The 141,293-nt window shown below is 41.1% G+C and overlaps 12 protein-coding genes, 1 long non-coding RNA gene and 3 other non-coding genes across 28 annotated transcripts in view; 8 read left to right on the top strand and 8 right to left on the bottom strand.

The window, feature by feature from the left end:
* si:dkey-121b10.7 (heparan sulfate glucosamine 3-O-sulfotransferase 6) overlaps positions 1–6,409 on the top strand; it is a 21,485-nt gene extending 15,076 nt beyond the window's left edge. Inside the window, exon 2 of the mRNA XM_061810018.1 lies at positions 5,782–6,409. Within this exon, the coding sequence (XP_061666002.1) occupies positions 5,782–6,409 (628 nt within the window). The remainder of the gene's footprint in view (positions 1–5,781) is intronic.
* Positions 6,410–28,795: 22,386 nt separating this feature from the next.
* meiob (meiosis specific with OB-fold) lies at positions 28,796–34,011 on the top strand. Its single transcript, XM_061810017.1, has 13 exons — positions 28,796–29,176; positions 29,347–29,404; positions 29,559–29,690; positions 29,774–29,846; positions 29,927–30,122; positions 31,610–31,710; positions 31,853–31,905; positions 32,062–32,157; positions 32,311–32,400; positions 33,213–33,357; positions 33,437–33,623; positions 33,708–33,794; positions 33,875–34,011. The coding sequence occupies exons 1-13, from the start codon at positions 29,120–29,122 to the stop codon at positions 33,986–33,988; spliced, it is 1,389 nt and encodes a 462-aa protein (XP_061666001.1). The 5' UTR covers positions 28,796–29,119; the 3' UTR covers positions 33,989–34,011.
* LOC133495423 (uncharacterized) lies at positions 33,483–34,911 on the bottom strand. The gene is made up of 3 exons (XR_009793561.1): positions 34,777–34,911; positions 33,811–33,992; positions 33,483–33,621 (listed from the first exon to the last, which is right to left on the bottom strand). It is a non-coding gene; the product is annotated as an uncharacterized LOC133495423 (long non-coding RNA).
* Positions 34,798–38,014, top strand: mlst8 (MTOR associated protein, LST8 homolog (S. cerevisiae)). The gene is made up of 8 exons (XM_061810024.1): positions 34,798–34,932; positions 35,360–35,411; positions 35,488–35,650; positions 35,827–35,902; positions 35,992–36,144; positions 36,331–36,455; positions 36,563–36,726; positions 37,503–38,014. The coding sequence occupies exons 1-8, from the start codon at positions 34,804–34,806 to the stop codon at positions 37,619–37,621; spliced, it is 981 nt and encodes a 326-aa protein (XP_061666008.1). The 5' UTR covers positions 34,798–34,803; the 3' UTR covers positions 37,622–38,014.
* A 98-nt stretch (positions 38,015–38,112) lies between these two features.
* bricd5 (BRICHOS domain containing 5) lies at positions 38,113–41,725 on the bottom strand. Of its 2 annotated transcripts, none has more exons than XM_061810027.1 (6): positions 41,345–41,725; positions 41,139–41,270; positions 40,917–41,060; positions 40,727–40,834; positions 38,817–38,970; positions 38,113–38,403 (listed from the first exon to the last, which is right to left on the bottom strand). In XM_061810027.1, the coding sequence occupies exons 1-6, from the start codon at positions 41,408–41,410 to the stop codon at positions 38,309–38,311; spliced, it is 699 nt and encodes a 232-aa protein (XP_061666011.1). In that variant the 5' UTR covers positions 41,411–41,725; the 3' UTR covers positions 38,113–38,308. The 2 variants fall into 2 exon arrangements, with proteins under 2 accessions (XP_061666011.1, XP_061666010.1); XM_061810026.1 differs by having other exon boundaries at positions 38,126–38,403; positions 40,917–41,069.
* A 178-nt stretch (positions 41,726–41,903) lies between these two features.
* On the bottom strand, positions 41,904–45,629 carry pgp (phosphoglycolate phosphatase). Its single transcript, XM_061810025.1, has 2 exons — positions 44,477–45,629; positions 41,904–43,405 (listed from the first exon to the last, which is right to left on the bottom strand). Exons 1-2 carry the CDS (start codon positions 45,069–45,071, stop codon positions 43,080–43,082), a joined length of 921 nt encoding a protein of 306 aa, XP_061666009.1. The 5' UTR covers positions 45,072–45,629; the 3' UTR covers positions 41,904–43,079.
* A 332-nt stretch (positions 45,630–45,961) lies between these two features.
* zdhhc4 (zinc finger DHHC-type palmitoyltransferase 4) lies at positions 45,962–49,975 on the bottom strand. Of its 4 annotated transcripts, XM_061810021.1 has the most exons (7): positions 49,611–49,975; positions 49,425–49,489; positions 49,215–49,288; positions 48,002–48,143; positions 47,789–47,914; positions 46,602–46,846; positions 45,962–46,426 (listed from the first exon to the last, which is right to left on the bottom strand). In XM_061810021.1, the coding sequence occupies exons 3-7, from the start codon at positions 49,263–49,265 to the stop codon at positions 46,127–46,129; spliced, it is 864 nt and encodes a 287-aa protein (XP_061666005.1). In that variant the 5' UTR covers positions 49,266–49,288; positions 49,425–49,489; positions 49,611–49,975; the 3' UTR covers positions 45,962–46,126. The 4 variants fall into 4 exon arrangements, with proteins under 4 accessions (XP_061666005.1, XP_061666006.1, XP_061666004.1 ...); XM_061810022.1 differs by lacking the exon at positions 49,425–49,489; XM_061810020.1 differs by having other exon boundaries at positions 45,963–46,426; positions 48,002–48,180; positions 49,425–49,973.
* A 2,457-nt stretch (positions 49,976–52,432) lies between these two features.
* On the top strand, positions 52,433–82,186 carry grid2ipb (glutamate receptor, ionotropic, delta 2 (Grid2) interacting protein, b). Of its 2 annotated transcripts, XM_061809793.1 has the most exons (25): positions 52,433–52,517; positions 53,161–53,414; positions 53,481–53,810; positions 53,908–54,062; positions 60,455–60,736; positions 62,684–62,769; positions 64,737–64,806; positions 66,607–66,759; positions 66,836–66,991; positions 67,665–67,816; positions 68,353–68,487; positions 70,450–70,535; positions 70,704–70,854; positions 72,462–72,757; positions 73,902–74,621; positions 75,379–75,528; positions 75,774–75,861; positions 77,369–77,458; positions 78,121–78,317; positions 78,385–78,540; positions 78,876–78,962; positions 79,041–79,170; positions 79,255–79,373; positions 79,501–79,665; positions 80,389–82,186. In XM_061809793.1, exons 1-25 carry the CDS (start codon positions 52,433–52,435, stop codon positions 80,458–80,460), a joined length of 4,365 nt encoding a protein of 1,454 aa, XP_061665777.1. In that variant the 3' UTR covers positions 80,461–82,186. The 2 variants fall into 2 exon arrangements, with proteins under 2 accessions (XP_061665777.1, XP_061665778.1); XM_061809794.1 differs by lacking the exons at positions 52,433–52,517; positions 53,161–53,414; positions 53,481–53,810; positions 53,908–54,062 and having other exon boundaries at positions 60,377–60,736; positions 77,381–77,458.
* On the bottom strand, positions 58,205–58,277 carry trnam-cau (transfer RNA methionine (anticodon CAU)). Its single transcript has one exon. It is a non-coding gene; the product is annotated as a tRNA-Met (tRNA).
* trnam-cau (transfer RNA methionine (anticodon CAU)) lies at positions 59,097–59,169 on the bottom strand. The gene has a single exon. It is a non-coding gene; the product is annotated as a tRNA-Met (tRNA).
* Positions 66,321–66,393, top strand: trnam-cau (transfer RNA methionine (anticodon CAU)). Its single transcript has one exon. It is a non-coding gene; the product is annotated as a tRNA-Met (tRNA).
* Positions 82,187–82,472: 286 nt separating the features above from the next.
* arhgap17a (Rho GTPase activating protein 17a) lies at positions 82,473–110,785 on the bottom strand. Of its 6 annotated transcripts, XM_061809800.1 has the most exons (22): positions 110,210–110,785; positions 103,288–103,327; positions 98,784–98,888; positions 98,191–98,223; positions 97,657–97,733; positions 97,052–97,163; positions 96,746–96,822; positions 96,326–96,443; positions 95,652–95,720; positions 95,390–95,471; positions 94,837–94,964; positions 93,634–93,745; positions 93,474–93,555; positions 91,581–91,661; positions 91,388–91,501; positions 91,173–91,264; positions 90,664–90,811; positions 90,051–90,329; positions 88,704–88,828; positions 87,961–88,476; positions 87,830–87,851; positions 84,482–84,619 (listed from the first exon to the last, which is right to left on the bottom strand). In XM_061809800.1, the coding sequence occupies exons 1-21, from the start codon at positions 110,260–110,262 to the stop codon at positions 87,847–87,849; spliced, it is 2,448 nt and encodes an 815-aa protein (XP_061665784.1). In that variant the 5' UTR covers positions 110,263–110,785; the 3' UTR covers positions 84,482–84,619; positions 87,830–87,846. The 6 variants fall into 6 exon arrangements, with proteins under 6 accessions (XP_061665779.1, XP_061665780.1, XP_061665785.1 ...); XM_061809795.1 differs by lacking the exon at positions 87,830–87,851 and having other exon boundaries at positions 82,473–84,619; XM_061809796.1 differs by lacking the exon at positions 87,830–87,851 and having other exon boundaries at positions 82,473–84,619; positions 90,051–90,326.
* Positions 110,786–112,219: 1,434 nt separating this feature from the next.
* On the top strand, positions 112,220–117,546 carry lcmt1 (leucine carboxyl methyltransferase 1). 3 transcript variants are annotated; one of them, XM_061809926.1, is made up of 11 exons: positions 112,220–112,649; positions 112,730–112,821; positions 112,931–113,052; positions 113,143–113,219; positions 114,366–114,427; positions 114,526–114,628; positions 114,731–114,851; positions 114,962–115,036; positions 115,462–115,553; positions 117,111–117,208; positions 117,299–117,546. In XM_061809926.1, the coding sequence occupies exons 1-11, from the start codon at positions 112,564–112,566 to the stop codon at positions 117,319–117,321; spliced, it is 951 nt and encodes a 316-aa protein (XP_061665910.1). In that variant the 5' UTR covers positions 112,220–112,563; the 3' UTR covers positions 117,322–117,546. The 3 variants fall into 3 exon arrangements, with proteins under 3 accessions (XP_061665910.1, XP_061665908.1, XP_061665909.1); XM_061809924.1 differs by having other exon boundaries at positions 114,926–115,036; XM_061809925.1 differs by having other exon boundaries at positions 112,221–112,649; positions 114,935–115,036.
* Positions 117,547–118,491: 945 nt separating this feature from the next.
* LOC133495366 (RNA-binding protein with serine-rich domain 1-like) lies at positions 118,492–122,987 on the bottom strand. Its single transcript, XM_061809928.1, has 7 exons — positions 122,835–122,987; positions 121,807–121,950; positions 121,549–121,683; positions 121,296–121,398; positions 120,360–120,513; positions 119,378–119,519; positions 118,492–119,307 (listed from the first exon to the last, which is right to left on the bottom strand). Exons 1-7 carry the CDS (start codon positions 122,852–122,854, stop codon positions 119,268–119,270), a joined length of 738 nt encoding a protein of 245 aa, XP_061665912.1. The 5' UTR covers positions 122,855–122,987; the 3' UTR covers positions 118,492–119,267.
* A 206-nt stretch (positions 122,988–123,193) lies between these two features.
* Positions 123,194–128,997, top strand: LOC133495364 (solute carrier family 2, facilitated glucose transporter member 11-like). Its single transcript, XM_061809923.1, has 3 exons — positions 123,194–123,313; positions 123,420–123,555; positions 126,351–128,997. The coding sequence occupies exon 3, from the start codon at positions 126,366–126,368 to the stop codon at positions 127,848–127,850; it is 1,485 nt and encodes a 494-aa protein (XP_061665907.1). The 5' UTR covers positions 123,194–123,313; positions 123,420–123,555; positions 126,351–126,365; the 3' UTR covers positions 127,851–128,997.
* LOC133495363 (solute carrier family 2, facilitated glucose transporter member 11-like) lies at positions 123,405–126,325 on the top strand. Its single transcript, XM_061809922.1, has one exon. It carries the CDS (start codon positions 123,405–123,407, stop codon positions 125,034–125,036), a length of 1,632 nt encoding a protein of 543 aa, XP_061665906.1. The 3' UTR covers positions 125,037–126,325.
* Positions 128,998–141,293: the final 12,296 nt, after the last annotated feature.

The following is a 141,293-nucleotide window of genomic DNA, read 5'->3' as shown; positions in this document are numbered from 1 at the left end:
TGTTTTGACATCGCTGTCGTCGAATCGGTCACTTGTTAACATACCGAGAAAATCACATTATCAAATTGAGTTACACAACGGATGCCCATAATTTGCCAAGTTGTTTTTTTTTTTTTCCTTAGCCTAATATCAAACATACCAAAACAAAAAACGTGTAGCGAAGTAACGACAAAGGGTGACTTCCTGAGTCTTTCAGGTTGTTGTGGTTTCTCTGAGGACCCTGACTGACCACCTCTCAATCATTTGCGGCTTCCAGGCCTTGCACTTGTCTACTTTTCTTCTCAGTTACACAAATTTTTCCGCTTCGTTCCCACCAACCTACCCCAGTGAAGCGAAACTTCTACGGCAAAAAAATACTTTTCACTACCCCGGAGTGTCTGCCAATGGTAACCTTGCGTTTGGGTAGCACACACGTGCCTATAGTAATATGGATAATATTTTTTTAAGTTTCCCTCTGGATTTTGTGCAAGATGAGATTGCGAGGCTGATGTTCAGAACTGTCAGATAGCTCGAGGGAAAAATCAAACCGCACTCTTTATAAGAAAACTCAAATCAAATCAAATTGAGGTCTACTGGAAGGACATATTACCGAGCCAAGTCTTCTTCAGTTCAAGTCCTTAAACGCAAAGTGAGGCAACAAACTACCCGTATTTTTGTGGAGTAGATTAGAGTCTTTGCTGACTTCTCATCAGCCCACAGGAGCTCTTCAGGCCTGTATTTGCCCTCACTAATGACAAATGTCTCCCTCTCTGCTTCAGTCAGCTGCTTTTTTACATCTTTGAACACGCTCAGGCTTAAGTGGTCAAGGAGGTTGATATTTTTGCACATATCCAGTATATTCCCTAGGAAGGGTAGATGGAGTCTTGAATTTTGAAAGAAAAAGGCTGAATCGCTTTTATAACGTGAAGGAAGGAGAAAGGGAAAGAGAGCGCGCATGTATGAGCGTGTAAGAAAGAAAACTGCACATGATGACAAGTTGCATTAAATGATCCTCAGTGATTATACCCTGTGGTTTGGCCCTCGGAATTACTACCATCTGACTCCGAAATTCAGGCTGGAGGAGTCCATTTTTCATAGCAGAGCAGGGTGGAGGGGATAAAGAGGGTCTGGGGGTCTGGCCAACGGCCAGGCAGTGTCGCCACAGATCACAGCTTTCGGGGATCGGAACGTCAGCGGCGGAGAAAAACTTCCTAAGTCAAAAACACTTTCCTCATTTCCCTCAAATAGCCTCTCTCTCTCCCTCTCACTCTCTCTCTCCCACTCATTGTGTTGGTCTGAACTTCATTACTCCCAGATGTGAATCCATCCTTTGGACTGCATGTTCAAATAGTCGTTGTGTGCCCATGTGTTGGCTTTTTGTATTTTGCCTACAAATGCAATTTCAATTTGTACGCCGAAAGATGGAAACAGGGCAATAAAAGATACCGACATAGCGGTCTCTATACTGTACATTCCTATTTCTTTAAAGTGGAACCACTGACTCTGACCGCAATCTCTTCTGGGATGTTGGTCGATCTCCATTTTTTTCCCCTCTATAGGAAATGATGGAAAATAATAGTATGATCCGTTCCATTCATTGCAATTAAAAAAGCTTCAACTGTTCAGACATTATAAAGCCATACTGTGACATTCATAGTCATAAATAAGTTTGAAGAATAAGTTAACTACTGCAGATTTTGGGGTGACTTTTTTTTTTTTTATTCCAAAATGTATGAACTCAAGGGTTGTACTCTAATTAACCTCATGTAATACTCTAGAGAAGCAATCGTTTCCACCATCGGAATACAATCTTCCTGGATATGCAGAAATGTATTTTTTTTAATGTTTCAGTATAAATAAGCGGTAGCTGTATATTAACTACAGCAGCATACCTCACTCACATGTTCATATCCAAGTAGTAAACAGCAATCTGCTGGCATCCGCTGCCCTATAAATGGGTCGTAATAAACCTTAATCCCACACACATGTAGTGTGCGTGTGTGTTTGTGTGGACACGCATATGCCCACATAATCGCCGTAGTAGCTGAGCACCAGATGCTAAAAGAAACGTAACTTCCTGGTTACGCAAATGTTTGAGAAATTGGTTACTCAGTCTTTGCTTGCTCTTCCTAACATAGAAACATGACACCAAATCGCCTATGCAAAGATATTAAAACAAAAACTCTTTAGAAGATAGTTTCCGCAGTTTGATGAGTGACTTCTGATTTAATTCCCTGACTCTCTTTTCTTTTTTCCCTCCCACTGTCTCTTTTTGCTCTGCCTCCTTCGTGTATTTGCTGCTAACCACCACTCGAAATTCTTCTTACGCTCCGTTGCTGTGTGGGCTTCCTTCTTGATTGCAGGCTAGTGGTTGCTTTCAAATCTACTTGAGGTCAGTGGACTGTGCAAGTTTTTTTTTCTTCTTTCCAGCAAAACAACATGGATGTTTGCTAAGAGACAGCCCTTGTACTGTTTATATTACAACACAAGGAGCACTTATTAGTGCCAGTCCACTGGGAGCATTTTTTTTCCATCCCAACAAATTATACTACACTGTACAATTGTCTATATTATCCATGTTTATTATTCCTTTATTAGGCAATGAATCATACTCAATAACTAAAGAGGATCTTAATACAATTCAATCATCCTTTGTTCTGGTCTGAGGTGACACTACGAATAAATAAATCGAGTCTTTTATTTTTACAGTGGGATAGGGGAATAGCTCCAAATAGTTCTCAAATGCCAAAAAAAAGAATCTGAATTTGTAAGGATCTGCATGGAAGTATATTAGTGCCACCAGGATTTGAATTTGAAATCTAAAGTAAAATAGGATTTGAATTTGAAATGCCAAGGAAACAGGATTTGAAATTGAAATGTAAAGTGATCACATTTTCAATAGGTGCTACAATTCGCTGTCTGTAATTCAGCCGGCTACAATTCGCTGTCTAAAATTTACTCTCTGTGCCACCATGCAGGACACCCAGCCAATCGCTATTACGGTTTCTTCGTCACGTGACGTCACATACCAAAAAAGTGTAACTGTATTATTGGCTGGGTGTTTGGTTGTAACCGCAAGTAACTGCCTGGTGGCACGGACGGTGAATTTTAGACAGCGAATTGTAGCCAGTTGAATGGTTAACATTGAAAAGTTACACTGAAATACAACTATTCAAAATGTGATCACTTTACATTTCAAATTCAAATCCCGTTTTCTGTGGCATTTCAAATTCAAATCCTATTTCACTTTAGATTTCACATTCAAACCCTTGTGGCACTAATCTACTTCCATAATTTTGCCCAACAACAAAAATGTTTCAACTTTGCAATAAAGACTATGAGGAAGAAGAAATTAAGTTTCTAAAAGTTCACACAATAAATGCATCCATCCGTTGTCTAAACCGTTTATCCTGTTCAGGATCACAACGAGTTGGAACCCATCCCTGCTGACATCGTGCAAAAGCCAGAGTAACAACGTGGGCTCACAACACAAATGTGTCTTTCGATGCGCTGGACGGAAAACTTATCCAAAATGAAATTCCAACATTGGTGAGGATCATTGGAGAACGTGTCAAATGCACGAGTAGATGTGGCAGTACCTACGACAACAGTGGAAAAAGAAAAAAATAGATGTTCCTCAGTTGGAGTTAAATGTTCTTTGGATCCATATTTGATATCACCACTCACGTTACACCATCCCTGAAATAAATATGTGAGCCACAGTTTCGCGAAAGTGACCTCAGAGTGAAGGCTGCTGCTCACACTTTGGCCACGAGTTCTCCCCGAAATACGTCCTCCACATACATTTTCACACAAGCCAGTTTGGAAAATGGTTTGTTTTGCTGAACTTTTCTACTTGTGGTGTTTTAGTATATGCTGTCTGATTTTATTGAGCACCAGCTCACGTAACACAACTCATCCCATGTCTGGTTTGGTGTCGCCCTGCTATAACATCGTACAACCGAGGATCATCTGCAGAACTCACAGCGCTGTAAGCCTTTCACTTAGAAACCAACCCCAACGCCCGAACCATCCAAGTATGCTTGATCCAGAGGGAGAGATAAACTTTGAAATTATCTGAGAGATCTTTCTTAGTTGTAACCTGGCGCTGCTGCCCGCTGAGATGTCTCCGAGATGAACAAAAATCCCCCCTTTTGTCTCCTTTTGCATGAGGAAAGTTGGCAGGATGCTGCTCACAGCGGGGGTTACGACATTCCATTTTTACAGCTACGCTAGCGTCTGCATGAATAATAGGAGTCAATCAGGGTTTTCCCCACTCCCAATCCCTCCCATTTCATTGTTTTAGACAATCTGCGTTGGCGCGTCATTCCCATCTTTTTAAGGTATTGTGTCCTCTGAACTTGAATTGTCAACAAGACGAGCGATGAATCAAGCAATATGTCAACACGCTGAAACCTTGAATACTCAAGAATGGACTACAACAATAATAAGGAGAGAGCCAAAAGCAATAGCCAAGATTTAATGAGAACACATGGTGCACGGTGAGATTATCCTTGGATAACCTCCGCGTTCGTAGGCACTGCAAATCTTCACAGGCGTTCATCCTTTTTGCCCAGTTATTTCATTATTCATTGCAAAAATACACACACTTGCCACAGCACCTGCACAGTCAAATTTATGAGCGTTATCCAAAAAAAAATGTTTACAGAGATAATGGCATTGCCAGAGTGGTATTAAAGTAGTAGACAGTTAGACACTGTCGGGAAAACAGCAGGTAGCTACAGTAATGCGCCACATGGGGCTCATCATCCGACTGGCTGTCCAGAACCAAAAAGGTGGAGGTATGTTCCCAAGCTATAAAAGTCAAGGCTACCTTTTTATATTGAAGTATCCTGCAGAGAGGTAGAACTGCACTGAGTGATGTTTTTTAATATTCGGTGCCCCTCGTGTTATTAAATAAGTCAACAGAAATATTACAAATGCAGTTCACGATATAGCAGTGCACTTCTACACCACCGTAAACTATAACCAAAAATAAACGTTGTTCGACGAATGCCTCTCTGAGCGGCCGCTCAGTGCACGAGAATGAAATAAAATGGTCTGCGTCATAAAATCTTTATTAACTGTACTTGCATTTTTAAGGTCACACATGAAGCTAACTCGGGTGAGGGTGAAAATAAGTTAACCACTGTTAATAGTTATCCAATTTCGACGCTCCTTGTCTTTATTACAATCCCGGGAGAGCTGGAGCCTACCAAGAGAAAATTAAAAGACATCTTTCTCATATGGCGAGAAATATTTCCACTTTCCAGTGCAAGTTTTGTGCGCAAACGTGACTGGAGCGCTGCAGTTCTAGCTGTTATCATGGAGATCAGTAGCTGGATGCAGTCACTTCCCAATGAACCCCCCCAGGTCTGCACACTTTTTGGTGACTGTGGGAATTTAACCCTTCTTCTGGGACCCTAACATTATTTAACAAGAAAGAAAACTAATTGACTCGTGACTCATCCTGAGTAAGAAAGCTGACAACAACAAACAGCTTTTAACCCACAGTCTGCGGGTTTGTTAAGAAGCAAGATGCAAGGAAATGAGTCGTCTTGTGGTTTCCTACAGTAGCCGTTTACAGGCTCCCCTAACAGTGCTGATATGGTCACTCCATCATTGTCAGACACATAATCACATATTAAGACCACTAATAGCAAAGCATAACAATCAAGGAGCCCAAAAAGCATCTGAGGTTTGAGTCTCGCCTAATAAGATTAAGATTTTTCTGAAAGACAGCGCATACGAGCCGACGGAAACATTTTTTATTCACTGCATTTTTCCCCACTTTCCTCTCAGGAATCTGATGCCCCGTACACTGGATGGTCAGATCACCATGGAGAAGACCCCCAGCTACTTTATCACAAAGGAAGCCCCTCGCCGCGTCTTCGCCATGAGCCGGCACACCAAGCTGATCGTGGTAGTGCGGGACCCCGTGACCCGGGCCGTTTCCGACTACACGCAGACCGTGTCCAAGTCGCCGGGGCTCCCGTCCTTCAAGAACTTGGCCTTCCGCAACGCCACCACAGGCCTCATCGACACCTCTTGGAGCGCGGTGCGTATCGGGATCTACGCCAAGCACCTGGAGAACTGGCTGCGCTACTTCCCGCTTTCCAGCTTCCTGTTCGTCAGCGGCGAGCGGCTGGTGTCGGACCCCGCCGGCGAGATGGGCCGCGTCCAGGATTTTCTGGGACTCAAGCGCGTGGTGACAGACAAGCACTTCTATTTCAACCAGACCAAAGGCTTCCCCTGCCTGAAGAAGCCAGAGGGGAGCAGCAGGCCACGCTGCTTGGGGAAGTCAAAGGGCAGGCCCCATCCCCAGATCCCCTCAGACATCCTGCTCCGACTCAGAGACTTTTACAGACCTTTTAACCTCAAATTCTATCAGATGACGGGTCAGAACTTCGGCTGGGACAACACAGCTTGACACCAAAGCTTTTGAAAGTTGACAGTGGCGAGAGACAACGTGCATTACCAAAGCTTTAACTGTGTAAAACAGGTCTTGCAATCATTCCTTTAGCTTTAAAACATGCTACAATCAAATTAAATAAATGGTCAGTTTTGTGCGGTCAGCATTTTTCAGTTTAGCTCAAACTCTGTGATCAGATTAGGATTTACTGCAGATGTGTCAAAAAAGTTCCAAGACTGGTCTCACGACGGACAAATTTCAAACACAACCTAAATGTACAAGGATGTACCGAAGATAGGGTGTATGAAGACTTGCCAGTAAAAAGATCAGAAAGTTATTCCGGCGGCATCACCTCAAATAAATAATTGTGTAACTTGTACACTGGATACTTTGAAAAACTGAGTATGTTTTGTGACGCCAGTCCTGGAAAGTTTCCGATGCACCTTGTATACGCAGTAAACGTAAATGTATATTTCCTTCCCATGCAAAGCAATTTCCTGTACTGTTCTTTTAGTTTAAAAAGATTTAAGCACAGGGAGATGTGGTGAAAAGAAGCTAACAAGCACTTTGCTGAGTGACGTTTTTGTTGCAAGAGTATCTCAATTTTGAAACATTTCTTGCAGAACTGCCGCAAACATACTCATATTCAACTGTATATTTCAGAGATGCTTATTTATAAGATGTCAAAATATTGTTGAAATGATTTTCCTCGGACTTTTGTAATTTGTAATTTTGTTGAACACGGTGACTAAAATTTTTTTATCTTGATTGTGTTTTGTGTTATTTTCCAATTATGCTGAATATGAGGCTTCAACAAACAACCTTTTGGAAACTGAAGGACACTCTTTTTGGTAATAATAATTGCAAAGGGCTATGAGTTTAATAGACACTTCTGAAATAAATTTTTTCAAATTACCTTGAATTACATGATTACTTTATGATATTCATCTTTGTGAAACACTATGTTATTGATTTCTCCCGCAAAAAATCATAAATGTGAACTACCAGTGGGTCGCCGTCATTAATGTGGGTTCATTGGTTTTGATTTAGCCTTACTACAGCCCACTTCAAAAAATGTTTATAATAGAAGTATTAGAGCCACATTGTATAGAAAAAAAAGAACAAAAAAAAGTAATATTTTGAAGGAAAAAATGACAACTCCACCAAAATATCAAGAACAAAAAATAATGATACTAATGCTATAAGACTATGTTTCATTTGTGGCCTTGCTGCTTTTTTTCTCTGAAGACATCATCCCAGTGTTACCAAAACAGAACACATTACAATCAGTAGACATAACAAAAACGCACCTAATAAGAGTATATATCTCGTTTCTCTTAGGGAAGCTCGTTTTACTTTATAAACTTGACTGTTTTGGCTCCCTGATAGCCAATGAAAATATGGCATACCTTTATAAATGAGTGCTCAGTCAGTAGCTTGCACAAGTGTGCGGGAAAAGGGTCGGTTCTAAATTTGAGGTTAACACTGGTCAGTGCCTTTCTGATGTCTCAGCAATCAATATGGCGAAGCTGATTGGAGAAACTTCCAAGGGGACGGCGATCTTTGACATCTTCACCCCGCTACCCCTTCCCTTGACCTGTTTGACCTGCGAGCCTGGTCATCATAAACTGCAGACCAATACCCCCGACTGGTTAATGGAGTCACATTGCGTAGTCGGCGCGCACACACAAATGCATTCTTGATCCTCAGAGACAAATAGGCAACCCTCCACACTTGAATTCCAATTAAATGCATTAAAATTGCATCCTCGGCTGAGTCAGGACCTCCACTGCAGGGAAACGGCATCGATCAATAAGGTCCTCTTTAGTTTATAAGCAGTGAGGCTGTGCTTATCTGTACCACGTCGAACTGTCGCTTTGATTTAGCTCAAGGGTCAAGCATAGGTTGCCATTTTAAATTTGTGGAATATCATTTAACACTTAATATAGTGTACCTTGCGCACATGCGATCGATTCAGCGCCTAACACTCACAAGTCGATTGATGTAGATTTTTTTTTCATTTCAATACTTTCATGGTCACTCTGGCGTCTACGCCTACATGCATACGCTGTTATATCAGTAATTCCTAAAGTGTGATATGGGTACCAGTAGTGGTACACAAAAGAATCAATGAATTAAATCTTTATTTAATTTACGATTACACATTCATTCCTTGAGAACAGTGTCTTTCAAAAATGTAAATCTATTTAACTTTTATGTGAAGTATCTTATATTTAAATTTCAATACAGTTTGTTTTAATTTTCTTATACTGAAGCATTGTTGGTCTCACAGTTCTAAGGTCCCGGGTTTGATCACGGACCCGCCTGTGTGGAATTTTCATTTTCTCTCCGTGCCTGAGTGGGTTTTCTCCAGCACTCTGGTTTCCTCCCACATCCCAAAAACATGCAACATAAATTGGACAGTCTAAATTGCCCCTAGGTGTGATTGTGACTGCGATTGTTTGTCTCTACGTGCCCTGCGATTGGCTGGCAACCAGTTAAGGGTGTACCCCACCTCCTGCTCGTTGACAGCTGGGATAGGCTCCAGCACTCCCGCAACTCTTGTGAGGATAAGCAGCTAAGAAAATGGGTGGATGGATGGATGAAACATTGTTCAAATTGTTACAGTGGAATTGACAGTAATATTTAATAACATTTCGGAATTAAACCTCTGCGTTGTTTTTAACATTTGGGCCTACTACATGACTGTATTTTAATATCGTAGTATTTTAGAAGTGGTCCTTGGAACCACTGCTTTCTGAAAATTTAGTAATACAATGAAATCCTTCATCATCACAAATTGCTTGAATTGCAAATTCACACCAAGACTTTCTAAAGCCCAATTTTGGGCCTTTTGCCGGTCATACTGAACATTTTTTTAATGTACTTTCAGTATTTTATCAAAAATCGTTTTGCAAATAAATACGCTACATTTGAAAAATGCATTTGCAGCTAGTGTAGACAGAATTTAACATTTGTCATCATCTCAGGTATTTTGTAATTACAGTAGTATGATGAAACAGTATGTAACATTGCTGAAAGATATTTACTTTTTAAAACTAAAGTGTGCGCACGTGTGTGCGTATATATATATATATATATATATATATAAACAAGGAGTTAAATGGAAGAAAATGTGAAATTGGTAGCAGAGAATTCTCCAAAATGTATTATTAAGGTGAAAACCTACTATTCAGGTAGAGAGGAACTTCGGGGTCCACATGGACTCCAGAGGGTTAGCCATCAATGAACGATTGCTACCAGAAAGCAGAAAATCCCTCATTCAACATCAGACTGACATTAGTGAGGCCTGACTATATTGATATATAAACAAGATGGTTGAGTTCCAGGCCTGCAGAGCAGAGCCTTTCTACCATAAAGCTCTGGCGTCATCCCTAATAGCTGCTTTGTTGATGCTACACTGAAACTCCTGTGCACCATGTGTGTGTGCCCAACAGTGGAGGTCAGCTGCATCCATCACACTGGAGTAAAATGATACCGACTATTTATTTAGATGCATTTTGCATCACATAAGCATGTTTTTTTTGACAATCAGCAACTTTTATTTGGGTGTCAAATAAAATGATTTTATGATTGAAGAAGATGTATAGGATTTACAGTACATTTGTCCTCAAGCGGTTGGGGAAATTGAGCCTGTCGCCTTTCGCTGATGGGCCGGATTTCCTAACCACTTGTCCATAGCCGCCCTCGCTCGTAACCTCAAACATGTGATTCCACTTCTCCTCAAATTACCGTGATTGCTAATGAGCCTTTTACAGAAAATGACTTCCTTGGAAATTTCTGATTGGTTGACGTGTCCTTAAGACTCGGGGTAACAGCACCACCTGTTGCTTTGGCATGCACTTGACAGCTTGCAAATGTGGCGATGTGAGGACATCCGTTCAGGGCAAAAAAAAAAAAAAAAAAAAAGGGGGGGGGGACTACATAGTGGAAAAAGTCCCAAGGTTCACCAGATGCGTCCTCACAGCCCAAACAGCAGGCGTTGAACAACTGTGTACCATTCCGTTCTGACACTGGCCACTCTCCGTGGGGGTCACGATCAGCCTCAGTGGCCTGTCAAACAGGTCAGAGGTTATGAAGCATTCCACCATGAGGGGTCACCTACGGTCATTTGACCCCTCCATTAACAGCTCATAAGGAGTTATTTTCAAACTGTTAAACTGGGAAAGGTAATATCCAATTGTCAGCAGCAACATGTTTTGACCGAATATGCAGTGAATGATTATGGAGGAAATTGCATAACTGTTTATGGGACTTTACTGCAGATTGTCATCAGATTTCTGTCAGCTAAAAAAAATTTTTCGCTTTGTAAAATGGGATTTCATCAATTATACTGCCAACCAAAATGTCATTGTATTGATTGATGAAAAGCAAGGTCCTCATGCCCATAATGACAAACAGTAAAAGAGTAAAGTCCGATTGATCACTTTATTGTGCCACATGGAATTTTAAATCTGTAACATGTTTTGTCTTCAGAGTTCCGTTTATTTTGTGGAAGTGTGTCAAATTGAGTTTACAGTTTATATCCTAGCTCACAAGTCAAAGCAGATGCTTGGGCAAATGAAAGCTTGTACAGTCACAAGTTAGGTAACTCGTATATGGCACCCATCCATCCATCCATCCATCCATTATCTTAAATGCTTATCCTTACGAGGGTCACGGGGAGTGCTGGAGCCTATCCCAGCTGTCAACGGGCAGGAGGCGGGGTACACCCTGAAGTGGTTTCCAGCCAATCGCAGGGCACATGGAGACAAACATCCGCACTCACAATCACACCTAGGGGTTAATTTAGAGTGTCCAATTAAGGTTGCATGTTTTTGGGATGTGGGAGGAAACCGGAGTGCCCGAAGGAAACCCACGCAGGCACGGGGAAAACATGCAAACTCCACACGGGATTGAACCCGAGACCTCAGAACTGTGAGGTCAACGCTTTACCAGCTGTGCCACCATGCTGCTGTATATGGCACCACTTTTTGTAAAATCACCAATTTAACATGTAGATTCAAATTTTTTATTCATTACTCCACTTCAGTGATTATGTAGGATATAAGAATGGTTTCTTGTTTGTGATTCAAATGAAGTATTTTATATAATCATTTTAGATTTTTAACTCTTGTACAAAAGACCTGGCCCAATTTTCTGCATTAAAACTGAAATGTGGCCCTTGAGTGTAAAAGTTCGCCCACATCTGCCCTAAAGCCATAATTTTGCTTATTTTCTACCGCAAACACACCGGCTCACACATTCAAATCATCAAATTTATGGCTAAACCTCTGGAAGCCGAATATCTGGACTCATGGACAGATTGAAACAATTCTTTCATCGTGGCGGGATTGTTGGCAAACACGCATGACAACATGTATCTGCGTCGTCGGGACAGTAATGGAAGGGCTTGAGTCATCAGCTCAAATTCTCATCCGACGGCATCGCATAGCTTCCAACTTAGCTCACAAGTGGAATTGGAATCAATTCAAGTCCATAACTTCAAAAATAAAACCTTTAATCCCTCATTCCTGCTGCTGTCTATTTATTATAGCTTCCTGAATGGCGAGCAAATTACACGCCATGAGATTGGCTTAATCATGCGTCCGACTGTACTTGAAGAGGCACCATTTTAATTGGTTTCAAAGTCAAACTGGTTTACTTTCTGCGATTGGGTCTGGCTTCTGGAGCAAATTCCCGCCTGCAAAGGGTGGAAGATTTGCACCCGCATTTCCTCTAAACCTGGCAGATCAAGGCAGCAACGGAGACTCATATGATACAATAATTACTGGGAATACTTCCAAATCCCTGTGCTGCATGCTTGTATATTCTACTTTCCATTTGAGCGCTCTCCTGCTGACAGCTTGGTAAATGAACGGGCCGTCTCGTTGATTGCAGCGTTCCGCGCGCGCCAGTTCAAATGAGGATTCGCGTTGCTTCGGCTGCAACATGTTTGGTGGTTCGCTGAATTTACATTTCGGGGAAAGAGGGGAGAAAAGTGGCCAGGCGAACAAAAAGAAAAGCTGATTTGAAGAACGGGTTCAATGTGTTATTGATGCTTGGAAACGGGTTGTCATCAAAGATGTAAAAGAAAAAAAAAAAAAAAGAGTCGCCCGAGAAGTGAAGTGAGCACGCCCGACAACTTGCCTCAGGGAGGATCATTAACACCTAATGAAGCTGACCTCTGTGGAGGATATCTACAGATGAACTCTGACCCCCAAAGTGCATGGCAAGTGCATAACAATTTCTTGGACAGGGTAAAAGTCTTATATGCAGGAGAATGGGGACCCTTCTTTTATATTGAATCATGCTAATTAGTTAAATTGGAAAACATTTTGCATAAAGTAATACACGTAAAAAAGGTTTCAGTCAACCCTTTTAGTTTGAGCTTGAAGTTAAATATGGGAAGCAAAATACTGTAACTCCAAAATACATATATCTTGTTCCATCAAAAACACTTAAATAGAAATATTACACTGTAATACCAAGAGAAGAGAATTTACCACCACATTTTTTGTTGTTGTTCCTTGGTGGATTGTCATTATAGTAGAATTACATGGAATAAAATGAATGAAACATTGACTCTGACAATTATGTTGGTTCAGCTTTTTTTTCTTCTTTTTTTTCATAACTCAGTGATTGTGTGGTAGAAGTAACGTTAGCGGTACATGGGCTCTCCATTGTGGTATGTGAAAACTGAATTAACTACAAATAAAACATTTACAAGTTTTGAAATATGCAATGAAATGTAACAAATTAAAATGAGACATAGCAACAGTATGGAGACAGCATGTTTTTTGTTTGTTTTTTTTACTGTCGGTCAGTTTCTTTACTTTCCATGTGCATTCTGGTACCTTTTTTTTTTTTTTTACATTTCACATGCAGCACTTTTTAAAAACACAGTTCAGTTTATAAATACATTATAATAACTTATAAATGATTAGTATAATGGAATACATTTGCCTTTCATATTTAACAACTTTTTTATAACATTTAAGTGTTTTTAAATAACTTTTGTATGCAATACATTTTAACTGAATGAAGTAGCATTTCCCACCTCACTAATTTTTAAGTTAATGTTCAAACTGTGTATGATATCAAAGTTGCCTTACAATAATAAATAGAGCTATAGTTTTTAGGAATAAAACCTCTGCTTCGTCTTTGGTGTATACTTTGGACTACACCGCTACTGTATTTGAATATTCGTCATTATTGTGGTACTTGGAGAGCTACGAGTAAGTATATTCTTTGGCTGTATTTAGTGTAAAAAGTTTGGAAACCACTGGCTCAGCGTGTTGACAAAAACACATTTGCTAAAATCAATGTTATCTATGAATATTACTAAAGGTATGTGGAGGGGTTCTAGATACATGTGTGATCATTTTATTAAAACAATAATTATTATTATTAGCAGTAGTAGCAGCAGTAGCAGTAGTTGTTAACATCTGCCACAGGTCATTCTTCAATTTTAATTAGTTTCTCGGTGAATCATGAATCATACTGACAAAATTCTGGCACATTCAGAAGGTGAATGTCTGCGAAGGGAATCATCCAAATTCGGATTATCTGGACTGTGTTGAGGCTGTTGCGCTACTCGGTGCCACTCCAAAAGAAATGCATTGTTTACTCGCCACACAATCTCATCTTAAAACAGCTCCCACTCGTTTCATCCTAAAGGTAACCTAACATCCGTATATTAGGTTTCCTGTTTAAAAGGGACTTCAGCACATGGGTAAAGACGCTTCCTTCCTTCTAACGGGATGCTTCCCCTTCACCTCCCATCCTTTGTTTTGCCCTCTGCAACAGAAAAATTAGATGCCAGTCCACATAACAGATGTCAGGGGAGTCTCCTCTCCTCTCCTCTGTCGCCAGTCCCTCTCCGAGGACTCAGTCACTTAGCGAGGACAAAGTTTCCCCTTCCACCCATTGAGGAGGAACTCTTAAGGGACGTGATCGCCTTTCAGATGAGAGCAAAACGACACTGAGGAAATTCTAATATTCCTATTCTAAACTCCGCCCGCATTTTTTGTGACTCGAGAATTGATTTGCTACTTTGTGTATTAATCTAAAATACACTGAGAGTGACAGATTCCAACAAATTTTATAATTCTGTAAGTATTTTAAGGGTTTTGGCCATCATTATCATAATTTTAGTCAATGCTATTTTCTCGGCATTTTACTGACAAGTGAAGTTAATTTACAGTAAACTGTATAAACCTTAATCACTAAAGAGTCTCTGAGGGTTTCACAAGCCCACACTTCACCGAAAAAAAATAAACGAAAGGAAAGGAAGAAAAAAAAAGGAAGAAACCTTGGAAGAAATCACAGATGGAGGGATCCAACGTTCAGGATGAGCAGCCTGAGTGGGCAACATTACTCACACGAAATGAAGTAATCATATTTTAAGCACCATAAGAGTGTTGCTGTTGATATCATTATTTATATATATTATACATTCCATCAAAATCGGTCCGTAATTATTTGCAGGGCACATTTTATATTTAAAACGCTTAACAACGTGATTCACATTAGAATCGATCTGCAATGTTGAATCAGTTGCAATTCATCCAGTGGGCTGCCAAAACAAGTTTTACTCATGGTCAGTGTTTTCTTCATAGAGACTCCCTGTCCTCCCTGACTTTCAACAGTTGAGTGTGAGAAAATATTATCTGTCAGTATGAGAAAATACCATCAAGCTTTATTATCTCCGGCAATGCCCCCAGTAGATTGGACAATGTCCTCTTCCTGTGTACACTGCTGGAAGCCAGGCTACACTTAATTCCCTCATTGGAGCCATAGATGGGAAGAATATCCCCATCGCATCCCTCCAGGACCTGACAGAAGACCAGAATACATCCCCAAGTTTCATTATTTAGCAACGGGACATTTTATTGAGGAGCTGCAAGAAGGTCGGAGATTTACAGTGCTTCATCATAGGCGCAGAGCATGCCGAGATTTACAGTCTCCCACACTGAGAGAGCATACAAGTGGATGTATGCTGAAAGTAAAAGACAAGTGTGATGAATGGGATCAAAAACACGGGATGGACGGCAATCCGACTGAATATCGGGGCAGAAGGAGCGGGAATTAATCCAGTCTTCAGGTCAGACCTGAACATCAGAGGGGAGACAGGAGACAAGACGTTCCCAAGAAAAATAGAAATTACTGGCCACACACATTTTCCATCTTTCTTTTCCTTTCACTCCATGACAGGAAACACATGGGCTGAAATAGAAGATCCCTATACTAACTACAAACAGATGTGGTCATCATGCACGTCTCCAATTGAAGAGTTTATAAATAAAATCAAAGTCGCATGATATGAATTCACTGACAATGTAGTCAGAATTAGTAGTCATCTGCCACAATTATCATATTGTTAATCAACCATAATGAGCAAATATTTATTTTCCCCAACACGCCCGTTACATTGAGGTACGTGGACTTATGCTTGGTTTGAGCTGAAACAGCAACCATAATGAAAAAAAGATGCAAATGTATTTTTATTTTGCACAAAATAAAAAATTGTGTTATTTAGTAAATTTTCCCATTCCTAATGATGATGACTTGTCTTTGCCTCAAGTTTTACTTACTGTTACACAAGTGTCTCAGGCAAACTCCCAAAACACAAACGTGAGAGGATTTTATTTGGTTGCAGGCGAACACAAAAAAGAAAAAAAAAACATGATCAATTTTCAACTTTAACTTCTTGTTCCTAGCCCACGACATTTTGAGAAGCATCCAAACTAAAGATGTGCATGTAATAATATCTTCTCTCTTTTATTTACCCCCTTATGGTTCACTTACATTTGGGGCCAGGATCTACAGAGACAGACCAGATTTAGCACGTACCGCTACACTTATGGGCAAGAGTTGAACAACCTTGCATAATCAAACAAATCATACAGACATGTTTCAGAATGTTTGGCCTTGGTGAATGTCTGTGCTCTAATGGGAGAGAAGTCTAAATTAAGAGTTAAATCAGACTTGGGCAAAGTCTGATCCACAAGCCACATCCTAGCCATCCCCAGTCTCTGACCAGTCTTTTCAGTTTAATAAAAACACTGCTTGACTGATTATGATTTAGTTCAACACTTTGATTTCCTAATTTTAACAACATACTGTATGCCTACTTACGTGATAAGCAGATTTTTAAAACAATACGGTTTAATGTTTGGAATAAATACTGTTTATATTATTATTGAGGAACAAGTGAGGTTGCCAGGTTGGCATTGCCTTTGGCAACCACAAGTTATTGACCCACACCCGGACAAAAAGATGCTCCAATTATAGCCCAAACTCCTTTTTGTTTAGCTTCCCATACTTGCAAACTACATCCTTCTGTAATGGGTGCAGTGAAATTGTGGAGAAGGTTGCGGACAAGTCGACCCGATCGCAAGACAATTTGTGCGAGTCCAAATGAGTAAATCAGATGATGGGGACATGCAGGAAGAATCAATCGCTGATTTACTGTTTCCAGACGTGAATCAAGGGAGGGGTTTTTTTCAAACATATTTTTAAACAGAAGATGGTCGGCTTCTCCCTTGAGGCAACAAAGAATTCAATCCAGAGTCTTCTTTCTGCCCCGCAACTACCTCTAGAACCAAAGTGGGAATATCCTACTCCCCTGGATTCTTCTTAGTGAAGTGATTTGTTAGCAAAAATACGCAAAACAAAAATTTAACAAACAACAATGAAAGAAAAAACCCATTGAAGCCTATACCAGCTGCATCTGGGTTTTAAGGCTGCACATGCAATATAAATGTTAACGTGTTGCAAGTCTACTGATATTTATAATTATTGTTTGCTACCCACTAGCGTAGTTGTCAGTATTGATAGATGTAATAATTGGAATTTACAACACACTGCATAGTGAAGTATTGAACATGAATTATACCTGAAATGGTTATTGATATTTGAATGTATACACATCAAAACATCACTTTTAGTGCCGGCCTCTAAAAATCCATACTGGTTCCACCTTAATCTATATAGCCAACCCTAACGTGCTGCTCGTGCCATAAGGTGTCCATCTGCACCAGGAACACTCGACAGTCTTTTGGATCAATGCGCAGCCTGCATCATAATCACTCAAACAGCCTCAGGCACCCAAACCCACCCATCATGCATACTTTCCACCATTCCCAATCTGAGCTCAGGTAATGGAGCATATCGTAACCAACACATGACCAGCAGCTGTAGGATTGATCAATAGGCAGCTAAAGCTATGGGTAATATGATATTGATGGAACCGCAATTACGAGGATGGTAAGCATCTGTATGTGATTTGGGTGTCCGTGCGCCACAAGCAGCCATGCGTGCACCTGCAGGCGAGTTAATGCATGTTTTTTTTTTTTTTTTTTTTTTAAACATAAATGTAGCCTTGCCTGCTTTGGCATTTTATAACAAGCACGTCACAGCCTAAGTTATCGATCTGACCACTGAGCTCTGTGGGAAATCAATTACAAGGCGACTATATCAGCATTACACGAGCACTCACTCAGATCTGTTTACACATTTATCAAGCGCTTTTGAGAAATAGTTATGGAGCAGCAGCAGTAGCATTTTTTTGTTCAGGTATCCAGAGTGAAGGAGCAGAAGTCCGACTCCGGTGGTCCAGAGCATGACGTCACAGAAAATGGAGGGGAAAACGACTTTGGGGTCAAAATAAATGACCGATAACAAATAGCTGGAGGGGGCAAATCCTCTAATCCAAATGTAGCAGATGTTTGCACGTTTAATGGGAGACAGAGATGAAGACAGCAAGCTCCTGGTGTGCTCACACTCAAGTCATCGAAAGCAGTTAAAAAAAAAGTTTACACAGTCACAGGCCAAGTATAAGTTTGCTTCCACAACAGACGTAAGTAATCACGGACAGGAGCTGAAACAGTGACATACAGGTCATGAAATTTTACTTAATAGATAGTGCTCTTGTCCTGATGGAACTGTTTAGATTCCCTCCATGCTGTAGGTCTGACCTAAAATATGCTCTCTGAGGCTTGCAGCTGATCCAACGGGCGTGCCCCCGCATTGAGAGATGAGATTTGGGATGGGCACGTGCACACCCGGCAACAACTTGCACCACCGCCGACTCCTCCCTACACTTGTGTCCTCTTCTCCTCCTGAAGTCACTAAATTGAACTTGACTGACATTTCATTGACAAGCTTGATGTTCGTGAAGCATGCCGCTGGCTGGAGGTAAACTCAGTGGTGGTCTTCAATGGGTTGAGACCTCCAAGAGAGTTGGCATGCGGAGGTGAAATGTCAACGACAGCGATGTGCAATTATGAAAATGAAAATGATTGGACGCAACAGTGCATTTGATTTGGCTGCCTATGTTTTCACAATAATCACACGTATTGGATCCCTATAAAAGACACTACATAAGGATTGGATAGGAAAGCCTTACACAGAGTAGCCAAAAAACCTTATTCAAGAGGATCAATCGAACATTTTAATAGATCAGCCTGTCTCGTGGAAGGAATTTTGTTCTGAAAAAAGAAATTCTTAATTGTAATGCACTATAATTGAATATTGTTCTGCACATATGTGTCTGGATTGTTTGTGACTCAGTAGGTAAAGCAGCTTTTCCCGTGATTCTCCAAATCCTGGCGACAGCTGTCCACATGTCAAAGTATCCTTGGGAAAGACGCTGAACCCTAATTTGCTCCCAGTTGGCAATACAGAAAGTATACAGTATAAATACTGTGCATGTATGTGTATGTATTGTTATATAGTTGTGCTCAAATAAAATTTGCATTGAAATAGCCGTTGCTTAAAATGTTGAAGCACTGAGACACCTATGTTTTTCGTAAGCCCTTTTTGTTTGCAGTTTTTATTTTTGCATTAAGATAGTACACTAAATGAAAAATGTAAAAAATGCGGTTGTTTCAGACAAACAACAGTCACAATCACACTTAAAGGCTTTTGATTTTAATGCAATAAAATTATAATTAATTTTTGGGATGCGCACGGGGAGAACATGGAACACTCAGGCGGGGCTGGGATTTGAACCCCAGTCCTTAGAACTGTGAGGCCAATACCCTAATCAGTTGCTCCACCATAACAGCGGTAGCACTTATTTTTTCCTAATTTTTTAAGACAAATTACTCAGGTTTTAATGAATTGCATCCTAATTCAATTGTTTTTATTTTGGCATTATGACAGCATGATATAATGCCAAAATAAAAACAATTGAATTAAAATATGTACTTTTTAAATTTTATTTGAAATTAATTTGCCTTTGCATGTGTTATATACAAAATAGTTTTTCCTGGCATTTGATAGTAAATTGTACAAATAGTAATAACGTGAGGTAATAAAAAAAAAGAAAAAAAAGGTTATTGTGGATGAACGTCTGGCATTGAAAAACTTTCCCTTGACATAATTTCAAGACTTTGAGGAGGCCATTATTTAAAAATTGAACAATGTAATCAGAACAGACATTTTTAAATGTGCAATACTTTTTGTATGGAATCTTGTGAAATTCTCTTGGATCGGACTCGAAGAAACCACAAAAAGGTAGCTATCCCACACACGCAGTCTCACTGTGGGATCTTGTCTGTTAATGTACCCCAGGCACTCTCTCGTGAAAAAAAAAAACTGCAAAAACTCTCCTTCCATTTTAATCAAGAATCAAATCAATGTTCGAAGTCGAAGCACTGTTGCTGTTGCTTCATCCCCAGTGGAGCCTGCCCCGTGCTGCCCACAGGCTTCCTCCCGTGACATCTCGCTGTGTGTTCCTTCTGTGTACATGCAGCATGGAAGCCCACAGGGGACTGACTGGTTAATACGTGGAAGCCTGGCACCCACCTACATTCCTCTCGCCGTCATCCCTCCCAGTCTGAGCAGAGAGTTGCCAAGGCCACGCTTAATGCGTTGCAGTACATGATGGCTCTGACTGGGACAGGGCCATAATTCGTTCCATTCCTTTTTATTAAACCCGTAGCCGCATTGTTATTAGCATATGCTTGCCTGATGGCTTCCATATGGGATGTTACTAGTATCCTGAGGAAAGACGACTGGGAGAGGCAAAAGGAAGGGAGCATTTATTTCTTTTTTTTTTTTTTTTTTTTGCTTCCGATCAGTGTTTGCTTTGAGGAAGGCCCAAGTGGCGTCCTGTAGTGTATGGATTCAGAACAACATTCTGACTGGCATTATCCTATCACAGTAAATAATACACACGTAATGGCCATTTTTGCAGTGAAATTGCTTTGAATCAGAAATTCTAAATACTTTCTGGACGCCAATGTTGAAGATTACAGAGCTGACAAATGAGTCAAATGTTTTTTTTTTTTTAAATCTTTGAATTGACTTCCAAACAAATGATGTATTTGCAATGAGCTAGCAGGAACGATGATGAATGACATGCATGCAGAACCACGGTTCATTAAACTTGCTGCAAAACAGCTAAACGCCTGTCTGTGTCACCTCTATCGGTTTGTTTGGGGATCTTTAATAAATTAATGTGCATTCACGTTGATGTCATTCATCAAATTGCAAAACAACAGAGAATCACAAAGTCAATCCATGCGTCCTGGAAGGACTGCTCAAAGAAATTACATTAACATCTAAAACAAATTTGCTGCTCATCACGACATGATTTACATTACTTTAACTGTTAACTATGGTGTGAGGGTTGAAAAAAACTTGCATGAGGCACATTTGTGACAACTGTAATTACACCATTTCATCATTAAAGTTAAACTATGTTTTTTTTCTCCTCTCTCCACATGACCATTAAGAATGTGAATAATTTACTTATTTCATTATTGAGGCACGGTGGATTCCATTTCAATACAGTTTGTTTTACTTTTCTTATATTGAAGCATTGTTGGGTGGCACGGCGTATCAGCTGGAAAGCCCAGGTTCAATCCCGGACCCACCTGCGTGGAGTTTGCATGTTCTCCCCGTGCCTGTGTGGGTTTTCTCCGGGCACTCCGGTTTCCTCCCACAACCCTTAAAACATGCAACATTAATTTCCCCTAGGTGTGATTGTGAGTGCGTCTGTTTGTCTCGATGTGCCCTGCAATTGGGCGGCACCCAGTTCAGGGTGTACCCCGCCTCCTGTCCATTGGCAGCTGGGATAGGCTCCAGCACTCCCTGTGACCCTTGTGGGCATAAGCGGCTAAGAAAATGGATGGATGGATTTAATTATTGAATATTGTTTATATTTGAGGGGAGGAATATCAATAGATGGTTCTCTGGCATTCCACAACCACTTAACTAGCATGTTAATTAAGTTTCTTATTCCTTGTAAATCGTTGAGACCAGAGAAGCTGAATTACTGTAGGTAATATAGTGCAAATATTTATGTTGATATTGCGTACGTATAGACTTTTTTTTTAATTCAGCCAAGGACGCGGTTCTATTTCGCGAGTGGCAGTCTTTCATAATTTTTATAGTTACACTATAAGTGAAAATGTACGTAGTATATCTGCACGTACAGTTTGTGCAATTTTCTACTTTCCCCATCCATATCTTTTACATCTTTTACTTTTCCATTTATTTAACCTTCAGTCATGAGTACAAGAATGGTGGTACTATATATTTGCTTTTATTGACGACATCAGCACTTGATGAACTCACCCTAGCAATGAGTCATCAATGTCACTTCGCCCCCATGGTGAAAAGCTGTACCCCTCTTTTAGGGACAATGCATCAGTGTTCTGAGGAACATATGTGCTCGGGAAATCAAAGCGCCTGCTTAATGTATCACTAAGCAGTAATTAAAGAAATATGTTCGCTCCCCCACACATCCTTAGAAGAGAAATACTTTCAAATTCTTAAAAAGAATGTCATTTGGGGTCAAATGTGGAGTGCGATATTTCTGTCAGGCCTTGTTGGGGGAGAGGAAGGATGTAAAGATTGGAGTTCGTGTTGTAGACAGTTTGATGGACTGACTTCCCTCAAATATGCAGAATTGGGATTCTGCAGGGTTAAAGATGATGAATGGATCAAGTTTTGTCTTGGCATCAATACATTTTCATTGGCAGTTATATCGGGCTTGAATTTTGTCCAGGAGGATGAAAATCGTGAGTGTGAGTCATTCAAATATGAGAAGAAAAAAAATCTGTTTGCAGTAGTATAATTGAAATAAGTATAATTACTCGACAAGTGGGCTTCAATTAAATTTATGTTTTTTTTTTTTTTTTTTGGTTGCATTTCATGTCATCCTGGATTGATTCTACTAAAGCAAACACTTTTTTCCCTCACTTTAACAACTTCAGTTACTTTAAATTACTGGAAGTGTTTTGGATTGCAGTAATCTGTTCACTTGCAAGGGCGAGTTCCACCCAGAGGAAATCAATGCAGGCAAACAAAAGGTCCCATTCACCCACGGTTTGAAGCCAGAAAGTGATGTTGCCATGGCGTAGCAAGAATGTTCCATTACTGTATATGTAGAAAATCATACTGATTGATCAACTACTGCAGTACTTTCACAGAATATTAACACACAATTTTTTAACCTAAATTATGTCCCTTTACACAATAAACACAATCGTCCACTATGACTCACACAATGAGAAGAATTATCTAGTGAAGGCATCCATGGTGAGCATTTCGATCAAAGTACACGTTGCACAAGAGGAAGAAAAAAAAAAAAAAAAAAAAAAAATCAATGGAAACTAAATAATACATTAAGCATAGTTTGTGAGTTGTAATTCATTTCTAGACTAACCCCGCAACATCCCTGGTGGCCAGTAAACACAAAACCCACGCATGTACGGGGTAGAACATGCAAACTCCACACATCCAAGGCCGGGATCAAACCCTGAACTTCAGAACTGTGAGGCCAACAATCTACAGCTGCGACACCGTGCTGCCTGAGTCATTTACATGATGGTATTAATCTCAAGCATCCATGGTGTTCCGAAGATGAGTCCCTTGATGTTCTCATCTCCAGAATAAAATGTTCACATGGGGAATGGTTGATAAATACTGTATTACCATTGCCGCTAGGAATACTTTGCTTCACTGATACTTCTGTTTAGATCCAAGCAGCCACGTTCTTCATTAGATTACAAACGCATAAAGGTACTTTCCTTCTGTGAAGCATTTGTATATACACAATACAGAAAGTCCTCCGCGATGGCACCGCAAGTGGTTTAGAAGATGCCTGTGAAGCAATGCCACATACTTAAAAGTAGCTTGGAGGCACGGCACAAAATGTTAAGGAGAGCTCGTAATTGTGAAAGGCAGACAGAAAACATGTCTGAGCGGCCTGTTTGGATGGTAGTACAGTGAATGCCTGGATATTAGAGGTTTCGCATTTGTAAATTAGGATTTTAATTCATTGTTTTCCTCTTGCACATAACATTGCCTAAAAGTCCGCTAACTTAATGCGAACACATAAAGGTAAATGCCGTCAATGTGCTAAAAAAAAAAGTGACGTCATTATCTCAGTAGTTCTATACATTTAAATAACTTTTTTGAACGTAAGTGGTTGCAGGGTATGTTAGTTGTAAAAGTCTTCTTCGCATGTATTACTATATACTGCGCGATGATAGCTGGGATAGGCTCCAGCACTTCCACGACCCTTATGAGGATAAGCAGCTCAGAAAATGGATGGATGCTTCTATGTCTGTTATATACTGCTCCCTTGTGGCCAATGGACAGACACCAGAAGGGCACCCATTGAATTAAACCATGAAATCAGGATGTGCAAACTGTTTAATTCATTGCATTTAATTTAATCACGGTGGCACGGTGCAACATGTGGTAAAGCGTTGGCCTCACAGTTCTGAGGACCAGAGTTCGGCTGTGTGGAGTTTGCATGTTCTCCCCGTGCCTGCGTCGATTTTCTCTAGGCATTCCAGTTTCCTCCCACATCTCAAAAACATGCAACATTAACGGTACACTCAAAATTGCCCCTCAGTGCGATTGTGAGTGCGACTGTTTGTCTTTATGTGATCTGCGATTGGCCAGCGACCAGTTCAGGGTGTTGCCCTGCCTCCTGCTTGTTGACAGCTGGGATAGGCTCCAGTGACCCCTGCGACCCTCGTGAGGATAAGCGACAAAGAAAATGGATGGATAGAAAATTTAATCACGTTACTAGTGTATATTTTATAAAGTGCAATCGTGTATTGTGATGTTTCTTTTATGAGAAAAAAAGGTGTTTTTGTATGAATTATATGTGGAATGGATTCATGAGATTTCCCTTCATTTCAATGTACATTGTAACATAAAAGTGTTGTAACTGCATCAGATCAGAAATCATTTTGACAATCTACACTAAGCGTGAATGTTTGCTTATCTAATTTTCAAATTAGTCCTGATTTAATTTTTATTTTGCTTCCGACCTGAAAAACATTCAAAATTTAAATTTTGAATGCCTCAAACTGGTCATAGTGACTTTCCTTTTTTTTTTCTTTTTACCTCAGTATAATGATGGATAGGAATGGCTGACATCATAAACACCACGGTTTTCTTTACTCATTTTGCTTTTCAGCAGCTCATTATTAGCTTCATTTAACATTTCCTCTCCAGCCATATATATATATATATATATATATATATATATATAGTCCTGTCTCCCTGGGTGAGGATATGAGCTGGCCGGCTGTGTGGCTCCACCGTGCAGACCAGGAAGTGCGCGTTTACTGGCTTTTGGCCAGGCCCAGTGGTGCAACAACAGCGGCAGCAACAATCTCACACAGGTGGCAGGAAAATTATAGTGCACATACAGTACTCGTATTTTGGAAGCCAATAAAGTCTGCTCAGGCTTGCGCCAACAACTGCAAAACCTATACTTGGATGTTAAGGCTTCAGAAAAGTTTCACCAGCCGATACTTTTAATGATCTGAAGGAATACAATCATGATGAATTTCAGGACCTGCTGCAATTAAATGGAACGTCTTTTTCTTAATAATGGGACTTTTGTTATGCGTGCACGCAAGTGAACTGAACACACTGGTTTAATACTTCAACCTCTCTCAGATTCAGCTACAAAAAAAAAAAAATTACAGCACTGTAAAACTGCTTTGCATTAAATCATCACATGGACTTAGTGTAAACACAAGACTGAGACTTCCTGATTGCAAATGAACTCCTAGATCAAAACCTGCACTTAGACAAAGACAGAACGCACCCTAAGGACTACCAAATGTGCTGCAGCTTCAGTAAGACTTGAGCTTGGCGAGGAGCTGCTGTTCGCCTGCCATGCCTCTAAGTAGTCACTGGTGTCTGTACTTCATCCTCTCTGCTTTCGTGTCTTACACAGGACCACAAATCTCCTGTCTGGTGCCATTGTGGACAGCTAGTTTCTAAATAAAAACCATGGTGGCATCAGGAGTCAGATCAGACAAATCTGCATTGCTAATCGCGGCGAGGCTTGGACGTATGAATTTGCACAGTGATAGTCACAATGGCTCCTGTGTTACATAAGATTAGATGGCGTGTGATCGTAATTTTTACACATTTTTTTCTTTTACTACAAACCAATACCTGCCCTGGGTGAAATGTTATGAGCCTACGGGGGCAGAGGGAGGGCAAGATGATGATTGGTCGAAGTCAGTCAGGCTGAGTTTCAGCATTTTCTTCCCCTTCCGATAAAAGCTGGCAAAGGCCCCAGCAGCTGAATGTCTCTAAAAGATTATCGTGAGCAATTATCCTGTGCTGTGGGGTGTGTTCAAAGTCTTTTTTCATCCTCAAACTATTTGGGAGCTTCATATTTACGTTAAGTCACATAATTACAGCACAGAGTAAGCTGTTGGAGCATCTGTGATGAATAATTCATAAATAAATTAAAAACATTGTTTCAAACTGACTGTGTTTTTACTAAATCAATACAAAGCACTTTATGTACTTTACTTATACTTTCACACCACAATTTGGGAATTTATATTGGGCCTAAAATCAAACAATACCATAGCAACAGAATCAGAAAATGATTTTTCTGTATCGGTACAATGAATCCTGGGATATTTGGATTTTCAAGATGAATTGTTGGATGTATTGAAGTAGCTATCGGGGATGATGGATACTCAACACATTCGAATAGCAGTACAAAATTTCAAAACCATTGTTGGGGCTCTATATCATGTATATTGAGTTTTTTTTCCTTTTTATAATATAAGGGCTTAAATATCTGTATATCTGCAACCTCTTTAAACTACATTAGGAATGTATTGTATATTTAAATGAGAAGACATACAATAAAGTGCATGTAAAATAACAAAATATATAATCCATTTAATGTCATTAACTCTAACTTTCAGATTTCATTTTTCACTTCTGTAGCATCCTGTGTTTTTTTTTTCTTTTCTTTAATTTTCAAATAGACAAAACAGACCGAACTGGAAAACATTTGTAGGCTGCTCGTACAAAGTACCATCTGTTTCAAACAGGAAGTAAGCGAGAGTAAAGTAATTGTGAAAATTTGTGGGTACATTTAACAAATTGGGACAGAAAAAAATGCACTTACAATGAGATGCTGGAGGACACGTCATCAACACACAACTGAAGTACTGCTGGGAGGAAAAAAAAAAAAAAATCACTCCCATTTATTGTGTTATTTGCCTGAGATTGTCAAGAAGAGGCACACTTTAATTCATACAAGTTTGTATAAAATATTTCTTCCTGATGGTGTGTTAGTTATCACTGGCAATGTAATTTGGTCTTAGATTTCCATGTGAACTATTTATAATGTTTACTTTAGTCGGCAATAATCTGCAAATGATGGCGCTAGAAAACAAAATTATACCTTCTTCAATATTGGATCAAAGAATGATTAACGACAGATTAGCACGGGCTGTGAATCGATGTGAATAAAACCTAACCCATTTAACCAAATGACACAATTTCACTTGATTTATCTGATCGTACATAAAGTCATAAACTGTGATTAATAGCACATACAAAAAAAAATAATAAAATTCGACTTTGAAATTGCATTTCATTTGAATAGATGCATCTGGTGCAAATAGAAGATCATCTTCACCACACAGGTCGATAATCACTACCATAATCTCCCGTTTTACATCACACGATATATTGTGTGATGGAATATTAGTGTATTCCTCTGTGCTGTGTCAAATTGCTACACAAATACTGTCCTAAAATTAGAAACAGTCAAACCTTAAAGGGGGGGGGGGTGAAAAAAAAAATCAACATTAGTCAAAAAGGATGAGATATTCTATCCAAACAGCCAACTGTGAGGATTATTCATACGCAGAGAGATGAAGAAAAAGGCTGTGTTTGAGGGTTTACTGTCACAGCTCTTCATTCATACTTAGCTGCGTAAGACAGAATCATGAGTCAGATAAAGCTTTGTTCAATCAAACGAACAGGAAATTGTCACATTCATCTTTGCCAAGCTGTCTCTGGTTGAATCCTGTGCTATGAAATATGATTGGAATAGATTAGCATGGCAATATCCACAATAGTCTACGGTGCAGTGAAGAAGGAATGAAAACCCTGTGGGCAAAAGTATCGGGACAACATTTAGCCTATCACGTTCCTCAACTGCGCTGTTTGTTTTCATTTCATTTTCACAAAAATCCATACAGTACTCACACGAATGCATGTGTTCATCAATGCTAGTTATGTATAGTGATAGATGATTTTGACTAAATCTTCATTATTTCAGGACTGTACACATGTGGACAAGATTGTTGGCACACTTGTGTTAACGAAAGAACATTGCCCCCCAAGAAGCAAAGTGGTTTTATCAAAAATCACCAAAATCCAGGCTCATGAGTTTCAAGTTATTGCACTGATGATTGTGGGTTTTTCATTCCTTAGCAAAAACTTTGAACTGCTCAGTCCTTATAAATATTATTGGACATCCGAGAAAGAAGCTGAAACATCTTGGTTTCCTTCATATATTGTGTCGCGTGATTATGTAAGGCGCCTTTCAAACCAGAGAAGGTTGGAGCGCTTTGTTCCTGGGCCAAAATACCCGTTGAGACATGTTTAAAGTCTCATTATGAGTAACAGAAATAGTTTGATTCCAGTGAATCACTCAAAAACTTGTGTAATAATATTCAGGGAACGATCATTTTTACCCAGACCTAATATTCAATGTCATTTTTAAGTATTTCTTGATTCAATGAGTTTTAAAAGTGATCATTATGGGTTTCATTTCACAATTGTCTCCAGATGTACAGTACACTTGTGTTTTGTGACATGTTTTTGTTTGTTGTGGTTATGGGACATTTTTAAATTGATAGGAATAAAATAAAATAAAATAAAATAAAATAAAATAAAATGAACTCAAAAATAAGGCACAATTTTTCGTGATTTGGACTCAAAGTTTATCACAAACTGACCTGCAGGATGTGAAACAGGAAAGGATATGACGTTGCGTTTATGAACATTCAGTGGTTCAGGAAATACTAAAGATAGTTATGTATTTAAAAAAAAAAACGTTTTGTGCGAAATAACCACCATTACTATAGTACAGCATCAAGTAGAGCATAAAATTTTCTTTCAAATGCAATACTTATCCAAGTTTTTTCAAACAATATCGTTGATATTCCTATAGTTTTGATATTTCCTATTACTATGAAGGCCCCAAGAAAATTAGCTGCTACCTGTCGTGTAGCCATTTTGTCCCGATAAAATCTAACAATTTTGAAAAAAGATTGACACCGTTCATTAAAACCTCGAGCATTTGTTGTAGATATACATAGGTATTCTTGTAGTCTCTGTATACTATTGGACTCTCCGAAATATTGTATTTAGCATTATCAGGAAGCATAGTTAAATAGCAAAGTGCTGAAAATGGCCTCCATTAGCTACAATAGAATCTCCGAACTTCATCCCAAATTGTGTCATCCTGTAAGTAAAATAATGTTATTTTGACATAGTCAGTATGTAACAGTTTTATAGAGAAAGTGGTTTGTTTGTTTTTCGAGCGTGATATGTGGTTGTTTTTTATATTAACGTTGGAAGTTAGCTGCTTTTTATGGTGGAAGGCTATTCTCTTCAAACAATTGTGTCCTTTCCAGAAAGTGGTTGGCATAATCATAGGAAAAAGTGACGTCAAGAGCTTCCCTGACAGAAAGAGTATGTATCTAATTCATTCTTTCATGAGAAATACAGTACAGTGTACACTCAAATGGTGAAATAATTTGCACCTTCGTGTTTTGTCCACTAGCGCTCTCTTTTGGAGAATAGCTATAACATAGTTTCTCATTGACTTTCTCCGTGAGAATTGCAGATTCTGGTGTGGAAAGATACACTTTTGGCTTCACCATAAAGGACTCTCCTGACTTCTTTATCAACGTATCGGCCTGGGGAAATGATGGTTACATCAACGGGCTGTCCAAAAGTTTCAGAATTGGTGATGTCGGTAAGACTCCCCCCAGCCCTAGGTTTTTCCCTCATCTTGTTACTGTTTTATATTGTTGCATACTTATATTATTATATCTACAGTCACTATTGACAATCCATTAGTGGCCACCAAAGATCCAGAGAAGGAGGAAAGATTCTGCCCTACAACACCAAGGTCACTAAGACTCATGTAACAGTTCACAGACGATTTAGAGTAAAGAGTCAAAGGTCACAATTCTCCTCTCACTCTCTCAGTCCCTTCAAGTTATTGCTGGCAGAAGTTCATTCTCAAGTGTATCTCTGTGTGGACTTGGACACCAGTGACAGCTTGCAGCCGCTGATGCACAAGCCAGTGAAGGACTCTCGAGACTTCTACCCTCTGGGGGACGTCTTGGCCAATGGGCAGAGTCTGGATGGATCATTTATAAACATACTTGCTGCTGTGAAATCAGTAGGTTTTGGACTTTTTGCAAATTTGCACGTAAATACACCTTAATACACTCATCATCCACAACATTTGGTACACCTACAGAATCTAATGGGAGCCTATTCAAGAGATAGAGCAGATATTCTCCTATTACAAAGATACTAATGCATATTTTTCACCAACAGTTTTAGAAGCGTATATATTTACGAAGGCATTGATTTCTGTGCCCTTGGGTTTTAATGGTGTAGTTCTACATTGAATCACAATACCAGGGATGAGAATTTTCACAGAGATTCTTGGAATTCTGAGTTTTTTCAGCTGAAAATGTCATTGTTGTGACACGTGTAGATTCGTTGAAAAAAATTGGGGGGGGAGGCTGTGATGAAGACCGGCCGCCAGCATCTATCAGCAACACTAGTTGTTAAATTAGTCACAACTGTGATAGCGGAAAACGGCATTGCTACCTGTTTTCGGCATTGCTATCTGTTTGCATTATTTTGGTGTTTTATAATAACAACATTCCGATTTCCGGCAGCATTTTGGCAGTATTTCGTCGGTATTTTCGCTCTGATGTTAACATTTCTTAGAGAAGCATTCTGTTCACTGCGGCATAGATAACACTTATAGACACACGTACGCATATGTTATCGAGCGGTCTGCACGTTTTCCAGTATGGCGAAAGTCTTGGGAGTGGAAAAATGAAGATCGTGCCAGGGAAATTGATAAAAACCATGGGGTAAAAAAAAGTGTTTCAGATGGGTGTGGCTTGAAAAAAGTGTAACCGTGCAGATAGGAACGAAAACGGTATCAACATGTCTACCGAACACATACAAAAAGTCGATGTTCCCGGCAAAGTGCTGTGCACTTATCCAGGAGCATATCCAAACCAGGAAACACAAAGGGAAATTGGACGTAAATTTCTCAAATATTAATTGACAACCGTTAATACAATTAGGCCTATCTGTAGCACTGGCCCTGTAGAAAACGCATTTTATCGCTCGCTTTTATATTTTAGAATCTCTCGCTCTCCCTCTCTTTCTCTCATATATACATATATATATATATATATATATATATATATATATATATATAAATTACTTGTGTACTTATTTCTGAAGTATAACTTTTAAATGCAGTAGCCTATTTGATGTAAATTTTACTCAATCTACATTTTTATGTCTGAAGTTTGTCAAAATTATTTTGCTTGTCTGGACTCATTTTTTAAGTTTTCTAAATATTATGATTGCCCTGTATTTACACTGTTAGAAGTAACCAGAGGTCACCATATAACAGTGTGTTTTATAAAAATTTTCATTCCCAAAGGGGGGTGCACCTTCTTTGTCCCTCCCCAAAGGCAGACATTTTCAGTGTTTTTCCAAATCGGACATTCTCACCCCTGCAATAAAGCATTACTGATACGGTACATTTGGCTTGCACACTGGTCTAAATTAATGTAATTTCAGCAGAGCTCAGAAAGACGACAAAATAGTGTTTGTAATTCTCTTTTCCAGATTGGAGAGGTGAAACTTTTCAGGAAATCGGACGGACACCAGGGACAGAGGCTGGAAGTGAAACTTTTTGACGAGTTGGTGTCATCCTTCCCTCTCGTCTGGTGTGTGTCCTGCTTTCAAGTTTTGTATTTTCGCCTCCTTCTTGTCAGTTTAATGTTGTTACGATCAGATTGACTCGGGTAAGATCAAGCTGAACATGCCGGCCTCTCCAGACTAACTTCCTGACTTATGATTCATTCACAGTTGGGACAGAGAAGTCATTCAGTTTCTTCAGACTTCAGTGCCCAAAGGGACCGGTAAGAATGACTCTCTATTTGAATGTTATTACTGCCAGTCACATCCTATCAACATTCCCTTACGAAAAGCGAGCATAATTATGGACACTTGAGATGAAATGCGCTGTTATTTTTAAGATGACTTATGCTTGTTTTGACTTGTTTCTTCATTCCAAGTGATCTTCATAGCAGATACGAAGATTAATTTTGACAGATTCCGCAACGGAATGGCCGCAACGGTCAACTCCAAAAGCATTATCACTGTCAATCCTGGTAAGCGTGTCACCAACATCATTTCACCAAAGCATTAAAGTTCACAATTAAACCAGAGAAATGTCAAAAAAGGTATGAGAGGGAACCACAGTAGTTGTTGAAACTCAAGTTGAGTCTTTGTTGCCATACATGTCAATCATCATTTATTGTCAGACACGCATGAGGCCAAGCTGTTGTGCAGATATGCTCAAGGGATGTTGGAAACCGGCGCTCTGGAACAAGGCAACTCAGAGGATGTGCCGGGTAACTTATCATAAAGACTTGACTGACTCTTGATGTTATTGGAAGAAAACCCTCTGCATTTTAATCCGAAATATACTGCAGCAGGATATTTTCATACCCCTTTGAGCTAGATCAAAATGTGTGGTTTAACGATGCTTAAGATTTCAGAGTAGATCAAAACCAATCAGTCTCCATTTGTTTTCATAAAAATCATTCAACTCTTGGTTTTTCCTCTTTACCTATAAAGGAAGTAGATAACGTGAAACAGGTTACTTTTTTTTTTTTTTAATTTAGATGCTTCCGTTACATGTACTAAATAATTCAAATGTTTAATAATTGACAATAAAATGAGCCGTAAACCTGCATGGCTTGGTTGGTCTGTATCGATGGCTGAAATGCAAATCTGAAAAATACACATTTTTAAGAAAAATGTTTACTTGCAAAATTCTATTTTTAAAGGTGAAATCAGGAAATCCTGCATTGCAGTGATCGATGATGTCTGTCTTGTCGAAGAGTAACTTCTCACTTCTTCCCGCTCTCATAATCTTTTATCATGTAGGGTTGTAAAGAAAAGGCATGAAAACTTCGGTAAAATTTCCCAACATGTTGATTCAAAAAGAAATTTTCCAGACTCATAAACTCAGATTAATCAATATATTGTAATTTTTAGATATAGTGATAAAACTAATTTTCGCTTAATCAGGATTTTATTCACTTTTGTATTGGAATGCACGAGAAAAATCTGATGGAATACATTGTGATTATCTTTTTCATGTTTTTAAACTTGCCCTTGTGCTACATTGCCCACATGAATGATGTTTACGATTGAGCAGTGGAGTCCATCACTGCCGTGTACACGGTTGCTCAACTGAAGGAAATGTGCCAGGAAACTGCGCAGGCTTCGTACGGCATCACATATAGCTTCCTCTCCAAGCTCGATCTGAATTCCAGTGTTTCAGAAGTCATAAAAACTCGATGGTACGCTCACTTTGACACGCAGGATGCAGTACTTGTCGGACTAATATCCCAGTTTTTTTTTTTTTGTCTTGTGTCTTAGCGCCAAGTGTATGTTCCTGGTGATTGAGGGCATGCAGTATTGCAACAACGAATTGTGTCCAGGCCGGGGTCAAGCCTTTTCATCCATCACTGGGTTTGACCTGCTGGTCGACATCGTAGACCACACTGGCACCCTGCATGCATGCGTCCTGAGAAGCCCAGTGGCTGAGGCCTTGCTGGGCTGCACTGTCAGTATTACAAACAACACTGGTACTTAGTGAAATTAAGCGCTAACACACACACACAACTGTATCTTTTTCCTTTTGCTGCAGACGGAGCAGTTTACTCATTTGACCAACAATGAACGAATCGCAATGATGTGGAATTTTCTGTTGGAGAGATGCAAAATATATGTGAAGGTACAGTAGGTATTACCTTTCTACCTCAAGGATTTCGTCCAAACATGTGACAAATTATTCTGGGAATCATTCCATTTTAGATCCTCCCCTCCATGAGGACAAAGAGTGGAGTCCGGGTGGTGATCCTGGCCTGCTCACTGGCTGACCCAGACGAGGTGATGCAGCACATGTTAACCCTCGGAAGGGAGGACTGAGGATCTCACAGACAGTTGTTCAAGTGTTACAAAAAAGCTGTTAGCGTTGTACAGAAGCAGTAAGAGTTTGCGTTTATGTAGGTCTCCTGTACATGTCCTCAAAACTGTTTTGAATTGGTGTGAATTTTTCAACTGTTCAACTCATCCACCTACAATAAAGATGTATTCATCAATAAAATCTGGACTCTTGAATCATAACATGACTGGGTTCTATTTTCCAAGGTATTTATTAGCTAATAGTTATGGAACTAGGAGACATTTCTACAGCATTCAGGCAAGTATGGAGGTTCAAGCCTGTGTCATTTAGGAGATGGCGAAAGTACAATGAATTAACATTTCTCTATTATGAAACAAGATATACATAGGACGGTAAAATTCAATTGACAGCTTTTCAACAAAATGTGTAAATCACAATTTGTGTGTGTGCAGTTAATTTCGAAACTAGTTTAGGCGGAATTTGCTCAGTAGATGGCAGCACTGAACGCTGCCAAAGCGGAACGGTGTGTTACGAGTATTTGTTGCCTAGGAGACTGTTTAAAAAGACGTACAAGGTTATCCACGACCAAACGCAAAGGTAATCAAAACAAACATTACTATTTGTTATGCAGGTTTACGATATGGCGTTTTCAAAATACAGATGCGGTGTTCGAAACTATTTAACGTAGCTATGATACGGCGCTAACGTTACGTGCTGGTTGTATTCATTTTGATGCTGACAGTGAGAAATTATCGCCGTGTTTTCCTGCATTTGAAAGAACAATTAACACCCAGTGGTATACTGTACTCACTTTGACAGTGGCAGCCAGAAATCAAGCATGAACGTGAATCAGGGGACCGTGGGCAGCGACCCGGTCATTTTGGCCACGGCCGGGTACGACCACACAGTCCGCTTTTGGCAGGCCCACAGCGGGATCTGCACGCGGACAGTCCAGCACCAGGACTCTGTATCCTTAAATTGGATGTCACTCTTCCGGTCGAACAGAAGGCACACGTCAAAATTGCTATTTGATTTTTATTTTGTTTCCAAGTTCCAGATCCACTTAAAGGGTTTTGCCCTGACACTTGAAATTCTGCATCATGTTTTGTTGTTGTTGTTTGTACTTCATGATAAAGTTTAATGGGATGAGGCACTGGTGATGTATTGGCTCACTTTGCTGACTGAATCCCTGATCAGTCTCCAAATCTGAGAAGTGAATGGTTACCTGACCCACCATGAGCCCATCATTGACTGGTGACAAGTCCAGGTTGTATGTGGGATTGGCTCCAGTTCACCCGTGACCCTGAACATAACATCAATAAATGAATATTGTGTGTGACCATGCTGCAATCATAATTTTCTTTTGTTATTTCTTTGACTGCATTTGTTGCCAGCAAGTGAATTCACTTGAAGTAACACCTGACAGGAGTATGATTGCTGCTGCAGGTTGGTTGGTTATAAAAATTGGGTTACAAGCAGTGGTACGTACTTCTAGAACAAATCTTTGCCTTCCCCTTTTAAGGCTATCAGCATATCCGCATGTACGATCTGAATTCCAACAATCCCAACCCAGTGATTAACTATGACGGCGTTAGCAAAAACATCACATCCGTGGGCTTCCATGAGGACGGGCGATGGATGTACACAGGAGGAGAAGATTGCATGGCTCGTATATGGGACCTGAGGTACTCCATTGCCAGATAACTAAACTGTACAGTTATTTTTTTACATCAGTTTCCCTGATTTATGCAAACACAGCAGTGAAGTCAGAATTAGAATGAATCTTTTTAGGAAAATTACAGATACCATTGAAGTTGAGAAAAAGTAAACAATGGATTCAATCGCAGTCAATCCCACACAGGTCACGAAATCTTCAGTGCCAGAGGATCTTCCAGGTCAATGCGCCAATCAACTGTGTGTGCCTGCATCCAAACCAGGTGGGACATTCTCGTTTACTGCAAGGCAAACAGTGGTGAATATGTATTGTCATCTTTGGTTTTGGTCCACTTCAAATGCATGATTTCAGGCCGAGCTAATCGTCGGAGACCAGAGTGGGGTGATTCACATTTGGGATCTGAAGACGGACCACAATGAGCAGCTCATTCCCGAGCCCGAGGTGTCGGTCAACGCAGTTCACATCGACCCCGATGCCAGTTACATGGCAGCAGTCAACAGCTCGGTTAGTTACTCAACATATTTCAGATCATTTTGGCAATTTTACGCGTGTAGTTTGGTTTGTCAAAGGCCCCATATCCTTCCAGATTGACTGGAGTGTGCAAAGATGCTGGGCTTGGATAAGTTCAATATGAAAGTAGCAGAGTTTTGACCTTTTGGTTGAATGTAACTCTGTTGTCCTCCTCTATAGGGTAACTGTTATGTATGGAACATGGCTGGAGGTATGGGAGATGAGGTGACCCAGCTTATTCCAAAAACCAAGATCCCCGCACACAAACGCTACTCCCTTCGCTGCAAATTTAGCCCCGACTCCACGTGAGCCTCTTTCTTTACCTCTTTGGCAATACACACCCAGAACCTACCTAATTTAAGTTTCCGTAGAGTGTAGCTGATGCTGATAGCGGTGACTCTGTCTTCTTCAGTCTTTTGGCCACCTGCTCGGCGGATCAGACCTGCAAGATTTGGAGGACGTCCAATTTCTCCCTGATGACTGAACTGAGCATCAAAAGCAATAATCCTGGAGAAACATCTAGAGGCTGGATGTGGGACTGCGCCTTCTCTGGGGACTCACAGTACATTGTCACTGGTCAGTACGCTCAAATAGCATTTTAATGTTTGACCAAATATCTACATGCCTCTTTTTTTTCTTCTTATTTCAGTATAAATATCGTGTAGGTTGCGATTGAACCTATGGTCACAAGTACACTTCAGGAGTATTTTGAAAAATTTAATTGAATTGAAAAAAAAAATACACATGGCAATGTGCATTCCAAAGCAAAAGATGGCACTGTAACCTCAAAATGTTGGGCTGGTTGTATCATCAGAACCGTGGAAAATATGTACATTCAATTATATGTAGAATAATTATGTGGATCAGCTGGTAAAGCGTTGGCCTCACAGTTATGAGGTCCCAGGTTCGATCCCAGACATGCTCTCCCCGTGCCTGTGTGGGTTTTCTCCGGGCACTCCAGTTTCCTCCCACATCCCAAAAGCATGGAACATTCATTGGAAACTCTAAATTGCCCCTAGGTGTGATTGTGAGTGTGGCTGTTTGTCTCAATGTGCCCTGCGATTGGCTGGCAACCAGTTCAGGGTGTGCCCCGCCTCCTTCCCGTTGACAGCTGGGATAGGCTCCGGCACTCCTCGTGAGGATAAGCGGCAAAGAAAATGGATGGATAAATATGGAGTAAAAGTATCCCAAAAAAAAAAAAAAACAAAGACACACTAACATACAACGAATGGTGTTTCCGTCTACAGAGAAAATATTCAGCTGACTGTAGCTTCAAAACCCGTGAGCATATTTTATATAACACGTTTGTTTTGCTTTTTTATTTAATTAGGAATTTTATTGTTTCTTCTCAGCTTCCTCAGACAACTTGGCCCGTTTGTGGTGTGTGGAGACTGGCGAGATCAAAAGGGAGTACAGCGGCCACCAGAAGGCTGTGGTGTGTCTGGCCTTCAATGACAGTGTGCTGAGCTGAGTGGAGGATGATGATGATGATGATGATGATCAGCATTGTGTAAGAGTGAAAGCAAGACAGCATAAAAAGGACTCCAATTTTAAATGGTATAAAATGGACATGTTTGAGGGTTTTGATTCTTTTTCTCTGACTCGTGAGAGAGTTAAAGCGCAACAGTGATCATCTCATGCTCAATCATGCGCATGACATTTCATGATACACTTTATAATTTTGGTTTCATATATAGAATGTTGTAGTATTTATGTTCTGCTAGTCAGTCACATGAGGTACAAGTTCAAGTGTTTTTTTTTTTTTAATATATATAAACCGTACTGATGGTAACTAAAGTTTCCCATTAGTTTAACAACTATGTTTTTTCCCCTCATGTTTAATTAAATCATTTAATGTAAAGAATTTTAATTTTGGGACTTCACTGAATTTGTCACATCCCAAAGTTGCGGTTTTTCAGTACTGTGTTGAGTTAATCCATAACAAAGTGGCAAGAACCCCCGTTTTTATTTTTTTTATTGAATAACAATGACATTACACAGGTTGCTGTGGGGAGTGGACGCCACCAGGGAGGATTTTATGCATGTATTTTGCCGATCTCTTTCAAAAGTACTGACAGCATTGGGCCTGGGTCACCAATTTTGTCAACAGTGCTTGAAAAAATGTTTTCCCTCCTTTTCTGAGATGGTAAGGATTGAGTTACTCTGGTAGGTAGTAAAAGCACATAGAAACACAGATGTTGTTGGGAAAGCAGATGTCTATGCAGAAATAGACCAGCCTTTGTTTGCCCGGCCCTAAAAAAAGAACAGAAACCATAATTTGTAAAATAACTTCAAATGCATTCAGGTTGTGGGTTAAAACAACGGACACTGAAGGAGGAAGCAGTATGAAGTTGCCAGTAATCTCCAGAAGAAATTGATCACTTGGAGATGCTGCAATAGTTCCACAACCTTTACATGGCAACACCCCCGCCACAACCAACCAATCAACCCACCCCCGGGCTATAATCTACTGTTGTATTGGACAGGTTGTTGCAGTTAATAATAATAATTGAAAAAAAGCTTGAGTTTCATTCAGCCTGACATGTTCGTTGGTAACAGTTTTCTGGGAGTCAATATTAGAAACCACTGGACAGACTTGGTGGTATTACAACAGTATTAGTGTAGTGGAATTACTAGACAGCACGAGTCTGTTTTGTGTGGCTCACCTTCAACCCTCTCGGTCCAGTAAATAGGGCTATCCCGACACAGAAGCTTCAGAGGCTCCTCCAAGGTGGAGACATCTGCCTGACTAGCAGCCCGGACCCCCAAGAACTCTGTGTGCCTCTGGGTCTCATTTACAGACAGCTGGAACTGGCTTTGCTGAAGACAAAACAAGATGCCAGGATGCTTCGATGGAATATTATCGCTTCAGTAAAACGTACACAAATACAGGGAGTTAAGATGATTTCGATTTTACAACGCCGGTGCCCCATCCGCCATTTTGTCTGGCTAATGCTTGTCTGTGTTTGTGCGCCAGGAGTATCTTTGCATTTTTCGCCTTCCTTTTTAGACATTATCACATCAAAGAAGAAAGCTGTATCTTTTAGCAATTGTTCTACAGCCATAGGAAAATCCATTACCATAGAAACGAAGGTCAAAATCATCAAAAGATTGGAGGAATGAGAGACACCAACACCACCAAGGCTTCAGTCGGTCGACCGTGGTGACAGTTATTAAAGACAAAGCCCGTATTTTAGCGCATATGAAGGGTTCTGTTCTTATGTCGGGTACAATGATCACAAAAGGTTCTTTGATACTTGTCGAGATGGAGAGGGTTGAGGACCAGGTTCCTTTGGGATAGCTAAGCACAGCCTCCCCTTCTTCTTCTCCATCCACCTCTCTGCAGTAATGCCAAGTACAACATCTTGTTTATTTCAATGTATTTGTTTTTTATACAAAGTATGTTTATGTAAATTCTGACTTGAGTCGAAATTCGAGTTAAGTCGCTGCGATAGGAACGGATCTCAGTTGTAGACCGAGGACTCCCTGTAGTACTATGCAGTGCGGTTCTACATCTTTTAAGCTACAACCACAAGAGCATCTGTATTTCTAACGACATTGAATCGGTAACTTGTTAAATTATGCAGGTGGTACTAAAATTGTGGTATTTGAGCAGGTGGGCTCAAATTACTAAAATTAAAAAAAATAATCTTTGGAATTTGAATCTGAGTTACTTCACTGAGACTCTTCCATGACTTAACTTAGGTGATCTGGTTGATCCGAGTCAACATGACAAAAATGCAGTCAAATACTCGATTGTGTCTCTTTATAGCCGATCCAATGGCCACGTGACAATAACTGGAAGTCAGTCGGGCAGCGTTTCACTCCAAAAGAAAAGTCTTAGGGAGGTAAAAAAGCCCCCCCCACCACCCCACACAGACACTGAGGCCATTGTGTCTGGTCTAGTCTCCTGTAAGAAGAGCCAAGGCTGCAGGGATCACATATTCTGAGGAATCCAGCAGGAGAGAGAGGCACCTTAAAAGCATCTTCTTCATCCCTCTTGGATTCAGCAGAAAGGTAGTCATGCGTGAACTCACCATCAATGCAAAAGTACCAAGGATAAATGCTCGTGGATGAACGAGGACAGAGATCGGGAGCAAGATCCTTTCAAAAATCATCAAAATGGTCGAAAGTCTCCCCAGAGGAGTGAAACCTGTTGCAGCACCATGTGGGAGACTATTTATATTTTAATTCTCATTTCCTAATAAATTCTAATCAATTACTCCATATAAGACCATGCGAGTTGTGCAGTTTCTTTTTAAGATATACTAACCTCCATTCACTATGAAATCAAGGCAACCCCCCCAAATGTACGTTAATAAAAGGTGTGAATATAATTGATGCCTCCACAAACAAATGTATAACTGCCTATAGATGGCATTAGATGGTGGAAAACCACAACTCATGTCAAAATAAAGCTCCTCACTTCACTTCAACATAGTTCCTTGACACCGAGATGCCACAAAATGGGACAAATACTTGGACTTCTTTGGCCAGAGTGAGTTTTTTTTTTTATCATTGCAAATAACAGAACAAAGATCCCCACCAAAAAATGTCCACGCCAGTCCCTTGTTACCTTGTTTACTGATGCTTGAAGTACGGACTGCACGTTCTCATAGTCTGATGTCTCCATGGTCAGCAGGAAGCAGCTCTCCTGGTGGACCGGCCGGTAACATATCAAGCCCTAAAAAAAAACAAACGGGTAGAAGTTGCTCAGACAATTTGACCCAGATTGTATTCCCTTTATTACTCAATTGTCTTCATACATGTTTGATGTCAAAAAGCACAGTGGATGTTTGATTTGCCCCTGCAGTCACAGAAAAGGTCACCAGGCCGTTCTGCTGGTCTACAGCTGCCGACTGGTTGAGGAGCAGGACGCCGAACGGGTCTGTGCTGGTGAATTTCACAGGCTGTGAAGACTAACAGAGGTGATGATGATGATGATGTAAAATAGGTGGAGAGATGTGTTGGGCCGGGTGGGGTAAAACCTGCGAGTGTTGTTGAGGCAGCCCGAGGTGTCCAATCAACCCCAGGGCCAGGAATACCAGGAGCAGGGAAGCTGAGACGCTGACACAGAGCGTTTTTTTGGGGATGTGGCGGGAAGCTGAGGAGCCCCCATTCTAAGGATACATGCACAGCAGAATCATCGTTACAGTTCACAATAACTTTTTATGATGAATAAAGATGTTCTTACCAAGCAGCATTCTCCTTCCAAAGTGGCCTCTGGAAGATTCCAACACCTCACCAACCTGTGTCCCATCGTGGCTCCTCACTGGGTCGGCACAGATCTGTGCTTAACGCCGAGCGCTTGCCCCAGATCCGAGCCACCTGGCTGCCTTCCCTCGCTTCATCCCCAGAGACCTCCCACCGCATTCCCCTTCACCCCTCCTCATCGATTAAATCACCTGCACTCTTTACCGAGATCGATTTCATGGCTTTGACCTATAGGCAAGAACGCATTACATTTTGGGATGGATCCATAAATTGTTAAGAGACTGGCTCCGCTGAGTTCCTTCCTGTCATTATTTTGGACTCCACACACACACACACTTGGCAGCCCGAACTCAGCCCAGACAATAGACAAAGGCCTAAAAGCAGCCATGGCTTGGAAAGCATCTCTCAGCATGGGAGACGTGATATGAAACTTCTGAAAGATGAAAGCACAAGGTGACTTTACTATCACAAAAATCCAACTGACATGAAGCCGCAAGAAGTAAACGTTAAGAGGTTGTTTTAATCATTACCAGCAGCGATTGTTGTGTGACCCCAGCATACATCTTTTATAATTCACATTGAAACTCACTTCCTTCCTTAAATTGCACCCTTAGTTGCCAAAGCGACAGGATTTCATCACAGAGAGGTCATTTAAGTACACATTTATCTCCCTTAGAGTTACTCTAATACTAGTCCTGATTCTTGACACTGGTACACAGATATAATATAGTACTTTGAAAAAATACAGTAATTTGTCATTTTTGAAAACAAGCAAGCACAGGTTTACAAACCATAGTGCGATACAATTGCTCCACTTTCACAATTCTTTTAACCCATTCATGGGCAGGGTGGCAATTTTAGCCTTATTGAAATAAAAGTCTCCTAACAGGCCACAATCAAGGAAATAATTATTTTTCATTTATGGTTGTTATATGATAACTTGAGGCAGCCATGTTGGGTAAGGAAGGAAAGGGAAATAACTCAGTGCTAACTTTGACCAATGAGTTATCCTCTCCTGATACCAAATTATGGCTTCAGATTAAAACACTTAAATATTTTGATATACTGAAGGATATAATGCGTGAAAATCATGATGTCCCAAAAATGGGACGCTGCCCACGAATGGATTTAATCTATCAAGATTGTATATTGAAATGTGCTGTACTAGAATACTTTAGTAAAGCAACTTTTACAAACACTAATTATTATCACTCATGATATTTTTTGTTTGGGGAAAATTGATCATTTAACGACATCTTAATGAGACGTTGCTCTCCATTTTCAAGCACTTTAAAAATCTGTCTGATGCTGAAAATCTGCTTCATGCTTTTGGCCACCTCTTGATTGTTTTAATGTGCACCAGCAAGTCTCTGATCTAATAAAGCTGCCGTCAGAGTTCTGATTGACTAGGACAAGCGATCACATTTCTCCTTTGTGACCGTTGCAGCCATGACTTCCTGTAAAATTTAAGATTAAATTATATTCAATCACTTTTTATCTATACCTTAGCATCTGGCAATCCTTAAAAACGATTCAATTTTTGAGTGAGGCACAAGCTTGTTTTCAACAGAACAAAGAGAAGATTTAAATGAATGATTCAGGAAAATATTTGGTTAGTCTTTGTGTCCTTTTGTAACATGATGATAAACTATTAATACAACCAAGACAATTGGAAGACAATGGAAACTAGGTGACCGCATAAATAAATTTTAGTCTTAACCCTGGAGGGCCGGAAGCAGATCTGCGATGGTCTCCACGTAATAATCCGGCACCATCCTCTGCCTCTCCGTGCAATCACTCTGCCGATTGGCCTCAGCGTCGGCCACCGTGCTGACCCCCGTGAGGGTGAGGAGCGTCTTTAGGCCGCAGTTGGAACCCAGCATGATGTCCGTGTCCAGACGGTCGCCGACCATCAGGCAGCGACCGGGCTCGAGGCCAAAGTTGGAGGCGACGCAGTCGAACATGAAGTGGTTGGGTTTGCCCACCGTTGCGGCCTGCCGCTGGGCTGCGGTCTCGACGGCCTGCAGTAGACAGCCCGTACCTGGGGAAGATGAGAACAGGGTCAAAGGTGAAGTGATGGACCTTGATGGCAAGTCTTGTGGGTATGACATCATAGTCTAAGCAGCTACAGGTAGCTTCTTGCGTGTGCAATTTTGTCTTTGTTACATCGCTTTAAATCCAAAACATATGAGCCACCGCCCCCCTCCCGCACTTCAACATTGCTACTTGCCATGAAGGTACCAGAAAATGACAGCAATGGATGTTTAACATCCAAAGCACAGGTGTCAAACTCAAGGCCCGGGGGCCAGATCTGGCCGGCCGGATGATTTTATATGGCTCGAGAAGGCAGAGGAGTATGAACTTCCACAATTTTTGTTAAAATCTGTACCAAAATATAAAATATTCATATCATATCATGTTAAGATATTGCAAGCATTATTGTGTACCCAAGCATCAGCAATACTTTAAACACACATTAACCTTGATTTGTGATTCCAAAACTAGCTCATAAATTCAACGTGTAAATATGACGAGGTGAAAGATTTTCATGGTTTCAGTCATAATGGCCCTCTGAGGTAAACCGTAACTACAACGTGGCCTGTGATAAAAATGAGTTTGATACCCCTGTTCGAAAGGCTTCTGACAAAATTACATCATTGCTTAAGTTATAGCACCCGCTACTGCTTTGGCAGACACATGACAATCTATTACGCGATCGCCTGATGAATGTCATAGTTTGACCCCATCCCAGAAGACTTTTGGAGAGAGGTGCTTTCCACCGTGGACTGGTTATCATATTTTTACAGTCACTTACAAGACAAGAGTATGCTTGAGGAATAAAAGAAAAAAAAAAAAAAGGTTTTTGGTGCACACTTCTGCCCACTCAGCAAAACAATGTTAATATTGGTCAATATGGTGGTACTTGGAGAGCAAATTATTTCTTTTTAGGTGGCGCTTTGAGTAAAAAGTTGACAGACCTAGGAGTGGAACTGAATAAAACTAAAGTGAATGAGCTGTGGCCCGATATTTCATCCATCGACTTTTTTCCCCTCGAGGTACTGCATCATGACAAATGCACCCAGACCCAAGATGCAAGCAGTTTTCCTCTTACCTGGGACGGCCGTGCCACCCTCCAGAGGCAGCCTGGTGTCTCTGTTGGTGCCCACAAACAAACAGTCCGTCCGGGAGAGGTACTGCATGGCTCTGTTCAGCTTCATGTAGCTGAAATGCTCATCAAACCCGACCAGCACCGCCCTGACCTCAGGATCCAGAGGCACGTTGGCCCAGTCGGTCTGCTTGCCGAAGACGTGGTCCGGTCCCATTCCGATCGGCTGGACGCCGATCGCCTCCAGCTCCTGCTTCATGGCGTTGCTGCCGATCAGGTACACTTTGCCCTGCAGCTTGCACACATTCTTCAGGTACATGGCGGAGCAGTACGCGGTCCCAAACACCTCGTCCTCGGCCGCGCTAAAGCCCAGTGTGGACATTTTCTCCACGTACATCCTCCTCGTCTTGGAGCTGTTGTTGGTGACGAAAAATACTTTCTTGCCGTGTTTCTTGAGCAGCTGGATGACTTGAGGCGCACCGGGGACGGCCTGGTCCCCCCTCCAGATAACCCCGTCGCAGTCAAACAGGACGCTGTCCACAGAGTCTAGCAGTTCTTTGGCCACTTGGCCGCTAAGTCGCACGCATTTAGACGCGGCCATGAGGAGAAAAGTTGAGCTCAAGCGTTAAAAATAAATAAGCTATTTTAATTTGCGTTTCGCGCAAACGACGGCAAGTTCACTGCAGGAAAAGGAAAGGGCTCTAGCGCACTCCACACCCTAGATTACAGTACGAAAGCAAGTTAGAACATGTCAATGACTCAAATTTACTGGAATAAAAAAAAAAAGTACAATGCAATACTCTTATAAAAAGATGACCTGTTCGTGATCGCTGTCGTAACCCGGCAGTTCGTTTACTTCCGCACCGGCTTAAAGGCACAGGACCCAGCAAGGAAGCCCCGCCCACTTCTGGGCATGTTACGTTTCACGCCTGCCTACAATTTCACTTTTTAAATTACTTCATATTGTGTTAATATTTGACCTTTCTAACTCAACCAATTTCAACATGAACATTTAAAAGTGCTACAGCTTTAAAATGATCTGCAATTTTCCAATGTAATCATTCAAAAAATTAATATAGTCTGAAACTAAATACTGATTGTAACAAAAAAATTCCTTATCAAATATACTAATATATAGTGAACCTCTTACCATGCAGTGATTGGATTAACCAGAATTTAAATCTTCATTATCCTCCTTCTGCATTTAAACTTAGAGGCAGCACAGATCTGCCTCACAGTTCTCCAGGAAGCCTTTTAAAGTTCATTATTTATTGAGGGATTTAACACATTGTAAGTGCTAAAATTATCGGAATGAGGAGAAATGGGAGAAACTGCAGTTGATTATATATTATTTGGAATTTTTGTACTGTATTTTTTGTGTTGTGGAAACCTCATTGAAACGCAAAACATAATTCTGATTACATATAAAACCAATTTAATTGTTTAAAAAACACTCATTCAAGTCTGTCAATATATTATACAAGTGTTTTGTTTTGAACCCCCCCCCCCCCCCCAAACAATAAAAGTACATACCAACTGGTTCAACGACGTAACAAAGGAATCCAGAATGCATTTGTTCTTCCTTAGTTAGGGGACTTTTTCCCGATCCATGTCAGTGTGTGGGTGACTTAATTTTTAAAGCACAGAGACATTCTCCTAAGTGTCTTTTTTCCCAACAGATTCTCGAGGGAAGAAAATCTCTCCCAAATTTCGGAGGAACCCTCGGCTGTAGTAGTTTCTCTTTGAGTTGTGAAGCGCCATGTTACAGAAGTGGTCGGCTGCGGAAGACGGGTGGCAGTGCTGACAAACGTAGCCTCGACTTTTGTACCACTCGTTGGAGGTCTGATTGACGAGCCCCAAGAAGAAAAGGAAGAGGGCATAACTGACGAGTAGGCAGAAGACGAAGACTACGAAGCCCAGCATGAGGACGATTCGGGGGAAGGTCAGGAACAGATGCTACAAAGCAAAAAGAAGGAAAACCATAACATGTAATTTCTCCAGTGTTGTCCCATGAAAAAAAAAAAAAAAAAAAAATCTAAAAAATGTGATTTGTGGATTCAGTTTTGTGAGTGCATATTACAATCGAGTATTTTACTCCCAAAGAATGTAGAAGAGGAGTTTGCGCTCTTACCTGTGTGACAAACAGCGGGCCAGTGGGCTGTTGCTGGCCGTACTCATCAACGTAGACGGCCCGCAGGAGCCCTGAGAGCAGCACAGCCTCAAGCAGCATACCGCCAGTCAGGATGGCGATGTCGGCCGCCATTGCGCACAAGGTGAACAAGTAGAGCAGGAAGTAACGTGTGTTGAGGGCACCGATGCAGTTGTTCACCCAGACGCAGTGGTGGTCGAAACGTTCAACACATGTGTCGCACACCCCTGGAATACAAAGTCTGTTTATGTTGAACACATCCCACAATTTTAAATCTTAATACACCGCTCCTCGATATACAACGGTTAACAATATTCCTCGTCTGTCGATCATTTCATACAGTCATCCACTAAAATCCTATTTTTTTAAATGTTGCTTTTTAGGATAAATATTGTTATACAATTAAAATGTGGCTGATCAAGATTAATTAAAAGATTCTAATTAATACACAATAATTTGGCGGCACGGTGGAACAGCCGTAAAGCGTTGGCCTCACAGTTCTGAGGTCTCGGGTTCGATCCTGTACCCGCCATTGTGGAGTTTGCATGTTCTTCCCGTGTCTGCGTGGGTTTCCCCACACATGCCCCCCAAAAAAAATGCAACATTACTTGGAGACTCTAAATTGCCCCTCGGTGTGATTGTGAGTGCGACTGTTGTCTGTCTTCATGTGCCCTGCGATTGGCTGGCAACCAGTTCAGGGTGTACCCCGCGTCCTGCCCGTTGACAGCTGGGATAGGCTCCAGCACGCCCCCGTGACCCTTGTAAGGATAAGCGGCAAAGAAAATGGATGGATGGATGGATCAAATAATCTTTTACTTTACAGTTGCTGCAAATATGATTTTTGGTGTGGAGGCAGTAACATTGTAAAGGAAATTTATCTATTTCCTGAAAAGACAAAACAAACATTGCGTAAATTGGTCATGGCTTTCGCTCTTATCTCTGTGATAGTGGAGGCCACTTTTTGAAAAAATATGGCATGTCAGTTGTTCTGTAATGCTTAACAAAAGATTTCTCAATGCCAGAGGCAATGAATATATGTACAGGTACAAACAATCAAAAATGATAAGATCCAAACGCAGTCTTTGTGATGGTAGAGAAAGGAACTCCCGACTACAACGATAAACTCACGAGGGAGAGAATGACAGGAACAACGGAAAAAAAGAACTCACTACAGTGCTTGGAGCGGGCAGGTTTGATAAGATGACATGTTGGGCAAGAGATGCCCGGGTGAAACAGCCTCCTGTCGTACGGATACATGTTCAAAAGGCCCGGGAGTTTCTTCTTTGTCACAGTGCCTGTCAGATGGTACCAAAAGAAGAACATGATGAGAGTGAAAAAAACACACGTGTCATATGGCTTTTAATTTACAGCCAAAAAGATACCGGGATCTCTCTTGATGCAAAGGTAGTAGAAAAAAGACTTGATGGCAAGCAGGACGTAAGGCACAGAGAGGCTGGTCAGAGAGGCGCCCATTTCTCTGCAGTAGCCGAATACCTCATAGGTGAACTCTGCATACACAACTCCCTCCAAAAGAATGTGCAGATAGATGAACATGTTGCTCCTACGGTGACCGGAAGTATGCACATTAGAATATTGAATACTGAGAGGGCAAAAATAGAATATTGCAATTGATGATTGATTCAAACGACGGTATCAGAATTTTTTTTTGGGGGGGGGCATGTTGTAGGGCATGTACCTTGATTCACATTGGGTACAGTAAGGAAATTCTGTATAACGCAAAACTGATTGTGTTTTCTGTTGAGAGGAAAAGATTCATCCATCCATGCATTTTCTGAGCAGCTTATCCTCACGAGGTTTCGCTGGGCGTGCTGGAGCCAATCTCAGCTGTCAACGGGCAGGAGGCAGAGTACACTCTGAACTGGTTGCCAGCCAGCAGGGGACATGGAGACAGACAACAGTCACACAATCACAACTAGGGGCAATTTAGAGTCTCCAATTAATGCATGTTTTGGGGATGTGGGGGGAAACCAGGCTGCCCAGAGGAAAAACCCCACACAGGCAAAGGGAGAACATACAGACACCGCACAGGCGGGGCCAGGATTTGAACGCCGGACCTCAGAACTTGCACCACCACGCTGCCGGAAAAGATTTAATCGCAACAAACTGAAACAAAAGCTTGAATATTTTCTTTTAAGTGCAACATCAATAGTTCATCTTATTTTTAGGAAATGAAGGATGCAGAAAGCTGCGTAAACAACGGTGGAGGTTGTGTTTGCATCGTGTATCCGCCAGTTAGAAGCGTTGTTTGAAGAGGAGCAATAGCTAGGACCTGAGGCAGTTCCACCTCATGTCCCTTAATATATCTGTAGGATCCCAAATAATTACATTGGAAAGTCTATTGCACAATTGCCCCTCCGTTTGGTTAAAATAATTTTCATGACAACTAGAAAAATGTTGATGACTTTTCACAGGCCACGCACAATGACGTGAAGGTTAGATCTGGCACCTGCCCATATCTGACCTTTGGATACCATCATGCATGATTACTTTTGTAAAGGAGTGCTTCTTTTTCATAGGGTTTCTTTGATTCACAATTATAAAGTGAATCCTTGTGCAAAACGTAGTGTGCAATACCTTTGATGAAACAGTCTGTGCACGATCCCCTGCAACAACCGCTGTAGCCATTTTGGAGTAATCGTTGCAGCTACCTGTGAGGGAGAAAAATTAAAAAAAAAAAAAAAAAAAAACCATCGCACCGGGCATGTTGGTCATTTCAGGTTTACTCCAGCAGCGCCCTCCCAAGTCAGTTAACGGAAATCTCACTAAAGACTCCAGATGGCTTACCTTTGATATTGTGTTGAGGAGAATAATGAATGGATTATTTTGCTGTTGCCCCGAATACTTGCAGACTAAAACGATACACGTCAGCACCACCACCACGTAAATAGCAAACAGAGTGAGGAAATCCATATCGCACGGGACTAGTTACTTCTAGGGAAGAAACAACAGGTGTTCGCGGCGCAAACTCACCGCGAAGCCGGTGCTATCGCCACTAAAATATATTCGCCGCCATTTGTTCAAATGTGCAACAAAACGTGTGACAAAAGTGAAATGTCCGTCAGATTTAAACCACACAGTTGGAGAGGTTAACGTTACGATGCACGCATTAGCAAAGTACAGTACACGTTATCCATACTACTTGGACTCAAAAGTCATCCCCTACATTTCTTCTGTAAACGCGAATTTAAAATGATCACACTTTAATATATGTGCTCGGGTTTTGCGGCAAGTGACGCGGTTATCCGCTTCACATTTACACTACACGGCTATTTCCTGAAAACAATGCTACTTCCTTAGCATCATTGTGGCTAACTCCGAAACTAGCAGCGGTGGGTGGGATTAAACGTTCGTGAACACTTTGGAAAGAACAATTAATCTTAAAATTACTTCTTTACACGTACGAATTAAATGTTTTGTGTAAACGACAAAAATTCATATTTAACATTTTATCGAATTGTCATGTTTAAAAACGTCTTAATGCTTAACATACTGGAGAGAAGATGATAATGTGAATGTTTTGACCTATTTTTCATGAATTGATGTAAAGTGTACGAGCTTATATGCAAAAAAAAAAAAGTGTAATCCATTCACCGGACAAACGTGACTCATACAACTACTAATGAAAGTTTAATAATAAAAAAGTAAATAATAACAAGAATAACATTTTGTGTCATCACATGATTAAAAAATATGAAAAATGAAAATAATATGTGTAAAATACTGGAACATACGATTCACAAAATCAACATGCTAAAAAATATGTAAACAAAATAAAATAAAAGTTATGGTAACTGAATTAATTATAAGAAATGTTATTCCTTAGAAGTGTATCTTTACTGATGAGATCCAATACAGAGTTTGATGACATGTATAATACTCAGTTATGTACCAGTATGATTGAAACTATCAAGGAGGTATTAATTGAACAGTATCCTCATTGCTGCAGCTGCAGTATTAGTATTTCATTTCTTGACTGTCAGCCTATGCATGATGGGATTTATTTTTTTTTTTAAATCATCAGACTGATGAAGTAAAAATGGTGTCTTTTCTCACATCACTGTCACTGACATCCACTGAGGAAAAAAAAAGCCATGAGGCATCACAAGACACCAGCTGGATCTTGTTGCTTACTGGGCCCAGGATTCATATTGCAGCTCACGTTTCGGAAACGAAGACTGTTGTCCAGGAGCTGTTGAAAAGGGTATGGGGTGCATGCTTTAAGTACCAGTTCGTATTTTAATTGTTGTTTGTAAAAATGGCTCACCAATATACCAGTAATAATATTGTTGATCTCAAATGTGTGTTTCGATTATTTTTTGTAAGATCTTTATTAGGGTGATTTAATAATCTTGAATTGCTTTTGACAGTTTTTCTATCTATCTTGGAAGTAGCATTAAATGGATCAAAAATGATAAAGCCTTTCAGTCTGATTATTAAGTTCCTTTGTAGCCTGTTGGTTGTTCTAGATTGTGTTCTTCATCTCTGTTGTAATACTGAAATGATTTACTTGTATTTTTTTAGAAAAAAAGTTATGATTCTTATCATAATATATCAGTGGGGAAATTTAACTCGTACTCTGCTGTGTATTTGTGTTACATACCAGTCAGAGAACCAGATCACGCACATATGCTCACGCTCGTAGAGATGTAAAAGTAAATTGGGTAGTCGCCTTGCTCAAGGGCACCTTAACAGTAGTCAGGAAGCAATCTTGAATCTGTTTCAACAAGGTAGTGACATGTACCACGACACTACTCGCACAAAACCCAAACCAAGCTGTTAAAAGCTACAGATAAAAGATCTGAATGAAAGGTTTTTGTTTCATCGATGGTTTAATACATTTGAAGGTTTTATCAGCCCAAAAACTGTTATTTTAATGGTAAAACATGGATTAAAATAACGCAAGAACTATGGATTGAAATGACACGATGAATGAATTGGACTTGTGAGATGAGATTCAACATCAATATGCTTGCCATCGGTGTCGGAGCACTCGAGACCTGCTCTTGGTCTCAAGACCGGTATCGTAGCAACTAAGAAAGTTGTCAACCTACACCCTGTGCTGGAAACAAAGAAAAAGAACAGAGAAATGAGACAAAGAGAAAAAAAACCTTCAGACTGGATGATGATAAAATCTTGTTTGACTTTAGTAGTCAGAGTATGAATATCCAACCAGAGATGATGAGCATGTGGTTCTTCTATGAAGTTATGTGGCTCAGTGGAGGAAGGGCTACAGATTCAACACATAATCTCTCTAATCCATCAGATTTAAATTTTAAATGGACCCTGCTGCTTCTCAAAGGGCGAAGCATTTAAGCGTGCACACATCCAGGACAGGGCACGGACTACCAGAATTCCAGGCTGATGTTCCAATTAGCCCTCATGATCAGGCTTCCTTACATCAGCCCAGAGTGATTCTGGGCCAGGAGCGGTCCCTCGGAGAGCCACCTAGCCAAAAGAAGAGGAGGCGGAAAAAGACACGTTGGTGTATTTATAGAAAAATGAGGCCTCACAATACCCTTTTTGGAGAGTGAATTATTAAGGAACTGAAGTGCATGCGTCCCAGTTTTCTGATTAACACTGTGCAAGCAGCCTGGCCCTGGGATGAATCAGGGATGAGACGCCGGACTAAATCCTTGACAAACACACCGAGAGACTGGGCTTGCTTTTCATCCACAATGGCGCTCATTCATTTGGACTTTTCAACCCTATTTGTGGGGCTTCAGAAATCAGGGTGATATTTTTTTCCTCACATTTACCTGAGAAGAGACTGGATCTGTAATTAAATTGTCAAGATGAAGAAGTTTTTGCAAAACAAAAAAGGCAGATCATCGCTGCGTCAGAACAAACGGAGCTCTCGATGTCAGTCCAGAGATTTCTGTGAGTGTTTTGTTGTGTTTTCTTTGCATTATTTAGTGAAAAAATTGCAGCCCTATTGTTACAATTCTGTATGTCCCACTAGGTCAGAACTATCAAAGAACCATCATATGATTTAACTGACATCTGTGTTTAAATTGTAACTTTTGTGTGCTTATCATTTACAATTATATTCTGTATCTCTACTAAGACACTTGCAGCAAAAACTTGAATGTGTGCTGAGGGACACTTTTGAAGAGGGAACTTGTCTGCCAGGGTAATTAAGGTCCCAAGGTCTATTAGGACTCAATTTAATTGGGTCCTGTGCAGTTTGTGAACCAGGTCAGAGAGCGCTGCTATATGTCATGGTTCAGGGTGGAGAAATCCACTCTGGAGTACTTGAGGCAATACTAGGAGGAAGAAGAGACTGGATTCTTGCCGGCAGTGGATTTATTCAATGGACGGTTTTTGTGCAATGTTAGTTGATTTGAATGCATCTGTGACATTAGGTAAGTTATTTTGAATATTTAGCTTCCTTTTTTTTTCTTACACCAAAGTGAATTTCAAATTTACAAAATGGGGAACTATTGGATTGTGAAAATTCTCAGGCCATTTCCTATTTCCAGTAAAAAATAAATCCAATAACACACGTTTTTTTCCCTTCCAGTCCTCAGCATGCCGACATCCAACCAGGGATGGCCCGAGGAGTTTGGATTCCATCTCGGTGGGAATGGACCTAGCTACATTCTGTCTGTGGAGGAAGGAAGCAGTGCCCAGCTGGCCGGCTTGCAGGCTGGAGACCAAGTGTTGGAAATTGAAGGCCACGACGTGTCAACGCTGGGTCCGCAAGCTGTCGTTGCCATCGCCCAGACTCAGAAGAACGTACCTCCCAGCATTGGAGTGGTGTCTCGCATACAGCAGGTTTGAAATACAGCTGATACTTTTAAGATTTTCTTTCTCACAGTATTGTCTATTTCTGGTTTATAGATGGACATCATACCTGGTCCTGATGGCCGCTTCGGTTTCACCATTGTCGGAGACTGCCCTTTGCTGGTGGAAGACTGCTCACCCTGCTCCCCGGCCGGCCGTGCCGGTTTGAGGGCTGGCGACTACGTCATGGAGGTCAACGGTATCCCAGTCAGGCAGCACGAGACGGCTGCTGCGCTCATTAAGTCCTCTCAGGGGAGAACGCTACGCTTGGGGGTGCTGGGCCTCGGTGCGAGGCAGAAACGCAGCGTCAGCATGGAGGATAGTCAGATCGGAGGGCCAGGGACAAGATTGGACCGGAAATACAAGGCTATGGAGTTCAACAGGAAGGTAGGCATATCGCCAGAATGTTTACTCTCATAACTGAAATAGCACCCCAGCCAAGGTAAAATGATCGCGATATGGATCATTATTATCTTGCCATCAGGTTGAGCAGATTTTGGGTGATGAGCCCAGCGTTAAAGACAGACTCTTCAGTGTCTTGAAGCAGTACGCAACAGAGAAGAATGTTGACTGGTTGGCATCGGTCTTGCCTGAAATTCTTATCACAGATGACCATCGGCAGCTCATCTCCAGTATTCGGTGAGAGGCTTCCACTCATGTTGCATGAAGAAACAGCAAATCAGAAGGGTTATTCAATCCGAAAAGTGCTGAAAATATTTCCTTCTGTTTAGAGCAGGTAGGGTAGGTTGTGGGTAAGGGCCGGTACTTTTCAAGCTCTTTTCTATAATATCCATGTTTTGATGTCACCTGTTAAAACCAATCACAAAACAAATCACTTCTCCCGATCAAATATTCTCCAGGGATTTATTCACAGTAGTAGCTAAAGAGGCACTTGTTGCTTTGGACCGGATTAAGCATTTCACAGCTAATGTACACTCTGGCTTTAGATGGGTTCCATCTGCTACTCAGGCTAAATCCATTGTGACCCGTAAGTCTCTTACAGTTTCCTTAGTGCCAGTGAATGTTAAGGGTTTTTTGTTGGCAAAATTGAGTGATTGCTCAGCATGGGAGTGTCTTTGATGATGAGCCAAATTCATATTCAGTCATTAGAGGTGCAGCTATATAGGAGGCTTAGATATTGTGAAATATACATATGTATTAGTACACAGTGGTGGCCCGTCAAAAGATTACAATGGATTTTTTTCCTGGTATCATCATTAAAGCCCGCACGGCTTTTATTGATGGGAACAATGTACTGTGTTTGCTTTAGCTGTTCAGTTGCTTGCTATTTTTTTTCAAGGTAAATTATTATTCAACACATTTGTCTGGTTGGTCAATAATTAATATGATGGACTGGACGTCCAACCAGTCCACTCTCAATGTACGTTTTGGAGGAAAATCTATCAAGTTCATTTTCAATTTGAAGCAGTCCATCTGGTGTTTTAGGTTATTTAGAAAAATGGATCCTCCCCAAATAACATAATGTGAAAGGAAGAACATTCCAGACAGCCAGAATTACCTGTTTGTCTATTGGCCAGACTGCAGTGTTTTTTCCCCCCTTCTCCATCCCCTGACAGTTTTTTTTTTTTTTTTTCGCAGATTGCACTTCCTCCACAAGTGCAGCCAATAAAAGCAGCCAATTATCCTCTTACTATTTTGGCTGATTACCCACAACTACTATATTACGATCCACATACTGTAAGAAGGCTTTCCAGCATGAAAAGAGCAGGCTGGGTTTTTCTTCCCCCAAAATGAAGCCATTTTAACATTTTAAGTATGTTTCTACTTTTATTGAATCCATGAATCATTGAAGAACATGTGCACCTAGAAACCTTTATTTGCTCCTACTTTATTTGCTCCTACTTACACGTTCTGTACAGCACTCGTATTATTAATGCCATCCTTGTGATTTGCCTTTCCACCACCCTCTCGCCAAGGGGATATTTGTCTTCCGCTCTGTCGTATTTTCCTCTCGTTATCTTGCTCCAACCCCCCCACCCACCTCCTCTCTGCGGTCCATCTCCACCTGACATTTGGTGTTGGCAGACTCCTGCATGCACCCACCATATCTGTTATCCCCATTTGGAGACATGGCAGTTGATTCAGAGAGAGACGCGGTAGTTTAGTTGTGTGTCATACTGTTTTCTACTCAGTGTTAAAGCTTGTATTTTAGCATTTCTTTTTTAACCATGAGTGAGCGCTAAAACAATGAATTGCCTGGGGTAAGTATGTTTATATATCTTCTTAGACTCTGTATTTATGATTTTCGTGGGATCTGTTTTATCTGAGTTTTCATTGTTGACATTTAGTGTTAAAAACATTTTTAATATTAAGTGTATATCATGCCCTTTACTGGTGATGAGTAAGTAGAATATAGTTATTAATTCTTGGGGGATTTAGTCTATATATCAGTGTGTGCGTACATAGGAGACATTGCTTTTGCAAACTGCAGAAGTCATTGATATGGTTGTCGCCCCTGTACACACCCAGATGTGTTTTTATCGAAAAGGTATAGGTGGGTTTTTTTTTTTTCTGCATTGCTCATATTACCGTCTTGGAAGTGTTTTTTTTTTTTCTTTTTTTACTGCTTAACTGAAAAGGGCTTTTTGACAAACCACATCTAGTTCCTGTTCTACTTTGGTTTCTTTCTCATAATGTTTGTAATGATCGTGTTTAGGCAGTTGAAAATACAGCTGACAGCATATCTTTAACACCTATAGAACCGATGGATGATTTTCAGGATGAAACCACGATACAACACTGTTAACACAGTGCATTACTGGTTTGTTGTTATTGTGGGTTTGTTTTTATGTAATAGTGCTACACAATTACCATTAATCACCCGTATCATTATCATTCTATGGAGCTATTATTTGTGCTGAAATCTTCCCGACTGATCTCCTTTTACTACACCGTCTTGATATTAGATATTGATTGCGTATCCTACGACTGATCCAATACAAACGGTAAAAGTGGGAAGAAGGTACAGTTATTGTCCATCCATCCATTTTCCTTTGCCGCTTATCCTCACAAGGGTCGCGGCGAGTGCTAGAGCCTATCCCAGCTGTCAACGGGCAGGAGGCGGGGTACACCTTGGACTGGTTGCCAGCCAATCGCAGGCCACATAGAGACAAACAGCCACACTCACAATCACACCTATGGATAATTTAGAGTGTCCAATTAATGTTGCATGTTTTTGGAATGTCGGAGGAAACCGGAGTGCCCGGAGAAAACCCAATGCATGCACAGGGAGAACATGCAAACTCCACACACGGGATCGAACCCGGGTCCTCAGAACTGTGAGGCCAACGCTTTACCAGCTGACCCACCATCCCACCTGCAGTTATTGTATGTTGCAAATTTACAATCATAGACAGTGTTATGCCAAATTAAAAACAATGATAAACGATAAGCTCCAGCACCTCCACGACCCTAGTGAGAAAATGAATGGAAATAATGTTTTTTTTTTAATGATGTGTGGCTCATTTGTTAGCTACTGTGAATATTAGATAGTATTTAGTTCAATAGGCCACAGCAAAAAAAAATTAAAAAATCACAATTTTATGGTTGCATTTCTCTATATTATAACTGCAAGTTTTGCAGATTTTTTTCATCTTTTTCCTCCTGAAATGTAGTTTTATGTGCTTCCCTATCACACTGTTTTTTTTTCTCTTTTTTTTTTGACTTTTTATGATTCAGAGAAGAGTCAGGTTTACAGTTTAGCCTTACTTTCTGCCTCTGAGCCACATCTGTATACTTGCAATGAAATGAGGTCTTCTCTTTGTAGTTTTCTGTCATTCTTCCCTTTGGAGAAATACACCCCTGCCTTCCTGCTTGCTTCCTCCTCTACAAGGCTCTATTAGATAATTATAGATTCTCCCTTCCTTATAAATGAGGTCAAATCGGGACATTAGTTTAGTTTCTAAGAGTTGAGGCAGGAAACTTTTTTATGATGAGGTAGCTGTTTCAATGTGTCACTCGCTTTACTTCTGGAAATGATGGCTGAACCTCTGGATTCATAAAAACAAAATGCTGATAACAGCGATCACATAAACACACGTTCTTGGCATGCACACATTAGAAACATACGGTATCAGCTTTTTGGTATAAATAGATGGCAGGAGAGACACATAGATAGCAAACAGCAAGGGTGCTGTGTGGGTGTCTACACCTACATGGCTGCAGAACATTTAAATCCCGTGGCGCTGTTTATTGTAGCCACGAGTCTCAGCATGCACACACAGCAGACGTAATCAAAACCTGCAGAGACAGTGACAACAACCTAAGAATATATGCCCTAAATCTTTACCTGGGCACATTTGCTCAAAAAGCAAGCTCATGTTAACCACGTAAAGACAGTGAAGTCACAAAAACAAATATGAAAAGATATCCAGGATGCTGGTAATACTGTAAAGACGTTTTCTCAAGATCAGTGTCATGGATTTTTAGATTGATTCTACACATATGGAATAATGAACATTTCTTAAAATATTTGAGTTTTGAGCTATGGTAGTTTTGTAGTTGCATTTTCATCTGATAATGAAAGTATAAGTAGTAGCAGGTACATTTTTAATTTTGCAATGTGCCTGCTTGCGGGTGATTAATTTGATCAGCAGCAAATCCGCCTCTTGGAGCCCAGCAGGTGCGCATACGTAGGTGATCTGAGGCGGTCGTGAACCGCACTGCTTTGGATAATTTTATCTCTCATTAACAGGAAACAACGGTTCTGTAAGCGGTAAAGTATATGTAGACAGACGCTGTACTTTTGTTTGTAAAATACGTGCTTTGAGTGAGGGTTGAACTCACGACCTTCAGATTATGAGACTGACATGCTGCCTACTGCGCCATCAAGGCCTGTGAGCTTGCTTGTGGGCAGGGTGGCAATTTTTTTTCTTATTCAGGTAAAAGTAACTCCACAATCAAGGAAATAATACTTCTTTTTTGTTTAACCCTTGAAAAAAAGGACAAAAAAGATGGCAGCATCCCAAAACTGGGACAGGTATGCTATCAGTTCTGTGAAGTGGTACATAAAAAAGATACGTTTATTAATTAATTCTTATTCTAGAATGACACTTACGCATTAATAATACTGATGGATTAGCCTTTTGAAGACAAACTTGGTTGCATACTGACCTTTCTCCCTTTCTTCTCTTGAAAAATGCTCCATGTGTACTTGAGGCAGCCATGTTGGGTCAGGAAAGAAAGGGAAATAACTCTGTGCTAACTTTCACCGATGAGTTATCCTCTCCTCATACTACATTGTGGCTTCAGATTAAAACTTACTTAAATATTTTGATATACTGAAGGATATAATGCTTGAAAATCATGATGTCCCAAAAATGGGATGCTGCCTACGAACAAGTTTTAAATTACAATTACAGCAACTATTGCAATCTTTCATTCAAAAATTCTCATGATTCACTCAACACTGATGTTTCATTTTTATTTTATTTTTTTTTTGCGAGCATTGGTTTTTAGCTACAATCTTCTCATAGCTGCAGTTATGACAAGACTTGGAGGCCCTGTTGAGTGTGTGAGTAAGATGACATGGGTTTTCTGAAGTGGTCCTGAACCACGATCTTTTGGATCATTTTAACTCACCATAACACGATACAGAGCTGCATTTTTTTTTCATCTCAAATGAAAGTAAAGTATATTTGTTTGTAAAAGATGTGCCCCGAGTGAGGCTCGAACTCACGACCTTCAGATTATGAGACTGACGCGCTGCCTACTGCGCCATCGAGGCTTAAATAAGAGGGTTCAGAGACTTCACCACTGGGCTGCGCTTCATACACATGCATCTGCAGAAGGTATTAATTAGAATGGAAAACACCACTGGGAAAGCTCAAAGGAAACTTTTGAAGTTTTTTGTAAACCAGCATTTTCCAAATGAGGCCCAAAGACACATTCAAGTTATGAGAGTGACAAACTGGGCACAGCTGCATCAAGGACTCTTTCTGTCATTTAGTTCTGAATTCTGGTATGTGCGCTCGGCGTGGCGAGGATTTGGCTCTGAGGATTTTGGGGTGCCCTGACTCTCCGGCAGGCATGGATGTGAGCCGCACACTTGATGTTTTAAACTTTATTGTGCCACATAATTTACACATCAGATTGGGTTTCATGTGAGAACTTCATCTTCAAATCATGTTATTATCAAGACATCAGAAATCAATCAAATCGTTATTATATATTGATTTAATTGATTGATTGATTTAAGTTTGCTTTTACGGGCATTAGAAATATCCCAGTCTTGGTCGGGATGGAAATTGTTTTCAATGCCGCCGCTACTGTATAGTTTGTGATGATTCACAAATCCTCTCACACAATTCAAATGATTCATCTTTGGGTATTGTTTGTGTAAAAGTGACAATGTTAACAGCTGGGGTCTCAATTATGACTATTGTCTCTTGTGATTCACATGTGATGAATAGAATATGCTGGAGAGATTATTTAGATTTTCTTTTACTTTGCGGAATAAAATGTAGAATCGTGGGCACTGAGCAGTTTAGTCAAAATGGTCTTGGGTTTTAGGTCAATGAGCCGATGACAGCTTCCTGCTTTGCGCTCACGCCAAGGTGACGAACGGGCGGAAGTGTGGGAGATGCTGTAAATGGAGTGAGAGAGTGAAAAGGGGAGTGAGGAGGAATCCCGTGCTCATTCACTCCCACACCTTTTTCTCGTGCTGTATTCAGGGTCTGCTTCCTCACGCTGCTGCAGTCAGACTCCGACTGGCACTCCGCACACTCAATCTGACTTTTCCTTCAGCTCAACTCCATTTTTGATTTTTCTGAGAATATTTACAGGGGGAGATATTGCCAATTTGTGTGTCAAAAGCTCTTCCCTTGCCTGTCTTTAAACTGGAAGCCGATTGAATTATTTTGGGATGTAAACATCAGAGGGGAGCTGGCGAACATTTGTCATTTAATTGGTTTCCTTAAATGACTCAAGTGTAACTCAGTTCAAACTCTGAGGAGACTGGTGTCGACTAATACCACCCCCCTGTTTTCTTCTCATGCTGCCATGTTGGCCAGAATCTTCATTCCTAAGAAGCACCGGCAGCGCTTCGATGAGTCCGTCTCCCAGAACGTGATCAACAGGCTGTGCCGCAGCAAGAGCATCAGCGAGCCGCAGGGCAGAATCCGCCGCAGCCGGAGCGAGGACCACTCGGACCGTCACCACGGGAACAAACGGGCCAGTTCGTTGCCCCGGGATGGAGGGGAACCCGGAGGGAGGGTGGAGGTGGAAAGAGACAGAGGCCACAGGAAGTCAGTTTCCGGGGTACCTACACACCCCCCAATTGGACCCAATCAGAGGTGAGCGTGCAATTTATTTAACTCACCTCAAATATTGTGTGCAAATACGATTCTAATGCTTTTAATCATGTAAAGCACATTGAGTTCCCTTGTGTATGAATTGCGCTATATAAATAAATTTGCATTTCTAATGTACAAAGTCCAAAGTGCTGTGTTAAAAGAACACAATCAGAAATATCATCAAATTAAAAAGATGGAAAAAATCTACATAAACATACGGTAATAATAATAAATTGCTCGCTCACTCATACCTCATCATTTGAAAAGGATGAAGTGTAGATTTATCTGTTCCTACCCCCTTTTTTTTATATTTCATTATCAAAATATTGACAGGTATTTCTAAATATTGCAATCTGCAATGGAAATAGAAACAAAAGACTACCTGATGTGTCTTTTTCACCACTCTTTCACTAAATGACTTAAGTCCCTTCCCCATTTGACTTGACAAGTTTATGATAACAGTATTCACATTAAAAGCTAAAAACACTACTGTACTACAAACTAAGAATGCTACTTTTCATTCTTCATGTGCTTGTTTCTAGTGCCACTATCAATTTTGTCATTTGATCAGTGCCTCCTCCAGGATATGTAGACTATTGACCCCCAGAGAGCTCAAAGGCGGGCCTTTATGTTTTATTAACAAGCATGTTGTTATTTGGGTGGCATGGTGGATCAGATGGAAAGCGTTCGCCTCATAGTTGTGAGGTCCCAGGCTCAATCCCGGACCCACCTGTGTGTAGTTTGCATGTTCTTCCCGTGGCAGCGTGAGATTTCTCCGGGCACTCCGGTTCCCTCCCTTATCCCAAAAACATGCAACATTAATTGGACATTCTAAATTTCCCCTAGGTGTGATTGTGAGTGAGACCGATTGTCTCTATGTCCGTTGCGATTGGCTGGCAACCAGTTCTGCCCATTGACAGCTGGGATAGGCTCCAGCACTCCCGTGACCCCCGTGAGGATAAGGGGCTAAGAAAATCGATGGATGGATTATTTGCATGAAAAAAAATTCTTCTGCCAACACAATGTTTTTTTTGCTACAACATGTTCTATGAATTAGACTCAATAACACATTGAATAAATACATTACTTGTGAATGCTGTATGTCCCCGAAAGGCCCCCCACTACCACCACCACCACTCTCTTTTCTTAAATATTGGGATGCAATGAACTGTACTATACTGACTTTTCAGGATCATATGTATTGCCATTGGTTTTGTCTGGGTACATGAGGGAAATAATGATTGTGTCCTGGGGTACATTTTGAGTGCATTGTGTAACAATCTTTACACTGGTGACGACTGACGAGACCCATCATATACCTAAAAATACAGATTACATCACTATTGATGTGCGACTTTGGTCTCTCAAGTCGGCCAGTGAAGAGCTGCTACATAAAGTGCCAGATGCACTTTTAAAGTGTTTCACAAAGCGATTGTTCACAAAGCGATTGTCTCTCCTGGAGATATGTTATGCAATAGTTGGAGGGGAGGTAGGGGATGTTCCTGATTGCAGTGTGACAAGCTGCTTTGTATATGATGAGTTTGTGGAGTCAAAACAGCCTTCAGCTGCATCAGCGCCAAGTTTTGGTTTGCATCCCTTACCCCCGACACCCTCCTGGTGGGCCCCCATCGCACACCACCCACTCATCTGCATTTTACTTATGTAACAGCTGCCAACATATAAAGAACAACATCTTTTTTTCCCTCTTGCCCCTGTTTACATACTGTATCAAGGAAGGTAGTCTTGAGCCGTCTCCATGGCAACCTGCCCGTGCCTGCTAGACCATATACCCTATTTATCCCCTTGTGTTTTCCTCCACCGGTGTGAACAACAGCAAGGTGCCACCATCGGTTACATTTAATGAAAACATACGTCCTTGAAGATGCAAAACTGCAATGGACATTGCATCCTGCATCTCAAAATGCTTTTGTTCCTGCTCCTCCTCAGGCTCATCCGCGTCTACAGAGGCAAGAAGACGTTCGGCTTCACTCTGCGAGGTCACGCTCCAGTTTGCATCGACTCCGTTATTGCAGGTGCGGGTCTATCTTTAAATCCAAAAGCCGACCGAGTGGCGTGTGTGCGTGCGTGGGGTGAGTCTGTTGTGCCCATCAGCCCCTGGATGTGAAGGGCTTCTCTTGTTTATGATGAATGCGGCAGGAAGTAGATTTCACTTGCAGATGAAATATTAAAACAAAAGCACCGCCAGCAGACAACAAAAATGTGACTGAACAATTTTAACAATTGGAGAACTGGTTTCCTAGTAACCATTTGTAAATGACTTATTCTCCCTCTTCCGATATATTTCACATATTCTTGTTTTGGCAAATAATATCTCAAGAATTCTGGATTATACTGATGCTGAGTCTGTCAAAAAAAAAAAAAAGCTTCACACAAAAGACTATGTCCTTGCAGTCTGCTTTTACCATGTGTGTTTGTAAAATGAATGACATGGTAACACAATTTGATATTTTGTACATTATTTTACCTACGTGGGTACGTGGCCCCACCTTTGTGCAGTTTGCATGTTCTGCAGGTGCCTGCGTGGGTTTTCTCTAGGCACTCCAGCTTCTTCCCATATCCCAGAAAAATGCATTCCCGTAATTCCCGGCGAATGGATAGGTTTCCAATGACATCACCACTACCCTTAAACCAATCAGTCAAAAAAACTTCACGCTTCAACTATCACCTGTGTTCTTTGACCTCCGTGACACACAAGATAGCGTAATTAAAAACCTATCCATAGAGCGCACCTGGTTAAAAGCGCCACCGAATACATTTGTAAAGGAATCACCATTTGGTACATACATACGCCGCAGCTGTGTAAAAGCCGCAAGTGTCCATATTGAGACTCACATTCAAACACAAGATATTAACTAAGAAAGACGGTACATAAAAACAGTTTAACGCTAGCGCTAATGCTAACAGGGCCGGTTAAAATAAACTTACCGATAAGTATCACTGAGACAGGCCAGTAACACAACAGCAAGAAGCTAGCACAGCGCTAGCAGAGCCGGTAAAAGTCACTTCCTCGGCACATATATTCCACCAGTCTCATTCTTACCTTTTCCGCTCGAGTGCCCCTTTGCGGCCGTGAGAAAAAAATGCACAAATTAGCCGCATGACCGCATAAACCTCAGGGTTGAAAGCGTGTAAAAAAAGTCGCGGCTTATAGGCTGGAAATTACGGTAATTGGACACTCTAAATTGCGTCTAAGTCTGATTGTGAGTGTGACTGTTGTCTGTCTCTACAATTTGTGCCCTGCGATTGGCTGGCACCCAGTGCATGTTGACAGCTGGGATAGGCTCCAGCACTCCCGCGGCCCGTCTGAGGAAAAACGGCTCACAAAATAGATGGATGAATCCAGAATTGAACTAAAAAGCAGCAGACAACAGAGGACAACAAAGGCAGTAGCTCCTCTGTCTGGACAGTGTAGAAAACTGTGTGCGCGTTTGTGTGCACACGTTTTTTTCAAGATGACGACACAGCTCCCGCCCACCACCCCCTCCCACCATCATGTGCTGGAAAACACGTTGACTCAGTGGGCCTTATGGAGGTTGGTATGGAGATGGTGGAGGTGGCTAGCGTGACTCCCAGCGTGTTCCCAGATCTTCTGCAGAGGACCTTAAGATCATCTTTCACGCTGTGACGCCCGACAGCACTCATAATAGTGTCCCGTGACGGCGGCGTTACGTTATGTAACAAAATGTCACATGGACATCAAATTGTTTGTTGCTGGTCTTTGCTGGGTGTCGTACACAGACCGAAAGAATCACACTCCCTGGTGTGCATGTCTGCTCACTGTATCTACTTGGCTTCTTAGTGAGTCTGTTTACAGTATAATGATTCCATAGTTACATGAAAACATATTTCGAAATATGGCATTCCATGTTTATACACTATGTAGCCATCTTTTTTTTGGACTATGGTTCATGATAAGCACTACAAATTGCTGGTAAACATCTTTGGTGTCTCTTCTTTCCTGCCATTATTCCCCTTTCAGATAGTCCTGCTGAAGAATGTGGACTAAAACCAGGTGACCGCATCCTCTTCCTCAATGGACTGGACATGAGGTCAGTTCACGTTTTATTTTCTTAATAACAGCAACATCATTACAATGCTTTCAAAAAAAAAGGTTGTATTGCTGCAGATATTAGGTTGTGTGTTGCCAATTCCTGCTTTGCTAAAAAAAAATCACATCACTGAGGCTTTTTACTGTCATAATCTTGAAGTTATTATTATATCGCTGTTGCTGCATTGAGACTGAATATGCTGTCAGCGTCAGCTATAAATCAAAACTTGACAATACAGCAATATGCCTGCACTTTACTTATGAGCACATCTGTCATCTTATATTCGGAGGCAAATAGAATCTATCTTATTTCAATCTGAGTGAAAATTTTTGTGTGTATGTAGCCGATGCAAGTGACTACTGTTTACATAAGCGTAACTTTTCTTGTAGGAGTCGCCGTCGTTCTTTTGTATACTTTACAACTTCTTAGCCCAACGGATCGCAGAGGGCACAGGTAGGCGTAAGACTGAAGAAGCTGAATATAAACTCAGCCATTACATTCGGTGCCAGTAACGTTATGTGAAGTATACCAATTGTAACGAAGTCACACACAATATTTAGATCATCTTAATGGTTGATTCTGGATGAAAGAAAAGGTCAGAACGATTTGATTGTTTAACATTATGTGTGTGATATTATTATATTATGTTAATGTGGTTGTATATGCAGTAGTGCAATATTGCACTGTAACATAATGAGAGCTCTTTGTGCTATTTATCATTACTTGTTAAACTAAATAAGATGACCGATATATTATAAACACGTCTCAATGTGATAGAATACAGTTATACTTTACACCACTAGCAGATTTCTTTGCCAAAAGTGAACATAATCATTTTTGTTGTTCTCAGTGACAGTCCCAGCTTGAATTACACCATGTGCGAGACACCCCCCCTCCGACACCCCCCCCCCCTTTCCCACCCTCTACCTACACTCACTCCCACACACGTACTCATGTAGAGATGAAAAATAGAGTGGACCATAAATTTTCTTTAAGATCTGTCAAATTCAAAGATAAATCAACAGGAAAAAAACAAATCAAGAAAAATAACCAAGAGTCTTTTATTAGATTGGCTGGCAACCAGTCCAGGGTGTACCCCGCCTCCCCCTTGAAGATAGCTGGGATTGGGTCCAACACTCCCATGACCCTTGTGAGGTTAAGCAGCTCAAATAATGGATTGATGGAAGTCTTGTGTTCCACAAAGCAAACAAAAAACGAAGGAAAAATTATTCCAATAATTTTGACTTTACTCCCCAGGGTACTTGCTTTCTTTTATGTTCATGATTAGACTGTATAATTAATTCTGAGCTTTTGCTCCCTGACCTTCTTTTTATTCGAAATTGTGTATGATTTCCTTGTATGTCCCTCAACAGTTTGGCTGATGGTTCTGATGCTGAAGCCAGTTTAACTGTCCTGGGCCATTGGTTCACCTCTCGTGGGTTTTCATGCTCCTCATTTCCACAGGGGGGCACATACAAGCAGATTTCAAAAAATCCCCGATGTAGTATAATTAGGCCTCGATGGCGCAGTAGGCAGCGCGTCAGTCTCATAATCTGAAGGTCGTGAGTTCGAGCCTCACTCGGGGCACTAGTTTTGTTAAGAAAACAAAATACTGTAAATCCCTTTGAGTATGAAAATAGGCGTTCAACTCGCTGTATTTTTTTTTTAAAGAGTATTCTTTTGATACGTCACTTGAGTTGTTGTTGTGAGTTGAGTCATCTGGTCTCTCCAGTACAAACAAAAGTGCATTGGTTGTTCCATCCACCTTCTTTTTTTATTAACTGCATGTTCCCTGCACAGGAACTGTTCCCATGAAAAGGTGGTGTCAATGCTGCAGGGCAGCGGCGCAATGCCCACTCTGGTTATAGAGGACGGTCCATCTGATTACTCCTCAGAGCCGACAGACCCGGAGGAAACTCCGAGTCTGTCTTCCAACACATTGCCGCGCTCTAGGTCAGTGCTAAAAAATGCAGGGACAACTTCTTCAGCACATGAGGCATGAATATGTGAAAATGTGTCTGCTCCACAGATCTCCCGTTCTCAGCTCCCTCCAGTGGGTAGCAGAGATCCTTCCACCGAGCATCAAAGTCCACGGGCGGACATTCAGCCAGCAGCTGGAGCACTTACTGACCATCCAGGAAAGGTACACGGTCTGCAAGGCCCTGGAGACCTTCTTCCAACACAGGTCAGCACAGTTAAAATTGTCCTTAAACCATAGAAAAAGTCTTGAGCAAAAGTGCATTAAAAATATGTCTATCTTGCATATATTGACAAGCATTGAAAGAAGAGTTCTTGTTGCCCAGGAAACTGTATGGTGGTGAGGCTGGCAAGGAGGATGCAGGCAGGAGAAAGTGGGGGAATTAAATTAAATAGGGAAAGCATTGAGGAGGCTTATGTACACTATATGTGTGCCATTCAATATTCATAATAGTCCTGTTAGGAGGCTTGACGAATAATGAAGTAGAATTAAGGCTATGACAAAGTTACACTCTTATACCTGGACTTTAAAAAAGAAGATTTGACAGGTCTAAAAGTGTGAATATGCGGAATAGGGTTTTCTGGTCCAATGTAATTCAAAACTAAATTCTCTTGAATTACAATGTGATGAAATAGCAAATGACGGCAAATCAATTCAATTGTAAATCATACAGCAAAAAACACTTAAGGGCATAAACACACGACTCTCCTCCCACTGTTTGATAATCGTGTTTACACCTTATTCCTCATCCTCCGCTCCATTACGAAGGCAGAGAATATACATCTACATTTTAAAACAATTGCCTACTGGCGCTCGCGTTATATATTTAGATGATGTGTGGTACTTAGCTGTTTGTTTGTTTGTGCTTGTGCATTTGTAGGAATGTGGACACTCTCATCGTAGATGTGTTTCCAGTGTTGGATACACCAGCCAAGCAGCTGATTTGGCAGTTTATTTACCAGTTGCTGACTTACGATGAGCAGGAACGCTGTCAGAGCAAGCTGTCACGTTTCCTGGGTTTCAAAAGCAGCGGTGAGCATTTAGGCAACTTTGTCACTGGACCGAGACACTTATTATTGTTTTCTCCATCAATGCTTGAACATTTAGGATTGATACTGTTGTATCAGATTATCCTTCTTCTTCTTTTCCTTTCGGCTTGTCCCGTTAGGGGTCGCCACAGCGTGTCATCTTTTGCCATCTTAGCCTATCTCCTGCATCTTCCTCTCTAACCCCAACTGCCCTCATGTCTTCCCTCACCACATCCATAAACCTTCTCTTTGGTCTTCCTCTCGCTCTTTTGCCTGGGAGCTCCATCCTCAGCATCCTTCTACCAATATACTCACTCTCTCGCCTCTGAACATGTCCAAACCATCGAAGTCTGCTCTCTCGAATCTTGTCTCCAAAACATCCAGCTTTGGCTGTCCCTCTAATGAGCTCATTTCTAATCCTATCCAACCTGGTCACTCCGAGCGAGAACCTCAACATCTTCATTTCTGCCACCTCCAGTTCAGATTCCTGTTGTTGTATCAGATTATCCTAATGTGAGGTATAATGTATACTCTTTGCAGCTGTGTTAGAGCCTGAGGCCAGTACGGAACACCACCGGAGGAGCAGCTCTATGCGAATATCTGGGACGTCGTACCGCGGCTGTGTTCGAGAGAGGAGCTCTGACGACTGCATTATCGGAACACACCTGGGAATGGGTACGGCTGCCTGCTACAAGGACTGACGTGGAGAGGCCATTATGTAGCAGATAAGATTGGCAAATGTTTTAAACTTAAGTTACTTTGTAGAGGTCAACAACTGCCTCCGTAAGTACAGTGAAGAAAATAAATATTTGGACACCCTGCTATATTGCAAGTTCTCCCACTTAGAAATCATGGAGGGGTCTGAAATTTTCATCGTAGGTGCATGACCACTCTGAGAGAGATAATCTAAAAAGAAAAATCCAGAAATCACAATGTATGATTTTTTTTTAATGATTTATTTGTGTGATACAACTGCAAATAAGTATTTGAACACCTGTTTATCAGCTAGAATTCGGACCCTCAACGACCTGTTAGTCCGCCTTTAAAAGTCCTCCTCCACTCTGTGTATTATCCTGAATCAGATGCACTTGTGAGAGGTCATTAGCTGCATAAAGACACCTGTCCACCCCATACAATCAGTAAGACTCAAACTTGCAACATGGCCAAGACTATAAGACTACTATAAATTGCCAAGCATCTTGGTGAAAAAAGGTCAATTTTTGGAGCAATCATTAGAAAACGGAAGAAGCTAAACATGATGGTCAATCACAATCGGAGTGGAGCCCCATGCAAGATATCATAATTCCACTAACCGTGTTTGGAAGAAGATGAATGATGAGTTCCATCCCAAGAACACCATCCCTACTGTGAAGCATGGGGGGGAAGCATCATGCTTTGGGGGTGTTTTTCTTCACATGGGATAGGACGACTGCACCGTATTCAGGAGAGGATGACCGCGGCCATATATTGTGAGATTTTGGGGAACAACTTCTTCCCCTCAGTCAGAGCATTGATGATGGGTCGTGGTTGGGTCTTTCAGCATGACCATGATCTGAAGCACACAGCCAGGAAAACCAAGGAGTGGCTCCGTAAGAAGCATATCAAAGTTCTGGCGGGGCCTAGCCAGTCTCTAGACCTAAACCTAATACAAAATTTTTGGAGGGAGCTGAAACTGTGTATTTCTCAGCGACAGCCCAGAAACCTGTCTGATTCGGAGAAGATCTGTGTGGAGGAGTGGGCCAAAATCCCTCCTGCAGTGTGTGCAAACCTGGTGACCAACTAAAGGAAATGTTTGACTTCTGCAATTGCAAACAAAGGCTACTGTACCAAATATTAACAATGGTTTGCTCAGGTGTTCAAATACTTATTTGCAGTTATATCACACAAATAAATCATTAAAAAAAATCATACATTGTGATTTCTGGATTTTTCTTTTTAGATTATCTCTCTCACAGTGGTCATGCACCTACGATGACAATTTCAAATCCCTCCATGATTTCTAAGTGGGAGAACTTGCAATATAGCAGGGTGTTCAAATACTTATTTTCTTCACTGTATACCTAAAAATAATATCAATGCAACACTTTTGGTTTTGTTCCCATTTTTATGGGCTGAAATCAAAGAAAGACTCTTTCTACGTCCATAAAATGCCTATTTCTCTCAAATATTGTTGAAAATATTTAGCAATCCGTGCTACTGAGTACTTCTACTTCGCGGCGTTAACTAAAAGTGCACATTTTATTGAGGTGTTTTATTTTTGGGCACTCCAAGGGATGCCTGTGGAGTAATCCTGCTACCTAACCAGTAGAGTGAACATAAATCATCGAAAGAAAACTTGGCATTTTTCTCAGTCGTATTACGTGAAGCAACATTTATACAGTGAGACAGTACAGGTTTGACATTGAGGTGTTGGAATGCCATCACATTTTGCAGCTAACGCCACACTCAGCCTTGTCAGACCCAACAGAAAATACTAACCCATCACCTTCTTTCTTTGCAGAGGTCATTATTTTCTGCATAGCTTTTAAGCATCTGCCTTTGGCTCCTCCACGCTCTTCCGCTGTGCTGCATCCTCTCCCCTCTTAGCTGGGGAAGGATGCAAGCGGGCGTCACTCCTCATGCTTTATTGTGCTTTAGGAATTCATGTGGATGAATGTGGCAGCCAGGAGGAGAGGCAGTCAGGAGACGGAACCTCCTTCCCTGAGTCTCCTGACCTCAGTCATGTAGGTATCGCGCCTGCGTTGGCATTCGCAAAGCTTGCTCCGTTGTGCCCTCGTATCATTTCAAGGTCCGCTGCTCTCCACACTTTTGATGAATTTGACTGAAAAAGTGGCGGACCTTCAACGTAGAGCGCTGCTGCATATGTGTGCTCATCATGCCTCCATTCATAGATGTCAGGTGTGTACACGGAACTGGAGGACGTGTATGCAGGGAAGAGCGTGTCTCCACTGAAGGGGAGCACCCCGGCGGAGTCCGAGGGGCCGGGGGGGACTGAGGCCTACGGCCGCTCTCTCTCCCCCCTCACGCTCCCCCCTCTCACAGGTACTGCAAACACCCACATGATACGTGCAACATGCTCTCATACGCAAGCACTCCAAAAGTGCGTCAATTGTCATCGACTTGTTCTCTTTTCATTTTGTTGGGCCAGGATGGCAATGACCAACTGGTCATTGTTACATAATCAAAACACACATGTGACCATCATGGCCCAATGCAGCTTAGTCATTTGTTTTTGGAGTTGTTGTTTGAGCATAAAAATGGATTCCAGCCTAATAAAAAGAAAAGAAACATTGAGATATACGTAATTATTCTAATTTGCAATTAGGTGATGAAAGGTTGCTGGGATCAATGCCAACTCACCGAAAACGCGAATGAGGAGTGTGACAGGAAATGGATGGATGGCAGATTAGAGACACTGAAAAGGAAAAACATCCATCCATCCATTTTCTTCACCGATTATCCTCACAAGGGTCGCGGGGAGTGCTGGAGCCTATCCCAGCTGTCAATGGGCAGGAGGCGGGGTACACCCTGAACTGGTTGCCAGCCAATCGCAGGGCACATGGAGACAAACAGCCGCACACACAATCACACCTAGGGGCAATTTAGAATCTCCAATTAATGTTGCATGTTTTTGGGGATGTGGGAGGAAACCCGAGTGCCCGTGCTGTTGCACATTTCTTGAACTATGCTGGGCACTTGTGCTTGACGTATTTGAACTATTTGCATAGATTATCACACTATCCATTTTCTTAGGCACTTATCCTCACAAGGGTCACAGGGAGTGCTGGGGCCTATCCCAGCTTTCAACGGGCAGGAGGTCGGGTACACCCTGAAGTGGTTGCCAGCCAATTGCAGGGCACATGAAGAAGGACAAGTCACACAATCACACCTTGGGGCAATTTAGAGTGTCCAATTAATGTTGCATGTTTTTGGAATGTGGGTGGAAACCGGAGTGCTTGGAGGAAACCCACACAGGCACGGGAGAACATGCAAACTCCACACAGGCGGGTCCGGGATTGAACCCGGGACCACAGAACTGTGAGGCTAACACTTTACCAGCTGAGAGCACCGTGCCGCCAAGGAGAAACATGAAAATAAAAATATATAACATCATCGATAAATGTATAATTCTGAAGAAATTATTTTATTTGATTGAAGAAACTAATTTCATAATCCCAAAATATTGCATTGTAAATTAAATCATTCCATGAGACAAGAAAAAAAGTTAGATCATTGCAGGAATAAAATCGGAATTGTATGAGAAAACATTCTACTACATTCGTCATCTTAATCGAGGTGCGCTTGTTTAATATTTTTGTACCATGTGAATTTACAGCTTAATGTAAAAAAACTAATAAATAAAAACAAATCCAAGTAAAATTATGACTTGATTCATTTTTTTTAATATAGCCCATGTTTCACTTAGTACTGTAAAAACTGACATCAATATGAAAACAACAATAACAACAAAGAGGACGCAGGACTACTAATTTAGATCTGTAGTCCTTTGGTAGTTGGCAAAGGTGTGAAAGAAATCATTCGGGGTACATTATACGAACTGTATTATTATTATGAATATAAATCAAGATGGATTGCGAAAAAAATAATTGCATTCTCCACTGCGGCACCTTCACTCTCCCTCCCTCCAGGCAACCGTAAATCAGGCCTGTCCCTCACCTGGAAGGAGCCCCTCCCCACGTCGTCCGTCTACGGGATCCACCATCAGAGCAGCATGGACTCCAACCCTTACGTCAGCCTGGAGAGCCCCCCAGCGTCGCCCCAGCACAGCCCCAGCACCTTGGACCGCCGCAAGAAGCTCTTCACCTTCTCCCGCCCGCCTCGTAGCCGGGACACGGACAAGTTCCTGGATGCCCTCAGCGAGCAGCTGGGCCACCGGGTCACTCTCGTGGACGACTTGGTCCCGGGCGAGAACGATTATGAGGAGGTGTGGATTATTATTTTTTTGATAACTGTGCTTGTGGTAGCTGGTTGAACTTGTTACATTGTAGTGTTTGTAGCATTAGAGTCTCTAATGTACACTACAATGACTACTTGTGTCACATGAACAGATATATCAAGGTACTAGTCAGCGTTTCCGAAGAAACCGTGTTCCTGTAAGTAAAACATGATTAAAATATTCTCGGTAGTGTCTAATTAAAGTGTACCTGCCATGTAAAAAGAGGTTTAAATGGCCTTTGTCAAGGTTGTTTCATCAATGGTACAAAACGTCATATTCCATTCCATCTTGTATTATTGTCCTGCATGTATAAGAATAAGACATTTGATATCAACGCACAGCATTATAAGATCCTGTATTTGAGCTGTATTATATATTTGATAAAATATTTATAATTGGGCTTTGGTTGTTTAGCGGTTTAAATACACTGTCCTCCAAAGGTATTGGAACAGTGAGGTCAAATTCTCGCTGTCGACTGAAGCGGCTCGGGTTTGCATGGCTTCATCTGGGACGGCTCAGTCAACTTCATTGATGATGTAACACATCATGGCATCAGCGATATGAAGTTAAACGTCTTCAGAAACATTTTGTCTGCAAAATAAAATTAGGAGCTCCTTCATCTTGCGGCAAGAGAATGGCCAACATCATAGGGAAGCTCATCAGGGCGAAGAAGTGAAAGTCAAGTCAATCCCCAGACTTAAACCTTATTCAACATACATTTTATCTGGCAAAACAGAAACCCAAAGAACTAGACCCCCAAAACAAAGAACTGAAAAAAGCTACAGTGAAAGCCTGAAAAAAAAATGCAATTGCCAAGTTGAGCAATTTGAAATGAAATTTTACCAAAATAAGTCTTACTCATTTTGGTTTGTGTTAAAATCTATAGGATGTGTTCCAATACTTTTGCTCACCTCAAAATGTGGTGTTTCCTTACAAAAAATTGCTATTTTGTAAGAGATGCTCTTTAATGCAGTTCAGAGTGCATTATTAATAATATACTCAAGCACTTCTGTTCTTTTAATTACAACTGATGAGATAATGTGTGCAGTTTTTGTTCAGAAATATCGAGCGGATTGTCGAGCAAATATCTTTCATTTCCAAATGAAACCCGACTGATTGTTATCTCCCTCAGATGAGCTTCCCAGAGGATCAGGACATTGGCTTCATGCATCGGCAGCTCAGTAGCGGCAGCAGCGAGGACCACAGTAGCGGGGATGAGGTTTCCTCTCCCTGCTACTCTTCTGGCTCCGAGCACATCCCCCCTCCGCCTAAGCAGAGCCCCCCACCTCCTCCACCCTTCCAGGTCTTATTGCCACCCCCAGTCCAGTTCACGGACCCGGTGCCACCCGTCCGTTTCTCACCCGAGCATGTTCCCCGCAGTCGAATGCCCTTCCAGCCCCACCACCCCATCATCCCCCCTCCCCCGCCCCCTCTGAGGACCCTTCTGTCCAACCGCTCCCCTCTCCACAAGGCCAGGGAGGATGCGGACCAACGGCGTTTCCAAACGCTTTCCCACGGCCGCACCACCTTCACCACCACCACCATCCTGCGCTCGTCCCGCCCCAGCTACCTCCCTCGCCAGCTCAGCCAACCCCAGCCCATTTGCCAGCCGTCCCCCCAGCCCTCCCCTCAGACGTTGCGGCCGAGCCAGCTCGTCCTGCACAGGCACCACCAGCTCCACCACCAGCACAGCTACCAGGGGCCGCTGCCCTCGTCCCTCCAAGATCATGGCCCACCCCGGGATCACAAACAGGGGCCCGTTGCCTCGTCAGTGAACTGCAAATCTCCAAACTCTCGGTCCGCCATTGCCAGCCACACTAAAACCCCCCGACAAGAGCAACAGACGCAGCAGGTAACCCCTCCATTTAAAACACCACCAAGTGTTATACTTCATTCTTGTGTTTCCACCACAAAATGTGTAGGCTGGATGGTGATGGTTGGATCACTTACATAAGTATAAGTGTGACATCATACCAATGAGACACATTCAGCACAGTGAAAAAAAGATGAAAAAAAAGGATGAATGTGAAAGAGGAAACATGGGACAAAAATGGAGGACCCCAAGAAATGTTCTATTTGGCAAGTGGGTTAAAAGTCGAGTTTTCTTACTTTGCTCACCCCTCCTAAACCAGACTGTATTGCTTGGTTTCAAGTCCCAAACTCGTCCTGATGATTTAGAATCAGAAGCATCTAAGAGTATTTGTGGACAATATATATATCCATCCATCCACCCATTTTCTTTGCCGCTTATCCTCACGGGGGTCGTGGGGAGTGCTGGGGCCTATCACAGCTTTCAACGGGCAGGAGGTCGGTCGGGTACACCCTGAAGTGGTTGCCAGCCAATCGCAGGAGCACATGGAGACAAACAGCTGCACTCACAATTACACCTAGGGGTTATTTAGAGTGTCCAATTCATGTTGCATGTTTTTGGGATGTGGGAGGAAACCGGAATGCCCAGAGAAAACCCACGCAGGCACGGGGAGAACATGCATACTCCACACAGGCGGGGCTGGGATCGAACTGGGTCCTCAGAACTCTGAGGCCAATGCTTTGCCAGCTGATCCACCGTGCCGCCAGTACATATATTTTTTTTCTAATTCTCATTTCAGGCTCCCCCACCTCCTCCTCCACCCTTGCCCCCGCCGTGCGACCCCCCTCCCTTGCCCAAGCTGGGTCAAGCCTCAGACAGCAACCACATGAGCGTTAAGAGGCTGCGCTGGGAGCAGGTGGAGAACTCCGAGGGGACCATCTGGGGTCAGGTGGGCTCTTCCCGCACTCGCACTCACATTTTCACACTCACATTTTACAGTGAAGAGTTCTTTTTGTCAAAGCTGCCTACGTTAGTTGCCTCCGATGAGTCACGGCGGCTTCGCAACAAGCGAGTGTTTGTCCAACAGAATTAAAAGATAAGAGCAGCTCGTACCCTCGCAAAAGTTCCACTCATGTTGAGCATTTGTGAGAATATTCCCACTGACGAGTACAACGTGTCCCTCTCTTTGTTCAGCTCGGCGAGGATTCCGACTACGATAAGCTCACCGACATGGTGAAATATTTGGACCTTGATCTGCACTTTGGTACCCAACGCAGATCCAGTAAGTTGTGGATGTCCTCACATCTTTCTGGGTTGTCGTCATCATCACCTCATTGCAGTTGCCCCTCACAGTGCCCTCTTTGAACACGATTTGTTTCTATTGCTTCTTTAAAGGTCAAGTGTCATCCCTGTGAACATTCTAAAAGAGATCATAAAATGAAAAGTACATATAACATTATTCACTTCAATATCCATACGAAAAAATAAATGTGAGCGGAGAGCGCGTCACCCATGCGCAAAGTTGCGGAAGTGTCATTCGACATCCAAGTGGTCGCCATATTGGCTGCATCTCCTGCCCGTGACATCACCCCGGACATTCGCCATTGAAAACACGCTGTGGCCCCCACTATGGAGACGAACATCTCCCTTCTGACACGGAAGCTCTTTTCAAAGAAGAGAACATCTCACAATCGAGTGAAGTGTCCGGGGCAATATTACCCTAGTGTTTTGAGCCATATTTAGATGATATGCGGATCACTTCGAACTAACAACAGATTCCCAGAAAGTATGTATGAGCCAGCCCGGCCAAAGCCGTGCTCGCCCGACGCAGAAGCCGTCCGACGCGCACATTGACACATTTAGCACCCCTCTCATACCTACACGGATCTTTTGTTACGTTATGAGAGACGGATAACGTGGCCACCCCCCAAACTATAATTTTTTTTAGTAGCTGTATACACACCTACCTGTCATTTGGAACCCACAAAGCTCTCGTCCTTTGCACCCGTGCAATCAATTTTCACGACGAATCGGGTCTCTTTGAAAATTATGAAGGGTAAATCCATCCTCCAGAGTGTTCGAGCAACATCCAGCAATGGAACGAGCTGGCATTTTGGCTAACACGAAGGAACAACGAGCTATCTTCTCGCAGGTAAAACTAATGGAAACAAAACGAGTCCGCTTGAGCACGCTACTGCCCTGTACGCCACTTCCTGCTTCTTCTCGAAAGCAAATCCCTTGAGAGGATTTTCATGGCGGAGTTACAAAAAGGGTCATACGTCAAAATCATGTTTTGTGGTGGAAAAACGGATGGGTACATACCGGCTGTCGTTTTTTTCATTAATAACATACTAAAAATCATCCATTTCATTACACTTGACCTTTAAGTTCAATTGTGGTTTCGTAGAAGTAGAGCTGCAATCCTATTTTCTTAGTTCTATTGTCCACTATTGTTTTTCTACAATTGGGATGTTGCTGTATGCTTTTATTGACCTTGTTTTGCCTGTAATTTTACAGTCCTATCAGTCACGTAGACGATCGCTGGTCCATTCACCTCATCTTCCAATCCATTCTTCATAAGACACCCCCCACTCCAGACTCCACCGATAACACAGTTCTGCCACAAAAAAAAAGACAAATTCATCTGTCTATTCATCTGTCAGTGCACCTTGGCCTTGTGAGAGTCACACGACGGAACTGTGTTATTAAGTTATCATTCTGGAATGTGTGCGTCTTATTGGTCCCAACTGCCCGGAGAACTCACCCTCAAACCGTTTTTTAATCACCAGTGTCTCCACCAGAGCCAACCTTCCTGCCCGAGAACTTTAAAAAGAAAGACATTGTGGAGATCCTCTCTCACAAGAAAGCCTACAATGCCTGTGAGTAAAGCCTAAAAATATGTTGCTAGGTGAGATTATTTCCATATTAACCTGGATTTTTTTTTCTATGTTAATGCAGTAGATCCAATAAAAGAGCTCTTGTGCAAAGATAATATAACATTGTTTATTGCTGTGGTTGGAACTGCACATAAGCGGCGATTATAATGTTTTGACTTTTAGTACTGCACTGCCTGTTTATTGCTTGCCTTTCAGTGTAATAATTTTAATATGAACCATGTGGCTACACGTATTGGACATAATAATACATCACAATCTGTCTTTTTTCTTGGCTATCATTAAAATACGTGCATGTACCTGATAAAGTTGGTGTACCTGTATTCAAAAGCAGTTTCCAACAGAAGTTGTATGTTGCCATGGGGACAGCAGGAAGCACAGCTATTTGTTGTACTGCTTTGGTTAGTTACAGATGGTTAGTTACAGTGCTTTTCGAAGCTTACTGGCATTAGCACGAGCTGTGGCCGGCTATTATGGCGTTTTTAGCGCGTCGTGATGTGGGTGATTATTAGCACTGTTGCCATGGCGACCAAGGGACTCCTGATCATTTTTGCCTGGAGGCTGGAAGAAATTTCCTGAGGCTTTCACCATTCTTACATGTAGGATTGACAACCCTCAATTTAATTGTCAACCGCTCCTTCTCGCAGCCATCCTCATCGCTCATCTGAAGCTCTCCCCCGACGAGCTTCGCCAGGTCCTGATGGACATGACCACGGACAGGCTGGAGCCCACCCACATCAAGCAGCTGCTGCTCTACGCCCCCGATGAGGGGGAGGTCAAAAAATACGAGCAGTTCGACCAGGACCCGGCCAAGCTGAGCGAACCTGACCAGTTCATTTTCCAGGTAACTACGACCAAACGCTAAGAATAAATAAAAGTTGGAATCCAACGCTAGTGGTGCCCTGGTTCAGATGCTGATGGTGCCCGAGTACAAAACGCGCCTGAGGAGCCTCCATTTTAAGACCACGCTTCAGGAGAGGACAGAGGAGTTGAAGGTGGCCTTTGATTACATCTACAAGGCCTCCGTAGAACTGAAGACCAGCAAGAAACTGGCCAAAATACTCGAGGTGAAAACAATTACTTTTTCTTTGACTCATGTAAAGCTACACACACACACACACACACACAAACACATAATATAATGCATAAGCCTATGCTTGCTACTCTTTGAAACATGTATATAGAGTAAAAAAATGGTCACTACTTCACAGATTTCATCCTTTGCAGGTGTTTTCTGGCAGGCAATAAATTTATTTATATAGATTTATTTTTGCTCTTTTGAATTGTATGGATCCTGTCCACTTTACTACCAGAATGTTCCACAGTGGAACTAATAAAGGCATGCAATATATCTATTTGATTTGAGATCATTTAATGCTTATGGGATCTCTCTTTTGCCCAGTTTGTACTTGCAATGGGGAACTACCTGAACAACGGCCAACCCAAGAGCCAGAGGACGACCAGTTTTAAGATAAACTTCCTCACCGAGGTACAGATCAGCTCATCTGTGATCACTCCGAAGTTTGGATCCATCAACCCTGTCCAATCCTTTTATTGCATCCGCTAGCTCAGCACCACCAAAACAGTGGATGGGAAATTAACCTTCCTGCACATTCTGGCGAAGTCGCTGCACCAACATTTCCCAGAGCTGCTCAACTTTTCCAGAGACCTCACCACAGTGCCTCTGGCAGCCAAGGGTACGACGCACTGAATCTATCAGGGCAGCAGAAAAAGCTGAGTACACTTAAAGCGAAATTTCAAGCCGTTACTCTTGTCTCCAGTGAATCAGAGGGTGGTGACCACAGAGCTGAGCGACCTTCACGCCACCATCCAGGACATCCGAGCGGCGTGTCTAAAGATCCCGCTAACGTCTGAGGATCACTTTGCTTCTGTCATGAGTGTACGCCGACTGGAATAGGAAAATTTACATTTGTTGTAGTCACAATTTGATTTGAAACAGCAGTCGAGACCTCCACGTGGACAGATGAGATTAATATCGCAAACAGTCAATGTCATGTACCCAACAGAGTTTTCTGGAAAACAGCCACCCTGCAATCCAGTCTCTGGAGTCCCTGCAGAGCCGAGCAATGGAGGAGTTCTCTAAAGTGGCCTCCTTCTTTGGAGAAGACAGCAAGTCCACCAGCACCGATTCCTTTTTTGCCATCTTCGCTGAGTTTGTTGCCAGATTTGAGGTGAGCGGGTGGATGAAAAGGTTTTTTTTCCTGGTGAACTTGCTTTGGTTTGTGAGATTCACTGTGACATAATACAATTGGTACAAAAGTCAATCACTAACCTATCCCAAGGCAAAAGTAGTAATGCAGTAATTACCATGAACATGTATGACAGCAGGTTTCTCTTGCTATATTCTGGTTCATTGCTCATTTTTTAAAGTGATTAAATCTTTTTTTTTAACATATACTTGCACATAGAAAAGGTTTTTTTTTGTCCGTTAGCCATTCACTGTTGCACATTTTAGCCCTTTATTGAATGCCTGAAGAACAGTAAAACAAGATCAGTAGACTTAACGTGTCTGTAACCCACAACTCACACCCAGCACATCGCATCCTTGTGATGTCACAAGCCACCCCAGCAGACCACAACTCCTAAAGGCACACATTCTTGCATTTTTGCTGTATTTTCTTCTTCTAAATCAAATCTTAAAAGTAAGGATTCAATCATGGTTTTTGATACATTTATGGTTATCCAAAATGAGACTAGATGGCGCCAAAGCAATAGTTTTTGATTGGACACGGGTTTGGCTTCCCACCAAAACAGGTAATAGGTTAGTTTTTTTTCCACCAATAACAATGTTGCCACTAAAACACTGTGACTAGACAGATTCACAAATAGTGTGTTCTGAATATGAAAGGTAATGCTACGTGTTTAAATAACAGGCTCTTCATTTGTTGTTACAGAGGGCCCTCAATGAGAACCAGACCCCTGAAAACCCCAGAAGCCCCAAACTGTCCTCCCCTCTGGCATGGTAGACACAACATAGTCCAATCTCCACAACCGAAGTGCCAAAAATAAAACCACATGTGGTGATGCCCCCCACCCCCCCCCCCAAAAAAAAAAGTGTGCTGCCACTTCTCCACCAGAAAAGGAACTACAGGACCCATATGTGGAATCTGGGGTGCCCCTGTGTGGAGGAAAGCTGTTATTTCAGGTGCTCAGTAGAGCTGTCCCAAAAATCGGTACTCGTAGGAACGATCTATTACGGTAAGTATTTTAAACTATGACAGACGTTATCGTGGATAGCTCCAGATATTTATTGTAAGATTGTAAAAAAGTTTATATTTTCTCACATTGTAAGGATTTCGCAAAGAAGAAGGTTCGAGAATGTGAAAATAAAACTCGGAGCGAGATATTTTGCCGTAGCTTAGCTTGTAGCCATTTATAGGTTAGCGGTTCTCAAACTGGCACATGCGAGCCATAGCTCGGGATTCATCAAATAATTTGCATTAAATGATCAAAAGTAATAAACTCATTTTTTTTAGTTAAAAGAAAAGTCAATTATTTGAGTTATTTCTTTTTATGGAAAAGCACTGTTTGCAGCACCTGGGCAAGGGTGAGCCCTAAGCTAATTAAAAAAAAAAAAAAAAAAAGAATTCCTTTATTAGGAGCAAATGTGGCCTGCCTCAGATGACTCAGTCCAGTGTTAAAAAAATATAGTGAAGGATTTGACCACTGTCGACTTGCATCACTACAGACTGATGACATTTTCTCGAAGCTTCTGCCTCTTAACCACTACAAAGCTCTGCTTGTATAAATGGGCGTTACCCGAACGAAGGACCTGTAAACGATCCATTGTAAAGTGCTTTTCTGGTTGCCATGGTGACCTCATGACTCATCCACAGTGTAGCAGTAGCTGTGCTGTACTGTGTTGTACTACTGAGACTGTCAATTCACATTTTTGGCTATGCACTGCTGACTGTCGTCATTGTGACTGCTCGGGTTGAGGTCTGGTTTCCATTTTGTCGTTGAAAAATATTCGCAGTGTTCCACAGCTTTCAAAGCAAGAGTGTTATTTCTGGTATAAAAAAAATAAATAAATGCAACCAGAACCGCTGCTAAGTATTGTAACGATGTTTCTAGTCTAAAATGGTTGCATGATGGTGCAGGTGACATTGGAACATATGCAGGTGGTAGCAAACAACCATTTTAACAAAATGAACATACTCGACTTCTTTTAAGCAAGTTTATTTATTTTACTGTTTTGTGTTCTCAGTACAAGTCTTGTGATTGTTTGACCCTTGTTGTTTGAGTTTGTTTTTTTGGTCCAATGTTTTTGATCTATAAAACTGTCATGCTCCAAAGTAAACAATGCCTCTTTATTCAAACCACCATCACTGAAAAAAAATTGTCTGTGTCAATTTAAAGGCAATGACAAAGTGTTATTATCTGTTTATATTGAGTTGGTAGTCTCCCGAGCCCCTAAAGGGACATTGAAAAAAAACTGGTTTCTCATTGTAATGAGTAACTAGTTGCATGTGTGCATTTATAAAAGACACTTATTCCTTATTCAGGAAGCTACTGCTAGCAGGTAAATATGCTACGACCCATAGGTGACCATTTTTCGACACTCTTTGTAATGAGTAACTTACTCATGAGTTACAATGAGTAACTGACTCATGAGTAAGTCACCCATACTCCGCCCGACGGAGTAACTTACTCATTACGATAAGAAATCTTTTCTTTTTTTTTTTTTTTTTTTCCCCAATGTCCCATTAGGGGCTCCGTGATAGTCTTACATTTGTAGGTCTGGTCCAAGCAACACAGGACAACTACAAACAAGATGCTAATTCTTTAGAAATGTAACGTTCCTTCCATGGCAATGACAACTAATATTAATTGCTATAAATTGAAAACATGTAGAGAATATGGATTTCCACAACACAATAAGAACCCCCATACTATCTATAATTAAATAATCAAAAGCTTTTAGTTTGTTTTTACAAATATTTCCAGTTGTTGACTGCACAAATACAAACTATAAAAATATAGTTCATATACTTTATTTTCTTTGGAAAAGATGTATAACCAAGCATTCATATAACATATTCCATTATTCAGCTCACTGGACAACAAAACTATGGAGCTTAAAAACGCAGCATCATCACTTTGAGTTTAATGGCATTTGTTGGTCTTGTTGTGCAGGGGAGGGGACTTGGGGTGGGGTCGGGGGGTGTATAAGGCATTGAGTCACAGGAGTAAAGAATGGTAAGGGGACATTTGATTGTCTCAGGGGGAGGAGAAAGAGAAAAAAAAAAATCACATATTTCCAGGGCAACGGCAGCATCCAAGACTTTCTCCATTGGTACCATTTTTGCACGTCACTTTTCTAGGAGCTGGACCTCCGCATTACACGAACGCCAGAGAAAAAGAAGAATCTAGTCCATTCGATAAAATATTTGTCCCGCACGTCACTACTGAGGTATACAGCAGTTTGTGTTCCCAGCTCGGTGGGGAGTGAAAGGAAAGAAAAAAAAAAAAAAAAGGGTCGTTTCATGGCCTGTGCTCATGTGCAACATCAGCTTCAGACGAAGAGGCAAATCCTACATTCATCACGCAAAAAAAAAAAAAGAAAGGCAAAACCCAAAAACATTAAAATACTGACTGCGTTGAGGCTCGGGGAGGGCGGCCAACCCCACTACTTGCGCTCGGAACTGCCGTGACACCACAACCGCACGTTTTAAAGAAGACCGCACACGCACACCACGCTTTCTTTCCTATGACGTCCCTGAAACACGAAGTACTATTTGCGCTTCTTGCAAATACTGCAGTAATACAACAAAGGGAAGTATGTGGAAAGCTATTTGAGCTACACTTTATATCCTAGATATCCAGCTGTAGGTCCATGTACTAAGTACACTCTTTGCTCCCATGAGTACAACAACTCTAGCATACCAGAAGGACAACTATGCGGTGTTACAAATGAGGGTAAACTGCACTAGCTGTCAACTGTGTGCTACTAGTAATACAAGTAACTAAACTGTCTTACTCGTAGTTTTTCCTACTACTTGGGCCACTTTTGGTATGCGATTACATTTTAACAGCAAACTACTATGCTGCCCAAGTGAGGCCTAGTTGGCATGTGTCACACTAGCAGTTTTTTTTCCCCTCACAAGTAACCAAGTTGTCCTATGAGTAGACTGAAGTCATCCTACTAATGAGGACAAAGAGCATACAAGTACACAGATATTAAGCTGGATATCAAAGATAATGAATAAATGCCCAAGTGAGGCAAAACTGTGCACTAGTTTGTCCTCTACTGGTCCAGGGCCTCACTAGGAGTATGACTAGTGTGTGAATGATAACTAGGGTAACAGTTTTGCCTCACAAGTAAGTAGTAGTAGTTGTCTTACAACGCTAAAATCATCTTACTAGCGTGCAAACAAAATGTCAAAAGTATTGGAAGCTGTCTAGTTCTACTGATTTCTTTTATAGCTACATAGAAGAGTGTAGTAGTGCAGGATATTGTGGATAAATGCTCAAAGGGCTTTCCATTGGCGTTCCATGCAGTCATTCAACAACGTTTCCATCCTATTAAGGCTTTATTTACATGTGGTGGCTGCAGTGTGTCGAGCCACAGGGAATGTGAGTGTGTGCATTTCAACTCGCTGGGTAAATAAATAGAAGTGCGAGAGAAAAGATGGAGAAAAGGAAATAGAGTGTTTGAGATGACTGGAAACCTGCAGTCATCGTTTAAAGTTTTTGGTTCCACCTGCTTAAGAATACCTTTGTCATTTTATGTTCTAAAGCCATTTTCAACATAAAAAAAAAAAAAAAAAACTCACACCACAAATCCCAAAGTATCCGATCATCATTGCGGTCCTTCCTCATTTTTTTCCTCCCCCAACTAATATCTTAGTTTTGGCAATGAATACGACGCAAAATCAAAACTTTGCATGGATGGTTGGTACAATGTTTGGAAAAAAAGCTGAAAGACACCAAATAGAAATCCCAAGCGTATATGTGTGTATAAAAAGATGCGGTATGCGCCCTTCTTTTATAAGACGGTGCTCTCGCTGTCCAACTCGCAGTCTTTGGGAGGCGACGGCGGCGAGGACACAGGCGCCGGCTGCTGGTCCACGTTGAACTCGGGCACCAGAGTCCGACTGAGCCCTTTCAAGGACATGGCCGGGTCTAAAGACAACACACAAGATTTAAACATTGGAAGAAAATGTTCCGTATCCGTGTGGTCCACCAGTGAGTCTGTTCTCCAACTATCAATTCATGCCCATGTGACGAATAAAAGGCCCTGATGACAAACACATGAGAGTATGGGAAGCTTTTTGAGAATTTGCTCAGGCCCATGTACTAGTATACTCTTTGATTAGATTTGATCCTAACCTCACTAGTGAGGAAACACTGTGCATTAGTTGACATCTGCGTGTTACTATTGCTACTATTGAAGCAAAAGAATTTATAGTTTCCCATCACCCACTTTGTAGACTGTACCAGTAGCACTAAAATGTAATTTAGCTGTGTTACCTTACTAGCAACATGTACTAGTGAGGAAAAAGAAAAGAGTACTAGTGGGCTGGCTATCAAGTATATGGAATACATGCTCAAACAGCTTTCCCATTGGAGCGCTGCTGTCATGATGGCATCCAGGGGAGCTGGTGGAGTCATATTTTCCAAATGCTTCAATACTACAAGTTCTAACAGCAGGTGGCGCTGTTGGCTTTGGAGCCACAGCAAGCGACGACGGCAAGTGAGTTGAGGGGACAAAAGAAGAAAAGAGTGATAGATGTGACCTGTGACTAAATACAAGATGATCGTGTATCAGTGTATTGCGATATACAGTGAGGAAAAGAAGTCGTTGAAGACCCTGCGATTTTCCCAATTTTCCCACTTTGAAACTATGGAGGGGTCTGAAATGTTCATCTTAAGTGCATGTGCACTGTGAGAGACAGTCTAAAAAAAATAATAATGCAGAAATCATAATGAACATTTTTCTTTTTTTTTTTTTAAACAAATAATGAATTTGTATGTGACTGCTGCAAATAAGTATTTGAACACCGGTCGATCACCAAAAATTCTGGTGCACAATGTTCTAAAAATATTAATCTACCCTCCACCTATTATTCTTAATTAGAATCACCTGTTTGAGATCTTTAGCAGCATAAATACAGCTGCCCACCCTGCACAATCAGTCAGATTCCAACTACTCACGTGGCTCAGACTCAAGAGATGTCCAAAGACACCAGAGACAAAATTGTAGACCTCCCCAAAGCGGGAAAGGGTGTTGGGGCAATTGCCGAGCTGCTTGGTGAAAAAAGGTCAACTGTTGGAGCACTTGTTAGAAAAATGGAAGAAGCTAAACATAATTGGCAATCTCCTTCGGGCTGGGACTCCAAGCAAGATTTCACCTTGTGGCGTATCAATGATCCTAGGAAAAAACTACATGGGAGGAGCTGGTCAATGACCTGAAGAGAGCTGGCACCAGTGTTTCCAAGGTTACCGTCGGTAAAACACTAAGATGTCACACTTTAAAATCATGCATGCCACAGAAGGTCCCCCTGCTTAAATCAGCACAAGTCCAGGCCTGTCTTAAGTTTGCCCAGGGCCATTTGGAAGATCCAGAGGAGTCGTGGGAGAAAGTTATGTGGTCAGATGAGACCAAAATAGAACTTTTTGGTCTTAATTGTTTGTGTTTGGAGGAGGAAGAATGAGCAATACCATCCCAAAAACACCATCCTTAGTGCAAATACTTATTTGGCGCAGTAACATACAAATAAATTAATTGAAAATAATAATAATTAGACACGGTGATTCCTAGATTTTTTATTGTATTTTTTTAAGATTACGTCACTCACAGTGGAAATGCACCAAAGATGAAAAGTTCAGACCCCTTCCTGATTTCAAAGTGGGAGAACTTGCAAAATCGCTGGGTGTTCTTTTCCTCACTGCAAATCCTATTTCCTCAGAGAGTGGCCAAATAATATAGGTGTGCACGACATTATATGTAAAATGATAGTCCCCATTACATACTGAGAGTTTAATATAAACTACAGCTTTACAGTTACCACGCCCACTTTGCAGTGTGCATATTGTGCGAAAGACGTTTACTTTGATCAGTTCAGCTTTGTCGCGGTACCATGTGCTTTAATATTCCTGAAGGGAACAGAGGAAGAGGAATCTATTCAAATTGTGGCATTTATTGATTCCAGTGGATGATGCACCTTTAAATTAATTTCGACATGAATTAGAAGGCTTTCTTTTACAGTAATACTAACAGGAGGCCACTATTATTTCTATAATAAATAATACTATGTAAACTATTTTGGATTGGAGGCCACTATTTACCTAACTAAAACAAATGAAAAAACATACAGTAAGGACATATTTAATACTAACCTACTGAAGTAGCATTAATTGCTAAGTTTACAAAATAAAAGAAAAATGACAAAGAAAAAAAATAATTTAAAGAAAATTTAAAAACATTACAGAACAGTACTACATACTTTTTAAATAAAATTTAAACTGTATACAACAGAGTGGAGGGCACGATTAAGTAAAAAACTAAATTAATGTAGGTGGAGGCAACCAACAACTTTAGCCAAATTTGTATGGTGTTGAGGCCACTGTAAAAGATTTTTTTAGTAGTTTATTTGAACGGACGGCACAGTGGGGCAACTGGCTAGAGCATTGGCGTCCCAGTTCTGAGGACCACGGTTCAAATCTCGGCCTCCCTCTGTGTGGAGTTTGCATGTTCTGCCTGTCCCTGCGTGGGTTTTCTTTGGCCACTCCGGTTTCTTCCCATATCCCCAAAACATGCAGTAATTGGGGACTTTAAATTACCCCGAGGTGTGATTGTGAGTGTGGCTGTTTGTCTCAATATGCCCTGCGATTGGCTGGCAACCAGTTCGGGGTGTACCCTGCCTCCTGCCCGATGACAGCTGGGATAGGCTCCAGCACTCCCGTGACCCTTGTGAGGATAAGCAGATGAGAAAATGGATAGCTACCTATGGATAGTAATTATTCATCCAGTCCCTACTTATAAAACCCAATATATATTTTGCACATATATACACAGCAAACATATGCACACAATTATGCTGTACGCTACAATGGAGTGGAGGCCACTATTGAGGAAATTTGGTACACATTAGGGCTACACATGGTTCATGCTGAGAGTAATACAATTATAATACAAATAAGGATAAAAAGTGACTCAAAAGAGCCCTGCATTTTCAAATGGGTCAGTTTCATGACTCACTTGCAGCATGGAGCTTGTGTGTCAGCCTGTGTTATGTGATACGTGAAAAAGAAGCAGCAGGCGGTGTCAAATGGATGTGGTGATGAGATGGACACAAAGTGTAAATGTCAGTTAACTAGTGAACGACAAACCTCTCACACGAGCTTCTTTACCCTGTAGAGGTTTTACAATGCACATGTGACCATTAGTAGTCCAGCGGGAGGAGAGGAGGAAAAAAAAAAAAAAAAAAAAAAAAAAAAATCAAGTGAGAAAAGACACTTACCCATCATCTTGTAAGCGGCGGAGCAGATCCCGTTGGTGTCATTGGCCACAGGGTTGGGTTGCGGGGGTGGAGGCATGCTGGGCCTGTTTCTGGGCTTGGGGACAGGCCGCGGGCGGGGGAGTGAGCCTGTCTGGTAGGAGGATGGAGAAGTCGGGGGGATCTGAGCACCGTCCAGGCCAGGGGGGGTGGGGAGCGGAGGGGTGTCCGGAGGGCTGGGGGAGTCCGGTGGCGAGGGGTCCGCGCTCTGTGGGTCCGCGCCGAGCTGAGTGGGAGAATTGGCCTGTGTCGGCGGCTCCGGGGGTGGATGGCTGGGGGCTTGGATCGGCGGCTGGTTACTGGAGTGACGCCGGGGCGTGCTGTATAGCTGAGCATTGGGGGACGTAGGGGAAGTCTGGGAGTGGGTTGACAGCGGTCTCGGAGGGGGACTTAGGGGTTGCGATGAGTTGACTGAAGCGGAGGGTTGGCCGGGCGGTGGGTTTGCTGGCTTGGGCGGAGCGGGTGCTTGTTTCTTGATAACTGGAGATTGATGGAGGGACATTGATTACTTTTTAGATTGTGTCTACTCACAAGGAAAATGGAGAATAACTTATGATTCTGCTGTTCATGTTCCTGTCTGCTTATGATAGCCAGACATGTTTCCACAAAGTTCAGAGTGTTATTAGTAAAGAATTGTTAAATTGTTACAGTTGGTCAGTGTATTAACTAGTGATGTTTTTTGTGTTATACAAGCTTGGTGCTCTGACCTCTGCGCATCGTATGCGGACTGGTCCCGGTGCCCGTCTGGCCAGCAGCCTGGCTCCCTACTCCAGAACCATTCCGTTGGATGAGGGAAGTTGGCGCAGTTGTGGGGTCACGCACCTTTGGGTTGCTGGATGGAGAGAAAGGAAAGAATGTTAATCATTGGGTGCATTGGTCATCATGTCTTCCAATACTGAACCACACACATGTAGGACAGTTCACAAAACTGAAGAATGATAAGTACTGATTCACCCCCCCCCTTCCAATAATCACAGCTGATATGTAAATAATACAAGTACCCGAATATTTCCATAGACACTATAAAAGCTGCACCTGTGTGTTCATCTCGCATCTGTGTGCTTGTCACGTAACATTCCTTATCTTGACAAGTATGTCTTTTGGAATGTGGGAGGATGATGGCGTATCCAAGAGAAAACTAACCCAAGAATGATGAGAACATCCAAAATAATAGCAGAAGTGTGGAACAAATTTGAACCTCAAATCTGAGACAGATGTCTTAACCAATAGGAGACCATGCTGCCCTTAAGGTATTCGATACAAAAAAAATAATAATTTTGGGTCTAGCTCAGACCAGCATTGGTATAAAATCCGCCTAGAGTGAACAGAGGAAAACAGACCAATAGATCCTATACCGCAAATAATGGCTTGTTCTGTCATCCATCTGAATAGCAAGTTAAAAAAAAAAGAAGACTCACAGGCATTTTAACAAGTAGACGCTTATTCTGAAATAAAACTCAAACTGTCTGTAGTTGAGTAAATAGTCAATATCTCTGGCAATGCCTCTTTCATTTTACTGTAGATTGCTAAAACATTTAAAGATGCCAGCAAAAAAGGGACACACACCGAGTGGGCAGAGTACCCAAAGGCCTCTCTCACAATTTATGTCATTGTGTTTTGTAAACCATAAAGAGGAACTGAGAATGCGACTTATAGTTTGCGACTGTACAGCACTGTCTGCCTGATAAAAACACAGAGTTAGGGGGGAGGGAATTAAGAATTACTTTATTAATAAAGTGTACCAGTGAATGAGCCTGGGAGGTTGCCAGCACAGGCCATCCAACCCTCGGGACAGTTTTTATGTCTGAATGTGAATGTTACCACTCAAGAAATCCAGAGTCAGACAATGTTCTGCCACCTTTCGTAAACACATCATCAAAAAGGATCGAGTGATTGCAAAAAATGACAGCAGACATTACTGCAAGATTACTAATAGTGAAAGAAAGCCCACAGTAGGGATCAAGCTTCGAGAACCCAAAATGATTAATTTGACTAACTTATAAATGAGATGTCACTCTCCCTCAAGACACCATCAGCAGTGAAGCAGCTCTTACCTGAGCTCCTCCGTATGCTGCGCTAGAAGTTGCTGAGCGGCAGTGAGTGCAGCGAGACCCTGAGCCAAACTATGGGGGCTGTCGGGCCCCGCCGCCCCCGGTAGAGCTTGCGCCTGGGGCTCAGCCGAGGACTGCGGGACCTGCCCGGTGCCTTGTCCCTGCCCCGGGGCCTCCACAGGGGGTAAAGGGGGCTGGAAGGCGGGTGAGGTGTGCTGCTTTCTACCTAAAGTGGTACTGCCTCTACGGAGGGTGTGGTCCGAGTACTTGTTAGAGGTGCTACTGTGGGGGGAGGGCGACGGTGAGGAAGTGAAGGAGACAAAGAGAACACCACAGGACTGATCAGAAGAGCAATGATTACACCAGGAGGGGGGAAAAAATCATCTTAAATACAGAAAACAAGCAAAGGGTGAGTAGGATTAGCACAAAAACACCAGAAACATTTTAGATATAAAATGTGAGCTAGTGAGAAATAATATTAGTGTACAAACTCTAATCACCCGTGAGTCCAACATTCAGGAAGCAAAAATCAAAGCCAGGAAAGCAAACTGGATTAATATTAAATGCTTTTTTTTTCTTTTTTAAATAGGGCACAAACAACACTGAAGATGTTTACTTGTCTTTGCGGCTTCCGTCCGTATCTGGTCCAACCAAACTGCCTGGTCTCTTCCGCTCAATAGTGCCAGTATCATAATCCAAATGATTGTTGTGGTTGGATGAGGGTACAGGCATTGCAAACATGCCAGACACATTGAAGTCCACATCTGCAAGATGAGAATTAATATTTACAAAAATGTTTTTTAATGTAGTCTTGCTGCAACCAGTGAGGACTTCAAGCCATCTTCTGAAACCTTTAACTTTTCACAACAAATGTAGGTCAAAAAATACACATCATATTGTTTTATATCTATTATAATGTTAAAAATTGGTAGGTGTGCATGTAAATATTGGAAGATGCTCCTCCTATTAAACCTTACATTTGTTTATTGTTAGAAATTTAGCATCAACGATTTAAATAAACTGTCAATGCAGCCATTAATTCCTGGCTTCAAATAGCTAACTCCAGACTTGTCTGCCTTGATATATATTGACAGCTTTAAAGAGGAAAAAAAACTTTGTGTTTACCCTCAGGAAAGAACCAGTCAGCATGCTGGATGATGGGTTCTATGATGGCCACCACGTGCACAGACGTAGCCGCAGCCATCTCTGCCAAACTCCTGGGTGTCCGCGTGGAACAAAATAAAAAAAACATTGCTAAGACTTTAATAAAGTAACTATAAATGTGAAATTAATCATTCAATATTGCAAACATCTTTGAATTATCGTCCACACCCACTCACCCTTCAGTCTTGGCCCAGAGCAGATTGGGTCCAAGGACAATGGCAATGTTGCTGGGAGTCATTTTGTTTACCTCGCTATCCTGAGCCAGTTTAGCAAGGAACTTTACCAGATACCTACATTTCAACACCAATGTCAAACAAACTACAGGTAGATAACGTAGTAAGGTATTTTGGGGATTCAAGGCGAGGTTACCTCAAGTTGGTTTTGTTGTTCTTTGGTAGTTTATCACATACAATCCATAGAGCCTGAAGCCTCTTATCTGGATCTGATAAACTAAAACAATGTAACAGCACATCTTAAGCAGGGCACACAAATACCAATAATCAGGATGAATTTGATCAAATTCACTCAAGGTCTGATAATTGACCCCTCCGTAGAAATTGCGTCATCTGCGTCGGTGACCAATCAGAGGCCAGAGATCTGCATAAATGTTGGCGTCCACCATTACCTCTGACAAAGTCGCATGGTCCAGTATAGTTTTTGTTCGCGTTTTATCACGTATTTGGGTTCCTTAACAATAGATATGGTTAAGAGGTGTAGTCACAGACTTTGTAATAGTGACGACAGGTATCCTGATGGGCTAGTTGGTGGAGTTCAATTCGTACGCTTTCCAGAAACCGAAGACAGAGTACGAAAAATGTCTTCGATGGATCAAACTTTGTGGAAGACCGCATCATCAACTGAATCCATCTAAAATCAACCGGAACAGATATGTTTGCACGAAGGTAAGCCCTATATTTGATTTTCAATACATGTCTCATATAAATGAATCGTCAGTTCTTCGCTTGCATAACATAGGTACGTGTGAATGATTGACACACTTGATCTGTGTTGAGCGATACTTTGGGAGGACCTGACTGCACAAACGTGTCTCTTTGTTGGCGGCTAGCGAGCTAAGCTAAACCGGATTAGCGAGTCCTAAAAGCCTTCGACGTGCACCGAGACACCAAGACTGAAGGAAGGATGTTTGAGGACACTAAAGTAGTGATTGTCGTTCTCGGTTGGGACTTACGTAGGTTAAGGACTAATTCAAGAATAATTATTGAGGGGAGCGCGTGATGTTACACAAAGAAAACGAGAGAAACAACTCATAAATCAAGCCTCGCCTTCTTCTTTTCCTTCATACGGCGGTTCACAAACGGCTATGCAGATACACATACAGATTCTGCACACAAGTGTGATTAGTAACACGAAAATAGGAAACTGTCATTGACGAATTCGTCTTTGGGTTATAATATATTATATTATGTGGCTTCTCGGTCTTCCTCTGACTCCGGAAAGATCTTGCGCTAATATCGATGGTTTCTCCGTCGATATGCATGGAAATACCATTGAAATACCCCTTGCTGAAATACTTGAAGCCTTGCTGTCTGCTCTTCAACGATATTTCACTATTCGGTAAGAATGCGAGTGAAAAATCAGCTGGTGAATTGGACAATTTCGCTCTCGTTTTTTCTTCCTGCGCCGTCATTTTTGCTAATTGTTTGTCTGAGGTTAGCAAGCGTGGGGTGACGCAACTTCAGGAGGCGTGGTTAAGTGCCCTGTACGGAGGGGTCAATTGGCTAGCACTCAAAGATCATTCTAAGTACGTAATCATCTTGTGATGTGGGGAGTCATTTCTCTCTCTCTCTCCGATGTGCAGTGGTGGGAAGTAATGAAACACAAATACTTTGTCACCACTCATTTTTTACTCTAATCTGGATTTTCTACTCTGTCAAAACACCCTCCGTGAAAGACGACAACATAAAAAAACTGCAGTTGAGCTCTTGATCGAGATGACTGAGACAACCCCAGTAGGCACCAACGTGGAGGAACCGTGAACCAAGAGCATTAAAACAACTGTAACAAATGAGAAGAAGCAAGATATTCCCCATCCATCAGATCATAAAGTTAGCGAAGATGTGGGAAATCACTATTTTGATAGCATAAAAGTGTAGCCATAAGCACACATTTTTTTTCCATAATGTCAGACATTAAATCTACAACAAAAAAAATGGTTAAGATGTTGATGATCATTGTCGGTTCCCCAACATAGACATGGGTTTTTGCTCATGTCATCTATTTGTTTTAACATAGGAGGCTTGCCTGCATGCTTGGGTCCATTCATCATAAAGCTGGTGGGTCATTAAAGGTTCAGGCAGTTCCCTCAAGTAGGACTTCAGTGCTCCTGAAATTGTATGTCCGCATATATTTCTAATTTCTATTACAGTTAAACACCAGAAAATACAGTTCTGGTTTGTCATACCAGCAACAGCATGGGGGTCAGAGTAGAACTCCTCCAATTGTGAGGTGGAACAGTCTAGCGCCGCCTTTAGCTTCTTTAGTTTGGATGCCCCAGCTGCAATTCTGAATAGACCCTGACACCCACCCACACACACAAACACAGAAAAAGTGATGGCCATGAGCACCCGCAAACAGCAACAAAGTTGCAGTACCAGTTGCAGCACAGCACACACTTTATAGTGACAAACAGAAATGCAGTCTTCACTCCATAATGGCACAGATCAGACTCAACACGATATTGAAAAGGGCTTTCCTGTTCAAATGCACGCTTTCTTGTACAAGCATAACAGCTAGAAATGTGATTTATGAGCAGGAGACAACTCAACTCTATTGTTTGCTATATTTGCTTTCAGGAGGCGACATTCCCACCTTTTCATCAATCATCATGCTGGCTGGCTGGAGGAATTACGTAAAAGTTTCCCCTGTTTACACTTTGACTATCCGCTCATCTGCCAACCTACACGTGAACAAGCTAGTTAAAGCTTGCTCTCAGTTCGTGGCGCTGTGAATAGGGACCACAGCTCCGTGTGAGTTTTAATGAGCCACGCCAGCACTTATTTTACTCAAGACAGCAGAACAAATTGGTGAGTGGTCAGGTTTTGAGCAAACGTAAACTCATTCTATGCTTTAGAAACACGGAGGGGGAAATTAACTGGCAGCAAGATCATCTTAAAACAATGAAAACACCGTGCTACCATCTGTTATGGTTTAAATTGACTGATGACAAGGATGATTTTTTTAAGGCCACAAAACAATTGCTAAATGTGATACAGGTGGGTCTTTCAAAAGGACTTCCAAAAATCATTTGTGAGTGAAAACCAGGAATAGAATTAAGGGAAAATAGAGTATCTTCACGTTTGAGACAGCATTGCTGTTTTTTGACAGCTGAATTATGTACAAAATTGACAAACCCTGCAATGTCATCCAACAACAGTATGATATGGAATGGTACACATTGGCCTAACTTCCATCCCCAAGTTATTCAGTTCTGAATCAATGAAATTTAAAGTATCTTAACACACAATTTGGGTATTGTACTAAATGTCCGGCATTCAATGCACATGATAAAACCAAGTGAATGCAACATAACTACATTGAAATGCCGTATGTGGGTGCCATATGTCTACGGGCTTGATTTCAGCAGAGCTTGTTTTGGCTCAATTACCTCTTCCTTCATCCCAGTCTCTAGCAGCATCATGACGCAGGCCTCTATGGGCAGGGCAATCTCTCTCCCACTCCTTTTCAGGTGTTCATCCAATGCAGTGCCAAAGGCAGGCTTCTCAATCCAAGAATCTGAACATAAAATGTGAATTTCCTTATGATGCTACAGCAAAAGATGACATGCATCGTAAATACCCAATTCCATTAATACCCTTTCTCATCCAAAGAGACATAAAACAACAATATCTAACATCTGATCGTCATGCTGGTGAGGCCTGGAATTGGTCTGGCCAGCAGATTTGTGGGGGCAACAGTTGAGGTGAAGTACTAAGTCAGCAGGACTGATTGTGCACACGTTTTGCGTTTACGCTTGTGTCAGATAATGTGCAAAGGAGGGAAGCTGTAGTGGGTGCAAGGAGTGTGCATGTAAGCACGAGTGTAGATTCTCACAACACAGAACAAGGTTTCATATTGTGACTTTTGTTAAAACACGTTGTTTTGCAAAGGTGCACTGTTTAATGTTACAATGGGCACGTGGATTTACTTGTGGGCTTTACCTTGCTGAGCCTGGATGGTTGGCAAAACACTCTCCAGTAAAGTGAGAGATTTTCGGTGGTATTCTGCCTGAGCTTCAAGAAGCTACAGGAAGAGAAAAGAGAAGAGAAAATGATGAGGGCTACAGAATGAGACAAACCGAACAGGAAAAAAAGAGCTTGGTCTGCACTCTGTTTTAAAGTGACACGACAGCTGTGGGCATTCCCACGGAATCAATGCTAACACATTTGTCATTTGTCTAGAGTGTTGACTCACTGCACTCACCGTTAAGAAATAACAGGCATAGTCTCCTTCTTTTGAGAAGAAACTATACATGTCTGCTGCAAGTTGGTCCTAGTAGAAGAAACACAAGGTAAAAAGTGTGGATATGGCAGTACATAATAGCTTTCTAGAAGAATAGGGTATCTGTGAAAACAATATTTTAAGTGCCACTTGGTTTGGTGCGCAGGAACTTGACTTTGTGAGTCATAAACTCTCCGGTGGGAGACAACGACAAGGGTGATACCCAACGCTTGTGTCCTTCCTGGGCAGAAAACCCGACATGCATCCTGCAGTTCAGCGACACTAGAACACGCTCATCAACAACTTCAATAGTTCCAGACACATGCGTATGGGAGCTGACGGGGCATTTTGAAGCATCCGGGTGTGTCAGTAAACTGGGTCAAAGGCCCAAAAGGTCTTGGAATGTTCACTTGCTGCTGTAATAACTTTTTCACCGTAGAAGTGTTTGACCAGGCCCACAGAGATTATAAAAGACAGTCAGCCTGGATATTCATTTTAAAGTCACCTGATCTACCAGGAGACAAGACTGTCAAAGTTGTCATGTGAATGCAAGCTGTGAGACACTTTCACAACTATTATAGCCAAAATGGATACAAACAAGGAAGATTACCAGGAACACATTGAAGCAGTTCATTTCCACACAGAATTGTTGATACCTTGCAAAGTTCCACTTTGTTCATGGCCTCGTCTACTTCCTCCTTGAGTAGGTCAGCCTTGGCAGTCAGTGCTTGAGTGTTTGTTCCTGAGATTATTGATTTGGTCGCCTGCAACCATCTGTGTTTGGACACAGAAAGACACACATGGAATCAAGATTTCTCCATGACACCAAAATGTCAACTTCATCAGTGAGGAAGGAACACAAGCCCTCTCTGATCATGATGCAAAGTTTCACTTCATAGAGCAGAGACAAGCAGCTCCATATTCAGCTACTAAATGAAAACCCAATATTAACTTATTCTGTGCCAATGTTAGTTCTTATTCAGATCTCAACCATTACAGTATCAATATGATTTTAACCTGTATAACCTACGCTATGAACTCTATGCAGAAATTAACCAAGTAGTGATGAGTCAGACCTCGCTCTTGCAGAATCGTAGTCCAGCACTAATTTGGCCAACTGTTTCCTCTGTTTCAGAATGTTGGGGATGTCCACCTAAAAGAGAAACCCCCCCCCAAAAAAATATATATATATTTTTTGGCTCTCAGAGAAAAATCTTAATCTGTATAAAAGTGAAAAAGATGTTGTATACAATCATTGTGTGTTTGTGTGTGTCAACGGGAGTTATTCTGACTTAAAAAGTATAACACGACAAGTGCAAAACATCTCTCTAAATGCATTTAGAAATGTGATCCATAACAAGCTGCTCTTTGTGGTTTCTGACCTCTGCAAGCTGGCTGAGAGGATCCAGGACATCTTTCTCCAACTGTAGCTCGTGCTGCATCAGTTCAGATGCCAAACGACTCTCTGCATCCCCACAAACCTCCATCATCTTCCTGTCAACACATATCCATACAGAGGGGAAGTGGGTTTTTATTGTGTGCGCGCGGGTGCGTGTATGTATGTGTGATCATCAGGCAAAATGTGGGGGTTAATTGAGATTAAAAAGTGTTTAAAAAAAATTGTTGGGTTAGAAAATTTATTGATTTCTTTATGGAAGTAGTTAAGAAATCATCACACAGATGGGGTGATGCACTCTCTCTTCCTCATTAATCCCAGACAAACATGTGACTACTAAGAGCTACCTACTTTCACAACCATGAAGTGATTGTAACAGCCTGTTTTGTGCGTTTCAATTGGCCTCAGTGAATATGCGCCTCCTCATCGAAAGAGGATGAAAGCCTCGTTATCCCATTATTTGAAAATAAGACTGAATGAGTTTGTCTGACCTTATTATTTAAACTCCCTGAGGAGCTTCTGGCCTGTATAGCAACCGTTGCCACTGAGAAGAAAAAGATCATCTCAAGTGTCAATGAATAAGTAACTCACCCTATTAAAGAGTCCTCGCCCAGCTGGTTTCCACCTTCCACCATAGCCTGAGACAACGCCGTGAGAGGAAGCTTTTTCTGCGGCAGACATGTTTGTGTGGATGAAAGGCAGATGCAAACAATGATTATATTCAAACTGAGGCACTTCAAAATAGGCAACATTCCACCTTTCTATTCAAAAGCGTGAGGTTGAGGCCAATGGAAATGTCATCAAGACTTTCCATTGAGTGAGCAAGAGATGCATTCACAAAGTCAGGAAGAGGAAGTGAGTTTTCTGAGAACGGGGGAAAAGTCGAAGTTAAATGGGATACAAGAGGTAACATGAAATGAATCTATCAAATGAACTGTTCTTTCCAAGCACCTTTAAAATATGAAAGTTGTACAGAAAGTATCATCCCAACACCCTACTCTAATGAGGAAAATACAACCAAAACAGTCATGCACAGAGACTCTACTGAAAGTAAACAAAGAGCAGATGTAATGGAAGAAGTGGTTTTGAACAGGCCAAGGAGGTGCAATACTTTTTTTCTTTTACCTGACCATTTCCTGTATAGAGGCGTGGTACGGACTGTAGTGCATGTTGGGTTGTGTGGGGGAGAAAACACAAAAAAATTCATCACGTCTACTGGGATATTTCTAAATCAGATAAAATCAAGACCATTATTCTCAAGTTCCCTTGTTGATTTCCAAATACTGCAAGTACAATGATTTGAATTTAAGCATTTGCGGGTCACCAATCTTTTTGAACCTGAGAGCTACTTCTCAGACACTGATTACTGTAAAGGACTACTCGTTTTAACACACACTTCTGAAATCACAAATTTGCTCAAATTACCTTTATAATACTTAAAATATTCATTTATGTAAAGAAATATTTTAATGATTTCACACAATAATCAAACAATGATTTAGCAGGGGAAGAAACAAACAACATGCAATACTTCCTATTAAAAATAACTTGATATTAACAAATGATCACATCTACAATATGCCCACGAAATCACATTGTCCCATCATTGGTGAGGTGTTTTAGAATAGACCTTCGGGCTAGTCGTGGTCTTTGGGGGCAACCTGATGCTCAATGACACCATGTTTGTGACCTCTGAATTAGACCAAAAGTGGACTCACATGTCTTTTCTCGGCATCTGCCCCGATATGTCCCTGCAGACATGAGACCATTTTCTTGTGTGTGTTGTGGGACACCACGCGCACCAACTCCATCCGCCGTTCGATCTGTGCAACAAGAAGTAACAATGTTCACAAAATATATTCCATATTTTAGACAACGTTGAGTTATATTTTAGCATCTGGCTTTTGAAATATGTATTCCAAATGTACATAATCATTGGATAATATATTCATTTGGTTATTGCTATTTTATTAACTAGCACTGTAAAACCCGACAAAGAAACAAAAGTGTACTGATGAATCAGTTTGTGTTCTGAGCATCGATTTGATTTGTAGAACACCCTTGAGGGGAGTTCAGAGTTCCACCATGATTGATAAGGCTGGTCCCAATGGAACAACGCCGGAATGTTATCTTTAAAGCGCACTGCTCATCGGAAATGTTTCCATAGCAACGGTCACTGTGCTGTGAACAGGGCCGATGCGTTCATTAGTGTTAAAAAGGCGTTGGGGTTACACAAGCTTTCTCCTGTCTGCACACTAGCAACACAGATCCACTGTGTTTGAGCCATAATACCGTCATTGATGAGCTGGTCAATGATGGGAGTCACAGCTATTTTGGTTAGAAGCCAAGTGAAGCTGCACACTGTCCTTGTGATGCCAGGTGCTTGACTGGGACGACCAGTATCAACAATATGCACGGCATTTCCATCATTTTTTTTCACAACACCTTCGCCAAGAAGAGGATATGAAAAATGCTTTGCAAGATCACACCTTGAGCTCATAAAAAGCTGGCACCACCAAAGGAAAACAGATGTGCCTGCAGGGGGGAAACAACTCACTTTAAAACAATGCTCCACGAGGACATTAAGATCTAGAGGGAAAGTAGAGCAGTCACAGAAGGGGATAATTGCGCAAGGGTCAACCAAATACCAGACAATTGTGTTCCAAAAACAGAACAGTCAGAATTCCACGGCAGATATCTCCCTCCATAAGCCCCACAGTCTCATTTTTGCCTCCCACTGTTCTCGCGCTCTTACGTCACTCATGACCCATGGTGGCCCCCAGCATTCCCAAAACAGCTGGCTCATATACAAACTCAACAAGCACACATGTAAAAGAGAAGCGCTTTACAGCTTTGTAACATTACTCAGACTATGGCCAGTTAGTATTTGAAATAAAAACAAGACAGAATTCCCTTTCCGTAAAAATAGGAGGAGGAAAAATGATGGTCCCGTGTATTGGAAGTGTTTGGCTTATCCATCACTAGAAAATGGTTTCCTTCCAAAACAGGATACAGAGCACCATAGCATAGCTTCTGTCATACGCCTCTCAAGAGTAGCGACAGGGTGTGTTCCACCACTTTTGACGTGTTAAACGGGGGGGGACAACTCCCATGACGCAGCACAGGGTAGGGAATCCCAGACTTGCAGAAAGACAAAGAAGGTGCTTGTCCTGTTGCCTTTATTTATTTATTGGTTACCATGAGAAAGGTGTAGACAAATTTGGAATGGGGAAAAAAAAAAAACATGACACACTCAGTGAGTTGAGACGTCAAGGCTAATTTGTTTCCATCAGAGAAGTGTAGCAGAGGTTGGTCGCTAACCTACCAGACTGCTGTCAAATTTTAGAGGAACACAATATAGTATTTTGTGCAGACAGACTCCTTGTTCATTCCACAGCATTTCTGCGGTCTCCTACTGTGGTCAAGCGCGTTTAAAGAGGAGCAACAAGGAATGGTAGATCTATGGGAGATCAGGGTAAAAGAAAGACGGTTGGCTATAATAGTATATAGACTTCAGAGTAAAGCCAAGACAAGGGTGAATTTACTAAACAAGTGGACACCTAGAAATGAAATTGAAGGCTACACTCATCCATTCTTTAACACTTTACCCTGAAACCTACCTCAGATGGCTTAGGTTAAGGGACGGACTACACCTTGGAATGGTCAACAACCAATTGTATGGTGTTTGTGAAGGAGACTGCATTGAAACTGAATCCACATCAGATGCAAATCAAATTATCTACTAGACATCTCGTGGTCACTATAAAAGTCTATGCAGCCGGTTAATACGTCACAATGTAGGATAGCAATCTGTATATTGTGCTGCTCAGAATGCTATTCTAACAAAGTTTCCAAGTCGAAAGACTCAACAGCTAAGAGGTAACACCGTCTTTGAGGAGCAGTGAAAGTTGTTGAAAACTGACATCATAAAATAGAGCCACTTCCTTCCTTTACCTCAAGTGTTCTGAAATTATCTTTTGATCTTGTTTTGTCACTCAATTGCACCTACACAAGTACTTTTTTGTAGAATAAAGGCAAATGTGTTGAGAGAACATGTTCTATTTGTAATGTTTGCTTATGAGTCGCTGACAAAACAAAGTGTGCATTACTGTATTGGGTGTTGTGTTGTTTTCTCGAAGCAAAGCCAACACACTTAGCTTGATCTGGATCTTCGACAACACCCAGTAGCACACAAAGAAGCTTCATCGCTTGAATGCCTTTGCTGAGCAGCCACGTGCTTCCTCAAGATAGGTACAGAGACTGAAGGAGCCAGAGGTGTTGACATTGGAATGAGAAGTTACACAACACAACCACAATTAAAGTGACCTCTTCACCAAATGACTGAGATCATTGTAGTCGTGGAAGTTTTTCCATAACTGAGTCAATCAACAGTTCTTCATATCTGCATGTCACACCTGATCAAGTGGTCTGCCTCCAACCAGAAAAGATAAACTACTCCAAAATATAGATGACATGAATAAACCAACAGCTTCAACTTTTTTGTTCCTGGATCAGTAAAATCGTAAATTAATAAAATTTCTGGGAACGATGCAAGAAATACTTTTTTTTAAGTCACTTTAAAATTACAAGGTTTTTGAACATAGGTAAGTGGCATCCAAGTCTTGAGGTATTTGGAGTGTTGATCAGTAACAGCATCATAAGTGGTGGATGTTTTAACTATATTCCTCGGCTGCACGGCTTTAATGTTGCCGTCTGCAAAATCAAATAGCTTATAGTGGTTATGTTACTCTTGTGATCACATGAGGCAGAAGCCCCCACAGCAAGTTCATTTCCCCAGGCAATTCTAAACTTTAAAATCAATCTCTAATGTTGACATCATATACTGCACCGATTCACCCCACACACAAAAAAAAAAAAAAAAACCTGCAAATTTTCTCTTTGATGTAGCATCCATTCATTATCTACCACTTTTCCGGGTCAGGTCACAGGGGAAGTAGCTTCAGCATGGATACCCAGATTTCCCTTTCCCCGGCCACTTCTTCCAGCTCTTCCAGAGGGATCCAGAGCCGTTCCCAAGCCAGCCGAGAGACACAGTCTCTCCAGCGTGTCCTGAGTCTTCCTCGGGATCTCTTTCCGGTGGGACATGCCCGTAACACCTCACCATGGAGGAGTCCAGGAGGCATTCAAATCAGATGCCCCAGCCACATCATCTGGCTCCTCTCAATGCGGAGGAGCAGCGACTCGACACTGAGCCCCTCCCGGATGACCGAGCTTCTCACCCTATCTCTCTAAGGGAGAACCCGGACACCCTGCGGACGAAACTCATTTCGGCCGGTTGTATCCGGGATCTTGTTCTTTCAGTCACGACCCACAGCTCATGCCTATACGTGAGGGTAGGAACGAAGATCAACTGGTAAATTGAGAGCTTCGCCTTTCGACTTAGCTCCCTCTTAACCACAATGGAGCGATATAAAATCCGCATCACTGCAGATGCTGCACCGATCCGTCTGTCGATTTCCCGCTCCATTCTTCCATCTCTCGCGAACAAGACTCCAAGATACTTGAACTCTTCTACTTGGGGCAGGATCTCGTCCCCGACCTGGAGAGAGCACGCCACCCGTTTCTGACTGAGGACCATAGGGTCAGATTTGGAGGTGCTGATTCTGATCACAGCCGCTTTACACTCAGCTGCGAAATGCTCCAGTGAGAGCAGAGACGCGATGGTGAGGTCACCAAACTGGACATCCTCTACGCCTTGGCTCTGCCTAGAAATTCTGTCCATGAAAGTTATGAGCAAAATTGGTGACAAAGGGCAGCCTTGGCCAATGTCCATACATAATCATGTTACTTTTTATTTGAAGTTGGTAAATGAAAAGGTAATTCCAGTGGAGTGAAGCTTCATTTAATGTACAATTACTTGTAGAACAGCTCACTACATTTTCTAAGTACCTTGCCCAAAACTGGGTATCTGGTTGTATGGGAGGAGTGGAGAGGATGTGCCACTTAATGTCAAACAATCACAGTGATTCATTTAAAGCAATTATACTCTGCTGAATGTGTATCCTTAAAAGATGTGCAATTGTTAAAGTCAGTTTATTGGCATTTTCACCCAACCTTATAATCGTGGGTGAAAATATCACAACATACAGAACAGGACAAAAAAGAAAACATTTTAGTGCGGCCAACGCCTAACAGATGCAGCCTTTCCCAGGATGAGGTAAGATTCGGTCACAGCTTTACATCATCAGATTAATGGTTTACCTGTAAAAGGTCATCGCTGAGAACTTCTGTTTTTTCCGCTCTGCGAATGAGAAAGAAAAACAAAAAAAGATGTGATCAGTACTGACAGACAAGGACAGGCAATAGAAGTAGCCATGCTTCACTTCAGTTTACATATTCAGAAAACATGTGAAATACCAGTTTATAAACTGAACTTGAACTACATGGGAATGTTATCAGGTACGAGCCTTATTACAAGATTACACGAGTCTAACATCAAAATAGAAATATGAACAATACTATTTAAGACTATCAGTAAAACATTAATGGAGAAAGCATGGCACAGGTTCAAACAGTGGAACTCAAACGGGGAGTTGCTTCAGCTCTAGTTAATATCTGGTGACTCACACACACAGAGCAACAACACAGCAGAGCCCTGCCTGAGCCTATTATTAGTCGGCTAATGGTTGGGCCTGGTGAGGTCAGACAGATTAAATTCACTTAAAGGGAGCGGGCATGGGTGGAACGCATGCTTGCTAATCAAAACTTTTGCATCAGATACTTGCTACTGGTTGAACCCATTGTAACTGACCAAGATGAGTGACATCTTACGACAGTATAGTACGTATAATGCTAATTTAGCAATTTCTAATTAATAATAGTTCAAGCAGCTGCATGTCATGTTAATTATAGACCTTTTTTGAGTATTAGTAATAATCCATCACATCTGATGGTGGAAAATACTGTAGTGTTAAATATGAAATCCTAGTACTATATCTGCAGATATATCGGTTGTGGGGTACCACTATAATACTAGTTGTTAGGATGTCTGCATTACAGTTCTCAGCTCTGACCTTCTATGTGGAGTTTGCATGTTCCTCATGCTTGGTTGGGGTTTCTCCATCTTCCACTCACATAGCGAACACAAGCATGTTAGGTTTTGTAGACTAAATTGTCCATAGGTGTGAATGTGAGTGGGAATGGTTGTTTGTCCATATGTGCCCTGCCATTAACTGGTTAAAAGTCCGATATGTACACGACCTCTTGCACAAATTTCACTGGGATAGGCTCCAGCTCACCCGTAACCCTAAAGAGGATGGATGGATGGATATTTTGGCTTCTGGATCTAAAAGCTCCTGAGTTCAATTAAATAATTTACTAGCCTTGGATGGAATATAGTGTAACCTGTTACTAATTCATTGTCAAACATCTTCAGGCAGCCTTTAAAGGGATTTCCTTTTTCCTGAACATGTCCTGTTGCTGAACATGATGAAGCAGATAAAGGTGCTGACTGAAGTAAACCTGTTATGCAGCCTCTTGCCTGCAAGTTGGGTATCAGAAGCAGTCAATGAAGTCTCCCTCACAGACTCTTGACGAACTGTAGTAACCTCATCAGAGCACAGAACAGCTGCTTTCCATTACAAACATGGAGGCAGAAAAGCAGGCAGAAACAGAGAAACTGACACAGATGGGGAGGATAGTTTGGTTTGGGGGTTCCATGGAAAGAAATACAAATACTGAGGTTCAGGCCTGGTGGGGAGGTTACAGACTCTGGAGTAATGTAAAGCCACTGCATGGAAATTATTATCATTATTTTTTGGCTGGTGAGATAACATGCAGCAAGAGGACCTGCAGAATAATGTTCAGAAACATACAAGACAGTATTGGCAGCTCTTTGTGAATAAAAAAACGTGAACAACACACACACATGGAATTGTATTTTGAAGACCGTGTGGCATTCCTTGTTCTGAAGTAAAACATTCAGATGATGCATTTGTGTGCTGTTTCAAATGCTAATTGATTTAGTCATCAAAACATGCTGAGCCAGTAGCCCAATATACTCAAAGATTTGCAAGTTAACCAAGTAAAGAGGGATTGTTGTCTCACGACATTATTAAACCTTACAAAGCTTTGATATATTCTGACTCTAGCAGGACTTCGTGGGGGGTGATTTGTTGTCGTCGCAAAAAATAAATCCTGCCACCAGTGTGTTCCCTACACACTGACACCACTGTGCATCTGGCCCATTTCAGGAGCCAAAGTCTCAAAGGTCAATAAAAAAGGGAAATTTTGGATCCAACTTTTAGTTAGAGGGGCATACATTTTTTTTTTCACTAGCACCAAAACTGTTACAGTGGAAGCTCTAAAGCAGGGGTCTCAAACTCATTTTTATCGCGGGCCACATTGTAGTTACGGTTTCTCTCACAGGGCCATTATGACTGAAACCATGAAAATCTTGAATTGACCCACAATTTATCACCTAGTTTCGGAATCAGAAATCAAGGGCAATGTTTTTTTCAACTATTGTTGATGTTTGGAACACAAAAATGCTTGCAATATCTCAATGTCATCATTTATGATACGACAATTTGAAATTTTATTAGAGATATGACCAAAAATCATGGAAGTTGATACACATGATTTGCCCTCGCGGGCCACATAAAAATCATGTGGCGGGCCACATCTGGCCCCCGGGCCTTGAGTTTGACACCTGTCCTGTAAAGCTTGCAAAGACACCTAAATTTAGAATTCACTTGATATTGTCTGGAAAAATATGGTGAAGTGCCACAAAATTTCAGAGGTCCAATCACTGTCATGCTGGTTGTAACCGGCTTTGTTCTGACTCTCACTTTATGGCTGAAGTGACAAAATAATATATATAAAATTAGAAAAAAATACAATATAACGACAATGAAGTTTCCATGTGAAGTGATACCTCACGAATGCTCACTAATATAATCTCCCTCTTCAAGTTGGCCACTATGTCAGTTATTCATCATTGAAGTTATGAGTGAATAAATCTCAATAAAAATCGATTCATAATTAAATGATTCAATTTTAACATATTGCAGAACTGTTTAGAATATTGAAAAGCACAGTGCACAAGTTGTCTTATAAAGAGGATAACTTCATTTTCCATTTGCATATACAGTTTATGGTAAAATGTTACTTCAAAGTTGCTTGTAAAGTTAATAATGGCAAAGGCTCAACAAGGGAATTGATTCATTAAATTTTCATTAATTGTGTGTGTGGGGGGGGGATTAATGGTTTGGGGAAAAAAATGAACAAATCAGAGGTCAAATTGATTTTGTTTGAATTAATTGGTTGCAGCGTTGCGCAGTCAACTTTTGATACAAGTTACTTACAACTCCCCCTCCATTTGGGAACATTTTAATTATTATATGGCATTTATGCCAGTTTGCTATTTCCTGATTGTGATGTAAACATCAGCCTGCATTGTAAAAGAATCACTTGCCTATCCGGTCAGCCCCCCATCACATAAAAAAATTTAAAAAACATTGTTGCAGAGGAAATAATAGGCCATGTGCAACCTTGACAGGGGACAAACCCCCACAAACAAAACAACAATTGTTGAGCTGGCATCAGCTGACCTCCAGTGAAGAGAAGCTGCTGCGCCTAACAGTAAAATTGAAACAAACTATGCCACTGCCCGCTGCATCTGACTGCTTGACGGCCGTGGCAGTCAGTTGGGAATGGTAACCATGGCAATCTACTGTCCAAAGTGGAAGTGGAGTAAAAGAACACTACCGGTGGAAGGACAATGCAGCTTCTGTTAGTAGACACTCCACATAGTCAGCGGCCTGAGGAGTAGGGAGGGTCGCTCTGTTTGCAAAAGTTGGCAGCTTGAGGCACACAGTAATGGATACTGGGCCCGGATGAAAGCAACTGGTAGAATAATTGACCATTAACTGTTGCGCAACGGCAAATTAAGGGTCGATGAAACATTTCTCTGTATTATTTCAACTGACGATATTTTCATACGCTTCACATTCTAATTCACCCACAATGTCAATAGAGAAATGTTTCAGTCCACTTTATTTACAACCAGGATCCTCTGTTATTTACTGTGCATTTTGAATTATCAGGTGATGTAGTTTTTACTTTTTGACAGAATTTAAGGAGAATTCAATTTCATTGCAAGTTTTAGAGTGACAATATAGAAGTTGTTAGACTGAAAGAATGAAAATTACTGCTAGAGAAAATGTCAGGCATCAATACTTCAAGAAGGTTTTTCAGTCTCGCCAATTAAAAGTCTGGATGAAAACCAAACTTTTGTGGTTCAACAAAGAGCTCTCTCATTTTGCTTGTCATTGAACCAAATAAACAGGTGACACACCCTCTTGTCCCTAGGGCAGAGTCTGGTGACACCCAGGAGAACACCCATTTTCTTTTTGTTCAAATATGACATTCAGTCAGGACAGAGGAAAGCGCCCATCTGACTGACTTATTTCAGATTGCATAATGCTGAGCTAGCTTTGGCACCAGAAAGGATTACACAATGCAACTGCTTAGGATGTGATTGAGGGCAGCCTGAATTGTGATAAGATCTCTGTTGGGCTGATTAATTGAATAATTGATGTTCCTCAAATGAGATCAACACAAAGGGATGCAGCAATTACACGAATATATGTTAGAAGCCACAGAAAATGTTAGTTGAGACGAGGATTTGTAAATTGAATCCACCAATCCAAGGTGACCTTGAGAGGGGTTTGTGAATTTATTAGTTAGCAGGATTACCCAAAAATACATTAATGATTTCCAAAGTTTTGCTAAAGAAAAGCTTTTGACTTATTGTAAAAATAAAGCTGAAAATACAGACAAACTTTAGGACAGTACAAAAGTCCCACTAGTTTATTCCTAATAAAACAGGCACATTAGTACCTCTCTTGCTAGTAGAGAGACATTTCTCTTTCGTTTCCTCTTTTTTTCACCATTTGAGTCATTATGGAAAGGTTTTCCTTTCCTAAAATCTTGTCTGTTTACATGTGCCAGAATGTAGCCTGTGAGCTAACAAATTCCTCAGTGTTATTAGATGACTATATTACATCTTTTGGATGTTTGAGTCATAATGGAACCTTCCTACCCAGAACGGGTAGCCCCAGCCATATTCCTGATGCCTCGAACTGATAGTTAAAAATGGTACAATCCAATCGTCCTACTTCATCCTTGATAAACCAGGAAATGGTTTATCACACACACGCACGCACACGCACGACAAAAGAACACACACTGTGCCACAGTTTCTTTTCTATTTTCCTTAACAGTTCAAAACTGTTGGAATTCTGAGTTCTTCTCAATGCCACCCGTTTTCAATATTGGTTGATCTCATTTTGGGCTTGACTCCATCCCAGCTGACTTTGGGCAAGAGGTGGGGTTCACTCCGGACTAACTTGCCAGTCAAGCACAGCTATTCAACACCATCCTAGTTTGAAATGGATTTAAAAGACAGAGACCAAATCACCATCTAAATTCTGTAATTGAGTCAAAATTGTGTGCGTGGAGATCCTTTTCTCATAGTTGCCACCTCACTGCAACTCCAAATACGGTCATGTTTGACAAGCGGATCTGCCGGATCTCAGGATCTCTTTCACTGGACTTTGCAACTTTACTCCAGTGACTGGTTCCCAGAGGTTCTGTAACTGAAATACCTCCACTACCATTGGCCCATTCTGGCAAAAACAAATGTACAGTATGAGCCAGAGGATTTCACAGACTGCCAACTGAAACAACCACGCTCCCTGTATGGATGACAAGCTGCTTTTTGCCTGAAATTCAGTTTCACTCCCTGCATCAATCTTGCCAGCTCTTGGTCTGTCTCACTAGAAACCAGTAGCATGTCTCTGGGAGGCGGTTTCCTGTTTGTAAAAGGAGCAGAAGGAGAGATTTCCTCTCAGCGCCTGCCTGCATGCTGGACATAGCATTCTGCCTTCGCACAATCACAGGAACCCAGGGGGGCAGCAGAGACGGCCTTGCCGCTCCTTACAAACACGGATACACAAATGGGCACCACCTTCACTCAAAAGGATTGCTCAAATCCAAAACAGTGACATATAATCGCTTATAGGGAAGGAAAGAGACTGCAAATTGGGAATTCTCTCTCACACAGGCATGCGTACGCGTCTGCTTTTTGCATCATGTTCCTCTCAGCTTTAATTTACAGCTGGTTTACTGTATGGATGAATATCACGAGTATCCCAGCTGCACTGGCTCTCAAGGTACTTAGTGAACATTACAGGCATGCTCTTTAGGTGCTCCTCACAGTGCCCATTAAAAAAAAACCCCTGTGCATTGAAGACAAGCCAAGTCTCTGAATTTCAAAATCATCTGCAGATCGAATGCATTAAGTCATTAACCCAAATCAAATGCCATCCTAAGATGGGGTGTAAGTGCTATAACTCTCCATATGGATACAAAACCATGAACTGGTTACACTAGGTTTAACGATGAAGTAGCATGCATATAACATCATTTATAGAAAGGCACTTTTCTAATGCAGCAACTAAAAATATTGCATATGAAATTTGCTATGGTTTATCAACTTGTCAAGTAAATTACAAAGATTATAATGATGATAAACTGATGGTTGAACACAGGTAGCGTTGCTGATTGCTCCAAATTCACAGACAGCAGTAAATGTCCTCTAGCTATCCCATCTGACTTTGGGTGATAGCCTGGGCACACCTTGGATTGGTCGTCAGCCAAAAAAATGGCACATACATAAAAAAACATTCACACCTTTAGACAATTTAAAGACTCCATAGTGCCCCATGGACAAATTGAGTATTCATTGTGTTTCTGGATGACTGGCCACACACCATCATCCTCCTGTTCTCTGCTCCCATGCAACACTGACGCGTTGGTTAGTTGATGAGCTCATTCGATTGAACACTTGTAAAGAATTCCCATTGTCTTTAAACCAATATGACTTAAAAAAAACCCAAACAAACAAATGACTACATAAAAGACAACCCTCCACGTCTCCGTTCACGTGACATTCATTTCATAGCCCCATAGCGAGACCAAACTGTGAGGAAAAAAAAAAAGTTATGAAAGCAAACACAGAGAACATCATATCAAGTCGTTTGAAAGCGAATCCGTTGAAACAGAATACAATAGTTACTATTTTTCTCACGAGCAAAATGACAAACACTGCGATACTTGCCTGCCAACTGTTTGATTGGCGAGCTGTTTCATGCGATTAAACTGCTTCTTCATTTTCGCTCACGTTCCAGTCGAATCCTTCGAAGTTCACACTTGGGAAAAAAATGTTGACTTTGCGTTGTCATGAAGTTCACACCGCCTCTCCCGATTTTTAACTTTCCCAGCTGTCGCTATGACAGGGAAAACACGCGCGAGCCATTTGAGCCGAAAGCCAATTAACGATAGCTTGCTAGCTTCTAAGTTAGCCTTTCCGAAGTGGAAATTTCTTCAGGGAGATGCGACTGCATGGTCCAACAACTTGCTTTTCCGCGATATTTCCCGACATAAAAGTCCAGAGGTAACCCGTGGGCCAGGTTTCACCGACTCCAGCAGCCTTTCATCACTCTCCAGTGGCCCGGACGGTACCAGGTCGGTGTCTGGTTGGCAACAGCCGCTAGCCGACGAGCTAACGTTGCGTTTGACCGAGTCGGGAATCGACTAATCCGTCAAAGCGCTTTCACCTCTCCCAGTTCCGCGGGGAGAGCGAACCGCTGCTCAGCTCCGCGCTGTGGGGGAGAGAGACACCCACTAACACAGAGAGAGAGAGCGAGAGAGAGAGAGAGGGGTGGGGGGGTGGTGGTGACGTCAAATTATTGTTAGGTTATTCTTTATTGTTATAATTATCCCAGCGGGCTTTTTGATATTCATAAATTTCCACATTTGTCAACCCATTTAAATCATCCAACATCCCAAAAACGGCAAATATTCACTACAAATGTTCTGTTTTCTCAAAATTCCACATTGTTCAGCCCCCCCCCCCAAAAGTACGTACGTGACAAATTTAACACATTTCAAGAATCCCCGCCTTTCCCTTATTGTACATTTCTCAAACTATTTTGTTTCCTCATGCGTTTTAAAGTACTTCCAATTTTCAATTCTATTTATTGCAATTTATGCTGTTTTAATTGTACTTTTTTATTTTCAAATGTTTTTATTTCTTTGTATATACATAAATGATTTTGTGTAAAATGTAAATTCGCTTTGCATTTTTCCATATTGAAATGCTCAAAATTCCCAAAATAGCATTCCAACATGAAAACACGTCATACATTATTGACTCTTCCTTCAACATTTCTTAAACCAATTTATTTTCTACAGTCACAAAATTCCCACGTTCCATAAAATTCCATTATCATTAGTGACTGTCAAATTTCAAAATTTCGTCATAAAATTCCCAAATTGAGAGCTAGTTGAACGTAAATACTCTGTGTCAACATTTCTTCACTGATTCAAACCTTTCCAATTTCAAATTATTTTCTACGTTCCAGATATTCCCAGGCTTCCACTTAAAGTATCACGGCACTCAACTCAAACAATTATGTCACAAAAATATGAAGACTCACTCATATCGTCTGAATTTTACTCACTAACTTTCTCTATTTCGAATCTGCGCCTGTTTATTGGAAAACAGACCAGAACAATTGTGAATGTATGCCAACAGATAGTTCCATCTAGTGGTAGAGTATTAAATTACTATACGTCTCAGTTACAAATAAAACAAACAGCACTCGTAGTAAATAATAACAATAACAATGAAAAAAAATATACTCATAATTAATCAAGTGGATTTAGACCTGCAGTTGTCATTAAGTAAATGAGTAGCTAAATAATTTCTAAGAACAGCACAACATCAAAACACAGTTTGGATATAGGAGGAAAATATCATAACTCATCTGAGAATCGGGCGCAAATGGCAAAATGATGTATCTGATGTAATGAGAAAGAAACAGTGGAACATATTAAGTCTTTATTGAATGATGTTTAATCCTTGGGGTTAAATATTTCATTGAAAATGTCGAACACAATACTAGCATCCAAAACTAACCTGGTGTCCTGCAATCATGCTAAATACACCGTCACATTGTTATGTTTATTAAACAAATGCATAACATTTATTATTATTATTATTATTTACCTATATATATGTTTTGCATTGTATACTGCAGTTCTCCACTTTAGACTGGTGTGTGGCAGTGAAACGCTTCATAGGTTGTTGCCAACCGCCGAAGAAGAAACCGTCCCTTATTATTTCCGGTCCAAACTTGACTAAAATAGGCTGCAACCTGTTAGCGTGAAAATCCCCTTTTTTCATTCAATTGATATTAAATAATGTCTATCTTGATTAATGTTGCGGTGATCACGTTTTTATATTTTCAGCGAGCGAACTGACAGTGGATTTACATTTCATTATAAGTTTCATTTTTTTGCGTTATAAATACCATCTGCTAGCGCCGTTAGCAAGTTAACTAGCCGCCTGCAGTGCAATGGTGTAGTTGATGTTTTAAATAACTTGGGACGACTCATTCTGGATCGTTCATGGCAGCTCGGCACCCCTTCGCAGATACGGATACTTCCGATGAAGCAGTGAGGGCGACCTGTGACGACGCCACTACGTGTAAAAGGTGGTGCTAGTTAATGCTTTGAAAGCTCCACTGAGGTCTGTAACGTTCCTACTAAAAGTTTAATTATGTATGTTTTCTAGGTATGCCATTAGTAAAGGCTACTGGAAAGACCCTTACATCCAATATTTTGTCAGATCAGTGGGTGAGCGGAAGGCCCCTGAAATCAATAGAGGTAAAGTATGTGCATGTTGTAATTTGAAAACTTGGTATGATCAGAGATTGTCATATTACCTAGCCTGGCATGGTGTTGATCACAAAGTTTCTATTGTCTTGTCTGACAGGTTATTATGGCCGTGTTAAAGGTGTCAACTATCTCCTTGATGCATTCATAAAGAAAACAGAATGTGACTGTCAAGTAATCAACCTAGGTGCCGGCTTGGACACCACATTCTGGAGACTCAAGGTTTGATTGCCAGCCAGCAGAGTCTAAATGACTATCATCAAAATGTTTGACAAGGTTTGAAGACAGGATGATAGTTTGTGATTGTTGCAGGATGAAGACCTCTTGCCCAAGAAGTATTTTGAAGTTGACTTTTCTACTGTTGTGGCCAGGAAAATCCACTATATAAAGTAAGATAAACAAGTAGTTTTGCTTATAGGTTTATTTTTACCTAATTCATTATGAGGTGGAACAGTGGACAACTGGCTAGAGTGCCAGCCTCACAGTTCGGAGGACCAGGGTTCAAATCCCCAACCCTCCCTGTGCGGAGTTTGCATGTTCTCTGGGCACTCAGGTTTCCTCCCACATCCCTAGAACATGCATCCTCAAGAGGGTTGCGGAAATGCTGGAGGCAACCTCATCTGTTTTCAGGCAGGAGGCGGGGTACACCCTGGACTGGTTGCCAGCCAATCTCAGGGCACATGGAGAGACACCTTGTGGCAATTTAGAGTCTCCAGTTAATGCATGTTTTTGGGATGTGAGTTGAAACCGGAGTGCTTGGAGAAAACCCACGCAGGCACGGCGAGAACATGCAAACTACATATTGGCGGCGTTGGGATTTGAACCCCCGTTCCTCAGAACTGTGAGGCTAATGCTATGCAACTACCCCACCGTGGCGCCCAAACTATCTTTTTTCATTGAAATCGATTGAAAGGCCATGTTCCAGCCTTCCCCTCCTAAAAATACTGGAAATAATTGTACTGTAGTTTGTATTTTGATTAAAAAGACTAGTACTCCACACTATTGTACTTTATAGACACATACAGTTAAATAGAATTAAAAATAATTACTTTTTGGCACACTACACCAAGTAAATCCTGCTTCCTCTGGTCTGCTTGCCTGACTGTGTAAGACGGATGCATATATTGTTCGAGATGCAGATCAAAGACATGTTTTTTTTTGATATATATATATATATATATATATATATATATATACAAAAGATGACACGCTGTGGCGACCCCTAACGGGACAAGCCGAAAGGAAAAGAAGAAGATATATATATATAATTTTTTTTTTTTTTTTTTTTGCCAAACCTCTGCTTCCAGTAAAATGTGAGCTCACTGTCAACATACGATTATCTTGTCTGTGCTCTATAGTCAAAGCAATAAAAATAATTTTAAAAAATCAGTTGAATGAAAGCTTTTATTTTGGAAAAACTTGAAACTCAGAGCACTCATCTCTCAAGCGACAGGAAATATAACACTGATCATTGATGTTTATTTTTGATAGTACAATAATATTTTTGCATTGCAATGTTTATTTTATCTTTTTAGGACAAAACCACATTTATCCAAGCCTATCATTGAAACCCATTCAACAGATTCCTTGCTACTTGGTAAACCTCAACGCTCATTGAAATCAATGTTATTAAGTTACATCTCATTGAGTTTCAGCAAACATTAACAATCAGTATTATTGTGTTTATTTCCTCAGATGCACACAGCCTTGACTCAGATCGATATTGCATCATCGGTGCAGACCTCAGAGACATTGCCACTTTGGATGAAAAAGTGAAGAAGTTCCATCTTAACCCAGAGTATGTGAGGATGAAATGTGGGTTTCATCTCTATGTTGATGATGATGCAATGTATTTAAATACGATGGGTGATTATAAACTGCGTGTCGTTCTTTTTTCAAGGTTGCCCACATTGCTGCTTTCAGAGTGTGTGCTGGTCTACATGACGCCAGCTCAGTCATCCAGTTTAGTTCATTGGGCCGCAGACACCTTTCACACTGCCATGTTCATTAACTACGAACAGGTAACCACAACATGGCACCTCTCTGCAAGTGCCACTCAAAAGTGACCACCTCTTTTAGATGCTCTCGCTGTGAGTCTGTCCAGGTGAACATGAGCGATCGTTTTGGGCAGGTGATGATAGAGAACCTGCAGCGACGTCAGTGCACACTGGCAGGGGTCGAGGTCTGCAGATCTCTGGACTCTCAGGTGATCTCCAACAATTCCTCATCCAATACAACACACTGATGGGTCTAAAAAGGTGACACACAATTTAAAATAATGATCAGGTTTCATTGTAACATTATTCAGTCAAAATGTGTTTCAAAAAAGATATAGCACACTTAATAGCCAATCAGGCTGCTTTGGGTGGGGAGCTTCCGTTTTATGCAAATCCCAAATATAGCTTTCACATCTATTCACAGTGCCAATGAATTGTGCGTGCGCAAAGCCCTTACTGGCTAATGTAACCATATCATTAATGATGTCTGGAAAACCTGATTGCATTGATGGTCGAAATACAGAATAGGTCAGTCACAGTCAGAAATGAGTAGACCCTCCAGAGACACCGACCCAATCTGTATGCAAGCAATTAAAAAGTCAAATCTGGTAATCTGTTCAAAACATTTTTGCAGAAAGATCGATTTCTCAGGTCTGGCTGGGAACATGCCAACGCACTGGACATGGTGGCGGTCTACAGTATGCTTCCGCAGGAGGATGTGGCAAGGTAGTATGCTTTCTTCACAGTACGCCTTCATTGTGCTGGGAGCACCACTCAAATAGCCCCAGGCCATACAAACCCCACCACCATGTCTGACTGACAGTAGGCAAAGCACACTTTTTGTTTTTAACTCCTTACCTGATTGCAACTGATTGCTCATGCTTTAAAGGTCAAGTGTCATCCCTAATAACATTCTAAAATAGTTAGTGAAATGAAAACTACATCAAACATTATTCACTTCAATGTCCATATGAAAAAATAAATATGAGCGGAGAGCGGGTCACCCATGCGGAAAGTTGCGGAAGTGTCATTCGACATCCAAGTGGTCGCCATATTGGTTGTATCTCCTGTCCGTGACGTCGCCCCGGACATTCGCCATTGAAAACACGCTATGGCCCCTACTATGGGACACGCCCCTTCAGACAGGGAAGCTTTTTCGAAGAAGAGAACATCTCACAATCGAGTGAAGTGTCCGGGGCAATATTACCCTATTTTTTCAAGCCATATTTAGATGATATGTGGATCATTTCTAACATACAACAGCCTCCCAGACAGTATGTATGAGCCAGCCCGGCCGAAGCTGTGCTCGTTCGCGGGGCACAATGCGGCCGGCGAGCCTGACGCGGCAGCCTTCCCAGCGAGCCTGACACGGAAGCCGTCTGACACGCACATCGACAGGTTTAGCGCCCTGTCATACATACGCGATCTTTTGTTATGTTATGAGAGACGGATTACGTGGTGCACCCCAAACTTATTTTTTTGTTAGTAGTGATATACACACCTACCTGTCATTTGGACCCCACAAAGCTCTCGTCGTTTGCACCCGTGCAATCCATTTTTCACGACGAACCGGGTCTCTTGGAAACTTATGAAGGGTAAATCCATCCTCCCGAGTGTTCGAGCAACATCCAGCAATGCAACGAGCCGGCATTTTAGCTAAAACAAAGAAACAACGAGCTATCTTCCTGCAGGTAAAACTAATGGAAACAAACGAGACCATTTGAGCGCGCTACTGCCTCCATCGTCACTTCCTGCTTCATGTCGAAAACAAATCCCTTGAGAGGATTTTCATGGCGGGAGTTACAAAAAGCCATGTATGTCAAAATCATGTTTTGTGGTGAAAAAACGGATGGGTCCATACCGGTTGCAGTTTTTTCATTAATAAAATACTAAAAATCATCCATTTCATGACCCTTGACCTTTAAACTATCTCACCAAATAGATTTGTCTTGGCCTCATCAGACCACAGGATGTCATTCTGGTAATCTATGTCCAAAACATGCATGTCTTCAACAAACTATGGACTTTCTTGTATATCATCTTTAGAAGAGGGTTCCTTCTGGGACAGCGGCCATACAGACTAATTTGATGCAGTGTGCAGAGTATGATAGAATCCAAAACCTAAGGACAGCCACAAATATCGACTCATCATCCCAGAGCAAAGCAACCCAGTCCACATGTATCTATAATCTAGGGCAGTTTTGATAAGGACGTCTCAGTCAAAACAGTCCAGAAAACAAGTATTCCAACACAGACAATCCGTATTGCTCTTATTCATCGCAGAATCGAACGGCTGGAGTTCCTCGATGAGAAGGAGCTGTTGCAGCAACTCCTTCAACACTACAGCATCTGCTGGGCCACTAAGGACAAGCTCAGTCTGGGTAATGATGCATCTTCTGCTTTGGCTCAGGCTGTAAGCCGACCACCCCAGTTGGCCCATTTACAAGCTTAGCCATGTTGTGTTTTGTCAGGTCTGTCACAGTTGGCGTTTTGACTGAAACTCCACTTCAGCACTGGATGAGTTGGAGATGTTTTACGGAAAAGTAGTAGTCTGGATTTCACATGTATCATTGACTTCTTTGTGAAACGAGCCTTGTTATGAACACCTGTGAAGAGGATTTGGTGTTTTGTTTGCTGTTGCAGACAACAATGAAACCTCTTCGCATTTAATTTATTAACATACTTCTCCATGTGTGAGAATAAAAGAATGTCAAAGGTTTTTGCGGATTGATTGCCATTTTTTTTAATTTAGTGACGATTTGCTCACTACTATTTATAATAAATGCTCACAATAAGGTTAGAGTCTAAGGGTAAGCGGTAAAGCATTGTACTTCTTAATTCACATTTAAGTGTTACTCTAGAACGATGGAATTTAGTTTGGGAAATATTTGAAGGTTGTCAGTTAACATTTTCTATTTGCCCCTAAATGTCTCTGCATCAAAATGGCTGATGTCCCAATCATTTTCTTTAAATTTATAACAAGGGGTATTTTGTGTTATAAACCTCATACAGCTAGCTCTATGTAGTAGTGTACAATGTGTATGTGTCACCATAACAACCATAGAATCAAAGAATAGAATTATTCTTCAGTCAGCAACAGGTTGTTTCTGATCTGGGCAGCCGCCCAGGATGGAATTTTCTGGGGGCGGCACTCCCAACCCCTCACCCATTGTGCAATTTAGCACCATTGGACGGGGCACAAAGTTTTGGGACAATAATTTCTACGGTGACAACGCACCAGTAGGAGACCCAAGTGGGGAAGGGGTGGGGGTGCAATTCAGTCCAGGACTGACACTGGACAGTATATTTTATATGGCAAAAATGTGTCTATAGTCCTGCATTTTTCATTAACTCTATAAAGTTATACACCAAATTAAGTCATGTATTCAAATAATTAGAATGAGAAATAAGGCACTTGAGCATGAAATTTGCTGATCCTTATGTTGTCAACAGCTTTGTATTGGACAATAATCAAAATTATAGTGACAGGCTTCACAGGGGTCTCAATCCCCATAAAACCAAATGACTGAGCCAATTGGTAGTTCAGATTTTATCTTACTTGAAATTTAAATACATTTTAAAAACGACGATTTCCATTCAGTGGCTGATATCAGAGACTTTTCACTTTTTACAGTGTGAAAGAAAAAGCTGCTTCTTGCCAGTCATACAAGATATCACCTTTATTGTCAATTTGCAAAAGAACAACATTGCACTTGTGCTAAAATGTAAGGAACCCACTTGGCTGTATGTCACACCTACTGCACGTCTACCACGATAGAAATAATCTCAAAATAAATTAAAACTGGTCAAAAGTGTAATGCGATTGATGAAATAGCAGCACATGAAGTCTTATTCTGGTCAATATAACATTGGCATCTCTGCACAACAGATAAAAGTCTCAGTAATGTGCATTTTAAAAGTAATAAATACAGGAAAAAAATCTTCAGACATGCAAGGTCAATGTTAGGGCAAATCTAATTACAATAATGTTCAGCTCTTTTACCATGCACTGTGCAAGAGTTAAAAGAAATAGAAAAGTACAATAATGCCAGACAAATTCAAATTAGCAGCACAATAGGCAATAGTGGATGAAATGAGCACAACAGTCCAATAGAGGAGCATGTTGGTTTGTGACATGACAAAATAAATGCTGAAAGACACTAAAAGTGAGAGCCAAAGTGTCAAAGTACATTTTAAAAATGGTTGATGGATTAGTGCTGTCGGTATTTACTCTCAACAAAATCAGTGAGTCTTGCTTTGGTGTCTTTTTTTTTAATGCCCCTCCCCCTAAAAAAATATTGGATCTTAATTGAACTGGTATGTGTTCTCATCTCAGCATTAATACAACAAAATATCTCTTTTAGTGTCTTTAGTGTTCTGGGGTCCTATACTGATCTCTAAGGAAAGGAAGTGGGGCCGGTGGCGGGAGCAGCCTAATGATCAAGACCTGCGTCGGACCGGGGAGCGCCGCCTAGGAGACCTGATAAAATAATTTATTGAATATGCATCTGAGGGGGAGTGCGTGACTCCGCCTCAGAATTGCCGCTCACCTTCTTCTCATCCGATGCGGCGAGCGCCGCCACATCAGGGGCGGAGGCGGCATTCTGCGCAGAGGGGACATCCTAAGAGGTGGGACGCAGACTGTAGGAGTCAGGACAGCTACGATTGTTATCTCCTGACCATCAATCTGTCCTGAGAAGATTAAAGGCAACATCTATTTTATACACTTGGCTCTATACTGGAAATTGGTGTCCAATTTGCTTTATTTTGAGCTGTTTTAATGCAAATTTGATGTAGCTTTCTAAGGGTGGGTCTGATTGTGTAATTTCCAATGTAAGATCATTAATTAATAACTCAAATAAGGAACTAAATCTCAAACTACCATTTCACGCTCTCTTTTGGCCAATTGAAACCCATTCAAATTATTTTTTGAAATTGCTTATTGACTGGATTTAATACAATTTGGGTAGAGTTGGTTTAATAATAAACTCAACATTTGAAAATGTTCGTTTTTTCCACCAAATCATAAAATCATCAATTTATGGACAACAAAGCTCCTTAATGGCATATTCTCTTTTTCTGAAAGAGAAGTTCAATGGCGCACTGCAGCACACAAATGGAGCAAATGAGTAATTTTAAGATGTTGAAATGCCCTCTGCAGGCCGCTGGGAAGGATTCAATTTTAATTTATGTAGCGGAAGCTCCCTCTGCTGGCTGTAAGACTGACATATTACCAATACATTATCCCATAAACACAAAACTGGATACCACAGTATATAAATACTGGACATATACCGAAACAGCCTCCACATTGTGCATAGAAACTGTAATTTGAAGGTTGAAAAATGAAAAGAAAGTTATATTAATAATAATTTTACTTTAAATCGGAATGCAGCAAAAGTGGGGAAAAAAAATCTTAAAAATTAAAGTTCATATGTGGCTAAAAATGACCCAAACAAGTACGGTAAAATCTCCCAAGACTTGAGGGTTAATATCTATTCAGGCTTTAAATGCCATCTCAAGAGCTTGTACCTCCATCCATGTGTTTGAGTGCCTTCTCTGCTTCTTCGGGGGTCTCGAACTCTATGTAGGCGTAGCCCTTGGACATGTGAGGGTGAACACGGTTCATGGGCATGTCGATCATCTTGATCTTGCCATAGGTGGAGAAGATCTCCTGAATGTGCTCCTTTCGCATGGCAAAGAGACAGCGCTAATGCACCTTTACAGAATCCATCTATCCATTTTTTATAGCTTATCTATAGTTGTGTTATATGTGTTCTGGAACCTATCCCAGTTATGTTCTGGTGCGGGGCAGGGTACACCCTGAAATGGTCGCCAGCCAATCGCACCCTTTCCAAAATCCAAATTACTGTAGTATCGTGCACTTTCAAGATCAAAGGTAAAGCTGTTTATTTGCCTATTTACTGTACACGCTGCTCTAGCTTTACAGATGCCATGTTGACTTTGCAAGCTGTCTGTTCTCACAGGCACTGCTAATGTGACAAAAAAGATTTTTTAAACATTTCAAATTAGCCATCCATCACAGGTGAGTTGGAGGCTTTTATCCTTTTTTTTTTTCATTTCATTGACATGTCATCACTGACAAAACCTGTGATATAATTTGTCATTTTTGGATAGATAATCGATGAACCTGGTGCGCATGTTTTGGAATTTGGATTATCTGGAGAAAAGCCATCCTCGCACCAGGAGAACAAGAGACTCCACACAAGAAATCGGCAGTCAAGATTCAAAACCCAAACATCAAAATTGTGAGGTGGGCGTACTACTCTTCACATCTTAGAACTTTAAGTACCTTTCATATCTTCAAAATGCACCATTAATTTTAGGCCCTGTTATAAACATGTTAATACAGTTTTTACTTTTATCTTTTGTTTTTTGAGTAAACTAAGGGGTTTCATCTTTTCATATATCTCAACAAGCAATTTCCAGTATTTTTGGGGCATTCACCTTGATGACATTTCTTGTTAGCCGGCCCAGGTAAACTTTGGTGGGTTTCGGAGTTGGACTCCTCCTCCTCCGTTCACGATCATCTTTCTTGGCCAATTTGGACCTGTTGTGAGGAAATGATCCATACTGTTAGTTTGTCTGAAAAACCCTGCAATCAGAAAATTTAGTTGAGTTCTGAGAGTATCATATATTTCATTCGAAGTAAATGGATTCATTACTTGCTTAGTTTGAAATGTAATGGGGAATTCTCTACTTTGAGATGGAGCGCTGTCTGTTGTGTCGTTGGCGGGTGGGGCTTGGCGAAGACGAGGAGGAGGAAGAGCGGGAGCTAGAGGAACTGGAGGAGCTTGAGGACGAGCTGGAACTTGAACCTGAGCCACTGCTGGAGCTGGGACAACAAGTGCAAGGAAAATTATTTTGCACACAGGTATCCTTGCAGGATACCTCAATACTTTCATTGTTGTATTTAACAATTTACACATTAAGGCTTTTAATTTAAAGAGGGTCTGACCTGCTACTCCCACTGGAACCTGTGCATTGTGTTTGGTTCTTCACTCCGCCCTGATCTTTTTCAGCCCCATCTTTCGAGGCTCCTGATTTCTGTTTAACTGCTAGCTTAATCTTGTCATCCTCCCTTTTGGTTAGTGAGGGTGCCCTGTTGGTCAGCAATTATGTAAAATCTCCAATAAGGGCTGCAGAATTAATCAACTTTTAATCATGATCGCAATTTTGGCTTCTACGATTAAATGAACTTGATCATCTCTGATTTTTTCCAATTAATTGTGGGCACTGATGCAAATTAAAAAGGGCTTCATTTGCAGTAGTGCCTGCAACTTTGTCAAGCAGCCAGGAAGAGCCAAAGTATCCATCCATCTATTTTCTGAACCGCTTATCCTCACAAGGGTCACAGAAGTGCCGAAGCCTATCCCGCTTGTCATCGGGCAGGAAGCAGGGTACACCCTGAACTGGTTGCCAGTCAATAAATCCATTATTGTAATGTCAAGGTTAATTTTGAATGGAAAACTGTCACATTTGTTCGTTTGTTGAAAAGTGCTGTAAACTGCAGTAAAAATAATGCTTTTCCCCCAAATAATCATAATTAAATCACCGTGATGACAATATTGATCAAAATGATTCAGTTATTATTTTGGCCACAATCAGTCATTCCTCCAATAATAAAATGGTAATGTTTATGTGTGAATATAGTGAAATAAAATATTTTCAGTCCGTAGACATAACTGTTCTGTTGTAGACAACTGTTGTTCATATCAGTCAGTTATGTATAATTTTTCAGGTTATTGTACATACCATGTCACAGTTATTAAATAGTCGAATAGTTGCTCAGCATAAGATGAATAAGGACAGATAAGACACAATCTACAGAAATGTCTTGATACATTTTGGATTGCAGTTAATATTACATAAAACAAAAAAGAGCTTTTATCAAACGTTACTTTAACTTTGTCGCTACTTGTACATCAATGTTATAAACAGCAAGATATTTCCCATTAACTTGATAAACACCGCGGATGAACTCACGCTTGGAAATTGAGACTCATCCCAATATGGTTTAGTATGGTTCGATTGGTATGTGTAGTTTTCCACGAGAAACAAAATACATTTAACAAAGCGGCGGTTACATTGACATATCCTCACACAACACGCGACAACAACAGTCGCACAATTATGACGCAATACAGCAAACCATCACACTGCTTTGCGCGACAATAAGGAAGTTGCTGTAAATAATTCCTTTACTTGATTTAACAGGTCTCAACATTTTCATATATTACGCGGTTTATATTATAAATACGTAAACCATAAGGATGTAAAATCATTAAGTTGTGTGATAGTAGTTTCATAATAAAATTAGGACGACAATTTGCGTGAGTTTGCCTCCTACAACTTATCAATGAGGGAATCTGTAATGAAAGGAAGGGCATGACTAAGTCACTTTCCTTTATTAGCGCCGTTATTTTGCTTGGCGACTTCACCAGAATGATTACTACAATCCAAAGGTACGTTCAGCATTTCAATAGATTTTTAAGATAACAAGGAGTTGCTGTAGTGTTGTGTAGAAGGCGTTTTGCGTTTCTTTGCGGGACTACCATGTCTAACATGAAGACACCGGCAGGATCTCCGCAACAAGAAGCAGCCGGCAAAGCATCAAGTTCGACAGGAACTGTGGAACCAGGTGAAACCAGCAAACCAACAAGTTCCAAAACGCTTGCTCTGACTGTGTGCTCTGCTGCCATTGGAGGTACCTTCCAGTATGGATACAATATTTCAATTATCAACTCTCCCACCAGCTACATCCAGACATTCATCAATAATACCTACACAGCACGCTACGGTACTGCCTTGGAAACCAATCACATTACGTTGATTTGGACGCTAATAGTGTCAGCTTTCCCTCTGGGAGGTCTACTTGGAGCCCTACTTGCTGGACCAATGGCGGTTCGCTTTGGAAGGAAGAATTCTCTGCTTTTCAATAACTTATTTTTATTGGTAGCTAGTGTGTTAGTTCTGCTGTGCAGGTTTGCAAGATCATTCGAGATGATCATCTTTGCTCGGTTCCTAGTGGGCATTAATTCAGGGGTTAGTATGAATGTCCAGCCCATGTACTTTGGGGAAAGTGCCCCCAAACACCTAAGGGGCGCTGTGGCATTTTCCTCTGCTGTTTTTACGGCGTTTGGGATTTTCTCAGGTCAAGTTGTGGGGTTAACTGTGGTGTTGGGAACAGAACCTCTCTGGCCCTACCTACTAGCCAGCAACATGCTTCCAGGATTGATCCAGATGCTCACGCTACCTTGGTTCCCGGAAAGTCCCAGATATCTTCTCATTGACAAGGGAGACCGTGCAGCATGTGTCCGGGCACTTGAAAGACTTCGTGGTGGCGTGGCTGCAGTTTCGGAAATACAGGAAATACTCGAAGAACAGCAGAGGTCCTCCAAACCTGGATGTGCAGCGTCTGGAAAGACACCCTGGTCCCTTTTTAAGGATCCTAACTTACGATCCCAGCTCCGAACGGTCATGGTGGCAAGCAGTGCTATGATGCTCTGTGGCAATGACTCCATCTACTTCTACGCGTCCTACATATTTCTTCAGGCAGGCATCCCTGCAGACAAAATCCAATATGCCACCATTGGCACAGGGGCATCCGAACTGACTGCTTCAATCCTGAGCAACTTCCTGATTGAACAAGTGGGCCGCAAGTGTCTTCTTGTTGGGGGCTACACTCTTATGTCTTGCTGGACTGTAGTCTTCACAGTCGCCCTCACACTCCAACAACGAGGAGTCGAAGGGATGTCCACCCTCAGCATGGTATGCGTGTTCGCCTACATCCTTAGCTTCGGTTTGGGCCCCGCAGGTGTGACAGGAATCCTGCCCGCGGAGATCTTTTACCAGTCGGCCCGTCCTGCAGCGTACATGGTCGCCGGATCGCTAATGTGGCTCAGTCTGTTCCTGGTAGGAATGTTGTTTCCGTTCATTGTCAGAAGTCTGGGGAGCATCTGCTTCCTGCCATTCTTGGCTGTGTGTTTTCTATCTGCTGTGTTTTTGGGGCTCACGTTCCCAGAGACGAAAGGCAAGAGCCTGGCTGAGATCACCGCAGAGTTTGATCGAAAGAACCAATCGAACATGCTGGCACAGCATGTGAATGAGCCCCTGCAGGATCACAATGAGCAGGAGGAAGTCAGCTCCTTTACTTTCCTAAGACAGGATCTAGACCATGGGGACTGAACTCCGGAATCTTACAGAAAATACCAGTGTACTGTTTATTGATATCTGAAAGTCTATGCAGAAGTGCTTTCTGTAATTCTACCAAAATAGTCTTTGGTTTATGCTTTGTGACCTAATCAGGAAGGTTTTGGGGAAAAAAAAATCCCATTTATTTAAGCATGTGCTTTGGAAATAGAAATACCGTACTGTAGTTGCACCTGACTGATATGGCTACAATGTGACATTGAACGCACGTTTTACTTGACTGTCAGCCACGTGTATTATTTGCACTTTTCACTTCTGTGTAAACCCAGTACTATATTGTGTTCCACTTTTTTTTGTGCCACTTGTTATACACCGTATTTATATAACATGTCCTGTTTTATACAGAAGTGGGTGCCCTGAACATTTAGTACTTGAATTTGTTTAATCATTTATTGTGCCAAAGATTTTACGAGTTTGCGGTTAAAAGAATAGCTTTTTGTCCCCATTGCACTGCTCTTGCTCATGAACGAAGGGATACACCCATGTAAATGACCACGGAATGCCTCTGTTTCTGTGTTGCTTGTTGATGTCTTGGTTCCCCAAATACAAATGGCATAAGAAAGAATGACGTACTGTAGTTTAAATGAAATGCAATAGATGCTGACTCAGCTGCTGCAGCTCCTGTATGTTTCCTTAACACACTGTGTTATTTCTGAGAAGAAATCAAAGATCAAAAGCTGCTCACCATTAGAAATTATTGAAACTTTGTGGAAGATGATGACTAATCCTTAGAGCAAAAGAGAAATATATCGGGTTTTGCTTATGTATGATGCACATCTCAGTACAGGCGAGAGGAGTTCAGAACTTTCAGATTCTTCCTTTATTTAAAAAAAAAGAATGACAATCATTTAATTATTGTTATTATTATTTAGTGTTATTTTTTTTTTATTGTTTATTGACTATTAAATTAAATGTGTTCAAGTGGCTATTCCTTCTGGTACTTTAAATGACACCCTCAAACTGATTTGTATTTATTATTGATGCTGTTTTTCTATTACATTTTTACTGTGGAGCATTTGTCAGATTTCCCTAACTTGTATCATGAAGGTAATCCAAACCAATCTTACTTCTTATAAGCTAAACATCACTGATATGTGGTTTATGTGTAACTTCCCAGTAAATGAATGTAACTCTTAGCCTCCAGCATTGAAGTAGGATTTAATGTGTTACTACTTAAATACTTGCACATATAAATGTTTCACTGCTGACACAAAAGGGTCAGAGGAGACATTGCTCTGCATGTGGTAAGAGAAGGAGAAGACGTATAAGTCTTGATCATCTTCTTTACAGATTTATTCTTTTATCATGCCTCACATGAAGCCGACAGGAACTGTGGAACCAGAAGAAACCAGCCAACGAACAAGTTCAAAAACTCTTGTGCTGACGGTGTGTTCGGCTGCCATTGGAGGGACCTTTCAGTATGGATACAACATTTCAGTCATTAACGCTCCCACAAGTTATATCCAGACGTTCATCAATATTACGCATACAGCACGCTGGGGCACTGGCTTGGATACTCCCCATATCACTGTTTTTTGGACTCTTATTGTATCAGCTTTCTCACTGGGAGGTCTGTTTGGGGCCCTGCTCGCTGGTCCAATGGCTGTCCGCTTTGGAAGGAAGAATTCTCTGCTTTTTAACAACTTGTTTTTGTTTGTTGGGGGGTTACTTTTTCTGATTTGCAGAGTTGCAAGATCATTTGAAATAATCATCCTCGCTCGGTTCCTCGTGGGCATTAATTCTGGTGTCAGTATGAATGTCCAGCCTATGTACTTTGGAGAAAGCGCCCCCAAACACCTCAGGGGAGCTGTGGCTTTTTCCTCTGCTGGATTCACTGCATTAGGGATTTTCTCCGGTCAAGTTGTGGGACTGAATATGGTGTTGGGAACAGAACCTCTCTGGCCCTACCTACTTGCCAGCAACATGCTTCCAGGATTGATCCAGATGCTCACATTACCTTGGTTTCCGGAAAGCCCCAGATACCTCCTTATTGACAAGGGAGACAATGAAGCTTGTGTCCGGGCACTTGAAAGACTCCGTGGTGGCGTTGCTCCTACTGTAGAAATGAAGGAAATGCTTGAAGAACAGAAGATGTACTCCGATGGCGGATCTGCAGCTTCTGCGAAGACTCCCTGGTCACTTTTTAAGGATCCTAACTTGCGCTCCCAGCTCCGAACGGTCATGGTGGCAAGCAGTGCTATGATGCTCTGTGGCAATGACTCCATCTACTTCTACGCGTCCTACATATTTCTTCAGGCAGGCATCCCTGCAGACAAAATCCAATATGCCACCATTGGCACAGGGGCATCCGAACTGACTGCTTCTATCCTGAGCAACTTGCTGATTGAACGAGTGGGCCGCAAGTGTCTTCTTGTTGGGGGCTACACTCTTATGTCTTGCTGGACTGTAGTCATCACGGTAGCCCTCACGCTAAAAAATCAAGGAGTAGAAGGGATGCCTTACCTCAGCATGGTATGTGTGTTTACTTACATCCTTAGCTTTGGCTTTGGCCCGGCAGGTGTGACAGGTGTCCTACCTGCGGAGATCTTTGACCAGTCAGCTCGTCCTGCAGCGTACATGGTCGCCGGATCCCTAATGTGGCTCAGTCTGCTCCTGGTGGGAATGATTTTTCCCTTTATTGTCAGTGGTCTGGGGAGTCTCTGCTTCTTGCCGTTCTTGGCTGTGTGTTTGGTGTCGGCTGTGTTTTTGGGGCTTACGTTCCCAGAGACGAAAGGCAAGAGCCTGGCTGAGATCACTACAAAATTTGATCGAAAAAATGGACAGATGTAGGAGAACTTGTTGAGGATCAAGAATGAATCAAGTCAGCATGGGAAAGGAGACTCAGAGGACCTGCGGATATTTAATTCATTTCTGAAATCTGAAATATCTGAAAGTCTGTGTATAGTATCTTTCAATCGCCCTCGGCTATAAATCAAAGCAGGGCTGTCATTTTCACATATGAATAGTAATGTATTGTTTTTATATAAATAATGCTGTCTGACCAATTTGATTTCATACAAAATGACCGATAGTTTGTTAAATTTTCATCAATGCAATTTTCCAAAACCCCACTAGATGTCCCCGTTTTCTTTCAATAGTTCTTATGATTAAAGGCGATTCAATTTCTTCACGAGCCACGTACCATAATTATTTCAAGAAAAGTGCTGTGAGAGAACATGTAATTGCAGAAAGTACTTCGAATAAAATAGAAATCCTTTGCATAATTTGCTAAAATATGGAAAAAGTTTCCAAGCTGTTTGACCTTTAGAAAATAAGTTTAGCGTTTTGCTTTTTGACTAACACTACACATTCAATGAACCTTACTTGTCAACATGCATTTTCATATTCATATTTCAGGAGTGGCAACACCTCTTTTTTTTTTTTTTACATTTGTGAACTTATTCTGTTCCATCAATTTGAGGTTTACAACTAGACCGGCATTACCTTTGCACATTATAGTCCTCGATAGCATGAATGAAATGATCGTGACCTGAAATGAAACATTTGCAAAGTGTAAACTGTTTAATTGTTGTGTATACTTGGCAATTTACTTGCTACCAGCTGTGAATATATACGTATATCATCATTTATGGTAATAAAAAATCTGACTATTCAGTTTATTGCAATGTTAAAATTATTTTCAACATAGCCAGGTTGTACCCTTGTTCTCAGTCGAATATAGCTGGAATCGGCTCCAGCAGGCCTGTGACCCTAGTGAGGATAAGTGGTACAGAAACTGGATGGATAATAATAATCATCAGCATCATTATAACAATAAGCGTCCATTATTTTCTGCATCGCTTATCCTCACTTGGGTCACAGGCTAGCTTTAGCCTATCCCAGCTGGCATAATACTTTATAATCGAGTCAAAAGAAAAGAATTGAGGTGGGTCAGTCCCTTCTGAAAGAACATCGTGTGTTTCTGTCACTCAGCGTTTCTCCACATCCTCCTCCCTGACAATGGTATTATGAGTTGAAAAACTGCATGTGTCATCAGGAATGTAATTTAAATAAGTTATATTTGAATTTCAATGCTAAACTTGAAGAATTGCATTTGACATTGAATTTGACAATTTGACAACTCAATTTGACATAATTAGAATTTTGATTGAGAATTGGCTGGTGCACGCCATTAATCAGATGGTAATTTTGTATATACACTTATACACAATTGTGCGCAGAGTAAATATGCATTTAGTAATAATTGACGTGCATAGAGGTACATATTAAAATGAGGAGCGAATATGAATGTGAGGGATACTTTTAAGTTCCAGAAAATGGTGGTGGGTGGGCATTTTGCTCTTGCAGCAGTGAAAATCCAAGACAACAATACCCATTTGAGCCCATTTAACAATCATTCTCATTTCATTGTGAATCACATGTAGTTGTTTATGTGTTTTTGATACAGTATCAAAGCAAGAAGAGGGAGAAGTGTAGTCTTAGTTTGTTTGCCTAGATATAAAAACGTAACCAAGTATAACAATCTCTGTGTCTCATCACAAAAAGGAGGATGAGACAATTACAAACCATGACAGGTCACATTGGTCCTGCCGTCTTGGTGCTCATCCCCACTGTCTGACAGGTTAACCATCAGTTCTGGGGAATAGAGTCCTCATTGCTTTTTGACCTTAGCTTTTGGGAACAGGCACTAGGCATGATTCCATCATTATTGTCCTCCTCACATAATAAATAAACTATTTCTTGTTATACTTTTATAGTAGAAAATTTCCCATTTTCCGTCAGTTTGACCCCTATGAAACCCCAAAGATGCCAATGTCCTTTTTCATTCAGTTTCGAAACAATTATCTTTGTGAGCTTTCACTACATAAGTATGCGTTATATATACACAATCTGCTCTGTTTTTGAGTCATCAATCATTATTTACCTCAATAGAGTGAATCCGGATTGTACTAATCAATAAGCCGATTTTTTTCATTACCAGTGACACAAATATGTCGCTTGGAATAAAAGGATGTATTACTTTTCTTGCTCCAGATGTTTATCAGATGAACAGCATTTTTTTCTTAACCCTAGTATTATTTTTATGTCAGGAGCACGTCACACTGACGTCCCTATGCTGTTCATAACCCTTGTGAGTATTACTGGCATATCTTTGTATCTTATCTGTGGGTCAGAGATTTTGTATCATTGTATCTTTGTTTATCTTTTGTTTTTGTCATGTTAATAAATACATAAGGATTCTAAACAGGTCTTATAATGCACCTGGCACAGTTAAGTGCTGTTATAAAAGCCTTACATATGATTGGGATGTATTAGTAGTAGTATTAAACTGGATGAAGTCAAGTAAATCCCTGTCGAAGCCCCGGGGAACAAATGCAAGGCCCACCACTGAATAATACTTAATAAATCTGACCAATTTTGACAAAATGGACTCCAAGTACCGTAATTTTCGTCCGAAAAGCCGTGACTAATTTCAACCCTGCGGTTTATGCGGTGATGCAGCTTATTTGTGCATTTTTTTCTAAATGGCCACAAGGGGGCACTCGAGTGGAAAGGGTAAGAGTGAGACCGGTGGAATATATGTGCCGAGGAAGTGACTTTTACTAGTCCGGCCCTGTTAGCGCTGCACTAGTGTGTTACTGCCGTATCTCAGTGATTCTTACCGGTATTTATTTATTTTTTTTAACTGGCCCTGTTAGCGCGGCACTAGCGTTAGCGCGCGGTGCTAGTGTTAGCATTAGCACGGTGGCGCTAGCGTTAAACTCTGTGTACCGTCTTTGTACATAGCTCGCGTTTCAATGTGGGCACTTGCAGCTTTTACTCAGCTGCAGCATATGTATGTACCAAATTGTATTTTTTTTACAAATATACTGGGTGAATCTTACAACCAGTTGCGCTCTGTAGGCTGGGAGTTACGGTAAATCAAGACAGAACAGATGACGCAATGGCGCCTTTTTTGATTAGCAGTGGGAAGCAAAAACGTTCAGTTGGAGCAAAACAAAGCAACAGACTGGCAATGAGATACAAGCTGGCAGAAGAGTCCTTAAAAGCAGAACAACAGCAGGCAGCTAAATACTTCGACAATAACAAGCCACAGGCGGCCGACACAGGTCAGGTAGGGAGCCAGTTGGTCCAAAAGCAGACAAGGGTGACAAGCGCAGAAAACCGTGAAGAACAGAGAAAAAAACACTCTCAGGGTGACTGTTACAGGAAAGAAAAAAAAATCAATTCTTACAGTATTAACCTGCTAACAGATGCAGCGCAAGTGTAATCATGAAGCAAATGGCATTTAGTTCAATTAGGTATTTAATTTCTTGTGAGGTCTTGAACAAAATTACATTTTACTGATGTTTTGGGACCACTCATTTGCACAATGATCAGGAGCTCAATGGTAGACTCTAACCTGCTCTAATCCACTCAAAAATTTAATTAATATGAAACATATCTCCCTCACAATTTTTTGATTCAGGGTTCGAATGGTTGAGCTTCCTGTGTGGAGTTTGTTTTTGTTCAAATGTAAGAGCATGATTTCCAATATTGACACAGATTTTTAGCAGGAAACATATCAACGTATAGGATCCGCATAAAATTATTTGATGGACTGGATGCGCTTTTACAGGCGGGTGACGTGAATTTCATGGAAGTAGTGTCAAGTCGTGCATCTGTTCATTGTTGTGTCATTGTGACATGTTCAGCCTGTTAGATGAGTAGGTCTGATTGCTCTCAGCTCTCAAATGGTGACGAAGCTTCACCTTCGGAGGATGTTTTTGGCGTTTCTATTCTGAGGCAGGCATCACTCAAGGGCTTTTAGGTGGAATCGCATTTAGTTGCTGCATTGATTTATCCACGTCCTGATAGGATTGGATGCATCAAGAATGATAGTACAAGGTGGAGTAGGATGATAATAGAAGTAGTTAGATACTTCAGGGCAGCATCACTTATTTTTCACGCCACAGCATGTCTGCCATCCGGAGTCCAGAGAGCACCCAGCGCATTTCAAAGGACGTGATAAATGTTGCGAGGCCGAAGTGGGCAGTTACAGCAGATGGTTGGACGGGTGTCACCCACCTTTGCCTTTTTTTTTTTTTCTGCCGCTCGCGATGACGGGAACATGGAGAAAAATCACCACATCCCCCTGCATCATCGCTCTTGGCAGAACACATTTTAGCAGTGAAACGGCACATTACCGACATAATGAGGCATCCACACCTCTCAGGATCCGATTTGGTTCCAGCCAAGCGGAACTGAAAGTCAAGCTCAAAAGGCTGATTATGTTTGTCACTGCATCTGGCTGGTCGCTTCAAAAAAAAAAAAAAAAAAAAAAAAAATATATATATATATTCATTCACAGGTTTTGAATTGAATCTAGCTGTATATAAAAAAAATCTGACGAGATAAATGTGATTTTGCTTACTGTACCCATTCTACACTATACTATTTATAATATTTGAGTTTTTTTTTTCTACGTAATGATATATGGGCAGGTGTTGTAATACTTTTTTTTGACCATATTGGAATTCTAGCAATGCATTGGGCCTGGAAATGAATTTTAAGCCTTCAATGGTTTGGCGACTGGCAATGTGAGGACACGCTCATCTAGTTCCTGTCACAATGAGTCTGTTTTTCATAATCCCCTCTGCAATATCCCCTTTTTCATTTTTCACTGTCATCATCCTCATGTCACGGCGCGTAATACACTGTAGAGTTCACATTGGCGGCCGAGAGTTCCAAAATATATTAAAAAACATATACTTGGTCAAGTGTGAACCAGCTGTGGAACAGAGGAAGAATATAGTCTTACAGAGTTTTACTGGCAGGAAGCGATAAGAAGAGTCATGATGTGGAAACAGATCCATAAACTCTGCCACACGGATAAGTATTTAAAAAAAAATTAAATGGAACAACATAACTTTGAACTGAGGTTAATTACTAAATGAAATTGATTGTGAAAAAAGAAATATATGTTCAGTTTTAACTACCGATAAGTCTGCACAATTTAAAACTAATTTTATTCTTAAAATACAAACCAACAAAAAATATATGTATTAATTATTTGTCAATACTTTGTATTCTTGAATTTTCCATAATTTATACAGTAATGTGTCCACAAATAGGCTTGTTTTGCAAAATTGTGGTTTATAATCATAGATTCTGTATTATATAGGGTACCAATCTCCATGTGATTATTGTACACTGCAGGGGGTCAATTCTGATTTGGTGCCCCGCCCCCAACCCCCATCCCCGCCTACCAACAATTTCATTTTGTGCCCACTCCACACAATGTCAGGGTGGCTGTCATGTTCTACCAACAATGAACGAAAATTAGCTATAGAAAAACTGATGGGTGGATTTTAAATTACGCATATCAGGTTTACATTCATAATGCACATGCAAAAGACTCAAAATGCAGGTTACCGAGCACACAAGTGAAGTCATCTACATGACACAATAAACATTTTGAATTGCATTGAAATTCACCTTAATGAATAATGCCATCTAACGTGTATAATTACTTGTGCAAGCCCAGCAGCCACATTGAAGAGGACAGGGATAATAACTAAAATGAGGAGATGAAATTCAAAATGGAGCATAGACTGTGATTTTCTACATGGTGTCATGTTTTATTCTGTTAATTTACCACGGGACATACAGTAGTAGGGACTCCTTGACATTAAAGTCATCATCACAACCCCATGTGGGAGCCTGGACAAAATAACTTCATTATGTTGTATTCGTTTTCTATTTAATACTAAAAGTCCAAAGGCAGAAATAGCTTTGAGTTTCTATTCACTGTGTTGATGCAGGGCTCGTTGCTGATTATTGATTTTTTTTTTTTTTAAATTCGAAATATGCAAGGGAGAAAGGCTGGAAGGATATTAGAAGAAGTATGACTCATAAAGTTATACAGAGATTTAATGTTTCTGCTTGCGTTATATTCCTTGAAATATTCCGTAATAACATTTTCCCCTCCTGGTTCTGTTTGATAATTGCCGTCGTCGGATCTTAAATCATCACCAATCATATTCCAGTTTGTCTCTGACTTCCCTGTGTCTCACTGGCTCATCAGTCAAGAGTCCTTGTACAATATGTGGGGAACACACATACTGATTTTTCATACAGGCAGAAGAAAGTAATCTTAGATGAAGAATTAAAAGAAGTTAGGCTAGGCTAGAACTAATTGCGCTCATATTTGCATCTTGGAACGATGTGAGCCTCAGGCTGCTTCCAACCAATTTTCCAAGTAGATTGGAGAGGAAAAAAAAAATCTCTTTTAACACAATGCACAGGATAATAAATCAGGGTTATATTTTAGTCATATCCATCATTCAGGCAGTCATTGATTTTGATGGCAAGGGTGTGGGGGATCCTCAATTGTCCTGTTTAATATTAGTTTTTTATGCTGTTTATGGCTCGTTTTCCCACAACATTAAATTTACTGAGAAGGATCATGATTACATACGTTACAGCTTAAGAAAAAGGGGTTCTTTTATCAGCATTTCAATAGATATGGAATTCCAAGAGCCCTCTGTCTGTTAATTACATCATCGTTTTATCATTGCTCAAAACTGGTTCTACTCTGGTGTCATTTTTTTAAAAAACAGTGAGTGGATTCTTGATAAAAACAAACAATCTGATGTTTAATGATTCAATTGTGACTGTTGGACAATTATTAAATATTGAAAAGACAATCTAGTCTTTTTTTAATCAAAGATAATCAGGACTATAATCAACTTTTGGTTTTAATTCTGCCTTTGTTCATGTTGTGCCATCCTTGCCAAGGCACCAGCCATCTGGTCACTTTACCACCTTGCTCTCTTAGAGAAATATGGTGAGTCACCCTGTAACACAGGGGGGAAAAAAATTAACATTTATTTTGGTTTAACTGATTAAAAAGACAGATGGGGGCATTGGATTTGCAAGACGAGTATGGACGGTTGCGCAGTAAAAGAGTGATGAGGGACATAAAAGTTACGGGAGGATAAGCTTGGCGTGATGGGCACTGATGTAGAAATGAGGGAGAGGCAGTGGCAGCAGAGCGAGAGGATGACTCACCACAAACCACTCCGCAGCCCTTTTTAGACAAACAGTTGGGAATTGGATTACTGCAAGAAAAAACTAAATACAGGTCTGTGTTTAAACTTGACAGGAAACTGAGCCAAATGAGCGATACTAAAATATCCTGAAAGAGATTTGGGTGAAAATGAGTCTTTAAAAATTAATATAGTTCCAGGCAGTGAGTTCATTAGATTTTATGGATTGATGGGCCTTACCTCCCAGTAGTGTCACACCCAGAAAACAGCTTTTCCCCACAGGGTTTGTCGTGTGTACATGATATAGAGTGTCAAGATATTATTAAATGAGTGGAGCTTGGACAGTGCCAATCAAATCCGAGCACTTAGGCAAGCCAGACTTGCTTTTGCTTTGAATCCCGTTAGGTTGGGCAGGTGTACCTAATATAGTGACCACTGCAGCAACACTTTTCTCTGCCTGGACAGTGTAGATTAGGTGATTTCTTCAAAGTACCAGGGACAGCCAGTTCAATCGCTGCTTTTTAGGATTAAATTGGCCGGTGGTGACTTCCTGCAACTGTCATCCATTTGCACTCTGGACATGGAGTCCCCAGATTAGTTGATCATAATTTCTCTTTTTTAAAAAGGTGCCAGAAATGTTCTGATGAGCTTCATCACATGTCTTAGCTTTTATTACCTTCTATAAAAATACCTAGGAACTCATATGATATTCTTCTTCTTCTTCTTTTCCTTTCGGCTTGTCCCGTTAGGGGTCGAAACAGCGTGTCAATATATTCCATCTAAGCCTATCTCGTGCATCTTCCTCTATAACACCCACTGTCCTCACAACATCCATCAACCTTTTCTTTGGTCTTCCTCTCGCTCTTATGCCTGGCAGCTCCATCCTCAGCACCGTTCTACCAATATACTCACTCTCTCGCCTTTGGACATGTCCAAACCATCGAAGTCCACTCTCTCTCACCTTGTTTCCAAAACATCTAACTTTTGCTGTCCCTCTAGTGAGCTAATTTCTTATCCTATCCAACCTGCTCACTCTGAACGAGAACCTCAACATACATATGATATTATTATTATACTATAATAAATAAATAAATAAATGCACACATAAATACTGCTGGACTCATTGTTAAGTGTTTTCATAATTAAGAGCAGTTCACTTCTTTTTTTTGTTGTTGTTTGGTTTTGTTTTACACTTGTGTGATCAATAAGAATGACCAATAGTGTAATTTGGTGGCTTGGTGATGAAGTGATTGCAACATGAATTAAAGTGCAGGTAGCACTCCTTTTTTAATAATAGAGAAAGAGAAGGGGAAAAAACATGTTAACACGTGTTAATGTTAGCAGTGGTTGCAGCACATTATTGGTTCTTTGAGGAAAAAAATAGTCCAATGACACCAAACAAAACCAGAGATGCAGTGAGGGGTAAAAAAACAAACAAAACAACAACATCAAACTGAAACATTCCCCAACGCATTTCTCTTTCAAGGAAATATAAAGTGGGGATTGTAATAAGATGTCTTACTTGAGGATAATAAAAACAATTCTAACATCCTTTAGCCAAGAGGAAAAATGAACTATTAACCAAAATGGTGCACATTTCTTCAGAAATGCAACTTGAAATGACACAGACATTTTAATCGGTTTATTAAAGATGAGCTCTCCAGATGATGTTAGGCACATGGTCATCCGCGAATGATCATTGGATTTCCGACTAAAAGTTCCTCTGAATTTGCTAAATCCAAATATTTTATTGCTTCAGCCCAGATCACCTTTTTTGAAGTGAGCGTCTAAAACGAAGCTAATGGATGCTCTGACTGCAAATGCTGCAGACAGCAGATGATGAACAATAAAGTGCAGGCTTCACTCTGCAGTCAATGATTGGACATGCGGCATTGTGTTCGTGTATGCTTGTGTTGATACAATCTTACAATTCCTGCACAGTCAGTGCAACAATTAGCCTTAGTCAGCTGCCTCCATGGTGGCTTATTGTTGATACAACAGTCCCAATGAATAAACGTTTGTCTTGTTGCCGTGTTCAACTGATCTCTATTTTTATAACTCCTACTTTGAATCGTGACCTTTGACAGGCCGCATTCATAACTACACTGTCTGTTTTTTTAAAGCTGGCCGATGAAAGATCCACCCGAGAACCTACTTGCTGCTTTCTGGTAAAAATATATAGATTTCAAATACAGGACGTAGCTAATGTCATACTGAAGGTCAGATCAGGGATGAGAATTTTCCGAAGCATTGTGTTTACTACGGCATAGATATAACTTATAGACATACCTACGCATATGTTATCGAGCGGTCTGCACGTTTGTCAGTATGGTGAAAGTCTTGGAGTGAAAAGATGAAGATCGTGCCAGGGAAATTGATAAAAAGCATTGGGTAAAAAACTGTTTCAGATGGGCATGGCTTGAAAAAAATGTAACCGTGCAGATAGGAATCAAAACCGAATTAACATGTCTAACAGAACACATACAAAAAGTGCACGTTCCTGGCAAAGTGCTGTGCACTCTGTGTTCTGATAGAAGCAAAAAATATCCAGGAGCATATCCAAACCAGGAAACACAAAGGTAAGTTGGACGTAAATTTCATAAATATTATATAATTGACAACTGTTTATACGATTAGGGCTATCTGTAGCACTGGCCCTGTAGATCACGCATTTTATCGCTCACTTTTATATTTCTTGCTCTCTCTCTCTCTCTCTCTCACAATATATATAAACTACTTGTGTACTTATTTCTGTAGTATAACTTGTAAGTGCAGTAGCCTATTTGATATATCACTCAGTCTAATTTTTTATGTCTGAAGTTTGGCAAAATTATTTTGGTTGTTTGGACTCGTATTTTAAGTTTTCAAAATATGATTGCCCTGTGTTTACACTGTTAGAAGTAACCAGAGGTCACCATTTAACAGTGTGTTTTCTAAAAAAAAATGTGCCTAGAGGGAAGCCAAATTGGTCATTCTCATCCCTGTCAGATGTATATGCATATTTTACACGTACCTTTGCATTATTGACTTGACCTGATGGATGCACCCATCAAAACAAAAACTGTATTTCATAGAACAAGGAAAAAAAAAACAGCTATATGGTGTGCACACACACACCCTTGCACTTATTGTGGTATTTGCTTTTATCACAATGCTATTTCTTCTGACAGGCAACGTTAATAATAGAAACCACAAGAACACCTGTGACATTGCAAGTCCGTGCACGTGAACAGTGTGAAGAAGCCTGAGGAAGATGTCCAGCTACAAATATTTTTACACCGTTTGTATAAATAGACTACGAACCACCAAACATGACATGGAGGTATTTTTTTTAGGGGAGTTCATAAAATCTTTGTGAGATAAAGCAAAACTTTCACTCACTTTAATAAGATACTTTTGGGCACTGAGGGTCTGTAAACCAGGGGTATCAAAATATTTACAAGTGCTGTGTACAAAAATGAAATGAAAGATGCAAGCGGCATTTTAACGTACCTTCCCTTTGATTTATTCAACATGCTTAAACCAATTCACCAGTGTAGTAAAAGATACTGGAAGCTTTTTTTTCAGTTGTTATCTAACATTATTGTAGGTTGTTAAAACTCAATCAAAAAATCAGTCCCAAATCCTTTTACTTCAATAACAATTGAATAACCCTAACCCTTTAAATATTTCAGTGTTATTTCTTTGTTTTTGAATGCTTTTAATCACGTAAAGCCCATTGAGTTCCCCTGTGTATGAAATGTGTAACACGAATAAAAAGTGCTTTGCTTTGCCTCAGGGTGCTAATGATGATGAGTATCTTGAGGGCAAGTGGGCCGTATCGCTTGCTGATGAATCTTATGAAACTTGTCATTGGCGACTGCTTTCGAGAGCACATGCTGTTGATGATCGAGAGCTGAGCTCGTAACCTGAAGCGCACCTGAGCCATCTTGCCAACACATCCATTCCGGTGTTAGATGTGACAAGATCTATTGTTCTTTCTCCTCTGTGCTCATCATCAACCTTTTCCGGAAGCTTCTTTTTTTTTTTTTTTTTAATTTATGTCTTTGTTTTGTCTATTTTACCAATTACAAATACTTTATTGGTTTACTGAAGTAGATTTTTAAGGTAGGCCCTAGCTGTACTTTACTTGAGAATTTTTCTGATCCGTTTTACTCCCTACATTTGAAAACAGATATCTGTGCTTCAGACTCCTCACCTTGTCAAAATAGGACGATTACTGTTTTCAATTTTCAAATATTTTTTTGGAGGGTGGTATTTATTTATATTTCTTCAATAATGTCATATATATATTTCTCTAATTTGTGTACTTTGCTGACTTCAACCTTGCATAGATGGGTTTTACCAGATCTATGAATTCATAGTGAACTTACATTGTCTCAAGCTATCCGATTTCACATGTTTTTTCTTTTTGTACTGATGCATATGTCAACTGTCCCACTTGAGAGCATGGAATCATCCAGTTTAAAAGCACACCTCAGTGCAATTCACTGTTGTTATTGCTTCACTATCATAAACTACTCCTAGTACCAATCAAAAGTGAGTAGTGTTTCCTCTGGAAAAGCTAAATTTTTGACACAGCCCTTGTATCATTAAATTGGGGAGGTGTGCATAATGAAGTGTCTGCTGCGTGTACAGTATATAGCAGCACTTAAACAGAACTTGAATATAAATTAATTCCACATCGAACTAGTGTGCAGTCACAAAAAATGAAAAAGCAAGCAAAGTAGCACTTCTATCTCTTTAATGGATGCTCATTAGTATGCAAAGTGTACACTGTAAGTACGCCTTCTCAAATATGCACACGCACTCTTCAGGCACAGGTGCTTAAATTTCCCTCATTAATCTGCATGACAAACATGTAAAATCCATCTCTGTGATCATTTACAACACAAAAGCAATTATGACATAAGTTACAGTTAAAGCCCCAACATCTCATAAGTAGATTTATAATGTAGCAAGATATTCTTCTGGTTCATCCATCCATCCATTTTCTTAGCCACTTATCCGCACGAGGGTCACAGAAGTGCTGGAGCCTATCTCAGCTGTCAATGGGCAGGAGGCAGGGTACACCCTGAACTGGTTGCCATCCAATCGGAGGGCACATAGAGACAAACAGCTGCACTCACAATCACACCAATTTAGGGTGTCCAATTAATTTTGCATGTTTTCAGATGTGGGAGGAAACCTGAGTGCCCGGCGAAAACCCACGCAGGCATGAGGAAAACATGCAAACTCCACACAGGCGGGTCTAGGATCGAACCCGGGACCTCAGAACTGCGAGGCCAATGCTTTCCAGCTGAGACACCTTGCCGCCTCTTCTGCTCCATGATTATAAAAGTCACGTATTGTACATTCACTTGCATCCACATACCAGTTAAAACAGGTCAATTTAACTCCTACAAATCAAATAAAGATTTCTGTTTTGGAAAAATGTTATAGAAAGTTAATGTAGCTGCCGTAGGTAAACAGAATGAGTAAACACCTTATCGGCACTCATTAATCTTTCCAACCAATCAGCTCTTACCATGCTGGAGTACGCTTGTGTTTCATTGCACCTGAAAATATGGAATATCGGTGACTGTCTCAAACTGTGGACAGCTTCCCTTGAAATGTCATGTTTTTGAGATGTCGGAGGAAACTGGAATTCATTAAATTGATCATAAAGCAAATTCTGTGACTTGGCAAGGTCTAGTAAACTGGCCATAAAGTTTGACAACCCATAAGGTTGCTATCCTAGCTAAATCACCATGACAACCTTTGCTAGCCTAAATTGCTACCCACCAAACCGACAGAACACAGTCAGTGAACCACATTTTTGATACAAATTACATTAATTACTAATGTCCACCATAAAGCCAGGGCTACGTCGGTTAGATGTGTTTTTGCTTGTTTTAAAAGCCCTTCCAGTATGCATTTTTGTATTCACATTAACAAACCTTGTTTCATATAACAACTCACAAAGCCTTTCTTACGTAGATGTCATCTGGGAAGCCGCCTGGATTTTAATTCCCTTCTATTTCCCAGAGGCTGTGGGCGGAGCTGCAAGAGTGGTACAGTAATTTCCCACAGCAGGATATCAAGGCAATTTAGTCGACTTGTTTTTTTCTTTAAATTATTTTTTTTCTTTTTTTGAATAGTCCATGACTCAAGCCACACCTTCCTACACACACGAACGTGGGCCTACACACGCTCTGTTGTATAAATGTGTGCTGATTTGTGAGCAGTAAATACATTGCCA

Source organism: Syngnathoides biaculeatus, chromosome 22 (assembly GCF_019802595.1).
Source record: "Syngnathoides biaculeatus isolate LvHL_M chromosome 22, ASM1980259v1, whole genome shotgun sequence".
Classification (NCBI taxonomy): Eukaryota; Metazoa; Chordata; class Actinopteri; order Syngnathiformes; family Syngnathidae; genus Syngnathoides; species Syngnathoides biaculeatus.
Note: the sequence above shows the minus strand (reverse complement) of the source record. Positions and strands in the feature narration are given on the sequence as shown.

Coding starts and splice junctions, on each gene's coding strand:
- meiob (XM_061810017.1), top strand. CDS start 29,120: ATGGCCTCCATTAGCTACAATAGAATCTCCGAACTTCATCCCAAATTG. Junction 30,123..31,609: donor TACTTGCTGCTGTGAAATCA/GTAGGTTTTGGA, acceptor TCTCTTTTCCAG/ATTGGAGAGGTGAAACTTTT. Junction 33,624..33,707: donor AGGCCTTGCTGGGCTGCACT/GTCAGTATTACA, acceptor CTTTTGCTGCAG/ACGGAGCAGTTTACTCATTT.
- bricd5 (XM_061810026.1), bottom strand. CDS start 41,410: ATGGGACACAGGTTGGTGAGGTGTTGGAATCTTCCAGAGGCCACTTTG. Junction 41,070..41,138: donor TGCCTCAACAACACTCGCAG/GTTTTACCCCAC, acceptor CACCTCTGTTAG/TCTTCACAGCCTGTGAAATT. Junction 40,835..40,916: donor TGCTTTTTGACATCAAACAT/GTATGAAGACAA, acceptor GTTTTTTTTTAG/GGCTTGATATGTTACCGGCC.
- LOC133495363 (XM_061809922.1), top strand. CDS start 123,405: ATGTCTAACATGAAGACACCGGCAGGATCTCCGCAACAAGAAGCAGCC.
- mlst8 (XM_061810024.1), top strand. CDS start 34,804: ATGAACGTGAATCAGGGGACCGTGGGCAGCGACCCGGTCATTTTGGCC. Junction 34,933..35,359: donor CAGTCCAGCACCAGGACTCT/GTATCCTTAAAT, acceptor ATTTGTTGCCAG/CAAGTGAATTCACTTGAAGT. Junction 35,412..35,487: donor GAGTATGATTGCTGCTGCAG/GTTGGTTGGTTA, acceptor TCCCCTTTTAAG/GCTATCAGCATATCCGCATG.
- grid2ipb (XM_061809793.1), top strand. CDS start 52,433: ATGAAGAAGTTTTTGCAAAACAAAAAAGGCAGATCATCGCTGCGTCAG. Junction 53,415..53,480: donor TGGTGTCTCGCATACAGCAG/GTTTGAAATACA, acceptor TCTGGTTTATAG/ATGGACATCATACCTGGTCC. Junction 70,536..70,703: donor AGTCTCCTGACCTCAGTCAT/GTAGGTATCGCG, acceptor CTCCATTCATAG/ATGTCAGGTGTGTACACGGA.
- zdhhc4 (XM_061810020.1), bottom strand. CDS start 49,550: ATGGATTTCCTCACTCTGTTTGCTATTTACGTGGTGGTGGTGCTGACG. Junction 49,289..49,424: donor TCCTCAACACAATATCAAAG/GTAAGCCATCTG, acceptor TCTCCCTCACAG/GTAGCTGCAACGATTACTCC. Junction 46,847..47,788: donor TGCCCGCTCCAAGCACTGTA/GTGAGTTCTTTT, acceptor TTTGTATTCCAG/GGGTGTGCGACACATGTGTT.
- arhgap17a (XM_061809795.1), bottom strand. CDS start 110,262: ATGAAGAAGCAGTTTAATCGCATGAAACAGCTCGCCAATCAAACAGTT. Junction 91,265..91,387: donor CTCTGGGCCAAGACTGAAGG/GTGAGTGGGTGT, acceptor GCGGACACCCAG/GAGTTTGGCAGAGATGGCTG. Junction 88,477..88,703: donor TCCGCATACGATGCGCAGAG/GTCAGAGCACCA, acceptor ATCAATCTCCAG/TTATCAAGAAACAAGCACCC.
- pgp (XM_061810025.1), bottom strand. CDS start 45,071: ATGGCCGCGTCTAAATGCGTGCGACTTAGCGGCCAAGTGGCCAAAGAA. Junction 43,406..44,476: donor GGGTGGCACGGCCGTCCCAG/GTAAGAGGAAAA, acceptor CATCTTCCCCAG/GTACGGGCTGTCTACTGCAG.
- LOC133495366 (XM_061809928.1), bottom strand. CDS start 122,854: ATGAGTCTCAATTTCCAAGC. Junction 121,684..121,806: donor GGTTCCAGTGGGAGTAGCAG/GTCAGACCCTCT, acceptor TTGTTGTCCCAG/CTCCAGCAGTGGCTCAGGTT. Junction 119,520..120,359: donor ACTCAAACACATGGATGGAG/GTACAAGCTCTT, acceptor TAATCTTCTCAG/GACAGATTGATGGTCAGGAG.
- lcmt1 (XM_061809924.1), top strand. CDS start 112,564: ATGGCAGCTCGGCACCCCTTCGCAGATACGGATACTTCCGATGAAGCA. Junction 113,053..113,142: donor CCACATTCTGGAGACTCAAG/GTTTGATTGCCA, acceptor TGATTGTTGCAG/GATGAAGACCTCTTGCCCAA. Junction 115,037..115,461: donor GCAGATCTCTGGACTCTCAG/GTGATCTCCAAC, acceptor ACATTTTTGCAG/AAAGATCGATTTCTCAGGTC.
- LOC133495364 (XM_061809923.1), top strand. CDS start 126,366: ATGCCTCACATGAAGCCGACAGGAACTGTGGAACCAGAAGAAACCAGC.